The sequence below is a fragment of the Battus philenor genome, unplaced genomic scaffold (genome assembly GCF_028537555.1).
Source record: "Battus philenor isolate CCGP_79_NKW_IND1 unplaced genomic scaffold, ilBatPhil1.0.hap1 SCAF_18, whole genome shotgun sequence".
Taxonomy (NCBI): Eukaryota; Metazoa; Arthropoda; class Insecta; order Lepidoptera; family Papilionidae; genus Battus; species Battus philenor.
Window position 1 is genome coordinate 12,166,039 of NW_027181680.1, and position 121,896 is coordinate 12,287,934.

Consider the following 121,896-nt stretch of genomic DNA (forward strand, 5'->3'; position numbering starts at 1 on the left):
GGCCTTTCACAAACATGGCTACGATGATCGAATTTGCGCTGCTCACATCCAGAGACTTCTTTAAATGATTCCAAGATATAAAAGTAGTCATATTAAACAACCCACTAGTGTTTGTACTGCATCAAGATCTGAAAGGCGGAAACTGGCGTAAAAATCAGGGAGGAGTCAATAGCCTCCCTGATAAGCGAAAAAGACACCAAACAGTCATTCATCACCCTCTGCAGAAAAATCGTTAAAAATGCTATAGAAAGAAATAAAACGTAAATGTTGCAAATAAATAGATAATGAAGACAAAATAAGAGCAAAATAATATACAGTACTGTGATATAAAATAATTATAGAATTTAAGTAATAAAAATGTGATCTAAAATAACAATGTAATTATGAAAATGTAAAAAGAAAAGAGGAATGAATTAAAGGTGATACAGAGCAAAAGGAAAAGACAGCAGAATTGTGGCATGAAAGAATAGACCGAAAGACAATGTGAAGTATGAAAGAAGAGAAAGTAAATAATAAAAAATTATGCGAGTAATTCAATTTGCCCGTAAAGTCCCTGTCCCACAAAAGATAGGGGGTACGAGAGGCCCCCAATAGCGGGGGCCATAAAAAAAAAGATCTGAAAGAAGATAGATACGCAGAACAGCGATGTCAAACAAATGTCCATGTCAATTTGACCTTTAATTCAGCTGTGATTCAATCTTTGTGCTCCCGCACTGCACTTGATATTTCCTATACGCTACGCAATCAACGCAAATATCTATATCTAAACATAAAATACAGTTCACGCAATCTAAACGCCACATTGAAACAGCGGTCAACATACGCACCACCTCACAGTACATGCACTGTCCGCCCTATCATGGTTACGATCCTCTGTACACCATAAAGTGGGGAAAGATGCCTTTCGCTTTATCCTCCTATTATTATTATTAAATTTAAAAAATAACACATTTTTCTATCTGCCTATATACAATAAATGTAATAATATTAAGAAATATTCTCGTCACGTATTAATTTGTGTCCGCCGTCGGCCCAAACGCAATACTAGCAACACATGTCAACCCTATATCACATTTGTATTAGCATCACAATAACATATTCATATTTCAAAAGATAAGTAATATAGGATCATTTACTAAATAAACTATCGATAATAGTATATCGATTTAATATCGCAAAGGTCAGTTTTAGATGATATTAATTGGATACTAAAACTTTGACACCGGCAAAAAGTTACACTGACCACAGACTAAATATAATTAAATGTCAACGAACATTTGGCGGGAATCGGATGTTTTGTTGTATCCCTATTTTATAATAACTAAATTATGATTTTAATTAATAAACATACTACGAAAACAATCTTTCATATTGTATAAAAAGTTAATAACATTTTTTTTAAATATATGATACATGAATACAATTACATGAGATATATATTTTTTTTAATTTTATTAAAATCTGCTAAATAACTACAGAGGTTGGTTAGTATGTAGGTAGTTCTAAATAAACATTTATTACGAATGACAATTTGGGAACAGTCGTAGAAAATCTATGTCATCCTAAACTCTGATTCAATGATTTGTGGATATATTTCACTTGTTTTTTTCTGTGATTACAGTCATTATTTGTTTTTTCATTGTTTGACAATAAATCATTATATGTTCACAGTGAGATAGTTATAAGGTAACAACTGTAACTAATTTTATATTTCTAAGCTTCTAAGCTTTAACTTTCTTACTGCCTTTTGTTACTGTCTATCTCCAATAAAGTGAATAAATAAATAAATAAATAAATTTGTTGTTTTTCATAAGCAGTGCTTTTAGACTTTAAATGTGAGCAAGAATTTCAACTCTTATATCTTTATGCAGGGCTTTTCTTGTAAGGACACAATGTCCTCAAAGAAAATTTTAAAAGTATATAGATACTCCAAAAAAAACTGAAATAAAAACTCTGTTTCAGTTATCCTAATAAATTTTTGTTTTAACTCGAAAGACTGTTTTTTAATAATAATGTAGATACATTTACTAGAATTTTCCGTCTAGAGGCAGTGGCAAAATTTTTCTATTAAATAACTATAGGCTATAAAATTACAAATAAAGACCTCTATATCTATCTTATTTCGTCCCTTTCAATTTATAGACGCCCATTGCAAGGCACGAATCTCCCCCAAAGATATCAAACGATATACCATAATCACTACTCTTGGTTTGCGATCACAGTTTGATATTATGGTACGCTAAGTACACTGCTACCCATCATCTAATAACTTCTTTGTAAGCAGTGGCAACCCTATATAAATAATGCAAATAGTGTGAATTATATAAGATTGTATCGCGGAATCGAACCGAAATCAAATCGAAATCTATGATCGCAAGTCTCTCTCCTATATCGTTAGGTTATCATCGCGTGCAATAAGAAAAAAATAATATTAAGTCTTTAACATCGAAATATATGCTGAACTGTATACACAGTAAAAAAAATATCACTGCTCATGTGTGGGTAATTTATTGTATACGTGTTTATTATCTATGTAGTTTAGTACCTTTGTACTTAATAGTTCTAGATCCTTAGTTTAGAGCATTGTTGCACAGACTTATTAAGACTAGGGGCCACTCGGGCAAATCATGGACTGATGGCGGGCCGGCCGCCAGAAGTATAAGTAATTATTTTTTTTTTTGGTTTTATTCTGGAATATTTTTCGAATGTACGAGAGTATTATTATTGCTGTCGGTGGGTCACCTGTATTCGACCGGCGGGCCGCGGTCTGTGCATCCATGGCTTAGAGCAGTGATTCCCAAAGTGGTCTATATCGACCCCTAGGGGTCTATGACAACCTGCAAGGGGTCTAAGTCAGCGAAAAAAAATTTGGGGGTCCATGAAATGAAAATTGGGGTCCACAAACTGGACATCATTAGCCGAGGAGATTTAAGATTAACCCTTACAAAATTGACGCCAAATGTTGATAATTTTTTATTAAAGCATCAGGTTCATCCTTCTCACTAAAAATATTGACTTATTTTATTTATAGTTTATTTTATGTTTATTTAATGTTACGTATATTTTACATAACCGATACAAAATTTTATTTTGAGTAATTTTAATTTTAATTCAATTAATAAATGTATAAATTAACACGTGTTTTTACTTTAAGTTTTCAACACTAAACTTCACTACAGTTAGAAATTTACAGGAAATCAATATCAGGTAAGTATGGGGTCTACCCAACACGGAAAAACATGGCAAGGGGTCTACGACACAAAAAAGTTTGGGGAACTCTGGTTTAGAGGTAGTTTCAATAATCAATAATTACTTAAATATATTTCTTTTTTAGTTATACTTTTTGAGCACATTATTTTTAAGTGTTCAATTTTTTTCTTCTCAATATAACAAAACTTTTTTATCATCATCTCACTGGTAAATATAGGTCTAGCCCATTGATTTCCAATAAGATCGGCTGAATGCGACCTGTCTCCAACGTCGACCTTGTATAGACGTTCTTCGCTGTGGTATTTACTCCAGAACTATAGAACCACAGCTGAAATCTGCAGCACGTTTTGTTTCCTCCCCACTATTACTACTTATCCTACCGAAAATGAGCATAAACAATCTTTTACAAAAAAAAGGGTATTGGTAAGTGCAATGTATATAAATAAGAAGACTGGACTAATTAGACTGAGTGTTTTAATACCTTCAGACAATTATTACAGACAAAAAATATCCATTACTTGGACGCCATCTTGGCAGGGTAAATATTGCTGTACTCTAGTCATAACAAAAGGTGAATTTCTTTCCGAATCTGATTATTGAAGGTTGTAGGCATGATAATTTATTATATTATACTTAAGGTATTTTCAAAGAAATTTCAATAAAATTCAAATCGATTTCATAGCATTCGAGCAACGAACGCAACTTCTCATAACTAGCGATGACTGCGCTTTTGCCAAAGTATAAAATTGCAACGTATGTAGCGATATGAGATCTTTATACCTCATTTGGGATTCGGTAAAATGCTGTATGTTAAAGTGAAACATAAATGGGAAAATTATACCTCCTTCTCTCACGTCTTATAATCGCTTTTAACCCTTAGCAGCCTGATTTACGAAAGTGATTTTGATTGATTTTAAATTACTGTGTTTGCTTGAGGGCCTAGATGAAGGGAAAAATAGTTTTTTTTTTTAATTTCGTTGGAAAGAATATTGTACAACAGTAAAATACGTACAGCCAACCTATAAAAAACTAATATTAATGTGAACATTCGGTTTAAAAGATTGGTATCAAAATTGAAACTCTAGGTTATTAAAGGTTAAACTTTTTCTGTATTAGTATATTATCTATATATCTGGAAATTGGTCTCCGCGAAAATTAAAAAGTTAGTTAGAAATGGCCTGTATCATGAATTTACGTAAACTTATAAAGGTACTTAAAAAATTATAAAGGTTTTTTTTTTTAAATGGTCTCTGTTCTTAGGGAACTCTTATTGCTACTGCTCTGTGTGGGGTAGGGGTGTTTTCAGTATGTATATTTTTTATTTTTCTTTATCCATTCGTTCTTCACAATTCCTTTTTTACATTCCTTACTGATTAGGTGATACCGCGGTCACAACGCGCAGAGGACGATCACCTGGGAATTTTAGTATTCACTAAGGAATTCCAAATAACCCTATTCTCCCCTCTAGGGGATATCTTGAACATCCGGAAGATTCCCCCCCAAGGTTTTTTTTAATGGCCCCCGCTATGTCCTCTCGTACCCCTAACTTTTTGGGATCAGGGACTTTATAATATTTTTTTTTCAGTCTCTTCTTTATTTATCACTCTCTTTTACGCGTCACAATATCTTTCGTTTGGCTCTTTCGTACATTGTTTCTTTCTCGCCTTTCTTCCATTATCTTCTTACTCTAAGGTGGCTAGGTACACTTTATTTATTTTATCTTACATTCATTTTATCTTTATTTACACATTTATTTTACTTTCTTAATTATTTATCCCCCCCCCCCCAAAGGTTAAGTTTTAAAGGTTGACAGGACTAGACCGTTTTGCAGAAAGGCAGTCCATCCAAACTGATGTATGTTAAAACCAGATAATATCAAATCGAGCAAGGATTCAAAAGTTACGTAATAATTTTATATTAAATAAGTAAGGTTAAATGAGTTTGATATTTATAATTTTAAGTTTCAAAAGAATTTTCCAGAAAATTTTAATCCTTAAAATATTCTCGACAATTATTTTATTTAAATAAATTTTTGTATTCGTTAGATATGCTCTCCGTATTACATGTATACCTTATTATTTCGGAAGCCAATCTATTCTGAGCGCAATGTACCACACTCGCAAACATCTATCCGAACAATCCAGAAGATGGCTGTGAATTCCAAACTGAGTTAAATGACTGCGGTCGCTTACGAGCACGAATTCGAGGAATAATTCTATTAATGTTCTCAGTTCTCCACACAAATAGACATGTTTATTTTCTTCATCATTCTTCATTCATATTATTCACATATGAAATTTTTTTTATCACTAGTCAACACTATAAAAAAAATTCCAGAAGAACCCAATTTAATAGAAACTAAAATCAGATTGTACTCTCCTCATTACGACAGCCTTTTATTCTTCACATAATCCGTAAACATGGCTCTCTGCCACAAAGGTCATCATTCGCTTCGCTGTACCTCCGTTGCCTAATCGGCTTACAGTTAAAAAGCACACATAGTATATTTTACAAAAACCTAATTCACGCGTATTATGAGTTTTATTATTAACACATTCTACGTAACTTTGTACCAACGATTAAATAAATATTTATTCTTTCGAGTAGACTTTGGTAAGCACTATAAAGTCAACATATATATATATATAAGTGTGTGTGTGTGTGTGTGTTTGCGTGTGTATATATACAGTCAATGGACGCACAGGACATCGCCCAAAGATCGCTACGATGACAGGTCTTGCGCCACCCGCACCTAACGACTTCCCGTGACCATGCCTTCGGTCCACCTTCTAAGCGATTTCTACCTGATCGTGATCGCTACTCGAGAGAATTTCGACCCAAAAGACCGTCGTTGTGCCCAGTGAACTGCCACTTCAGACAAAGCAATTCCTCGAGCTACGTCGTTGACCTTGTTTCTTCTGCAAATCTCTCCGTTTCACATATCGGATCAACTATAAATAATATCTTTATCATTTGAAATTATCATCAAACTAATATTTTTCACAATTACTACACACATCTAATACAAGAGTGTTTCGCAAAATCTTATATTTGATTATTAGCGTAATGATGTCTTCTAGAAGGTTAGTAAAAATTTAAGATATGTCTTTTAACGATGTTATTTTAACTAAGATGTTTAAGGTTTAAGTAACTCTTTCATCGACAATTTTACAGTACATTTTTTAAATTTTTGTTTGTCTCACAAATACACAGACACAAACACGTATATATATATATATATATATATATATATATATATATATATATATATATATATAATGGCGTGACCATGTAGTAAAATTTGTTTTCAAGTGTGGTATAAATTTTGTTAAATCGGTTAGCAAAATGTTCTCTTTGAAATACATTTTGTTCATTAATTTTTCTATTGGACAACGGTATGACCGTATGCAGTCTGTCAACACAGCATTCTATAAATAAATACAAAATATATATCCATATACAAAAATAAATTGATTAATATATCGACCCTATGTATCTGCAAACAGAAAACCACCAACATTTTTTAATCAATGATTAAAAAAAATTCTAACTCTGCCTTTAATCGTATATAACACCTGACGTTTAAGTTCGTGTGCCATTGAGTAAAATATACACCGCATCTCTTGCCTATAGAAATACGAATGTTTTACTAACATCCCTCGCTCATGCCGCGAGCTCGCTTCATGTACATTGTTTAAAACCGATATCAACGGTTTTTTCAAAAACATAAAAACTTTTTTTTTTAAAAGTAACTTTCATGCGCATGTCAAATGACCTTTGTTATTTATGAAAAAAAAATAGTGTCAGTAGTGTTTTTGAAAAGCTTAATGTCAGCGACTGTTATTATTATTGTCAGCCGATAGACGCCCATAGATCACCACCATCACCCTCAAAGATCACTATGATGACTGATAACGTGAAAGAAGAAACCTATTCATTCTTGTTCCGAAGACTCTTTAGTGATAATTGTCTGGAAACAATGACCCTGGTAGATTGACTCCTTAGTTGTTCGATCTATTAATGTATTAGCAAAACGCTTAGTGCGGGTGGAAGAAATTTCAACCGTGTACGGATGTCGTCAATCCGTGCGTCTTGATAGATGGAAGAAATGAGATGGGGGTATTATTTGGTGCAATTCCAATACACACTCTGATGCTTCAAACTATTAAGCTTAGCGTTATCAAATGTTGGAGCACCAGCGAAAAGTTGCCAGTTGTTATCAATCAGACTCTTGGCAACAATGACGATATCGACGCTCCATATAGGAAGGGTCTGTGGGATTCTTCCTGAGCCCGGAAGGTCTTGATGTAGTAAACATGAAGTCCGAAGTAGAAATGTGTATATTGAAGATGTAAATAAACAATTATATTTCTGTGGTTACCCTTATCGATGCGCCTCTGATGATGACGTAATATTGCCTCTACAGGCCTAACTAGGATAGAGAGAATCTTTCCTCGCTAATACCACTTTATACGAGCAATTCTTCGATCTACATCAGAGATCTACGCACATACGTGTTATATATTTGTAAAGGTTAGTTTGTGTGCGTCCACAGCTGGACATAGGCCTCCACCATAGAGTAATATGACCGATTGGAAATAATCCACATCTAGGGTCATCCGACGACCTTAATAATGTCATGTGTCCACCATGCGGATACCACTCCGAAAACTTAAATCCCCAACGACGTTTTATAAATATTTATTAATATCAAAGTATCGATTTTAAAATGTTTTCAGTGATACATTTACCCAGTTTAATCTTAAACTTTTTTTCAAAAGGAAGTTAACCTTAATGCATAGATAAACAAAGATGACTCGATGTAAGTTTGTTCGCGAACAGTACGAAGTTAACAGGGATCAAAGACTTGTTGAGTTTTTACTTTAACTTTATTTTTTGCCGAAACGAAATTGTATCGACGACTTCAGTTTCAAGCTCTAAGAAAATTCGTCAAATACCTCCACCGGTTTCTTTGAATATTAACTAACACTGATATATGGAAATGCTGCAACGACATCTGGACAGACGAGCAGATAAAATGCTGGAAATAAAGCTGGATAAGCTACACGCTCCTAATAGACCTCCACCACATACCGAAGCAAGCCCTAGACTGGAATATGAAAAAAAAGAAAGAAAGAATCATAGTTTTTAGAGACTGGACTTTCACTGGCATGGGCTGAAAGAGAAGAACCCCAAATTAGTACATTGCTATTGTTTAGCTAATAACACTACTACCACTGGCCACTTTGTCTAATGACGAAGGTATTTGCCGTTGTCCGCTCCGACTAGACCTCCACCACATACCGAGGCAAGCCCTAGATTGGAATATCTAAGTAAGAATCATAGTTTTTAGAGACTGAACTTTCACTGGCATGGGCTGAAAGAGCAGAACCCCATTTTGTACATTGCTATTGTTTAGCTAATAACACTACTACCACTGACCATTATGTCTGAAGACGAAGGTCTTTGACCTTTGACCAATTACGACGGACTTTTAAATAAGGATCATGGTCATTGAGAGAGCAGTGGAAAGGGCTATGCTTCGAATTTCAGTGCTAGATCGAATCTGAAATGAGAAGATGATCAGAAGAACCTAAGTCACCCACGTGAATCGAAGAAATGCTTATTTGAAGTGACAGTGGACGGGTAACATCGCTACTAACACTGCTAAGTAAGAAAAGGTCCAATATTTTGCCACAATTTTTTTTTCAGCGAGCTGGCGGGCGGTACATTTCATTGCACGACTACCACTGCATGTGCGGAAGTGGCTAAATATTGGTCCTTTTCTTACTTAGGATGGACTTCCGCAAGGTAACGCCTGATTACATTAAATATTTAACACTGCTAACCCCAAATAGGTAGACCGGCGACATATTAAAGGTCGGGGGAAGTTGCTGGATGCGGACAGCACAGGACCAGTCATCGTGGCTATCTTTGGGGGAGGCCTTGGCTTTTGGGATCTATGCCTTGCAGTGGACTTCCATCGGCTGAAAAGAAGTAGACCCAGCTGCGGGGATATAAAGGATTCTGATACCCGTGAACCGTCTACCCACAAAGTTAACAGATGACCTTGAACGTTAAACCTTAGTATAAATTTACGGATTATATATTACTAGCTGATCCCGCAAACGTTGTTTCGCCATATATGTTATTAACAAATAAATAATAAGGGTTGATCGTAAAGGGGTAAAAATTAGGGTTGTATGTATTTTTGTATGTTGTATCATAAAAAAATAAAACGAAAACTTTTGTCTTTAAAAAAAATTTGGGGTGGACCACTCTTAACATTTAAGGAGATGAAACATAGATGTTGTTCGATTGTTCACCATGGCCGATATACACGCTAAGATTCACGAAAATCGGAGGAATTCAATCACGCACACACCGTGACACGAGAATTTTATATATTAGATATTTCAATCTATAGTACGGACCTAAGATACGCAAATACAAAGTCATTAACCACTAACCTAACATAACTCGTAATCGTAGGCAGGTTACTTTGTAATATCAAGCCGGTGACAGCCCTGAACAAATCCAATATACCCACAATAGCTCACCGCAAACGGTCATCGTTTAAACCCGTGCTGAATTAATAAAGGCATCTGTTAGGGTTGCAACTCGTGAGCTCGGCGCGCATTAGCTCAGGCTCCGAGCCGTGACGACTTTAATCAGACGGTTGACAGGTGTGGCGGGAATAAGGAATTCCTTTTATTGCGGTGTTATTTGCGTATTCATTCGGGCGTGCAACTCTCGAGGGTATGATATGAACGACAATTCATATCAGGCGAGGTCTTCTCGAGTTTAAGACATTTACATGTGTTCTCTTTGATTCTTAGTGTATAATGAACTAAAGTCAGAGGTTATGTGCCAGCGGGCAAGATTAACTTAACAATAAATTTTTATTAGTTTGTAGTCTGTTTCATATAAGGGAGTCTACAGACCAGAAAGCACAGTGTAGAATGTCAATCGACTTGGTGGACAGACCTTTTGAGGGTCGACGGAAGACGCGGAATGCAGGCCACTTTCAAACAGTCCTGTTGGAAAATATCTGGGGTCCTATTTCAAAAACTACAAATATTACGACTGAAATCATCCACATTTTGTTAATTTTCACTCTAAGGAAGCCCTAAGCAGGCAAGATTATTTTAAACAGTACGAAGTCTATCTAGATATTAAATGAAATATTTGTCGACATGAATATATGACATATATATAGTTTATTCCGTCGTGACGTCACAGCAGCACACTCGCGGCAAAAAGCAAAATGAAACGAACGCCATTCAAATTCGCAACTAGACGACTCGCATGTTCAGCCCACCGCTGTACAACTTGTACCATTGTTCTCGAACTTTCCAACGCGTCGTGATACACGATTATTGCGTTTAAACTACATTTCGCTTGTATATATCTTCGTATTTACTTCGTTGTCAATTTAAAATTACATATATATGATGTGCACCTTTATATTAAGAATCTGTAGTTTCAACAAGATGGCGGCAAATGTCACTCAGCCATTAAAATTATTATTTAATTGATAATTAATGTTCCACAAATCAAATTTCACGATACCATCATCATTTTAAATGTGTTTATTTTAATAATATTCAAAATACAATTATTTTTTCAATAAATTTAATTTCTATGTACTTTATAATATAACCTTACTTTTATATAATACTTATTTTAAAAAATGGCACGGACTATCAACAGTCTTCTGTGATGGCAAATTTAAACACAAAATTCTTGACATGATTAACGAAATATACGTGACATTTTGCTAAAATTTGATTTAAGATTTCGTATTGAAAATCCGACTTATTTTATCATTGTTACTAACAAAACTTTACTCCGTCCAAAGTTGCATGATTTACAAATAAATTGTTTGTTTATTTATATGTGCATAACACAGTACTTTCTGAAAGAGCTCTTAAAATTGACGAGTCGATTAGCGTTAATTGGATATAGGTGTGTACCCATAACAATCCAGTGTTATCAAACTTTTCTATGATGCAAACGTGTCATAGAAAAGTTTAGATATGTTAGTTTACATCTACAAAGTAAATGTTCTTATAAAATTCTCTGTCATTCAAATTCTTTATTCAATATATGATAAATTATACCTATTATTTATATCGTGATAAGTAAAACACCTGTTTGGATGATAAATAGTTTATAATGTGCAATATTTAAAAAAAATGTGAATTAAAAAATTAAAAAAAATGCCTCTAAACTGAATAATAAAATTAGCTACTCGTAATAAGGCAGCCGTCTACCCTTATGAAATAAACTCCCTTATAATGGCCGGTAATTATTATGCAATGAATTTAAAAAGTATAGAAGAAAGTACAAAAATCGTACTAGTGTGTACATTTTTGAATTGATTGTATTACTTGCGATTGAATTGCTCTTTATGCTGTATTAAGAACGTTTATGAACGTTAATATATTTATATATAAATTTCTAAATAGATATTTTGGACTGGTTTGTGTATAAATCCAGAAAAAAAAACTTTCGGAGAAAATCAAAATAAATAATTCGCGATTTTGTCAATACAGTATTTGATTTATATAACAATCTTTATTGTACATGCGAGAAAATATATACGTAGTTGCATAATAGTAAAGAAAAACATCAATGAGCGGTTTTATCACATGAGGCAATTTCTTCCAGACAACCATAGTATGGAAACAGTAGAGATAAGTTTCGGGTAGTTAACGTGTATATATAGAAAGAATATGTTTACAGAAATACATACGTTTCCAGATGTAGCGTTCACGCTCCGTATTGCGGGCCTCAATAGTTTTATGATAAATCATTTTTGCGCGTTCTAATTCAAAATTCAAACGTCTATTTAAATACGGACGCTGCCAGTAATGCTGCTGTCGTTTTAACATTCGAATTAATTTGTGGTGGCCAACACTATCACTTAACACTCATTTCATCACTCGTTTAATATTAATAGTCCGGAAGTAAAAATATACGTTGTGTGTAAAACGTCATATTAATGGCGCCATTTTTCAGTCATTTGTCACATATCTTATTCGAGTGGCGCCATCTTGTGTTGAGCGCTTGACACAGCCCGCTTGGCGTACGTGACAGACTGACAATAATAATTGACAGTCGTCATATTTTATCATATTATAAAAGTATTGTGCCTGTAGTGGCCAGTAATACAGAGCATAAACGCTACATATACATATATAAAATAAATTTATTTATTTTTAATTATACTAAATACAATTTAATATATAAAAATAAATTAAAACATGAAACTAATGGATCGCCCTTATCTATGAAAGAATAAAAAAATAATTAAAGGAAAAATAATCAATGACATAATAAATATTTTTTAAAAATAAGTGTCATATACGTGACATAATACTTCTTATATTTAGCAGTAACGCATTCCACAATAGAACAGCTTGTGTGGTAGAAGATTTTGCCAAGAAGGAAGAAGAATGCACAGGGATCTTAGATTCTCATGTGAATCGCGAAGAAATTGAAATCTTGAGGTAAGAGAGAGTGAGAGGATTGAAAAGGATATTACAGAGAAGATAAAGGTGTGTGTTACCAATTGAGCTTACAGTAAAAAAAAATTTAAAAAATAACTATAAAATCATAAATTTGAAATAAATAAAGTTCGAAGTGGTTTTTAAAATGGCGTTCATAGCATCAGAGGCGCCATCTTTAAAATGGTAATAGACTTTTAATACCGAACCCCAATATTGTGTAAATTAGCTTATTTGTTATGTTTAACAAATGATCGATGGTTATCATAACCAAAACAAGTAACCTATGTTATTTTAGGATGTCTTGAAGCACGCTTTGTTAGTATTGTTTATGATCTTCAATTATCTTCATGGCTTAATTAAGAATTTCTATATATATATGACTTGTAGAGAGCATATGTCCAGGTGTGGACGTTTTATTACTGAAATGATAATAATGCTAATATACTGCCTTTCGTATAGAATCGTATAATATTGACATTTTACATACGAACACGCTAGATGGACCAGTTTCAATTGCAGCAAGGGGTCGAAGAAACATCGCATCACTTATAGACAACGAGAGTCGCGGGACCTTTCTAGAGTACTGCGGAAGGGTCGGGAAAGCCGATTAAAAGGAACAAGTAACAAGACTATTGTATATATATACTAATTAAATATGTGATAAATGAAGTGTGAAAATAGAAAAGTAAAAATTTAATTAAAAACGAATGTAAATGTAAGAAATAAAAATAAAGCAAAACAGCACAAAATGTAGACCTGTATATATGTAGACCTGCTTGCGAGAAGAGAGTTAGGAGATGAATGAAAGGAGTAGGAAAAAATTATGAAAATGAATGAATAATAGAGTCCCTTTGTATCTAAAAAAATAAAAGTACGAGCAGCTTCCAAAAACGGGGGCCAAAAAAGTAAAAAAAGGCCAAATTGATGGGTCATAGCCATGTAATCTTATTTTAAATATAATAAAAAGTTTAAAAATATGTGAACCAAAACTTCGAGCATTAAACATTGCTATTCCTGCTATCGTTAGAATCTTCCCGAAAGTTCGGGAACGCCGCGATATTCTTTTGTCCTCCCGCTATTTACCGTTATCGGCGATTTCGCTCTTAGCGCCCGCGGCTGGGACGCAAACTTTGCAAACCGTAACTAGTTGGGAGGCTATTAATTTTTACCTACAATAGGCTTTAAGTATTCAAGTTCGTAAGTTCTCCACGCGATAGTTCCTAACGACCCAGTTGGTAATGATACGTATCGTTACATAATTTCGCATAATCGTTATAATTAACAGCGCTATACGTTACTTGCTATATTAGTTTTAGTTAGATACAGAGTATAAATAGGTTTAAAAGCTTTAAAAGTGTCCACTCCAGCCATGAAGTGAAACACAGAGTGCATGAAGCTATGCACTCTGTGTTTGGTACTAATCGGTGTAACATAACTCCTGAAGATGCCCTATGAAGGGGTTAAACACGTGTTGAGTGATTTAACGGTGTAGTTGTGTGATTCGCATTGTTTGCCGCACGCGCATTTATCAGCGGGTTGGCGGGCGGCGCACTTTGTTGCACGACTACCACTGCATGTGCGGAAGTGGCTAAATATTGGTCCTTTTCTTACTTACAATATAAATAATATTTAATGTTAACCTAAACTGTAATATATCTATTAGCGTTAAATAAGTTTAATCATTACTTAAAACTATTGTGTAATCGTAATATGAAGTTACATGTCCGTGAAAATGTCAATTTTAGTTTTGAAACGCGTTTTAAAAAAGCAGGACATAGTTCTGCGAATATTCTAGAAGTTACGTCTTGCGCTGCCTGCATCCAGAGACTTCCCGTGATTAACTAATGCTAGTTCTTGTAGTAGAGGTCCTATCCAAGCTGTTTGTACCGGCTCATGGTCGCTATTCGGAAAAGTTTTGGACCCTATAACCATCGGTAAAGCACGGCTAACAATGCCTCACTTTGCGTCGTGGTTACGTTCCAAAAAAACACGACGTAAATTGAAACGCCACAAAGTGAATTAAGATTTTCTACAGCAAACCATGTAAAGATAAAAAATTGGTTCCAGGATCACGAAAATACTACTTTTTAAAAAGAAAATTTAACAAAATAAATATTTAAAAAACAAAAATGATATTACTCTGCCAATAAATAAATTACAGACCAGAAACAACTCGTAAAAATTTATATAAATTTATTATTCTCTTTTGAAGAAAGCACAACACACTACGTAATACTCTACTCTTAAAATTAGCAAAACAAAGTGAAAATAAAACTGTATTTAATTGCGTTGATTTTTAATTAGAAAGGGAATAGCGCAATTAGAAACAAAAGTGTTGCCATCTTTTATAAAAAAAAAGAAAACTTTCCAAAAAAAATTAAAGACTCGAACCCAAAACAATGCAACCTCGAGAATCTAACGACGCACAGTGAAAATTAGTACTGACGCAATTTCGAAAAGAACGCGAAACGAAATATCGCAAAGCGAGATATTGGTGTACTTATGTTTATTATATTGTACAGTTTTTACTTGATAGCAGTCTTGTCTTGTACAGAGTTCTAGAAGAGCCAAACTAATTTACAGATTAATGATACTTTGTACAAATAATTTCCATAATAAATGTTTACAATACTTTTGCTATACCCAAAGTAATTTTATTTGATATAATAGTTTGTAATCATGAAACAGTTTAAAGTGAACCCTTTTTATTTTTATTAAGTGTAAGGATCTCTGGCGAGGAATACACGACACGATGACTAAGTAACATTTTTTCGATTCGATCGATCGACTGCAATGAGTTGTTTAAATATAGGTGAACATGCAAATCCAAATACATCATCATAATTTCCAGATGATGCCCACTACTAGATATTATTGTCCTTCATAGATTTCCTTTAGCACCAGTTATCTCTTTTAGTTCCGAAAAAGATGTACCTATGCGAAAATAAGTGGCCGAACTTCAGTTTTACCAGGATCTGGAAAATGCGCATAAAAACCTAACGAGAAACAATATTTACATGATTCAAAAGGCAGTGTGTTTTGAATGAAGTAGAGAATAAAACATTGACTATTTTTTATCTACTTATTAAAATATATATAAATAAGAAAGGTGTATATTTTCATAAAAATATCCAATAGTCATCTGTTCATCAGATAGTCATCTTCAAATAGTCATCTATTCATCATAATTTTATATGGACTAATTATTATGAAGTATATCTCGAAAAGGTTCGATAAAAGCCTGAAGCCTTAGCAAATGACGCCGCAACTTAGATGTCGGTAGAGCGGCCACCATTGGTGTTTATGTTAGATTTCAGTATCTCCACACTCTGTTGTCTCCCACAGAGTAAAAATGAAAAACTATATTTTTAAAGTCTCTCAAAATGAAATCAGATCATTTATAACGCATTACGAATTTATTTTGAAATGAAGTTCTTCCGCAATTCGAATAGTAAAGTACTACGACGCGATATATCGCCTCTGGCATTAAAAGGGTTAAAACCGCCCAGCATTATTCCGGCGGCTTTAACTAGCTCATCTGTCCACTTTATAGTGGACCTCCTACGCTGGGCTTGCAGGACTGTGGTCTCCACTCCAGAACTTCAAGACCCCAGTGACCTGCCTACTGCTAATTCGATAGGCTATGTCGATTTATTTCGTTTATCTGTAAATCTCCTCGTTCCTAATTCGAACTCCTATAAAATCCAAAGCATATTCCTCTCCATTAAGTAAATATGGTTTCTAGATATATTTACAACAAATTAGGGATATATATTGTTTAATTAATTTACTCTACCAGGTTAGTTTAAATTAGGAATTATTTGGAATGTTTTGATGTTTTTATTTACATAGATTTTTTAATACGTTGACGACAAAACAAAATATTTAATGGAATCAGGCGTTACCTCGCGGAAGTCCATCCTAAGTAAGAAAAGGACCAATATTTAGCCACTTCCGCACATGCAGTGGTAGTCGTGCAATAAAGTGCACCGCCCGCCAGCCCGCTGATAAATGCGCACGCGGCAAACAAAGCAAATCACACAATTGCCACCGCCAAATTACTCAACACATGTTTCACCCCTCCACGGGGCATCTTCAGGAGTTATGTTACACCTATTAGTGCCAAACACAGAGTCAATAAAAGACGCCGACCCAGATAATAGAAGTTGCTGGAACTTGTTTCGTCGCTTCTTCTACCAGCGCTAACGCAGAAAATAGCAACCGACCAAGCAGTGGTTAGTAGAAGAGAGTTAGCTCGTGGGGGCGCTTGACCCTGATCACTCCATGAAGCGTTCACCAAAGCGATCTACTAGCTCGACGGCCTTTTAAAGCTAGACGCACTCTATGTCCTGCCACCTCAAACCCGCCGAATCCGCAAATGCCATTTGTACAGCAGTGACAGTCCGGTCCAAAAAAAAAACACGACGACAATAGACAATTATTGCGCAATGCGAATGTAACTAGACCTTTAAAATTCAAAATTTCTTGTCAATTTTGAGAAAAAAAATATTTAACCTCGGTTTTTAAAATTACTGAATAGATTAGACGTTGCTGGTTGTCAAAGTAAATATCGATGTAACTATTAAAATTACTACGGTGTTTCAGTAACCCAGTTTTATATATATTAGTTTGAGAAATAACCACTAAAGCAGACTATGACCCTAGATCCGACCGGTTTATTTCAGATAAACAGAATAAAATAATAGGTGGCTTGAAAAACTGACCAAAAATGTTTTCACTAGCAACACCGTTTTAATGATAAATTATTCGATATTGCCTTCGTTATTCTTATTACAAATACCCGGCGATAAATATTGCACATCGTCCTTTTGAAAGAGTCAATCGGCTAATTTCGGCTTCGTATAGCATTATCTCTGTCCTACACTACCTATGTGACGTTTTATTAGACCTGCGATAGAGATAACGCTCTACAAAACCAAAATTAACCGATTGTCTCTTTCCACAAGTCGATGTGCAATATTTATCGCCGGGTATTGTACATTATTTTTACATGTGTTTTTTTATTATTTCTTTCACAATTCAAAATATACACCAATCTAAGTAAATGACTTAATAAGGTTAGAAAAAAAACTTGTTTATTTCCTGTAATATAGTGAAGAAAGTGTTAATTTTATATAAAATATGAGTTTAAATCAATTACAAATAAATTAAGTAGATACAGATAAGAAAATATGTAATTTATTAGACTAATAGATGGAATCGCATACGTAATAATGACATTAAAATTAAGATTCACAATAAAATAATCATAAGAGCTGGATTTAAATCATTTAATATAGCAAGTAGGAAATAATGAAAGAAAAAAAAAGAAAATGAGGAGGTACAAAGTCTCTCCCGTTTTAGGAGAGAGGATGGCGACTTATTGGTCGTTTAATAAAATTGAAAAATAAATAAAATGAACTGCGAATCATATTCATTCTGTGTTAAATATATATAGACAAGAAAACCTTCATTATCTGTGATATATAATCATACGTCCGTAAAAGCAATTATTTTTTTTATAAACTGCAATAAAAAATACTTTTTTAATTTTCTTTTTTTTTAAATCGCTTTATATCTCGTATATTGGCCAGCACGTAACTGTACTAAGTAATAAAATAATAATAATTATTTTATTTAATACATATCCTCATATAACCGTCGAATACTTTTATATACAATTACTTTTATATACAATTGTAACGTTGCATTTAATGAATAACTAGCTTTACCCGCAACATCATCTGCGTGGAATTTAACAAAAATTGTTTAGTAAGCATTTTTCTAAAATAAAAATAGCCTGAGTTACTGCTTATTACATCAGCTATATATCGGTATAAGTCTCGTCAAAATCGGTACAGACATTTCAGAGATTAGCCGCAACAAACAGACAGAGACACAAAAAATATAACTTTAGTATTCTTTCAGTTTTATTTTTTTATATATAGATATATACGTACATAAAAACTATTATTTTTTTAAATAAATTTAAATCAATAATAGAATTTTGTCGGCCAGATTTTTTGCCAATAAGTTGTACTTGATTAGTACTGTTCTTTTAATTATTTTTAAATTTAGAATATAGTCACTAATGTCGCCGCATTTTAGCGTTTAAGAATACACACGTCCGTAAAAACTTTTCTTTTTAAATTTTGTTATTAATATTTTAATTAAACAACAGCTTTTTATTTCAAATTTTGGCCAGTACGTAGTTCCACTTTTAAGTACTAATCTTCTATTAATTATTTTTAAATTTAGATTATAACTTTAATATTGTCTTAGTAATTTTTTGTTTTAAAATTTTATTAAATTGTTTATAAAAATCTTTACGAAAATATTATAGACAATTGCAACGTCGAAGTATTTTAGTGTAATTTTAAATCATATAATTAATATTTGAAATAAACAAGCCCAACACTTTTTCAATTTAAAATATTGAAAAATACGTAATTGTACTTGTGTTATTTAATTTAAAACATAGACGTGATATGGTGTACAAAACGTTTTTACGTTTTATTTTAAGCCTATATAATCTATAAAAAAATATGTAAACTTGATATACACAATTACAACGTCGTGGCATTAGATGATATTTCTGGTGCCTTTTTTAAAAAATATCTATTTTTTTATTAAGTAAATTATTATATAAAAATATGAGACAGTATTTCTTTATCTGTGATAATGACGTAAATTAAATTTTTAAATAATGTTTTTTTTTTTAATTTAGATTGGAATTTCGACGAAACTATAAATCTTTTTACTAAAATATGTCATAATTAAAATTAAATTTCAATGTAAAATTAAAAATAATGTGCACTGACCTTGTCAGCGATGCGTAAAATATTATTCAAACAATCTTCATAACTTCGTTCGCAACTTTAGAGATAGTGAAACTGTACGCGTGTTGTCGCGGCGCGGGAAAGCTGCTGTCAACTGCTGCAAAGCGCGGGAAAGCGCGCTTACTTACGTCATCGGCCGACCAATGGGAGCCGCTCGCCACCTCCGCGATCTTACATCCACCAATCACGTTAAAGGCGAAACATTAACAGTTTAAAGGTTTTTCATGTCGGTATTGTTGAACCTCTTTCATTATCATACGCTTGCACGCCTTGCCTTGCGCGGTTTTGCCTGCGCCTTTTTTTTACAAAAAGAACGCTACGATTTTTAAAAAAAAATTAATCATAACAGATCAACTATTGACTGGTATTTTCTATCTTAAGTCAGCTTTTTATAGTAACACGTATACAGAATAATTGTTTATAGATGTAAAGCCTTACTTCTAATAAAAACAATGAATATTCATCACCCTGAAACTATAGAAATGCGACAAGCCGATAACTTCTAACAGTACAAAGTATGCAGTGACAGATAGTAAATAATATATAATTTTAATATATAGTAATATATGCTTATGTATGTTTATTTAAGTTTGTTTGTAAATATTTATGCCTTGTACACATCAACTACCCATTATTAGTACTTCTATGGTTGCCTGTAAGAAATTGGCTTGCGATAAAACCCTCCCTTGTACTTTTTTATTCATTATTACTAAACTATTTAAATGTATCCTAGCGTGTACAATAAAGAATATTAAATAATATAAAATAAATAAATAATTCGAATTTTAAAAATGTTTTTTTTTTACTATAATATTAATATATCATTTATTATTTCTGATACATATAACCAATCTTTCTGTATAATGTAAAAATGATTAGAATTAACAGACCGGTGTGAGCAATTGATTCCATTAAACGATGTATCTATGATATCACACGAAACGCACACTGCATTTATCCTAGATTCTTTATCGCTCCAAACTCTTTCACTAATCCATTAAACACAACCTATTCTAAATAAGAATCAGGTATCTTTTATTCACGTCGTTCAATTTCCAGACGCGATATCATCAGCATAATTTCAGCCGAAGAGTGTACTGCTGGAAAATGGGCCTGTACCACAGGTCCCAGGGTCCTCTGACGATTTAAGAACTTGCTATGACAACATTCACAGAAGCTACCAGCGACCTTTCGCTTCGTGAACTCTGTTCCGATGAAGCTGCAAAAGCCCCGAATGCTAACAAAACTTCATCAAAGACAATAGATAGCTATCTGCGCGTTAAATATAATGATGATTAAAAATTCCTCAAGTTTAATTTAAGTACAATTGCTAATAACTACATAATAGTGACACATACAGTAGTAATCGTGCACTTTGTTGCACGACAACCACTGCATGTGCGGAAATGGCTAAATATTGGTCCTTTTCTCACTTAGTTTTTGATCACAAAGTAAATCATAATGCCCAAAACTCGATAATAATAACACATATACAAAAAACTTTACTGTTGGTGAGCGTTTGAACTGTATATACGGATTAAATAAATTCAAATTATGGTTGTAATTTAAATATAATATCACAAAACCAGGTAAGAGTACATTGGTGTAGGACGCTTAGCGGCACAAGCTGTCAAATATAAAAAATATAAAAAAAAAAACATAAAAATTTAAAAAGGTTTTAAGCGATCCAGTCAGTCGGTAACATTTACAATATATCATAAAACTAATGTATACATTAATAACAGATGTGCACAACATTTTTATTTCAATCAGATATAACACACAGCTTCGGCTAGCTCCTACTAAATTACAAGTCTTTAATTACGATTCCAAAGATATCGTGATTAGTCAATATTGTCTATTGTCTCATGTGAAGTTTTTGCTGTTAGCCTTGCAGCTTTTGCAGCTTCATCGGAAACGAGTTCACGGAACGAAGGGGTCCGTGAACTATATAAAATTAAGAAAAGGACCAATATTTAGCCACCTCCGCACATGCAGTGGTAGTCGTGCAACAAAGTGCACCGCCCGCCAGCCCGCTGATAAATGCGTATGCGGCAAACCATGCGAATTACACAACCACCACCGCCAAACCACTCAACACGTGTTTCACCCCTCCACGGGGCATCTTCAGGAGTTATGTTACACCGATTAGTGCCAAACACAGAGTGAAAAAGTGGCACTTTGTTGCACGAAGACCACTGCATGTGCGGAAGTGGCTAAATATTGGCCCTTTTCTTACTTAGGATGGACTTCCCCAAGGTATCGCCTGATTCAATTAAACTATATAAAATTAAAGATTCGAGTTTCCGAACCCGCATCAGTACTCGGGTGCTTCGGAAGAACGAGGAAGTCACACAGGTAGTGGTCGCGAGATAGTAGCAGCGGGCCCAGAGCCAGCCCTCAAGGACACAAACCCAGCGTGACTCAGTCGGCAGAACTCGCGGCTAGCGCGCCTAAGTAAGTACGTCTGTCTAGTCAGTGTTACTGATAGTGTACTGAATGAGGAATTAAGTGTGGAGGGCAGCGTGGACCACTCGGCAATCTAAGGAAGGATACTGATCCTACTTCGGATCGCCCGCGCTATTCGCGGCGGCGACGTCGGGAGGCCGATTCCGTTTACGTAACAGACGGTAGGAAGTGTGGTGAATGATTTTTGAGCATCGCAAGCGTTTTTTCGTGCGGAGAGCAATCGCCGGTGGAGTGGTTGATGTGCAGTACACGTTCTTCGGCTGAAATTATGCTCATGATATCGCGTCTGGAAATTGAACGACGTGAATAAAAGAGACCTGAAACTTATTTACAATAGTTTGTGTTTACTGTATCAGTGAAAGAGTTTGGAGTGATAAGGAATCTAGGATAAATGCAGTGTGCGTTTCATGTGATACCATAGATACATCCTTTAATGGAATCAATTGATTTGAGTACACGTTAGGATACATTTAAATAGTTTAATAATAATAAATAAAAGGTACAATGGACGGTCTTATCGCAAGTGAGTGTAGTGTAGTTGGTAAGTTATCGCTTGCAGTGTGGTGAGTGTCTAAAGCATGCAGTGTGTGGTGAGTGGATTGTGGGAACCCTCCGATAGGATCTGTAAGGACGTCTTTAGGACGCCTTACGAGGTTTCTGAAGGAGTTGCCGGGGGTGTAGCGAGAGGAGTTCGCTATGAGGGGGTTGGGGTGGGAAGAGGCCTTCGCGAAGTATGCCTTCGAGCATGCCTGGAAGAACTCTTGGATGGTTTCAAGTTGGAGGTCACTGTGGAGGTCGATGTTACGTTGGAGCCACCTGGCGCCGGTTGAGAGCCGGGTGAAGCGGTTCTCTAACATCTGTAAGGGTGATTAGTCAATAAATCATAGAATGTATTAGGTGGACCAGAAAGTAATGTCTCTTTCTCAAGTTAAATTCACACGGCTAGATTTTTGACAATTTTTTATCTCTAATCAACCTTTTGCCATCTAGTATACAAATTTTCAATACCGGAGCGGTAAATATCAATCGGTTTTTCTGTAAAATATATCGACACAAACGACATTACTTTCCAGTCCCTCTAATAAATACAGGTCGAATAGTTATAGGCGTCAGAGTATGATAAACCATATTCAAAAATTAATAGTTTATTCGTATTTACATACGAGTAATAAGTAACTAAATATGGGTCGAAAAGCGTTTTCGAAATTCAAATCACTTTAATTTTTTTTTAAATTTGTCCCACAGATTTTATACTGACAGAAATTATTCGCCTGTGAATTTCCAATAGAAAAAAAATTTTATGTACCATATTTAATAATGACCACTTTATACAGGTTGATCCGAAATAATTATAAAAGTTTTAAATCTTTTTAATGACCAATGCGTGATGTTCCATATAGAGCCAGATTTTTATAGTAACATAAACACAGGATGATCAGATATATGTTTGTTAACAAGAAGCTTCAAAGCTTTTACACCTCTAACCTACACCCTGTATATAGATATGTTGTTACTATATAGCAATTGTATATATTTTTGTACAGGGTTATTAAAAAAGAATTTTATTTACCAATAAACAACTTAGTAATATTAGTGACTCTGTGTTTGGCACTAATCGGTGTAACATAGCTCCTAAAGATGCCCCTTGGAGGGGTGTAACACGTGTTGGCATTGTTTGCCGCATACGCATTTATCGGCGGGCTGGCGGACGGTACACTTTGTTGCACGACTACCACTGCATGTGCGGAAGTGGCTAAATATTGGTTCTTTTCTTACTTAGGATGGACTTCCGCGAGGTAACGCCTGATTCCATTAAATAATAAACAACATTATAGCAACCGATCTAGAAAACTGGTAGTGGTGGATCGACTTCATAATCTTATATTTAAAAATACAAGTACATAGTGTGTACACGTATTAGTATCGATGTCTTTTAAATTAAATAGGAATATGTCCTATCTGATGTCACTGTAATATCCTCAAGGATTCTCTCATAAGCGTCCATCATAAACAAGGGCGGCTTGACCTATAGTACAGGGTGTGCAATGCACTCGGGCGCCGCCGTCTCAGGGAGCGCTGCGGCGCCAGAAGAAAGGCCGTAACTAATACCATACTGTAAGTTTTACCTACTTATAAAATGGCAAGGGGTATGAAAAAAAACTTTCATGTTTCTACGGCTAATTTAATTGTTATAGCCGAAAGGGAGGGGAGAGGGGGTTAAGCCTAGAGGGCGCCAGGGTTTCATTGTACACGGCAGCTATACGAGCTAGAGCCACCCCTGATCATAATGTCATACAGGATAAGACAAGGCTTGTTGTATTTTTAAACGGTTTTATTTAGTTCGACCCGTACGGAATTTGTTTATTTGGGTCAAAATTAGAAATTGATATTTAAGCACCTTCCCATTGTCAGATTGATCTGAAATTTGGTACACACATTTAATTTAAATGACAATACAATATAATAAAATTAATAACATAATAAATCTAAGATGGCCGCCGATACAAAATGGCGTATTACATATTTTTCCTTAACCCCCTCAATATGGGTATCAAATGAAAGGACTACATTAGTAAAACACGATGATTATGTAAAAATTTAATATTCAAGATGGACGCCGTTCCAACATGGCGGACTAGGTACATATTTTTCCACAACCGCCACAGTATTTATTACAAGTCGAATTGTAACTTTATTTCAGGAGAATATATATATATATATTGGCAGATAATCGTGAGTATAGCTTTCAACCACCTCTGTGTGCATAGTCAGGGTCAGGGCCTTCTCCAATTGTTGTCATGATTGTCTGTCCCCCGCTGTTTTTATCCAGGTCCTTGCCAACTTCTTTAAATCGTCAACCCAACGCTTGAACGCTTTCTCGTTATAAACGTACTTAAAAATAATTCACGTCTTTCATTGGAGTTTACAAAACCCTTTTAAATTACATTCGAACTCCGAGCCACACTAATTGTATATAGGCCCTTGGATAACTTTTTTACGTTTTAGGGGCTTTCTATTCCTAACAATAGACACAGCCAAAACTTCTAACAACTTCTACGTGTGTATACAGAGGGAGAGAAAAAAAAACAGACAAAAATATAATTCAAAAATGGAACTCTTTTGTTGTCAAACGCTATTAAATAAAAAAAAATAATGACAGAAGTTTATATTTTGGCGGCAATAAAAATGTTCCTTTTTTAAAATTCGCATTGTACTTTAACTATAGAGGTTTTAATACGCTTTTTTATTAGTCAAATTAAAACCCAAATCGAAAATTCGAAAGGCTATTTCTTAACAAACTGTCAAAAACATCACATACATTATTATAGGGCAGTGCAGCCAATATTAATTCTATATTTGCTTTAAAGAAAAGAGGTGTATAGGCTATCTGTGACTTAAATACTAAAAACTGCCTAAGAGATATTTATAAACAAATTTACATTCTGTTGCTTCGCAATACATCTTCAATAACATTAATATGTTTATGCGCCATAATTTCAAATCTTATATGAATATTAGGGACAGGCGCCGTATACAACATACAAGTTTATTTTTTTTTACTTGTACATACAACATGTACAAGTAAAAAAAACTCATAACACCTTAATATTGTCTCAAAAAGTTAACAAATCCTTCATGATATATGTACATATATATAATAAAGCTCCACGTGATATGTTAGACATTCCATTTTTAATGTTAAATCTAAAATTAAAGGTATATTATTAAATAAATCTTATTATAGCATTCATGAGTATTTAGTTAATAGAAATGTCTGGAACTTGATTTGTTGACTCATTCACGTGATTAATATTATAATGTACACATGAAAAATAGTTAAATTTCATTTAAAAGACCAACTGTTGAATTTCCAGTTGGCTGTTCTCAACAGATCTGCGTTTTTGCTAGTGGTTGCTTACTTCTTATAATGTTAAAATAATCGATTTTAAAGCGCAAGTACGCATTTACTTGAATAAAGATATTTTAAATTTTTTGACTTTTAATTCAACTATGAAATACGCTTTTATTTATTTAATGGAATCAGGCGTTACCTCGCGGAAGTCCATCCTAAGTAAGAAAAGGACCAATATTTAGCCACCAGAGTGATCTGTGTTTGGCACTAATCGGTGTAACACAACTCCTGAAGATGCCCCGTGGAGGGGTAAAACACGTGTTGAGTAATTTGGCGGTGGTGGTTGTGTGATTAGCATTGTTTGCCGCGTGCGCATTTATCAGCGGGCTGGCGGGCGGTGTACTTTATTGCACGACTACCACTGCATGTGCGGAAGTGGCTAAATATTGGTCCTTTTCTTACCCTTGCTTTTGTCTATTTTATAAAATAAAGTGTTGAATAATTTATGATTAAATATTCTCGAGTGGTGACCACGAATCGGTAGACGCGGTCTACCTACGCCCCCACGCTTGGTTAACTAACGAAATAGTCAAGGTAGTCACGGGAGGTTTTGGGGGGAAGCCTGTGCCTTACAGCGGTCCTCTATCAGATGATATGATTATTCTCTGATAAAAAGTTTCATCACGACTAATTGTACAAATATGTTCGAAATATATTGTATATAATATCAAACACACAAACCTACAAACCTTCATTATTTTCGCATCCCAATATTTATATTTCTGACTAATTGACAGTGTAGGAAGTAATTGTCGCTATCGGCAATTCATTCACAGATAAAAAAATCGACCGCCTTTCGCGACACCACAGATAACGTAAGCGATAATTGCGTGGATTTATTCACTGAATCTGTATGACCAAACACAATTATCGTATAACTTTCAAAGGCTTTACAGTTTCGCCGAAATGTCAAGTGTCGGTATGGTGATACGTGAATTATAATCTTTATTCAAGGCCTCGAAAGATTCTCGAGTGGTGACCAACTCGTAGATAAACGTAGATAGGTTTCCCCTTAGCTGGTTGTACGATGTACACAAGCTCGCTGGATGCCGGCAGTGCAAGACAGGTCATCATGGAACTCTGGAGGACCTTGCAGTGGGCATCTATCAGCTGACGGTGATGAAGATTCAAGCCTTACGAAAAAATATTTAAATTTTTTTTTATTGAAATTTATTCTACGAGAGACATCTGATATTAACTTCAAAAGTCGAAGGTGGCCCGCGGATCGTTATGCCGAAAAGCTGTCCTGACAGATGATTGATTTCTTTTTATACAGGCGATTGCTTATTATGCTTTATTTATTTATGCCATGAATATAGTTACAAAGAAAAACAACATTTGTTATTGTAACATTTATTACTACTACAGTGTTTTAGTTTAATACATAAATATAAAACCATTAAAATACATTGTTACAAAGCACGAGTTACAGAACCCTCTAAACCAGTGATTCCCAAAGTGGTCTATATCGACCCCTAAGGATCTATGACAACCTGCAAGGGGTCTACGTCAGCGAAAAAAAAATTGGGGGTCCATGAAATGAAAATGGGGGTCCAAGATAGTGGATTCCAACACATACACTGATAGTACCTATTTACTTACATCATACTATCTTAAAATATCAAAACATTTATATTATTTATAAAAGTACCTATGAAGTAAAAAAAATGTTTATTTAATGTTACGTATATTTTACACAACAGATACAAAATTTTATTTTGAGTAGTTTTAATTTAAATTCAATTAATAAATGTATAAATTAACATGTTTTTTTACTTTAAGTTTTTAACACTAAACTTCACTACAGTTAGAAATTTACAGGAAATCAATATCAGGTAAGTAGGGGGTCTACCCAACTCGGAAAAACGTGGCAAGGGGTCTACGACACAAAAAAGTATGGCAAACTCTGCTCTAAACAATAAAAACGGAACCCCATGATCAAGAAGAGCCGTGAACACGCGTGACCTTGAAGTTATTTATAGATTTTTGGGTACAGTTCTCGGAAATTCTGAGTACGAGTATTATCCCGAACTTACTAGAACTTTCTCCGTAGTATAAATAGGTGTACTCCCCATGTCGATAGTTCAGTTTTGTTTTTCGAGTTATAAGATTAAGATCTACGATCAGTGATATTAAAGTGACTATTATTAGTTATTTGGACAGTGATTCCTTAAGCGATTTGGAAGCGTAGTTTGAACTAAGCAAAAGTATACTTACTGTTAAAGTGACCATCAGATTGGTGAATAAAGGACTCCTTGTGACCCAGTGGTGTTTCATTTCGAGTCAGAACCCATAGTAGGTAACAATATAAAGCTTATTCGAAGTGGTCTTCAGTGGCTGCAATACAGTCGTTTAAAGGATGAGGCCAGTTATTAATAGCAGCACGCGCTCTATGAGAAAATTGTTTACCGCTAATCGTATGGATTGTTTTAAGAACTGACCATAAATCATAATCCTGTGGATTAAGACCAAGACTAGGTGTCGGTGAACTTCAGCTTTGATGAAGTTCGGAACGTTCATTTCTAACCAAGGTTCAGTGACAAGCTTTATGACCCGGTGCCGCTTTGCTGAAAGGACAATGCTTGTTATTGATCATGGTGTTTTCAATGGACTTAACTACTCAAGAATGGTATCTTGATACACTTGTGGTGACGTTTTGATATCTTTTTCATAAAAAATATGTCTCAGTCTTACCTTTATAGCTAACACCTAACCAAACCACTGCTTAGGTAGGATAATTCCAACGTTGTACTCAATGGGAATCTTTTTTAATAAAAAAAGTTCTCATCTGGAAACTATATTTTATAGTATTGTTACAAAACAAGATTTACAGAACCCTCTAAACAATGAAAACGGAACCTAAGTAAACGCCAAACTCACAAAAGTACCGTAAACACGCTTGACCTTGAACTTATTTATAGATTTTTGTGTACGGTTCTCTGAAATTCTAACCGAGTACTATCTCGAACTTACTAGAACCTTCTCCGTAGTACAAATAGGTGTACTCCCGATGTCGATAGTTCAGTTTTATTTTTCAAGTTATAAGATTAAGATTTACGATCAGTGCTACAAATTAATTATTTGGTAAGTTATTGGGACAGTGATATCTTAAGCGATTTGGAAGCGTAGTTTGGACTAAGCGAAAGTATACTTAGTGTTAAAGTAGAGTGACATTCAGATTGGTGAATAAAGGACTCCTTGTGAACCAGTGGTGTTTCATTCCGAGTCAGAACCCACAGTACGTAACAACTTTCAAACATAGTACTGCAATTGATATGTTAAATAATTACTAAAATTAATAATACAGGATTACCATTATAATACATAATAATATTTAGTTCATCCGTACATTTACAGTGAGCGACATTGTTTCACGTATAAACCGTAGCCTTAACATTTGCATAACAAACGACAGACAAAACTTTAAGTCAACGTTGTACAGTTAACGACTTTTGTTGAATCCTTCGATCCAAGCAAGTTATAGAACCAAAATACCGCTTGGCTTTTGTGCTTGGTCCAAACGGAGTTACTTCATTTATATATTAAACGTAAATCGAGTGTATCTGCGAGTCAAAGTGGTAGTTGGCAGCCCACATAAGGCAGTGCTACAGGACTTCATCCTTAGAGGAAATAGTTTAAAATACATTAAATACACGTATTATACTTTTAACTCAAAAATTGGGCTCTGATTTTTATTTAAGCATGGAACTATTTAGTGTTACCATACGTATTACATGTATTTTGATTATAAAACCAGAATACCGCTGGGCTTTTGAGATAGTCAAGCTGGAGTTATTAAATATCTAATAGATTCAGGCGTTACTTTGCGGAAGTCCATCTTAACTAAGAAAGGGACTAATATATACCTACTTCCGCTGTGCAGCAGTAGTCGTGCAATGAAGTGCACCGTCCGCCAGCACGCTGATATAGACATGTTCGTTTCTTGTGCATTTTTTATTGAAACAATCATCACAAAACTTACAAACCCCGCCGAGTTTGTTGTTAGTTCCTCTCAATAGATGGCGCTGTATGAACTTATGTTAACTTAATTTTTAAGCTTACGATCATAGATGATTGTGTACTCAATTAGAGGGCAGATGTGTGTTACAGTCAGGGGCGGCTGGGGGTGCCGCGGCGTTTCCTGAGACAGCTAAGAGCATGGTCTTGGAATTCGTTTAGTTACGCATCAGAGATGTGCTACAGGCATAAAAACAATGAGTGTTATTGCCGTCATAAGAAGAAAGGCCCTAACTAATAACATACTGTAAGCTATACCTACTTATAAAATAGCTTGTTGGAATATGAAAAAGACTTTCTTGTTACAACGGCAAAGTTAATAGTTATAGCCGCGGGGGAAGCGGGTCAGGCCTAGGGGGCGGCAGGGTTTCATCGCACACGGGCGCTACACGAGCTAGAGCCGCCCCTGATTATAGTCCGAACACGTTGGTGAGGATGATGATAGCCAAGAGTGATGAAGGTGTATTCACATATGTACAGAATATTTACAATTTACACGACCCTAACGAAACAGAAGCTACCATATCACTGAAATGTTTAAATCTTTTAACCAATCTAACATATAAAATTCTCGTGCCACGGTGTTCGAACTTGAACTCCTCCGAAACGGCTTGACCGATTTTTACCAAATTTTACATGCGTATTCAGTATGTCTGAGAATCGGCTACTATCTATTTTCCATACCCCTAAGTGATAAGGGTGGTCCACCCCTAAATTTTATTTTTAATTTTTTAGACATTTTTTTTGGTTTTTATTTTATTATGATACAGCATACAAAAATACGTACAAACCTAAATTTTCACCCCTCTACGATCAACCCTTATCTTACATTTGTTAATTAAAAACTATAATTTTTTTTGCAAAACAACGTTTGCGGGATCAGCTAGTATAATATATATATATAATTGCTGATAGTAAAATGTATTTCGCAATGTGATAGCCGATCCAACATAAATACTACTTGAAAAGAAGCCATATCGAGTATAATTTCGTAATCGTCTTGCAAGACATTAATCGTTGTACTAATAAAACTTTATTAACTCATTGCAAAATATAAATCTTAAAGTTTAAGATTAATTAAATGTGAAGGCGGGGGATTGACGAAAGGTTGTTTTTCAGGTCGGTTGCCTGTGTGCGTACACGATACGGCTATGTAGTTGTAAATGATTAACGAATAAGAATCAATCTACTTTAACCTCAAAGTTTATTCGTCAAAAATAACTTTATTTTTTTATCGTATTGCACGTAGTTTGAAGCTAGACAAATGTCATGAGAAAATTTCAACTTAATAAGTTACTTTATTTAACAAATTCAAACACTCTTTATACATTTTATGTATAACAGCTAACTTAACCGTTAACCGTTAGGCAGTTCAGAGAGAAATTAAGGAAGGTAGATGAAACAAGTTAATTTCATAAAAGACAAAAAATTAAATTTAAATTGTGAGGAAAAATAATCACAAAAACACCTTACTTAAATATGCTAATGTCTACTTAATATATATATATATATATATATATATATATATATATATATATATATATATATATATATATATATATATATATATATATATACTGTTTATAAATATAATAAATAATAAAATCCCTACAGCTTTCGATCCTTGGCTTTAACGCAACGATTCCTGATCATCCTGATATCGGGAGGGAGCGCGTTCCAGAGAAGAATAGATTGTATTGCGAAGAAGTGAGTAAAGTCGGTACTATAGGGAAGACATCTAAGTAGACGATTGCTTGCAGAACGAAGTATTTTTTGAATGTACGGGCTACGCACTGGCTACGAAATTTAAAAAGAAATGTATCACTAAAAACTATAATATTTTATGACTGCTTACTAGAGGTGACAGTTTTAAATCAGTTCTTTATAGTAAAATGAGATGGAATTTCAGAGAGCTTTACTATGAAAAAGATTTTTTGGTAACAAAGTTCTATTGTGACTTTATTGCCGGCTATCAGCCTATACACGCTCACTGCAAGTCAGACTTCCCAAAAGTAATTGTTAATTTTTGAACATAAAAGAATTAAAGAGTTCTATTTTCGAATTTTGTGTCGTTATTTTAAAATAAGCCAGTTCTAAAGCTGTCACAAACTCGTTTCTAAATTTAAATATTGAAATTAACTTTATTCGTATAACAAAAAAGAAAAATTTCACGTGACATCTTTATAAATAGAATTTAAGATGGCTGCCGTTTAGTTTTTTTTTTTAGGAAATCGAATATTTTAATATAAATAAAGAGAAAGACGATTTATTACCAAAAATCTTCAAATATATTATATGCCGGCGATGTCTTTTAGAGCAACTCTAGATGAATTTTTAAAAACATCGTAACATGTGATACTTATACAACTGAACATAAACAACCAAGCCAACAAAATAATTAGAAATAAATTCGTAACGTGAATTTGTATACGGTGGAGCTAGAAGTGAAGGGTTTAAAAGCGAAATCTCTATAATATAAGAATTTAACACTGTCAAGTGTAAACATTAGATCATTTCTGGAGCGAGTTTCCAAAGCAGCATTGATTTTTTTATACAGTTTTAATGGAATAGGCGTTTAGTTCGACTTTTGGGTATGCCAACAACGTATGGATGAAACTTTTGCCTGCGCCTAGTAGTCCGATAAAGGAATGGAGATGGCTCATTCGAAAAAAGCCTTCACTCTCCAAAGTGTATCCTATAAAAAACCGACGACGATGCTCAAGGGTGTAGTCTGCTATTTGAGAGCTTTTCGTTGTTAATTAACCTACGGGCTCTTCGGTCAACTGAGTCTAAAGCTTCCAGATGATATTTGACTGCACCATTGGTTGAAACATTTTTGATTAAATTATATAAGTAGAAGAGTATGGTCGGTGGGGATGGAAGCCAAATCCAAAACCTTCTACGTATATCATCTGCCCCGTTTCACCTGTCCTGGCAACCGCTCAGTGAATAAAATCTGATAAATAACCAGTTACATTCATCCACTGCTAGATATAGTGTTTTTCTAAAGCATTTAACACTACACTACCTTCTACTCTCCTCGTCTAGTCACTTCCGATGTTCCGAGGTAGTTCATTCACCTGAAAATTACCTTCACCTTAGCAACTACATTAAATATCAATAGATATAAATCAGGAATGCTTGTAAGTCACCAAACCTAAAACAGAAATTGCAATAGTTAAGGTATGAGAAGAAGAAAGAATGGTATCAAATAAAAGAGAAGCGGGATATAAAAGGAAATGATAGAAGAATTGTAGAAAGAAAGAAAGTAAAGGTATGAAAGATCATAGGAGGAACGATAGAAGAGCGCAAAAATAAAATTATCACATGAAAAATTAGTTAAATAAAAACAAAGTCACTGTCCGTAGGGGTATGAGAGGTTCAAATGGTGGGGGCCATAGGAAAAGTCACCGAGCCACCCTTGTTTTTTGCTTATAAATGAGTTATGTATTTAATCTCTTATAACTTTTACAACTAAAACTAATCATCCTATAAACTATTGATTTATTTAACAAATTTACAAACTCTAAAGGTAGACTTAATGCCTTTAGATATTCTCTACCAGTCAAAGTGAATTATTACAATTATTAAAAACATCAACAATAATTTCCGATGACACTGATGCATAGAAATTTGACAAGTTTGTAAGAGTGCAATTAAGAAAAAAGTTCTTCATTTTTTGAAAAGAAAAAAAAAATGTTAATACCTTAACACTAAAATGAAAATCCTTGATAAGAAAAATAAAAGAATGTTTATTAATTGATTGTCCTTTGTGGGCGCCAATTTGGGACCGCACGTGTTTGCTTATACAAAGGACGTAAACTGAATTATTTGTTTACGTGCAGAGACTCCGTATCATCAACGAAGTGAACAAAATAAATGTTCCGAAGGCTTAGTGGAGATTGAGCCGTATACAGTTTGCACATATTGCACACATATAAAGAAATCATTGAATGCGGGCAGGTAAGAGAGGTTATATCTAATAGAATCAGGCGTTACCTCGCGGAAATCCATCCTAATTAAAAAAGGGACAAATATAAAGCTACTTCCGCTATGCAGCAGTAGTCGTGCAATAAAGTGCACTGCCCGCCAGCCCGCTGATATATGCGCGAGCGGTAAACAATGCAGATCATTGCCAAACACCGAGCATATAAAATGGCAGAACGGTGGCGGACGGAACTCATTCGGTGTCTCCTGAGGATGCCCCGTGGAAGGTAGTACCAATTAAGTACAAGTGTAGAGTAAATTAACGTTGGTAGTTGTGTTTCGCATTATTTACCGCACGCGCATTTTTTGCAACAAAAGAAAAAAGTGCACCGCCCGCAAGCCCGCTGATAAATGCGTACGGTAAACAATGCGAAACACAACTACCACCGTTAATCTACTCTACACGTGTTTCACCCCTCCACGGGGCATCGCCAGAAATTGTTGGACTGACGATGTTAGACGGCGCATTTATCAACGGGCTGGCGGGCGGTGCAATTCATTGCATGACTACTGTTGCACAGCGGAAGTAGCTATAAATAAGTTCCTTTCTTAGTTAAGAGAGGTTATGTTTGAGATCTTTGCTGTCCCTCTTCGTTGCCCGTTGAGCGACAGGCCAGCCCAGTTAGATCACGTTTCAATGCCGTAAGTTATCACTGTTAACATCTTTATTTATCATCATCGCCCACTCAGACGCCCACTGCAAGGCTCATGCCTCTTCGAAGGATATTCCATAATGGCTATGCTTGGAATGTGGATAGGCGATCACAATTTGGTATTATAGTACGCAAAAGATGCTACTCCGCATCCTCTGAAAACTTTTTTGTAAACATTGGTAATCCTGTATAATTAATGCAATAGTGTGAATTATACAAGATTGTATCCCAGAAATCGAGCCCACAACTTACTATCGCCACTATTCAAATTAAAATAAAGTAATTAATAATAAATAGATCTCAAACATTAATAACGTAAAGTGATAATAGTTGTGAGAAATAAAATTACGTGGATTATCATTAATAATAATGTAAATTCTTTATTTAAATTCACACTTGTACTATCGGTAGAAGCATAAACAGTTCAATTAATAATAAAACTATAGACTGCTAACTTTTAAACTGTCAGTAGAGAAAAAAAACAACGCATAGTTTGATATAAAAACCTTTTTGCTATGCCTTTCAGTTTATAAATTATTCAAGACTTCAATAAATTCTATTCCAGGCTCCCATTGATGTGATAGCACAGATAATATTTATTCATAAAAAATATATTGATTGTTAGTATATTAAGTAAAGCTTTATCTATAAAAAGTAATATTTTATATTAAAAAAACGTATATGACAAATATTTCAAATATAGATATGCAACATTGAATTTATTCCAATGCTAAATATATATTTACAAATATCGAATTGAATCAAATCAAAAGGTTGAGAGAATATTTTTGAAAAAGGAATACAGCCGATCGATGTAAACGTCAACGGGTTCAGGTGCGGATCAGGAAACTGAATAGTGAGATATAAATATTAAATCACATTTCGAGCGAGAACTGATACTTCCAAAAGGTAGATTCTAAAACGAAGGATTGTATAAAATAAACTACACTGTTTACCGGTACAACAGTGTTGTATTTGCTTTAGTTGAAACAAGTTCTTAGTTAACCGTTTCCTTACCAGCGCCGGATTTAGCCGGCATCCATCTTCTAATGTGGGCTTATGTGTAGATCCCTGTTTTAAGATTTATCACAGTCAAATAAATAAATAAGAACTATCCTAATTTCCATTTTTAATTAATATACCAAAAAAACCTTTAAATATGTAACACAAATCAGAAAATTCGAACATCAGCTCTTCGCAGCGCACATGCCCGGTTCAGTAGCCTCACTTCGGCGGAACGGACTGCGGTAATGAAAGGTTTAAAATGCGTATTAATCATCATATTAGCTTATAAAGTCAGAGATTACAGCGGAACGCCAATAATAGCAAGTCGAGCGAACTATACGCATAACGCTTGCTTCAAAATCCATCGCAACAAGGCAGCCGTTCGCGCGCTTTTTTCTACAGACGCTGTATTATTGACATTGATATGACAGATAATAAATCGTCGCAATCGATATGTCACATTTTGACAGTTGTGACACGATATTAAAAATTCGAATGCACATTTATACATGATGAATAGTTGCATAGGTGTATAAGATTCAAGGGGGGTGAATGTATAGCTCCTTTATTATAACCATCATGTCACCCTCAAACATTGCCACGCTGTCAGCATCTAGCGACTTACCGCAGCTTTTACTGTATTGTCGATCTACCTTGTGGAGTACAAACGCCACGCCACGTCTACTGATTAAGGTCGCCACTTGAGAACCTTACGGCCCAAACGGTCATTAGTTGTGCGAACGATATACTTTGCCCACCGCCACTTAAGACAAGCAATTCTTTTAGCTACGTCAGTGATCTTTTTCCGCGAATTTTTTCTTTTCCGAGTTGTTCCGAGCATCAAGAATGATGCTCTCTACTGCATCATTGCTCTGTTTTATTTTCCTCAGTATGAATAATTTCTTTACAAAAGGTCTCTAATAAAATAAGTATGAACTAATGGTCAATATCAAATGTCGGTTTAAATTAATTCTTACTGGACGAAACGCGTTTTTCCAAAGTGAGTCTGTTATAAATGTTTCATACCAAATCATAGTTTATAGGAACATTTATGGGCTGTATATGTAAAAAAAAGTTGACAAAAATGTATCACTGCAAAAAATGGCCACCATTGTGATTAAAAATCCCACCATTGTTTGACCTTCAAAATCACGTATATTTTTAAAAGCAAACATTTTTGATTTTTAGTCTGTTCAATTATTTTATTTTTTGATAATTAATGCTTTTATAGTATCGAATTATCATTATTTTTACTGAGCAAATTAATAAAACTATACTTAGTTTTCTGTACGCAATTAGTTTCTCTATGGCTAGTATTCAATGAAATATTTCAATAGTAAATTTTAGTTTTAACAAAGACATTTAGTATAAATTGTTTCTAACTAGAAAACGCGTTCTAACGAAATATTTGTTTTAAATGTGATATATTAAATATAATAAAACCCAAACGTACTCTAACGTCGTAATTTAATGGACATATTGCTTAACATGTTTAGCGTCAGCAATTAGAAAATTCGCGATACTGGCACCGAAGGATTAGAAGGCATCGGACTATCCCATATATCTTTGACAGACGAAATTCGCACTATAATAACTTAAACCTTTTATAAGATATGCAATTTTCATAAACAACACTCATTCCATCTACATATATTTTTTAAAACAGGTGTATTGAAATTGTAGAATAGAATTAAAAAGTTTGCAAAACACAATTTCGAAATAGTGCCCTGACATAAACACTAGATGGCGATGACAAAATAGTATGGATTGTGGTTTGGTTTTCATTAAATAAATATACTAGCAGGGGAGAAAAGTTATTTAAATTATTGTTATTAAATTAACAAATTTCATTATAGAGTAAACCATATAGTGTACCATATTTGTATGTATAAATAAGAAATAATTAAAATTATTGTTATTATTTAATTATTAAAATAATCAAACTAAAACAAAATTAAAAATTAAAATTCTCAGGTCAATCAACAGGATATTTTATTATTTATTCATATGCAAGCATCTTCTTTTTAGAATCACCTATAATTATATTATTTCTGTTAATTTTTGTTTCTCTTTTAAACATAAATGCTTCAATTTTTACTTAGAATATGAATATTAAGGTATATAATACTTATATTATTCATGACACTTCAAATTGTTTTCATTGAGTTTTATTAGATTAGCTATAAAGCTTCTAAATTTTTGTTTCTGTGATTTGACAAGACACCGATTTAAATGTCATCATAGTTGTTTAATAAACCCAAACCAGTTGTTTTTAAATTGAGTTTTTTTCTCAAATAAAGTACACATTTGTGTTAATTATTCTTTATAAACAAGATTCGTTAATTTCTAAGCAGTCACACCGCAAGGTAAGCTAAATTTTAGTTTACAATATTGTAGTATAACATCTAGGTTATGTTGGTTAATATTCGTACTTTCTGCTGTAATGAATTAATAAATGATGAAAAACATTTTTAAAATAATATGTGGTGAGCAAAGACCAAAATAACAATATATATTTTTGTTAAACCGTATTTTTAAGGTTTTTGTTTGGTACCGTAATTTACCCCATACGGAGTTTTTTTTTTGGAATATGTCGGTTAGTTGGATTTATTTTTATGGAAAATATGTCGTTAATTGTCGTGTTTAATCTATATATTATGAAAAGTCGTGAAATATACTTCAAACGAAAATTCCAGAATGTCGAATCAAGACGACGCGCCTTTACCCGAGGGTTGGGAGATGCGTACCAGCCGGTCGACTGGTATGACATACTTTCTCAACATTTACACGAAAAAATCTCAATGGGAAAGGCCGGAAGCGCCTGCAGATCCAGTCGAAGTAAGGTGCAGCCATATTTTGGTTAAACATGCCAAAAGCCGGCGGCCATTGTCTTGGCGGGAAGAAACGATCACGAGAACAAAAGAAGAAGCTTTGGATTTAATAAAGAGCTATCGAAAGCAGATTATAGCAAATGATACTACATTTTTGGATGTTGCAAATAAATATTCTGATTGCTCATCAGCAAAACGTGGAGGGGATCTTGGGATGTTTGGACGCGGCCAAATGCAGCAACCTTTCGAAGAAGAAGCATTTAAACTTAAGATTGGCCAGCTAAGTAAACCAATTGAGACAGATTCTGGTTATCATATAATATTAAGGACCATGTAAAGAATCAAATTCTTATAAGGGATTGTTTCTATTCTATCTGTAATATCTCTGCAATACATTTGAGATGTTATCTTGGATGATATTTTTTGAAGCATAGATTCCCAATCTTTAGTGAACTTCTGCCCCTTTACAAAACAAAAACATCTGATGCCCTCTTTTACAAAATTTTTAACTATAAAATGCTACATTATTATTCATTAAATATCATTAATTACAAATTACCTTCTTCTTTCTCTTGCATTCTTGGTAGTTCAAAAAATTAGGAAAGTTCTAATGAAATCTCAATAAGAAATATAAATATCTTTGAGATGGTTGAGTTAATTTTAATAATAATATATAATATGTATAAATATTTTATGTTGAAAACTGCACATGAAAATGTAACAGTAATTTATAATATAACTCAATTTTACATTCAATGCTATGACATTTTCTTAAAAATAGTTAATAGCTCGAAGAATTGCTCATTTAAAGTGGCAGTTGGTGAGGTTCATTGCTCACTAGTACCCCCTACACATTGTCACAATCTTCGAGAGAGGCTTTTGCCTGCCCATGTTTGTCAGCTGTCATGATGATGAGCAGACATAATATTACAATGTCCTCTCATCTGAAACACTGCAGTTTCTGTTAAGGGCCAGTACCACTATACTTGGGAATCTATGATCTGGTGTAGAGTCCCTTTGACTTCAAATTGATCATAAATAAATGACTGTTAAATTATACTTAATACAAAATAAGCTGATTTATATACATAGTAAGTTATATTTCAGAATTTTTTAATTTAGGATTCTCAAAATGGTCACTATTGAGCTTCTTTACTTAGATGGTTGATAAGGTCTACCATTCATCCCCTTCTTGTGTTGTCTCTGGGGCTGGTTTTCCAACCAAAATTTTTAGGCTTTAGTTTAGCAAACCTTATTTGAGAAATAGCAACAGAACCTTGATATTCACTCACACAGGCCATGCAAGATGCTACCACTGTACTGTGAAGTAGAATGTGAGCAGCAGTCTCTTCTTTCAGGCAAGCCCTGAACAGAGGATTATCCATAATGCCTAAACAGATATTTATAAGAAGTCCATAACCAGCTAGACCTCTGCCTCCAGACAAAGAATTTGACTCTTATTAATTAATATAAGTTCACAATATACTATAAAAGTTGTCTTACATATGTACCAACTTGTTAAAAGAATTATTAATTTTTTGGTATGAATTATTACTGTTGCATTTAAAAGTCAATAATTGAAGTTTTAGCAAAATTGATTAGTCCTTGGTGGAAAAAATTTAGGGAAAGAATTTTCAAGGTAACTTCGCTAATACATGTTTTAAATGATTTTAAAAATTATAGTTAATAATATTAGATGTGGAGTAGCTGAAACAAATAGGGTACAATGGGAATTGTTTAAATTTCTACTTTAAAAATTTATATGCTATGGAATAATTATTGTGTCAAATCTAATGTGGCCTGACATTTTATTGACGACATTTAGGCGACATTTAATAAATAATGATTTATGTTTAATTATTAAAGTAAAAGTAAGAGTAACATCATAAATGTTTATGTTAATAAGGCTATTTCAGTGGACATATATGACATCTGTGTACCAAATGCCCTTCAATATTATGTCCTGACACTTCTGTCATATACTTTTGATGTGAAATACTTCCTGTTATAATAAAACTTTTATTTCATTTATTAGGGGAACGCAAAAGTAATTTTGTTTCCATCAACATAGTTTACAGAAAAAATGATTGATATTTACCGCTCCGGCATTTATTTTGTATACTAATGGCACAAGGTTGTTGATTAAAAATAAAAACTTGTTGAAAATGTAGTCGTGTGAATTTAACTTAAGAAAGTGACATTACTTTCCGGTCCTCCTAATACATCTACAGCTAAGATTAAAACAACTTCATTGAATAAATTTTAAATGTTCTAGTTGAATTTAAGATATTAAACTTTAATAAAGATTTTCAAATGGATAACATAGTTTTATTTTAAAATAAAAATTACCCTCTATTATTATGTCCTTATTTACTAATTCTAAACAAATATTTTTTTCAAATAATTATACTACATTGAAATATCTCTTGTTTCTATTTCCATTGTTTCTGGTCACCTGCTACCCTGAGCCACAAGGGGTCTAGCATTATTCTAAATCCATCCCTCCAGCTTCTTGCTTTTCAAAATCAAAATATTCATTATTCAAACAGGCTGTTACAAGCACTTTTGAATTTCCAATCAACGTAAAATGTCGGCACCAGCTTGGAAGGCAGAGAAGCTTAAGAGTTGTCCTTTACAAATATAGTTTTATAAAGAGTGCGCAACAATAATTAGCTTCCTGAGTGAGCATCGACAACATTTAATTCCACATATTAACATCAGTATAGTATTCTTGTAAAGAATAATATACTTTTTTCAATATTTTTTTTAAAACTTGGTTTTAAATCTTTCCAGTGGCAGATCTGTTATTGATTGTGGAATGGTAATGCAACATATGTATACCTTGGGCCATACAAATTTATTTTATTTATTAACATTTTTGTATTCCAGAGACAATAAATAGAGGGAAAAAACAATTCATATAGTACAAGATTTATTTAATTTTTGAAAATATAAACTAGGGGCATACAGTTTATTTTTATTCTATGTGTTAACATTATTTTTAAAATAATTTTGGATGTGTTTGTTAACAAAATTTTTACTATAGTTATCAACTTCCATGTCTTTCCCTAGGGTTTCAGACAGTCACCCTTTTGCTTTGTTTTTCATCTTTGGATAGCATATGCCATTACTTGTTCATCTCCATTTTTGTTCATTTATTTGTGTCAGGATGTCAATATTTTTTTTTCCATATGTGTTCCTTTTTCTTTCCATACCTCTCTGACATCTTGCCAGATACTCTCTATGTTCTGTCAGAGTCCAGGTTTTATAGCCATATAGGATGTAAGGTTGGATAGAAAACAATAGTATTTTTTAATTTTGATGCCTAGTTCTTTGCTTCTGATTATTTCCTTTGCTGCTAAATATTCTTAATTTTAAAATAATACTTACGTGGGAAAGGATTCTTTACATTTTTCTTCATAATTTTTATTCATCTCATCTTTTTGATACTGCATTAGTTCTATAAACGTCTTAAATTATTTTCAAAGCTTGTGTTGCATTCGTCCTTTTTTTGAATGCAAATTTAATAATGTATTATTTTTTTTATTAGATTTACACATTTTGACAGATTTAAAAATAAAAAAATTTTGAAACATAATTTTACGGGTTTTTTTTAATGTCATTGAAACCGGCCATATACAAAAAGTATGACTAAAGAGATTTTGTTACAAAGTTATAAATTTACAAATAGACTTTCTCCAACCAAATATTCATGATAAATACTATACTTATTATATAATTACCAATAAATACATACTTAAAGATGATGATATAATATAGTATATGTATATTGGTATGAAAGTAGTGGTGGCCCTGCAGTAAAGAACTGAGACTTGCGATTGTATGTCGCGGGTTCAATTTCCGGGATACAATTCAAACTTGTGCATTAATAGTATAGGATTTCCTCAGTTCAAAAACAAGGTAACCAAAATATGAGCAGCAGCGTCCTCTGTATACCATATACATATACATACTCTGTATAATACCACACTTCGATCGCCAACCCGCCTGCCAAGCGTGGTGATTATGGTCTATCACCTCATAGATATCTTCGATGGAAGCCTTATACCTTGCAATGGGTTGAAACGATGAGTAACTAAAAATATTTACACGAATACCTCGCTTTGCGTCGTTTCGTTTTGCGTTTTTTTCGAAGTTGATTCGCTGCTTAATTAGTACTAATTTTCACTGTGCGCCGTTAGTTGTTTTGGGTTCGAGTCGTTTATTTTTTTTTTCTAAAAGATGGAAACACTTGTTTCTAATCGCGCCATACGATCAAAACTCGAGGATTCCCTTTCTAACTAAAAACAACGCAATTTGAATACAGTTTTATTTTCACTTTGTTTTGCTAATTTTAGAGTTCAGTTTCAATTACGTAGTGCGTTGTAATGTAGCGTATTATGCTCTTTTTTAAAGAGAATTATAAATTTATATAAATTTTTACGTGTAATTTCTGATTACAAAAAAGGTAAATATTTTTCCGATTCATATACTTACATATATTGGCAGAGTTATATTATTTTTGTTTTTTAAATGTTTACTTTGTTCAATTTTCTTTTTAAAAAGTAGTATTTTCGTAACCCTGGAATCTATCTTCGATCTTTACATGGTTTGCTATAGTAAATCTTAATTCATTTTGCGGCGTTTTTATTTGGATCGTATTTTTTGGAACGTAACCACGACGCAAAGTGAGGTATTGGTGTATATATGTAACACGAGGCTCCTAATTTATTATATAATATATAATAAATATTATGTAATTGTAGATTTGAAGCTTCTTTTAGAGTCCCACGTCACAATTGTAGATAGCAACTATTTCTGTAGCCTCGAGTTGTATCAAATATGAGAGTCATTGAATACCCAACGCGAAAAAACTTAAACGTATCGTTAGTATTGTCAAAATTTAACAATTTAAATATAATGAAGGACCGGAAAGTAATGTTACAAAACACGAGCTACAGAACCCTCTAAACAATAAACACGGAACCCTAGGATCAAGAAGTGCCATAAACACACGTGACCTTAGACTTAATTATAAATTTTTGTGTACGGCTCTCGGAAATAATAACCGACTACTATCGCGAACTTACTAGAACCTTCTTCGTTCAGTGTTGTTTTTTGAGTTAAAATATTAAGATCTACGATCAATGATACATAGTGTACTATTTGGTGATGTAGTTTGGACAAAGCGGTTGTGTGATTCGCATTGTTTGCCGCATACGAATTTATCAGCGGGCTGGCGGGCGGTGCACTTTGTTGCACGACTACCACTGCATGTGCGGAAGTGGCTAACTGTTGGTTCTTTTCTTACAGTGTAGAGTGATTTGCTTCATTTCCTAAAGATTATAAACTGAGTCTCTTGAAGGTGAAAGTGAACAGGTACTCGAGTCTGCATGCTTCAACTTCGATCATATCCTCTCTTTCTACCAAGCGAATTGAAAAAACGGACAAAAAAGCGTTAAAAAAAATATTATTACATATACTACGATTTATAAATAAAACAATTCTTTACGCAATGACATTTATTTGTTAATCTCTGCTCGCCACATATTTTAAAACATCAACATTATTTTTTAATACTACATGAAGTTATTAAAAGGCCGATTTATTTCTTTTTTTTTAATTTTATTTATGACGTCTGTATGTCCACCATGAAGCCAGCCACTTCGCAGCGGACATGAGTATTTAGTTATCATATAAATTTAATATGGCACCTATTTGTAATGGCCTAAATATTCAAAGCTAGTCTCGGCTACCTTCATTGCAAGCTGTGTTTCGTTTTAGTCAATCGTTTTAGACATTATTAAATTTGTTGTGGATTTGTTATTAGATGAGTTTGTTCGGGGTTATTCCTTATGACTAGAATAGCGTCCAGTGTTGATTCCTTTACGTCCTGAGGAGCTGGTGTCCAGATCGGTCCGATGATCGGTGGTGATCGCTTACCGCCCCATGCACTGAACTTAACCTTTCTCTTACCGTCTGTTTTTAAAGCCACGTCTGTATATGTGTGCCCATGTTTAAAGCCACGCGGAATGCTTTCGATAAAACTTCTGTAAGGAAGAGCTTCTCTAAGCGCATGTTCATCAACTTTAGTAGTAACTGCTAATATCTTAATCGGATGTCTCTTGTCAACTGAAGGTATGAACTGCAAGCCTCTCAAATCCAACCTATTGTTGTTCGGCGAATAATTAGTCACTAATCGAGTGAATTCAGGTACTGAAGTGGAGAAAATAATTTTCGATCCTTTGGCTCCGGTTCTGTAGACTATTTGACCGCTCCGTTTTCCACCCCATGGACTGAAACGGACCCGTTTCGGCATGCTCGGCTCTCGGATGTGAGCGGCACGTTTCCAAGTCCACATGTGCTCAATGTTTGGACTATCGCGCTTTCCTCCCCACGGACTGAAATTCTTCTTCTCTATTTCATTATCTAAATTGAAACCTTTTGCGTTGTCTTCTATATTTGAAATATTTGATATAATAAAACCATTGTCATCTCTATCTTCATCAGTGGCGTAAGCTGTTTTGTCCAGATCAGAGAGGCTTTCTTGCCAGTGTGCCTCCTTAGATTTATCGGCTTCAATCGTCCGCCGGTTTCTTTTTAAGTCGACCATTTCGTTTTCCTCGTTATGATAAAATTGACTTTGGACATCGGGTATGTCGTTGGCGTATTCGTTGTCACTTCGCGATGGGTTGAAATAGCTATACGGAAGGGGTTGATAGTTTATTCCGAAGTCGTGGCTCTCTGGTACTTCGACTGTGCCGTCGGTTTTTATGTATTGCAGGCTGGCACCGCTCAGCCATGAGCATGTGATGAATATCCAGTAGTAAGTCATTGTTCTGTAACAAAATATAAATGTTAATACTTCAATCATCACCACGTTTTGAGATGTAATTGTTTTTTTATGGACAAAAATTAATAATAGTAATAATTAGTAAATTAATGTAGGTAAGCCGCTGCATGACGGATGATCATGACGATATTTGTGGGAGACTTAACAATAGGAGTATATCGTTTGATATGATGATGATGAATGATGATGTGTCACCAATTATCGCTGTCATCCGATAACAAAACGAACCTTGGACTACACAATGATTGTGAATATACTACAATACAAATAATTAAAAAATATTAGGGTGACCGGAAAGTAAAGTCGTTTCTGTCGATATATTTTTCAGAAAAACCGATCAATTTTCAACGAACCGGCATTGATATGTATACTATATATCAATGCCGGATCGTTGATCGTTGATGTATAGATGGCAAAAGGTTGTTGATAACGAAGTTGAATATATTGTTGATTAGAAATAAAAACTTGTTAAAAATGTAGTCGTGTGAATTTAACTTAAGAAAGCGACATTACTTGATACTTGATTAACAAGGAGGATCAGGTAGTAAAGAATTATTACAAAGTGTTTAAATATTTAATGGAATCAGGCGTTATTTTGCGAAAGTCCATCCTAAGCAAGAAAAGGACCAATATATAGCCACTTTCGCACATATTGTTTATTGCACGACTACGACTGCATGAGCGGAAGTGGCTATATGTTGGTCCTTTTCTTATAGAGTGTTTAGATAAGAAAACGTTTCTTAAAAATTTGTAGAAAAAAAAACATTTTTTATATGATCCAAAAGTTTGTAGCTTATACTTTTTTTTCAAGTTCTGCCTGTGCCTCCTGGACCTGGTCTCCTGTTAGAGGTCAACTCTCTTAGTAAGGCCGCCTTTTGCAACTCTACATGTATGTTTAAGCTTTATTTATGATATTTATTTTCCTACATATCCTTTAATATGTATTTAATAATTACAACGGTTTAATCACAGTCTTAAAAACGGTTAAATATAAACAGAGTAAACCAGAAGAAGCAATGCCGACCCTTACGTTGTTATCACTGATCATATATTTCATCATCATCATCGACGTCCACAAGGACTTTCCGAGTCCTTGACCACGTTGGACCATCCAGTGGAGAAATACGCAGAGTCAACCAGCTCGTGGTCAATTAGGAATCCCGTGGAGGGGTGAAACACTTGTTGAGTGATTTGGTAGTGGCGGTTGTGTGATTCGCATTGTTTGCCGCATACGCATTTTCACTTCACTTCATTGCACGACTACCACTGCATGTGCGGAAGTGGCTAAATATTGGTCCTTTTCTTACTTAGGATGGACTTCCGCGAGGTAACGCCTGATTCCATTAAATAATTAGGAATCCTTCTAGTATATACTCTGACAACAGAATAGCGCGGGACTTTTTTTATTTACATATTATATTTCATCGTCTACCCACATCTACTTTATAAGTTTTAATTCAATAACTTGATATTTTCAAGTTTGAATCATTCTTGATAACTTTGAACACGAACCGTACGTTATCCAAAAACATCATGAAACTCTTAAAGATAACATGAGAATTTGTTTTTCATTCAGTTTGTACGTATTACAGTTATCTTAACAAACGCTTGTTTGTTTTAAATCTCAGAAAATTTCTTACATAAATATCACATGTTACTTATTCGTGTAACTTGATAGAACTTTTTGAAGTTTACGTAATATATGTAACTAGTCAAGCTGACAAAATGTTATGCAATCATCATTATTAAGTCAGATGTAAGACGTTCACCGCTGGACATATGTCCAACAGATTTTCAATAGAAACGTTTGTGAAGTGACTTTCGTCGATGTTAAACGTTATGTAAAATTGTGATCAGGGAATGTAGAAAGGCAAAAAGTCGATGTATGGAACATTTGCAAATAAAAGATAGGAAATGTGAAGAACAAAAGGAAGACATAAACGATATTTTGAAGGAAGGAAACAGAAACATTTAAAACTAATTTACCCGAATATAACGTGCCACAAACAAGGCACTAGGAACACAAAAAATATACAAGGTCTTTTCTACCCTGTAATGTCCTAAACTATGTTAGCTGGTCTATGGTATAAAACAAGTACCCTGTAAATCGGGGGATAGGTGTATCTTCCATTCTTTATTCAAATTCTCTTTTCGTCACGTTATATTTCTCTACTGTGAAATGTAAAGTGATAAGATTATAATTTCGCTTACGTGTTACGCATGCATATTGCGTCAGTCATGTTTTTAATTTTTTTAATAACATTTTTCAATAAACCCTCCTTTGAAGAGAGTAGTTAAACTTGAATCAACTGAGAATTTTGGTAAAACGCTTTTTCACAGACCGGAACGCGAGGATTACTGTTCAACATTTTGTTATAATTTCAGCTAACTTGTAGTTATTTTGCATATATAAGGTTGTCAAATATCTCCCTTCCGCCTTTTTGTCTTTTGAATTTCGCGGCTATATACAAAGCGCTACAGAGCTCGTATCTGGCAATACTATACATAATTTAAAAGGTCTTGACATAACCTACAAAACGACGCTATGCATGATTAGTTTGGATATTGCGTTCAACAGTTATAGACGTGTAAACATGGAGTTCACTAACGCCGAAATTCGCGCTATTTTAAAGTTTTCCTTCGTTAAAGGCAAATCCGCTAGAGAAACGTTATGCAATGGTTTACTATATAGATAGTTTACTGAAAACGTGTTCCAAAATTAGATGCATTTAAAGTGAATTGAATTAATATTTTCATTGAAAACGCCGTGCCCACGTCGGAACAACGCGTATGAAGTTCCGTCTGCAAGTACGCTTGTAACAGTTCGTATGCTGACCTTTATTACCTATGCACGAGAGTTGAACTTACACCGTGTTGATTTAACAGTCGAACAATATTCTGCGACTTAGATCAAAACAATGTTAATATTAGTACGAATAATATGATTTTAGAAAATACGCCAGAATGCGTTTATGTTAACCTGCATTGTTTGATTAAGATTCAGTTACACACTTTTGATTAGAGCAGTGATTCCTAAAGTGGTCTATATCGACCCCTAGGGGTCTATGACAACCTGCAAGGTGTCTACGTCAGCGAAAAAAAATTGAATTCCATGAAATGAAAATGGGGGTCCAAGATGGTAGATCTCAACACATACACTGATAGTACCTATTTACCCCCCCCCCCCCCGGTGTTCGCCCTCTGCGCTATACGGGGGACCGCGGTACCTCCCGATTAGGGATTGCCACGCGGTCTTCCCTCGCGCCGTGCTATTTTTATTGACAGCCCGTCCCGGGGTATGCGTGTACACGCTACCCCCGAAACCCTCGTGGTTCGACCTATTTTGACGCTGCGCTTGCTGGTCTGTGGTCTCCGCACCAGATAATGCTTAGCGTGTATTTAATAATTAAAGAGCTTAGAAGAGTACATAGGTCATAATCACCAATGACTTTTATGACTTTTCGGTAGAAATATGAGATGTATACACCTTACAAAGTTATTTTTAGCCTGAATGATTAAAATTTTTTTAATTTGAATCATACCAATGCCAAAGCTTGCCCGAATTTGCCGACATGCAACTCTCTTTACTGATATTTACCACCGGAGGATCAGGTTACACGGATGGCCAAGCTCTCTGATAGTGCCAGTCATTTTTTTAAATTTAAAATTTTTTGCGAGTCCCAATTGGATACGCATTTTAAACACGCAAAAGAATGTGCATTTTTTTTAAAAAAATCAATTTTATTGAAATAATTCAAACAAAAGTACTAAATATGTGTATTTTTTTTTTTTTTATTAATTCTAATTTGTATCGCTGGTGTTTTTTTTTTTTTTTACAGTATTTATCTTTCGCTTTAACTAAACGCAGACAGTTGGGAGAGGGTTGCCGCTATTTGATACGGATCTTTCTTCTCCCAGCTGCGAGGCACGACAGCGTTTTATATTATTATTACAATTTTTTTTTTTTTTACACAATTTTCACTTACGGGTAAATACAGCTAAAATTTATACATATTAACAATACAATTTGGAATACACAATTATATATTAGTTGCTACATTATTTTATTTAAGTCGCTGCCCAAGCGCTACAGACCGTTAAATGCCTTGAGATTTAGGACAATGTGCCGGGCCAACTCATCAAAAGATTCTGCTGTAGATTTTTTCTTGAGAAGGTCCGGTAAGCTGAACGGAGATATATTAAGGTTTTCAAATATGTGTATTGAAGTTAGATATGATGGAACACGTAAGCACTCCTAATAATACTTAAGACGCCGGTTAGTTATTTATGGTCAATGTTTGCATTTCTCTAATTTTATAGTGAAATAATAATAATTATTATTCACACCAGTAATTTGTTTCGATTTCCCAGGAGCTGACATGGTTTATATAAATTTAAATATTGAAATAATTCGACAAACAATCGGATACAACAACTACTACACGCCAAACACCGAGTCCCTCAGGAGTAATGTTACACACACCCAACTTACCAAACTCGGTGTTTAGCATTGATCGGTGTAACATCACTACTGAGGATGCCCCGTGGAGAGGTAAAACATGTGTTGAATGATTTAACGGTGGTAGTTGTGTAATTCGCATTGTTTGCCGCACGCGCATTTATCAGCGGGCTAGCGGGCGGTGCATTTTATTGCACGACTACTGCTACATAGCGGAAGTAGCTATATATTAGTTCTTTTCTTATGATGAAAGTATATAAGAGCGTGCGTCTTTCTTCTTGGTACAATAAGGGTTTCATTTAATATATCTGTAGACCAACTAATGCGTTTCTTTTCGGACCCTTATCTCAATTCAAAATTAGTCGTTCTTTTAGACCATGGATGCACAGACCGCGGACCGCCGGACGAATACTGGTGGCCCGCCGACAGCAAAAAAAATACTCTCGTTCGAAAAATATTGAATTCAAATTATTATCAATTCTTTATTGTCTTTAATTACCTATACTTCTGGCGGCCGGCCCGCCATCAGTTCATGATTTGCCCGAGTGGCCTTAATAAGTCTGTAAAACCATATTTTAGAATCTAATACCAATGATCTATTTTGTAAGAACAAAATGTTTTACCGCGAGACTCTTGTCTGGGTATACTTTGGAGAAAAACATCATCCTACTCTTCCGGGGATGTAGTTAAATAGAATATCCTCAACCGTGCCAGTCTCATGCCTGGATGACATCAGGGAGATGATCAGATAAGATTCTCGGATGGCGTTCTAGTAACTCGACACCTTCATCGCTATTTAAAATATGAAGTTACAGGAGCTAGGAGATAATTGGCTTTAAAGTCTAAATGTGCAGAACGCGGGAACACACCACAATAATTTCTAAAGACAACCTTCCAAATGGAGGAGGAATTTGGCGAACTTCTGCAATTTAGTTTACGACCCAAGGACGAGAAATGATTAAGGGATATATAACATCCTCGTTTATAAAACGTCCAGTGTTGGATGAAAACCTCCCTTATAAATTGCCAATAGGATGTGAAGGAAGTGACTGGCATCCTGTCTTCCAAAGACCTGTTAGTTAAGTCCAAAGCTAAACTAATCTGATTAGGAAAGTCTGGCTTGTTATGTTCGTTTGTCCAACTTGTGAGCTAGCTGATCCGTGGTCCTCACTCCAGAACCTCAAGGTTCCAGTGGCGATTTATTATGCCAACTATGACCTATCTACTATCAGTTCAACTTGCTTGGCTTTTGTTAGTCTACTAGTTATTCTCATACCTGCTTTGGTCTTTTAGTATATACTATAGATACGCTTTGTGTAAATTTTAACATCTTAACTACACACGACAAAATGTCATGTTATCAATTATCCGCTATATGTAATCTTTACTAAGTTTGTTTGCATGGTAAACGACGTTTCCTATCTTCAATGCTAGAAGTTTCACTATAGGGAAATTTTACAGGTTGCCGTTTTACAAGGCAGTTTCATAAGTCGATGTTTGCCTTTGACTGTCTTTCTGCAGCGGGTGAAAGAGAATCTCTAGTACACTCTCTCTGCCGTTATGTCATGGTTATTTCGTTAACTAGGCTGTAATTATCGTCATCACCATTATCATCTCAGCCATAGTTCACAACTGGACAAGGTAAGGAGCGGCATTTCCACCATACGGACTGACTTCCTTCGCTGCGCTTACAGGTCTTCAGAACTTCGACATTGCTAGCGCACAAATAGATAAATACATTCAGGTAAACAATACGACATATCTTGTTAAAAAAAATCCGCGACATATGTAAGTTACAAAGACCTGTATCTTCGCTGTTAAAAGTTTCACGTCAGTAGAAAATTTAGGCTAGTAAATCAATGTAATTAGGAATTAAAATTCCAGAAATGATTTTCGATCTTGACTGTACTAAATCCTTCAGCAGATATTATATATCTCGTTCCTACCGTCTTCGTTATTTCTAGGAGAATAATATAGTTATCGAAAGAAGTCATGTGTTAAATAAGTTAGACTGAATCAGACTTAAACTTAAGCACAAGTAACATCGGAACAAAAAGACTGAGACACGATAGTGTCATTTCGAACAAACACTACAACCTTACCAAGGTTGTTTGTTCACCATGTCTTTAATGATCTAAGAAGAGAAAGAGACCTGTAAGCACAGTGTAGGATGCTAGATGTAGACCGCTTTCAAAAGGTCCTATTGAAAACCAAGTGGAAGGCTTATGTCTAGCAGTGGAGGTTCTAGTGCTGAAATACTTAGATGAAGGTGAGAATGGAATTATTCTTTCATAAAGGCAATGATGTTTCATAAAAGATTATAAATCCATTATCTATATTTATATACGCATAATTGTGATTATGAACAAGTGAAATTAAATATTATTTTTTATTTATTTATTAACACTTTTTACGGTATACGCAAGACTTAATTCTGAAGGCTTTCTTGTACTTTTCTTGTTTTTTCTTGTGCTATTTTGTACTAGTTTAAATCAATAAGAGAAATGAAATTAATTACAAATTTTGTAAAGGGTAATGAGACATTGTTAACGTCATTGGAATACTCTAGATGCAGAACACTTCTATTTGCTCCTATTGGAAACCTAGGAGGATTTTGTCCGGCACTAGCAGTCATCTTTAAAGTAACTTCACCTGATATTAAGTGATCCAATATAACAACTGCATGTCTTTACATAAACGTGTCTTTCACAATTCAATTTATACAATTGAAATATAAACTCACCTGAAATTATTACAGCATAACCAACGGAACACCGCACTTGTAAACTATAACAGGTGTCTATTGCCCTTGTCTATGGGCAGGTGTTGTCTATGGTAACGAGCGAACCCGACGGCGGACGCTAGTGTTGTGATTGGAAGCAAGCTCGCCCGCTCTTATATACCGAGAATCTTTGCAGAGGCGAGTTAGTAGCGTCAGCAGAGAAAGTTTTCTTTTTTTATAATTTGAATATAATTTTTACATGCAATACATTAGCTAATTAAATAATTTAACTTAAATTAAAGTACATAAAAACTACATTAATAATAAATACACAATATAAAAAAGTTGAATTAAAATAAACATTCAAAAATGGAATACTGATGTATGTGGGCGAGTGTATGTACGTATGATTTTGTGTCTATGTGTGCCATGGGGGATATAATCGCTTGGCAGGCGGGTTGGCGATCGCAGTGTAATATTATTACGCAGAAGACGCTGCCACACATCCTCTGAAAATTATATTCTTAAATAAATATCATTATAGCATTCAACAGTTTTTAGTTTATCGAAATGTATGGAACTCAGTTGATTCATTTGCAATTGATATTACGTGTACATCTAACATTCTTAAATTTCATCAATTTAAAAAGTGCAACTTTTGAGTTTGTGGTCGGATCCTCTCAACAGCGGTAGGTTACTACTGATAATGTTAAAATAATTAACGATTCAAAAGTACATGTACATGCCTTCTTGAATGAAGATATTTTGAATTTGAATGTATTTTAAACTTGAAGGTGAACGGCAATGCATGCCTAGGATTACTCCCTAAATTTGCTACGCGGGTCGTCAGCCCCGATCATTGCAATCGGCACCTCTCACAACGCGATGGACCCGGCATTCGAATGCTAATATACGTCTCTTTATATTTCCAATTTTTACATTACTTTAAAGCATCTACGGTATCGTTAAGAACAGAGTACGTGTCATAGTTATTCCGAAGTACCTTCAAATTTGTTAGTTATTATTTTTTTGTTTGAACTATGTTAAATTAGTTCCTTGGTGCAGTTTTTTGGTTCCCAAATTCAACATCAGCAATCGGATGGACACACTGCAAGACATAGGTCTTTCTAGATTTACAGTAAGATCGGTAGGAAGCGGCCTGCATCTAGCATCTTCTGACTTTAAAAAGGCTGTCCTTGTAGGTAAACGTTCTACACTGCGCTTACTGGTTCGTATTCTCTACCTTAAAAACTCTATGGTTATCCGTTTGGCTCGCTCTGTGGCCTGCCCAGTGCCAATTCATTGTACCAATCCGCTGGGCTTTACTCGCCTTTTACGGATATTTTAGAGAAAACCCGAGCATAGGTTTCTCCGTGGTCTGTAAAGCGACTGTGAACCTGCGAATGAGGCCCATAAATTCCCAATTTTGGCGTAAATAAATTAAACTGCATTTAATCTATTTAAAATAAGCTTTACACGAGTAATATTTGCCTAAATCTACAAAGTTATTTCAAACGTTGACATGAAGTGTGTGTGTAAAAATATTTCGCAGGATTAAACTGTTTTGCGAACGTTACACAGTGTTGCCAACTGTTGAATTGCAATGAAGCATTTTCACCGCATCATAGTAGACCGCTACCGACACCATGGTATATATTTATCAGTTTGCGTCGCTAAAATTGTTTGCAACGATCGTGTCCATGCCTTCGGCGACGTCCATTTTCTCCTATAAACACCTTTTTACTGGTGCCTCGTTATGGGCAAGCGTAGCGGAGTTTCTTGAGTTGGAAAGGTTAATAGATACGAATATTTCGATTTTTCTCAAATTCCATCTCTCGAACGTGTACATCTCTAGTAAGATATAATTGGGGCATTTTTGTATTTATGTAAATCTTACGGTTGATTTTAAAAAACGCATCATAAATATTTTATTGGTCATCACAATTCTTTCTTCACCATCACCCATAAATATCGTCACGATACCCGGCCTTACACTGCCTGCACATAGTGGCAGCCGCGACCATGCCTATGTTTTCAATACTCCGCATCTACCGGTTTATTGTTGCCACTTGAGAACCTTTTGGCCGCAACGAACGATTCGCCCCGCCTACTGCTACTTCAGACAAACAATTCAGCGACCTACGTCGGTGACCTTGATTCTTTGTATCTCCTCACTCTTCCTATTTACTCTATATTAGGGGTTCCTCGACATTTAAAATTTTTCGCAAGCCGGAATTACGTATTTGATAGGTATGCAAAATAGTTTGACGGTTTAGACCAGTGATTCCCAAAGTGGTCTAGATCGACCCCTAGGGGAATATGACAAACTGTAAGGGGTCTACGTCAGCGAAAAAAAATTTGGGGGTCCATGAAATGAAAATGGGGGTCCACGATAGTGGAATAACACAAACACTGATAGTACCTATTTACTTACATCATACTATCTTATAATATCAAAACATTTACATTATTTATAAAAGTACCTATGAATTAAAAAAATATTAATATGTTACGTATATTTTACAAAATTTTATTTCGAGTAGTTTTAATTTAAATTCAATTAATAAATGTATAAATTAACATGTGTTTTTACTTTAAGTTTTTAACACTAAACTTCACTACAGTTAGAAGTTTATAGGAAATCAATATCAGGTAAGTAGAGGGTCTACCCAACACGGAAAAACATGGCAAGGGATCGATCTACGACACAAAAAAGTTTGGGGAACTCTGGTTTAGACCATAAACGCGCACTGCAAGACATAGGCCCTATCTCAAAGATATCTATAGGAAATATACCATAATCACCACGTTTGACAGGCGGGTTGACAATCGCAGGTTGGTATTATGGTACGCAGAGGACGCTGCTGCAACTCTATTAATATTCTATTTTTAAAAAGGTATAAAAAAAAGAAAAGTAAAAAATATGAGACATTAAAAATTAAACACATTGATTTTACTTCTCTGGAAAATTCTGAAATATGTGGTGTATAGTCGACGATACCACAGTGATTCTTTCAGACGTTGATTAGTTAATACTGATCGGTGCTCGTATTTCAGGATAATATCTTTTTTTAAATACAACACTAATGAAAAGGGAACGCGGATACATTTATATAGAGCCACAATAAATCCTTCTTAATGTAACTGGCGAACAGGCTGGCAATGTAATACGCAAGTACAGGTACTATCTGTCTTGTTTCATTATTATATTTTATTATAACTCTATCCAGACTTCCGGTCGGAAGTTAATTAACTTCAGTCGGTTCGGAAGTACAGGCAGGTTAGCTGCAGCGTGAGTGGTAGGTGCTGGTCATTGATGTCAGATTCATTATTGGTATCTGGTTACCTCCAGACGTCGGAGATGTTCGTTTGCCTGACATGATCTGTGAGTGGACGTTCAGCGTCATACGGAATAGCGTTTAGGCTGGATCCTGTGAAGGAAATTTAAAAGTGAATGTGCCTAACAATTCCGGTACCATATCCGGAATTATCCGGATCTTTATTAGTGGGAGCCAACTTATCTGATGTCCCGAGTGATGATTGAATCGTTAGTACGTTAGTACAACTTTATCACCAGCTTGGAGAGTCATGTAGTTTGTTCACGGGATCCTCACCTTAAAGAGTACTGCTATCTGAGACGGTGAAGGCAAGATCTTCCGTAAATAGGTCTCTGCCCTCGGGCGGGTGTCCTGTCCTCGTTAGAGACAGTATAATATACAAATGGAGAAATAGGTAAAGAAAGGGTCCTGACAGAAGTAAATAACGTGAATAATTTAATTTGTAATCTATAAATACTATCCGACACAATTGTTAATGACAATATAAATTTAAAGTTCGTGAAATAACAAACGCGCGAAGTTCAGTGCGAACTGTCACTTTAACAAAGATTCATTGTTCGATATTTTTTTTAAATTTTTTAAAGTTTATTTTCATTTGTTTTTATAAGAACCATCTACGATGAATTAGATATGTCAAAGATGAATGAAATAGATAAGCCGTTATATTTAATGGAATCAGGCGTTACCTCGCGGAAGTCCATCCTAAGTAAGAGAAGGACCAATATTTAGCCACTTCCGCACATGCATTGGTAGTCGTGCAACAAAGTGCACCGCCCGCCAGCCCGCTGATAAATGCGTATGCGGGTACACGGATGCGGATTAGTGCCACTCTGTGTTTCCAGAATAATCCAGATATAATACAGGTCATAATGGGTCAAGGTAAAACACAAAAATAATTATATAGTTAATTGGTAGCGTATTGGACCTAAGTAAGAAAAGAATCAGTGTAGTGGACTCTGTGTTTGGCAGTCATCGGTGTAACATAACTCCTGAAGATGCCCCGTGGAGGCGTGAAACACGTGTTAAGTAATTTGGTGGTGGCGGTTGTGTGATTCGCATTGTTTGCCGCATACGCATTTATCAGCGGGCTGGCGGGCGGTGCACTTTGTTGTACGATTACCGCTGCATGTAAGGAAGTGGCTAAATATTGGTCCTTTTCTTACTTAGATAAGCCGTTGTTCAAGAGAAACCGGCTTGTGGTGGCCACTAGACAATCTTTCGGCACCAATAGCCATCGGTTGCCCGAGCGATGTGCCCCATCTACTGCCACTTCACATGAGCGATTCAATCGCGCAAACAAACTTTAAGCATTGCCCTTTCCATTGATCTCTATATGATCTTGAGTTTTATTACGAGGCCGTCGTAAGTGATCACTTCTCGGATCCGAATGTCATCACCGGCAACACACATTGGACAAGGACCTTGGTCTTTGAAAAAATTTAAAAACTGGAAATCGAAGTCTGTATTTATATACGTAAAGATTAAATAAGTACGAATACAAAATCTGAAATGTAAATATTAGACTTATTTGTTTACAATTTTCTTTCATTAAAACAAAGTCCTTATGTCAAACAGTAGTAAAAGCTGGTGGTTATTTTTACTAAATGAAAGTCCATAAAGTATTAGATATTTTAAACTGTATACTACTATACTGTTATACCAGGAACCTGGTTGGAAATGACCTTCATCCAGCTACTTCCGACAGCAATAACAAGGCCATCTTGTGTAAAATCTACCACCCCAGGACCGATAAAGGAAATTCAGCAAGCGTGAGCTTGGGCAGTTCAGCGAACTTATATATATATATATACACACACATATTTCAAATATATAGTAACACGGTATTGTGTCATTTAACTATTACATGTATATATGTACATCGATGTTCATCATCGATCGAACATACATCGATATTCATACATACATATATATATATATATATATATATATATGTGTGTGTGTGTGTGTATGAATATCGATGTCAATTTTAAACTAATGTAAAATATTTCATCTATAGTGCAGAAAATGGAACTCTCCAAGGTGATTGCAAAGGAATTTTCTAAAAAAACTAGTAAATCGTTCAGTACGCCGTAATGGATAGACAATTTTAACTAGATACAATGTATCCGATAGCATAGGAGTCATTACCAGTTCTTACATTAACTGGGCGATCAGTTTTAGTGTTAATATCTAGCACAGAGTTCCCCAAACTTTTTTGTGTCGTAGACCCCTTGCCATGTTTTTTCCGTGTTGGGTAGACCCCCTATTTACCTGATATTGATTTCCTTTAAATTTCTAACTGTCATGATTGGCCTAATTTATCTATCTTTGCTAACTACGAGTACAAAACTAAAATTTACTGTACCTTTTATAAATAATGTAAATGTTTTGATATTATAAGATAGTATGATGTAAGTAAATAGGTACTATCAGTGTATGTGTTGAGATCCACTATCGTGGACCCCCATTTTCATTTCATGGACCCTCATTTTTTTTCGCTGACGTAGACCCCTTGCAGGTTGTCATAGACGCCTAGGGGTCGATATAGACCACTTTGGGAATCACTGATCTAGCAGATAAATCACGCTTTCTGTGAGTTTTTTATTAATACCTACCGTCCTTCTTACTTACTTCTCTCCTTTAACAACCCCTACTCTTAGAGAAGAGTTAGGGTTGTTAGAGTAAGGGGTAGGTAGAGTACCTATGTACTCTTCTAATTATTCCTAGTTTTCTCTAACTTTACCTACCTTTTTAACAACTAGTATAAGTATCCCCATTCATCTCTAACTACCTATACTTTTGGTTGCTCTACTCTTCTATAACTTCCTGTGCTTCTTTTAATACCTCTATTATTCTTTAACTAACCTTACTTTTTATAATTCCTGCCAATTCAGTCTTTTATAGAATCATGTTTTAATTTTGCAGCTAAAGGAGATGACAAAGATATTGCCCCTCAGCCTCACAGGAATTCTAAAAACTTTATTGATTCCGAAACGACATTGCATCGAACAATGACAAGTTTAATTTCGTTTTGTAAAACAAAAGCCGTATTTGTCAACTCGGAGCGCTCACCGCGTGCCCACTGGGCATGATTGTGTGTTGTGTGAATATTCTTGGACGTTTTACACTGACTCGTGCCCTCGCGCTTTGTTTTTCAACATTGTCTCGCGTTGTAATAACCGATGGATTAATGTATCTATAAAATTATTTCTAACCGCCATACTTCGACAAGGAAAATGTTTTAGCATCTTCGTTGTGACGTCATCGTATTATTTGAACAAAATTTTAAACTTTTGAATTTAGAATGACAGCTATGAAACAGCAAAAAGTTTGAATGTCAATTCTTTTAATAAATAAAATAAAATACCGTGTACACTTTGGTAATTGTTTAAATATGTTTATTTATAATTCATTGTACTACAAAATGTTATAAAAAATCAAAAAGGAAATGTAACAAAATAACACAGATAATAACTAAAAGAAATTTATACATAATGTGGTCTTATCGCTCGAGGCGATCTCTACTAAAAAACCTTTAGATGGAGATGAGAGACCTGAAGGAACTGCCCTCCAGTTTAGGGAGTATGTTATATAAAAAAAACATTTAAATGTACACATTTCAGAGTATATATACTTGATTATATATATTTTTAATTATAATATAACTGGCACATTTATGATAGGTATGCAGAACTTTATTTTGCAATATCATTGATTTAAAAGTATTTTCCCGGTTATTTACTTTTAAAGATATAAGACGTAAGAGAGAAATTTATTCCCAAACTCTCGCAATATCACATAAAACATCTTTCATACTATATTATTCATATTTTATATATTATGTTTTTAATTATTATTGTATTTATAAAATGTATTATACTCTATTTATTATAAGTATGCTATATACATACATATGTTATTTATAGTTCTACTGTTTCCATACTATAGTTGTTTGGATGAAATTGCCTCGGGTGATAAGACCGCCTATTGTACATTTTTCTTTACTATTATGAATCTATGTATATATTTTCTAGCGTGTACAATAAAGAATATAAAATTAAATTAAATACAATGTTTAATAAATATTCTTATATATCTGCATATTGTACTAATTTCGTTCTTATTAAATTATATATGTATAATTTAAAATTTCTTTATAGATAAAAAAACCTACTACCCGGCGATAAATATTGCACATCGACTTTTGGAAAGAGACAATCGGCTAATTTCGGCTTCGTAGAGCGTTATCTCTGTCGCACACTACCTATGTGATGTTTTGTCAGGCCTGCGATTGTCTCTTTCGAAAAGTCGATGTGCAATATTTATCGCCGGGTACTGTATTTGTAGATAACGCGTTATATGGGGTCATGTGGCCGCGTTGTAAAAGATTATATACGCATTTATCTATTATTCTTTAATCTGTCGTGTTATAAGGGGGTATACATATGTGAAGGTACATTTTTGGTACATAATTGCGTCCTCTGTGGTACAGCACTTGAGTTAAAATTAAATATACGTCAAATAGGCTAAGACGTGAGGAGTAAGATTATGTTATAGAGATCAACCACCTGACACTAGTTGATTGAATGAAAACATGAAACCGAAGTTCGGTCACACCTGGCCACGACATAGAGTAATCAACAAACAGACGTATTATTAAAATTGATTAAATAATTATATCTTGTTTAAAAAATTTTCACTCACTAAGGTTTACATAGTAAAACTTTATTTACAAACATATATAAATATCATTTATGTGTTGTTTCAAATCGACGGTGTCTTATTTGACTTAAAGAAATGAGTTAGTTAAATATTTTTTTATTTACTTTATTGGAGATAAACAGTACCGAGGTTTTTTTAGTAGCCGCCGCTATCGGGAACCTCTTGTTCCACCCTTATTTATGTGGGAAAAGTTTTTAATTTCCTTATCAATTTTTTTTATTTTCATTCTACTCTTCCGTGCTTCACAATGTCTTTTTCTCCTTTCTTTCATTCTAAAATTCTATTTGTCTTTCTCAACTATTCTGCTATGTAAGTTGTATGTCGAATTCTGAAGGATGCGAAGCTAGAATTCGTCTAACTGAATCGGCTTGTAAATGGTGACATATACGGATATCAGGTTAGAATATATGATGGAATAACACTTTTACCACATGTAATTTTGTTATGAATACAGATTCCTATGAGCTGAGCAATTGTTATTTAATAATATTATTCTTTTATTCTTTGACGGCAAAGGATGTGTTGCATGTGATGTTTTATTTGCGAATTTCCAGTTTAATCGGTGAATTGGATTAGCAATCTCTAACTTCAGGCCTCTTTGAAAAATTGGCCTCGCAGTCTCTTAACGGAGTATTGAGAAAGATATGCTCAAGATTTTTCTAGGAGATCTAATCAGGAATGAGAGCTGTTATCAAAAGAAAGAGACCGCTGTGACGTTATGTTTATGGAGACCTTGGACAACACTTGGACGCCCAGGCAGGACTTTGGCGTCCATTCACAAGTATCACAATCCAATAAAAATCAAAATTCTTTATTCGAATAGATTGTTACAAGCAATTTAGAATCGTCAATCAACATAAAATGACAGCATTTTTGTCCCTACAGGAAGCTACCACCGGCTCGGAAGGCAGTACTGCTAAGAGCCAGCGAGAAACTCAACAGTTGCTCTTTACAAATATTGTTTTATAAAGAGTGCGCGACAATAATTAGCTTCCTGTACATCAACGTCTAATTCCACGCATTAACACCAGTATAACATTCATGGATAGAATGATATACCTTATTCAATAATAGGTTTTTAAATCACTCCTGTGACAGACCTGAAATTGTTCGTGGAATTTTATTTTACATACATTTTTATTAGTCTTACAGTGTCTATAATATACAAGTTATTTTTTGTATGTAATGATTGATCCAATTCGTTTCCGGGGTCAGCCTTCAACCCTCGCGACCATGAACAGCGACGGGGATCAAGGTAGGGTTCTACTTTAGAGTGCCGAGTGGTACTAGCTGCCAAGCTTTTCTTACATACATAACACTACACACTTTCTCGTGTAGAGCTTTTCCATTCGTTCGAACATCATCATACAATTGAAATACCTCTGTCCAGGTGTAATTTTATGTTGACAAGTTCACGAATCCTTCCATTCCGTGAACTTAGTACCGATGAAGCTAAAAAGCTTTCCAGGCTTAAAGCGAAAATATCAACAGAATAGTAGTAATTATTGTTTATTACAAAGGAATTAAATCAGGCAGTCTATGTGTGATGTAAGGAAGACTATATTTTTTTCTTCAAGGCGAAGGCTTTCTCCAAAGATCGATTATCGTGGTCTTGCGCACACGCATATTAGCGACATAACTATGTCGGCAGTTCACCTAGTGACGTATTCATGCCACGCCTACCAACTTATGGTCGACCCAGCGGCCATCGGTTTTACGAACGATATGCCCCGCCCAATGCCAATTTAGATGAGCAATTCTTGGATTTCAGTCGTTGACCTTGGTTCTTTTTCATCTCGCAGTGCAACTCCGAGCACAGCTCTCTATGTGATCTTGATCCTTCTTATATGAACCTCCGTATGTCATCACTGGCAACACATATTGGTCAAAGACCTTGTCTTCAGGTATTTCGGTATTTTGGACGAGAAGATTTGGAATATGTCTTAATTTTACTAGTTACAAAATTATATAAATTAAGTAAAGTATATTAGTCGATAAAAATGGTCGAAGAAAGAGATACAGAAGACACTTGTCTCTGTGATTTCATTACTCTATGCCGCTTTTTGAACTTTTAGGTTATATATCGAATAATTTAATCGCGAGCTTACATGTGTAAGGAGAGCGTTTAGTTTAGGACAATGTAGAATGTAGAAGCGAATTATTATAAAAAAAAAACTGTCAAATCACACCATTCGAATGTCAAATTTTTAAAAATTTGAAATTCGAACAGAAACGAATCAAAGGATGTATAATCATTGGTCTAGTACAGAGTTCCCCAAACTTTTTTGTGTCCTAGACCCCTTGCCATGTTTTTCCGTGGTAGGTGGGTAGACCCCCCACTTACCTGATATAGATTTCCTGTAAATTTCTAACTGTAGTGAAGTTTAGTGTATGTTCAAAATGTATTGCGACAACAAAGCGATATCCAACATCCTACAACTTACACAATTTCATAAATATATATAATAATTTTTTTATTTCATAGGTACTTTTATAAATAATGTAAATGTTTTGATATTATAAGATAGTATGATGTAAGTAAATAGGTACTATTAATGTATGTGTTGAGATCCACTATCGTGGACCCCCATTTTCATTTCATGGACCCCCAATTTTTTTTCGCTGACGTAGACCCGTTGCAGGTTGTCATAGACCCCTAGGGGTTGATATAGACCACTTTGGGAATCACTGGTCTAGTAAATACTTCTTTAATCATTTTCTTAAAAATAATTTGCACAATAAAGAGTTAAATATATTTATATAATTATTCATTGTACAAAATTTTTTTCGTCGTAAATTTTGAATGTTTTGCGTTTATATTTAAACAATACTATGACCACTTTCAGTTTCTATTCATTGATAACAATATTTTATAGAAATGTATACGATAACAATGAATAGAACTTGCAGTAATGTACCCTCAACAGTTACTTGTGAAGCACTTACCTCGCAATTCAGTACTAACGGATCAAAGAATCAATCTTTAATATCGGAGCTTGATACTTGCGCAACCAATGTCGCTTACGTATTACTAACGTTATTATTTTCAAATCTTACTCTCTTCACTCTTATTGTTATTAGAGATGTGAAAAAGTAATTATTTCAACCTATTGCTATAACCAGACGTTTCACGCTTTGTGAATTTAATTAACCTTATTCGACCCCCACTTGCGGGTGGTATTTCGTAAAATCATTTCTTAGTTGATATTTACTATATAAAAAGAATATTTCTACCAAATTTCATGATTCTAAGCCTCATGATTCCAGAGATACTTTGATGAGTAAGTAGTACATTTGAAATCTCATGTACATATGTCGGCGCGTTTGTGCGCGTGTGTTTTTATACATATATATGTGTGTATATATATACATATTAATACGTATACTACATGTATACACTAGCTGTATCTACTTCTCGTAGCTGGCACTGTAATAATAGAGATGTAATAATAGAGAATATAATTTTATAAAATCTATTAAAATAATAATTTTTGTTCGTAGCGTAACCTATATATGTATAATTTAACACTCGCTCAACCTCCTTGATGAATGGAATATCGTAAAATTTGTTCTTAGCTGATCTTCACTCGGCTAAATGAATATTTTTACCCAAATTTTAAAACTCAAAGTTTTATGGTTCCGATAATATCGTGATGAGTCAGTACAAGGGATAATAGGGTAAATATATGTAAAGATTTACACTCCCAATGATGGTAGAATACTAAGTTGAGCGGATTGTAAAAAACATTATAGAAAATAATGTATAAAGTATTAGATATACAAGAATTTAAATATTTAAAAAACAAATCATGAGGTATACGCCATCTAAACGTACACGCTCCGCGAGGGTCAGTGACCATATGTTCGCAAATTTTGTAGCAGTACAGTCATCGTCGGTTTATTGGCGGAAAACTCAGATTTTGAAGTACCCCCAGAAAAAATTTCAGTGACTTTACATCCGAGCTCCGAGAAGGCCACGGAATGCTCATATATCTCTCCAATACGATATAAATTTTCCACTAAACATTTCCTTTACGATTGCTAGGAACCAGGTCCAGCTATTGTAGGCTTCAAAATTATTTTTATAGTACCACTCCTTTGGTTAGACGAAAAATGTGGTTTATTAAAAATTGTCATAACTTAGTGCTCTAAAGGAAGAAATCAGTCGTTTCTACAATTTCTTTTCAACACTGCAAACATTGTTTTTCATCAAGATTTTATTTTTGTGTATAACTAAAATATATATTTATCTATAATAATTCTTAATTTTAGACATTTCATAGTTATTATAATGACTGTATTTACTTCACAATATATCATATGACGATATTGTTGCATATCTGTATCATATATAGGATAAATAAAAAAATATGTATGTGTGCTTTAAAAGGGTTAATATGTGGCTAATTTTATTTTAACCAATATATTGTACAGTTATAAAAAAATTGTTTCAGAAATAATAAATAAAAAATGATTTTACAAATTTTTAATCTATTCACTATTATCTTTATTGTCTGTGAAATCACTTTCATTGTCAATTCGAAATTTCGCGCGTAATTTTGACGTATGAAGATACATGGCGCGTAAATTTAATCTGTGCTCTATGTATGAAAATGATGCATGTGAATATTTATATGTTAATTTTATAACATGAAATATACAATTGTTTCAGACTATCGTGTTATCGTCCGTTGCTTTGCAGATATGGTAAGTCATTTGCATAATCATAATGTATTCTTAAAATCAACGGAATGTATATATTAGGCTGTCAAGCAGCCTGTGTTGCCACTACTGTGACAGATTGAGCACAAATCACAGTACTTTTATTTAATATCTAGAAAAAAAATTGTACAATGGATTTATTACATAAATATATGTACATGCGTGTATGTATGTTGAGATTTTTATTTATTTATATATTTATATAGTAGCCATGATAAAATATAGATATAGAAGCTTTGAATATATATCTCATTATTCACAAACATTTAAAGTTTTTACACCTATTATCAATCACTTGTATAACATTATCACTCTGAAATATGTTATATTAGTTTATTTTTCTAAACGGTTTTATTTAGTTCGACCCGTACGGAATTTATTTGGGTCAAAATTGGAAATTGAAATTTAAACACCTTTCCGTTGTCAGATTGATCTAAGTTTGGTACACACATTTAATTTAGATGACAATACAATATAATAAAATCAACAACATTATAAATCTAAGATGGCCGCCGATACAAAATGGCGGATTACATATTTTTCCTTACCCCCCTCAATAGGGGTATCAAATAAAAGGGCTACACTAGTAAAACACAATGATTATGTCAAAATTTAAAATTCAAGACGGACGCCATTCCAATATGGCGGACTAGGTACATATTTTTCCACAAACACCACAATAAGGGGATCAAAAAACCGTTTTACTTAAAAGTTTTTTAAATGTATTTATATAATGCTACGGGTCAAAATCATCTGGCAGTACAAAATCAGCAGGGACAGATATAAACAACATTTTTTAAGTTTTATTAATTTATAATTTTCAAGACGTCATATGGGTATATTGTGTACCATATTGAAAGCGAATTTATTACACATTTAATCCTTTAATCACATATATAACAGATCAATTGTATAATAAGTTCTATTATCAAACGCAAATAATAACAACAATTACAATTTCAATTAGAATAACAACAATAATTAAAAATAACGTCAAATTAAGAATGCTAAAGACTAAATAAATCGAATAACAGCTTTAAATAAAATCATAATTAATGTCGATTCGTCAACGTCGTAAACGCCTACTGCAATATAACATATTATAATTCATAATTTATACACCAATACCTCACTTTGCGTCGTGGTTACGTTCCAAAAAAACACGACGCAAATTGAAACGCCGCAAAGTGAATTAAGATTTTCTATAGCAAGCCATGTAAAAATCGAAGATAGGTTCCAGGGTCACGAAAATACTACTTTTTAAAAAGAAAAGTGAACAAAGTAAACATTTGAACAACAAAAATAATATAACTCTGCCAATAAATTGGAATAATATTTACCTTTTTTGTAACCAGAAACAGCACGTATAAATTTATATAATTTTATTATTCTCTTTTTAAAAAAGCACAACACACTACGTAATTGAAACTAAACTCTTAGAATTAACAAAACAAAGTGAAAATAAAACTGTATTCAAATTGCGTTGATTTTTAATTAGACAGGGAATCACTAAGTTTTGATGGCATGGCGCAATTAGAACAAGTGTTGCCATCTTTTAGAAAAAAAAAGAAATTTTTAAAAAAAAAAATTAAAGACTGGAACCCAAAACAACGAAAGCTCGAAAATCTAACGGCGCACATTGAAAATTAGTACTAATTAAGTAGCGACGCAACTTCGAATAAAACGCAAAACGAAACGACGCAAAGCGAGGTATTGGTGTACATTAATCACATAGAATTGCCACTGATCACAAAAGAAGTTTCTAGAGGATGTGCAGAAGTGTACTCTGCCTATGACCACACTGCGATCATCAATCCGCCTGCCCAGCGAGGCCTTTATGGTGTTTTACCCCATAGATATTTTTTGGGGAGGCCTATACCTGGGCATCTATGGGCTATAAGTAAGGCTGTGAGTAGATCTAAACGTACACATTCCTCGAATGTAGAATTTCTTAGTAAATGGTATTTTTGAGCAAAAATCCTGTGGCGTGAGATCTAGACTCCAGGGAAGCCACGGAATATCCTTGTAGGGATCAGTTTCCTTCTAAATATTTTGCTTGCAACTGCTATGATCATTGAATATGTAAGATATTATACCATCTTGTTGACACCAAGTAGCACTGTTGTAAGCTACAGAAATATATTGTTGTTGAAAAAAATTTTTGATGTGATTGTTGTTATGCTGCTAGCTGATTTTTGTGCAGCTTCATCGAAATTTAGCTCACTGAAATAGCGGTTCGTGAACTGAAGTGGAAAGAAATAGTTATATTAAATGAAAAGTCACTTTCCTTTTTGGACTACTCTGTATTTTTCATTAAGACAATTTAAAAATTTTAAAGCATTTTTTTATTTAAGAAATTCAAGTTCTGCTCCGATGGAGACTGTCCGTTGTGGGTGCTGGCAGGTTTGCACGCCACCAACAGTCTTCCAGCGCAACTCTTCAGGACTCTTCTGCACCATGTGGTGGAGGAACAACCCGTAAGTAAATTCTTGTTAAGATATTACATTTAAATTGGACTTTCACTTAGATAATAACTAAAAAAAATTGATAGAGGTATAAAATGCGGTCTTATCGTTCGACGCGATCTACCAGACAACCTTTGGATGGTGAGGAGAGACATGAAATAAAGGGCAGTTTAAGATGTACATTACAAATACGTACATTAATATACAAAAATACTTATATATACACATATACATATCTATCTATATATTTACGTGGAAAAGGTTTTGTTATTTGTTATTACAAAAGAGACTTGTCCAGAAAGAACAGGTCTAGGCCCTGCTACTATTGCTACCATACATTAATTATTATCAAGAAATATGTTTTACATTTACCCGTTTAAATCTTTACATCTGTAACAAATCTATCAGTAAATGGTACATTATTATTTCTTTGACGGTACGATACGAAATATTGAATATGCTACATAATTTGCAAGGTACGAATCGTCTGCAAAGAAATTGTTGAAAATTTATACCTGTTTTACAATAAACGCTGCTGAATAAAACATTACCATGTACGTAGTCAACTTACAAATTGAATTTGATAGCTGTCTTCGTAAACGCAATTATATTTTGCGATACAATTCACATAAATATTATTTAAATCCTTTTGTCTATTGGAATACTATTGTACAGTCGATGAATATTTATAATTTAAATTTTATTCGAGTAATCTGTCAAAAATTGTAATTAAAAATGGCGGGAGAATAGACATATAGAGACAGATTACAAAATTAAAAATATAATCATGTAGACATTTATGTGCGCTTGGAATCGTCGATTATTTTAACATTATAAGTAGTAAGCTACCACCAGTTCGGAACACTGATCTGTTGAGAAGAGCCGGCTAGAAATTAAATAGTAGCCCTTTTTGATACTAAAAATATAACATTAACCATGTAAATGGGTTAAAAACCCAAGCTTCACACGTTTTGATCAACTAAAAAAACTTCAATGCAATAATAAGATTCATTTTAGATTTACAACTAAGAGAACAAAAGTGTAATTAGACCCGTGAAGTCGAAAATTACACCTCGCAATTTTATTTTTATTTCTTGTATTTCACGTGTCTGTCTCTATTTTTATAAAAAATTTAAAATTTTGACTTATAAACATTATATTATTAATTGTGTATCGAGAATATAGTACAGACTTTTTAAACCGCTATTATACTATAGACATCAGAGTTGTTTCGATTAAATGGATTTTGTCAAACACAATTTAAAAATCAATAACAAAATAACCTCAAACTACATCAGATTATTTATCTGTTATGTCAAAATGTAAAACAAAAATATACGCCATTTTTACTCTGTGACAGAAAAAAACAATGTGACATCACAACAAATCATGTTTAGGCGGCAAATAGCATTTGGTCACCCACTCCGAAAATACTACTCCGAACCTTTAACATGATAATGTAATACAGACGCACAAGAAAACCTCTGTTTGTTGTCATTAGCGCGGGAACCTGTGACATTTTGAAAACATTATCTGTGTTTTTAGTTGAGCATCAAACAAAATAAATATTTGAGTTCTATAATCTAAAAAAAAATAATGTCTTATGCTTATCTCCTTCTTAACTGACGAAATGATATAATTACAATAAATATGTTTGTTTTGAACATTTCTCACTTATGACTGAAGATATTTGCTTCGTTTTCCCTAATGCGTCAAGAAGACAATATTAGGCTAAGATACTATAACCTTAGAAAATTAATAGAATTTTACTTTTAAAAAGTATACCGGAAGTGTCATTTTTTTTCTATTCAAAATGGCTGCTTTGTTGTTATGAGTACGCAGTACAAATTATTACAATATTTTCTGTCACTGACAGTCAAGAATTATCAATTAAAATCTTTTTTTTTCTATTCCAGGACGACGGTATAATGGAAATTTTGAAAGATACTAACTTGTGTAAGTAACATTGGTAAGACATAAATAGATTATTTAAATTTACATAAACATCCATTCAATGATATGAAAAGAAAATTATACATTTTAAATTAAGAAATATATCGATATTTAGCAAAGTCAATATACAGGTTGTTTGATTATAGGTATATAAGCTTTAAATGGTTAAATTTGCTCATTTGGCAGAAAAAGATTTAAACTTTTACACCTATTTTCAATCATCTTGTGTAAAATGTTCAATCTGAAATATGAGGCATTAATATGTTTTCTATTGAACTGTGGCAGGCCAACAACTTCTGACAATGCAAATACCCCATTATAATTACGATATTTATAGTTTCTAGAATCATTATTTTTTGCAATGGGTTTAGCATACATTAATGGACTGCAAATGAGCTATTGGACTAAAAGGTTCTCTAGTTGTGACCACGATACTGATAAATCTTTTATAACTTATCACCATGTATAAATGTGTATTCGAATTTATGATCTCTAATCATAATTGTCAAAATGTGACATTTTGACTAAGACAATATTGTGGACGCATGGCCTCTTTGGTTTTTTGACATGACGTTTGTCAAGTCAGTTGGTTTTACTTGTCAAAAGCAAACTTATGTTTAATAATAATTAGTGTTTTTCTAAAAATGTAAAAATAGATTACTAATATCTGAAATTTAATTAGTAATCTACAATATGTTATCTGTCATAAAAATGTCAACAATATTATAATCGATACAGCGTCTCGTGAAGAAAGCGCGCGAGCGGCTGCCGTGTTGCGATGGATTTTAAAGCAAGCGCAGCGCTGCGCGTGTAGCGGCGTACAGCTTGCGCGTGACTTGCTACTGCTCGGCGTTCCGCGCGCACACGCTGCAGCTCTCGCTGAAGCCGCTGAATCATCACGTGACGCGTACACTGAAAATGCGCGGGAAAACGGATTTATGGGTGCGTTACATGCCATGTTTTTACATATTTTATTTATTTATTTATTTAATATTCTTTATTGTACACGATAAGATACATAATATACAGATACAATAATATACATAAAAGTACAATGGGCGGTCTTATCGCACAAGGCAATCTCTTACAGACAACCATAGTAAGGAAAAGATTATTATAATTATGAATGATGAAAGATTATTATGATTATTTATAATTTCAGCCGTAGGATATAATATGTAAGATATGATATGTGATGTGTATATAACATGTAATATGTAAATTAAAATAACAAAATGTTCCAAAGAAGTTATAATTTATAAGCTTGTTTCCCGAGAATTATAATCTAGATCTCTTCAGGGTCAGAGTGAATAGTACCTACTCAGTCTACGTGCAGCATCTTCGACCATACCGTCGCTTACCATCAGGCGAGTTGGGGGTCAAACATATATATATATATATATATATATATATATATATATATGTTTGTGTGTGTTTTCACTACTGGACATGGACATGACCTTAACAAAGTCATCTGTCCATCTTGTGGGTGGACATACTACACTGTGCTTGCTCTTCCCACTCCTGAATCCGAAGCCCCCAGCAGCCAGCTATTCTGCGGACTACATGGCTTGCACACTGCCACTTCCAATTCAATCCGCTGAGCGACGTCGATTATTTTCGACGGACAGCAAATCTTAAATCTCAATAGATTTCGTAAATAAAACCCGAGCACAGCCCTCTCCAAGGCCAGTTGTGCGATTGGTTGCCTACCAATGATGACCAGAGTGAGAGATCACGTTTCATCACCGTAAGTCATCACACCATCACTAGTAACGAATGTTGGTCGAAGACTTTCGTCTTGCGCCAGACTAGCTAAGTCCAACGTCAATAAAGATGTGTATTGTCAAATCGAACTCGTCTAAGCAATGATTGAAAAGGTATAAAAAACCTCCCTCCCCCCCCTCCTCCTCCCAATTAGGTAAAATAGTAGTATGTAGCGTCCCCAGCCGAGTCTCCCCAGGAACCCTTGAGCTCTTGCTTGTGAACTCAGCGCTCTGCTCCCTCGCACCAACGGAATCTGCAAATGCTATTTGGGCAGCAATGCAAGCATATAAGCAGTGCAGATAAAAAAAATCGAAGTCTAATTTGTAATAAAGTATTTCATAGTTTGACCTTTTACGATTTACTTTATGTTTCAGTGAACAAATTAACAGATATAACCGTGACTCCTGGACCTGAAGGTACGGTTGATGCTATGAAACTGACCCTGCATTACGACGAGGCGTTCACAGGAGAACGGAAGGTCGTTGAATTGTTGATCGACAAGTCACTGTTGAAGACTCTAGGAGAACAGCTGAAGATTGCAAAGTCTAAAATGGAGGAGCTGGATTTTGAGGAAAAGTAAAGATAACTAACTTAGTTTTATATTGTACTAGCTGATCCCGCAAACGTTGTTTTGCAAAAAAATTAAAATTAAAGTTTTTAATTAACAAATGTAAGATAAGGGTTGATCGTAGAGGGGTGAAAATTTAGGTTTGTATGTATTTTTGTATACTGTATCATAATAAAATAAAAACCAAAAAAATTGTCTAAAAAATTAAAAATAAAATGTAGGGGTGGACCACCCTTATCACTTAGGGGTATGGAAAATAGATAGTAGCCGATTCTCAGACATACTAAATTTTCAAGTAAAATTGGGTAAAAATCGGTCAAGCCGTTTCGGAGGAGTTCAAGTTCGAACACCATGACACGAGAATTTTATATATTAGATTAACCACGAGTCTTTGTACTGAAAAAATTCTTTGAACTGTCACAGTCAAATAGAAAAAATGAAACGTATTTAAAAGTGATTATATTAAGGGAGAAAAAACGACAAAAATTATGTTGAAATATAATGTGTTTTTTTTTTTCATTTTAATGGTAACAAAAAATATCTGAACCTTTCATTATGTTTCTGATATGTATAACACCTCTTACACTTTCTATTGATACTCAACTGCTAGAAAGTGCTTTAATTTAGTCTGTGACTTCGGTAAACAAATTATTACTTTCCTTGTAATGTACATTTTTTCTCTCCAAAAGAATAAGTCTCAAGCTCTTTCCTTGTAATAAAGACTAAATAACATATTTCAAAAAAAAGAAACATTCCAATTTTGAATTGTATAGCTTTGACATTTTTGTAGTAAAAATTAAAATAGCTGTAATTTTTTTTATCTTATAAGGCCATTATTAAAAATAAAACATTTCGTAATTTAATTATTTGCAGTTTTATTTATTTTTTGTTGGACTGTTTATTTGAGCAATTCTTTCGAATTTCGAAGTCTATGTTAGTACTTATAGGAAATATGTAGTTTTTAATTTCCGCTTTGAATTATTCAACGCGGTCACTTATATATCTCATGAGAAAAATGACAGTAGAGTCTAATTAAAAAAAAAACTCGTATAAAATTCAGATCAAAGTAAAACTAAAAGTGTTCCAAACACAGTTTTCATCAAGAGTCTACAACTCAAATGGGAGTTTGTTTATGTCGATTTAATAATAAAGACCAAATGACATAATCTGTACGTAGTTTTGAGCAGTACTTTTTCATTCTTTGGTATAAATAGCCTCTTTTTGCAGCTTGCTTACTTGCTTATTTTTGGACTGTTATTAACATAGTTCAGGAAACATACATACATTACATATAACTTTTACCTGTCACATTTCCATGACCTTGAAATGCATTATGTTTAATATTTCAAATAATAAATCTTCTCGTGTATAAACTTATGTAGCATATTTCTTAAATTTTATTAAACGGATTTTTTCCTATGATTTGGTTAAAGTTATCATTGGTATCTCATAAGTTAGAATTAGTACACAGTTTTTACTGATAAACCTTCAAGAAATCTAATTTTTTTAAAGTATAAATAACAAAGATATTCTGGCAGTTTATATTTTTTGTCTGTTTCTAATTTTATCAACATGTTCAAAATATTAGGTTTATTTTGCTAAAAAGTTAATTAAAGATTGATTTTTGAGTAAAAAAATGTTTGTTATTTTAACTATATTTCCTGAACTATAATTTCAATCGAATATACAACTCAAATTTCCTGTTTTTTTTTTCGAAAACTAAAATATTAAAAAAGACGAAATAACTACATTTAAGAAGTGCACATAGAGTATTTTGTCTATGTGTAGTATAGTTATTATCTATGACAACATTGTCTACCCGTCTATAAAGGACAGAGTTAAACTACATAAATTTAATTAGTTTATATATCAAATAAAATTTAATTTCAAAATATTTTTGTGCGTAGTTATTATAATTATTTACGTAAATAATAAGCTAAAGTAATGAGAATAGTGAAAAAATAATAAAAGTCGTTATAATAAACATTTGTCTTCTTAATGATCATTAAATTACTTAAACGGTTGGTTAAAATATTAATTCTACCTTTATAAGAAAATAATTGACTTTTTATACGACGCTAACATGTTTTCTTGTGAATGTGTTTAATGTTAATATCTTATTTCAGACAAAATGCATATGCTATGTACAATATGCAGCGATTTGATGGGCCAAACGGATAGTATATACGTGATAAAATGTGGCCATATCTTCCATCACAATTGTTTAGCTCAATGGATTGCAAGGTATATAGAATTAATTATTTACCTGGATGGTATCATACTAACGTTCTTTCTCTTGATTAATGTTACTCAAATGGAGACTATCTCTTTACTGAACAATATTTAATTTATACTTATACTAGCTGATCCCACAAACATTGTTATGCCATGTATGTTATTAACAAATAAAAAATAATGGTTGACCGTAGAGGGGTGAAATTTTTGGGATGTATGTATTTGTTTATGCTGTATCATAAAAAAAACACCCAAAAATTTTCTCTGAAAAATAAAAATAAATTTGGATTCTCTTAGATTCTTTAGAATAGATTCTCCACCCTGGCCAATATGCACACTAAGATTCACGAAAATCGGTCGAGCAATTTCCGAGGAGTTCAATCACACACACAGTGACACAAGAATTCTATATTTTAGATTTTATTATCTATTAATTCATTAAGTCTCTAAGGTTGTTGGATAGTTTGGTCCTTAATTTCAGGTGTAGAATGTCCACTGCCTGAAATAGGCTTCCACTATAGGTTTCTAATTGAGATAGCAGCAATTCCATTGATTTCATTTAATAAAAATTATTGATACACTCACTCACTTTTCTGCACTAGTGATTACTTTTCATTGTCTGGGTAAGACTGCTCTTAGTGATAGAACTGCCTATTGTTACATTAGCAATATACAGAATGATTGGTTAAAGGTAAAAAAACCTTTAAACTGTTGAATGTATAGTTTATTTGCAGTCAATTAATATAAGAAACTTTTTTTAGAATTCAGATTACCACATATAATTATTTATTATTGTTTACTACATGACGGGACATTGGGGCAATCTTTGGGAAAGGCCTATGCCTTACCTTAGTATCCTTACCTATAAGGCATATATTAAGGCATATATCAAATGTTACAAAGAAGAATATACATGCATGCACATTTTGAGTATGTAATTAGAAGGATGTGTAAAAGCATTTAAGTACTAAGTTTACTTCTTAACTACTTAAGTGGTTAAAGAAACAACTCTTACCTATCAATGTATTGTGTCTAAATTTAACATACTAAACTTCCATAAAGCTGTATATAATACAAAAAAATTTATAAAGGAAAGTAATACAGTTTTTGCTATAATTTAATTTTTATTTCAGATCAAAGACATGTCCGCAATGCCGAAAAAAAGTTACAGAAAGTTGTATGTTTCGTATGTACCCAACAATATCCAATGACACAGGTGACGATGCCACCACCCTGCAATCTAGACTTGATGATGCACTGCTGCAGTTGCGCCAGTTAAAAGCGGAGTGCAAAGAGAAGGAGACTCAGCATGAAGCAATGGAAATAGCGTTAAGAAAGAATGAGTAAGATCATTCGATTACTACAATAAAAGCTCTTCATTTGCAGGGTATACATTCTTTAAATATACCATTAATATAGAAACCGTGAATATGGAATGGTAATTTATATTGGATTATAAGGAATACCTTACTAGGTGACAAAATAAAAAAAATTAAAGTATTTGAACATTTTGATTAAAAATCTTAAGTGTTAAACAATGGTTTTGAAGAATTTTGTAATTTTCTCTTGCTTGGCAATTTTTAAAAGCTCCTTCAAATCAGACTGATACACAGCAGTTGCTTTAGCAATTTGGCTCTTAAAAATAATACTTAGTTCTACAGATAGAGCAAAATACATAAAGATGTTGCAGAGCTCACTTGCAATTCTTAAACCTTCACTAAGATTTGTCAAATTAAATGTCATGTTTCTAGTGCTCATTGAAGCCTCTCCTTCAATTTCACATAATTTTTCTTATTAGTCCATTCGACAGCATTTACAAAGGATATAAGGTTGTATACCTATTGGAATCTGCAAATACAGGAATTGGGTCATAGCCCTTTAATCTGCAAAAAGTTTTTACTGAGCTAAATTTGATTTTATGAATGTTATTATTAAGAGCCTACTGTCTAAACAAGGTTAGGTTACTGCCTCTTAGTTGGTGCTATAGCTTATTGTAGTGAAGGTATAGAGTATGACCAACCTAAATGTTTCAACTGAAGAAATCAATTTGTTTTATGAAGACTAGATTACAATGTCTGTTGTATGCCAAGGGTAGCTCTCTGGATCATATCTGTAAGAAATTTCCTTCTATGATTTTCCGGTGCAAAATATAGTATCATCTGCAGCAGCTCTGAAGGACAATAGAGATCAGAATTGCCTTCCTGATGATCCGGGAGATGGTGATAGCCATCATATATTGCTACAAAACAGTTATAAGTAATACAATAAAAAGAAATAAAATATGATAGCGTAAAAATTGTGGTGAATAATGATAGGTGAAGCTTTGTAATTAAAAGTTTTGAAGTCTGGTAACAAAATTGAGAATATACTGACAAAGTTTTAAAGTTTGTGGACCCTTCCGTTCGGTGAACTCAGGTGTAATAGTCCTCCAGTTATTAGCATCAAGAGACTGAGAAAAAGTAACAAATAGTTATAAAAAACCGAAAATTAGAAAAATTAGGAATATTTTCACTATGATAGCTGGGTATTATAATATATGAGTAGAATATATATATATGTATATAAAATATTTCTGTTACTTCTAAAGAACCAATTTTTTGAAAAGATTTGCATATTGTATTTATGTAGTAAAAATTATATGAATCAAGTTAGTGATTTTTTGGCTAACTTGCACGCATGCATGTGTGCATGCGGACAGTGATGACCTATAATCGTGTCAATCAATCTTTGAGGGAGGCCTATGCCTTGCTATGGATGTATATATATTGACACGAAGAATTTATAAAACTTGGCAATTAATTTTATAGTTTGCATAAAACTCTGTTTCAAGGCTGTCTGCAAGGCTTTCAGCGTTGATTATAACAGAAAGAAGAATGTAATTAAATTTAAGCGTTGTTATTTTTCCAGAATTTTCCTTGTTGCATGTGAGAAAAAGTTGAGGGTTCGTGAATCAGAATCAGCAGCGTTGAAGGATCAGCTTGAATATGTTAAAGTAGAAAATAAAGAAATACATATATTAAAAGAGGAGAATGGGAATCTTAAGAAGAATATAGAGACTTTGAATGGGTATGTAAATATTTTGATTTTTTCTATTTTTATTTCCTAGTTTTTACACATACCTTCTAGACATCTTTCTACAGAGTCAATAACACGCGGCCTTTTAAACATGTATATGTGGACTGCAAAGCATTGATAAACTCTTATTAATTTTATTGATTTTCACCCATCAATATATTGTTATAAAATTAATTATAATAAAATGGTACTACATAATAAAAGAAAACAATTTTTATGAGAAGTACAACTATAGTTGTTACTATTAAAAAAAATTGTCAGCTAAATTTTTAGCCCAAGTTTTTTGAGTACAAAAAAATTTCAGCTTTTGTCGAGAAATACATAGAAAATGTAATTATCTCTGTTCGGAAGTGCGTATGTTCAAAAAAATATTGAAAACAATTTCTAAACTATGAAATTTATTAAAAAAAAATAATCAACCATCAAAACTATGAGTATTAATTATATAGGATTGCCACTGCCCACTAACAAGTTTTCAGAGGATGGGTAGCAGCATCCTTTGCATACCATACCACAGTGATCACTAACTGGCCTGCAAAGTGAGGCGATTATGGTATATCACCCCATCACACCACACAACGACATCAACTTTAGTTATAATTCTATAGAATTACTATTTCAGACTCCAAAAAGTATTAAACGCAACTAGTGATGAAGTTGAGGTGATGCTACAAGGATATTCTGATATAAGAACAATTGCAACATTTGCGACAGCATTGAAGAGGTAAATAAATTACTTATAATATATAGCCTTTACATAAACCTTATTTCTCTTAAGTTGATATATAATTGTGCATGTTTTGTATATTGACATTGTAACACAGGGTATTGTTTTGTGTAAACGCTTAAACAAATGATATTCCAAGTTTTGACAGATGACTAGCATATATATGTTAAAGACAGTCTTATTAACCGAGGTAGGAAAGTATTTCTGCCTTCCTAATGCCTGGGAGTTTAGAAGTTTTAAAATACAATTTCATATTACTTTTTGATTGGAGAATATATGAGTATTATAATGAAAAAAAAATGTTATAGATAGAGATGAAATAATAAAAATTAACTTAAAATAACATAATAATAATAAACATGATTAACAATTACATTCATTTTACGATATATGATGTAAGTCTTTAATTAGATTTTTATTACCAGAGCGTTGTGCGAGTCGGAAATGAAGAAAAATGAAACCAGAGACAACCTTCAGACAGTCAAGCGAAAGCTCACTGAGGAGAGGGCGCTGGTGAACGTTTTGCGTTCAAAATTGAGGTGAGCTCTTACATCACTTCTATCCTAATTTTTTTATCTTACAGAATGATAAAGCGATCTCAAAGATATAAAAATAGGTTTTATATCAATAAATCGTCCTGTATATAAAAATACATGACACATTCAAAAACTGTTTATATAATAATCATTAATTACAACCATATTTATAAATATATTTATGTATTAATATGTTACACTTTTGGCGGTTGGTACATAGACAATAATTTATAATCTAGATAAAGTAAGAAAAGGACCAATATTGAGCCAGTTCCACACATTCTGTGGTAGTCGTGCAACAAAGTGCACCGCCCGCCACCCCGCTGATAAATGCGCATGCAATGCGAATTACACAACTACCACCGTTAAATCACTCAACACGTGTTTCACCCCTCCACGGGGCATCTTCAGGAGTTATGTTACACCGATTAGTGCCAAACACAGAGTGAGCTCAGTCTGTCACCGCTTTCTTATTATGTATGGTGCATTTGATTCAAAATATCAATGTTTGGGAAGTCACTCCCCGATCCTTGGATCACATCGGTTGGCATTGCCTGTCTAATATCTCTACTACCAGTTCAGAAAGCGGTTAGTGCTGAGAGAAGTGGAAGAAGAACCTCCAGCAATGCTTGTGTTGTGATATTTGATCTGATATACACGGTGATGAAATGTGATGAATGATTGAAAGTTTGTGTAGGTTTAACAGCGTTTTGCTGACAAATGACCTATAATTTTCCCTTCATAGCATAATAAATGACATGTTAAATGAGTGGTTACAGAAGGTATATATATTTCATTTACTTGGAGATAATTGTGTAAATGGAGGTCGGGTAAGTAACCAAATAAACAAGAGGTAGAGAAAGAAAAACTAGAATTAAAAGAACTAGGAAGATATAATAAAAACCCAAAACAATGTTAGGTGTATAAAGTTAAGACTGGAAACTGATATATTGTGGTAATTTCTGATAAATCATTATTATTAAAAAGATATCATAACATAAAAATAAATTAAGGTAAAAAAAGGTCATGTAACCCGGATCTGTGGTATTCGAGGAATGAGGCGAAGGAAGTGAGATGAATGAACGGTAATAAGTATGAAAAAAGAATGATAGAAAATTGTATAATGAAAGAAGAAGAAAGATAGATCATACGAAGAATGATAGAAGAGTACAGAAATAAAGGGAAAAGGAAGTGGAAAGGTCATTGAAGAATATCAAAACCTGTTCTACAACAGCTGGGGCCATCAAAAAATTGTCCAGAAGGATTCTGTGGTCTGTCACCTGTTTTTATTAATTGTTTGATAATTTAATTGAATATCTTTCTTATCAGATATAGTTTCTAGGTCAGCAGAGATGAGATGCACAGAGTTGAATATAGAAAAAAATAGGGAGAACAAAAGAGATGCGGTGGAGGCGTTTGGTGGAACTGCTTGCGAAGAGGTGCCAAAAGTGCAGAAAGTGGAAGTGCCTGCAACCAATAATAGTTTTGTAGGTTTTTGATTTATTATTAACTCTTATTGGATGCCTCGTTTCGTATGCTTAACCCTTAATAGCCTAGAGTTTCAATTTTGGTACCAATCTTTTAAATCGAATGTTCACATTACTATTAGTTTTTTTATAGGTTGGCTGTACGTATTTTACTGTTTTATAATATTCTTTCCAACGAAATTAAAAAAATCTATTTTTCCCTTCATCTAGACCCTCAAGCAAACACAGTAATATTAAAAAAATTCACTTTCGTAAATCAGGCTATTAAGGGTTAATTCTCACCAGGTTGTAGTGATTTCTAATAAATATGAAAAGAATATGTTATTTTATGATTAATTTCAATTTAACAATTTTCTTTTAAAAAAATATCTATTTTATGAAAAAGTAATACATTTATTTATATGTATTTAATGTGTAGTATTTTTTAAACAATTTCCAACATGAATGGTTTTCTTTTTTACATTTCACAATAGTATAGTGTTGTTTTCCTTCCTCCAGGCTATTTACGATTAGAACATACTAATTAGTCGTTATGTTTTCCTGTATGTTGCAACATATGCAGTTTCCCATCCAATCTCTACTCATTATCTGATGTTGAAGATACTATTAAAATCTATTTTTCATAAAAAATTCAAACAAAAAATTTAACTGCATAAGGTAAATGCTCGGTTGGTGATGATAAACTGAAAAGACAGTCGTATACGCATTCAATAGGCAGCAAGTTTCATCATGATCCAACTTGTCACCTCACACATGCCATACAACCGCTGTAGAAAACTACAGATGTCACGACAGAGGTGAATTGCGCCAGATAAGGATTAATCCATGTCATATATGTCCACTGCAAGGTGCAGGGCTCCCTCAAATATCTCTATGATGATGTTCTGTTCGCTTCCAGTTACATTGACCTTGACTATGTCTTTGTTCCATCTTGTTATGGGCTGGTTATGGACCCATCTTTACATCTGTCTTAGTCTTTAGAAACCATTACAATTCACTGTATCCATAACAGATTTTTAAATTTAGTATTTTTTAGGACACACCCATGTGACAATGCACTGGATGGAACATTTTCAAATTAAAAGCTGTATTGGTGTCTAAAGTCGTAAACCAGATGTTTTCTCCTACGTGCAATCACTTCTCTTAAAATAATTTTGATTTGCTGTGGTCTGATCTTTCTACAATGTTGTATGAAGTAATTTTTAAATCTGACAACATTATAAAAGAACACTTAACAGAATTATTACTTATCTGGCAACTTTATTTTAACTTTTTACTTATCTGTACTGCTGGTGTACTTAAATAGATAAATAAATATAGGAAAGAATTGTACACGGTTAAATATTAATATATTTTATTTTAATCTTCTCGATTTATTTAGTGAAATATAGGTATTTGAGTAAAAGTTTTCAGTTTTTCAGTTTTGTCGAATGTATAAGAAATACTATTCAATATTGCTTGTCGATTGTTGCTAACCGCTTTGGTTCTTGATTCTCTTCTGGCATGTTTCTACGCTTCTTTATTCTTTGTTTCTCTTGCTAACTTTGGCTTCTATGTTTTGCCGCTTTCTATATCTATATATAGCTATATATATCTATACATTTTGCGTAGTACAACTCGTGGGTGAGTGAACCCGTATAGGTCTGCGCGTGGTAGGTATTGTGCGAGCGAGACAGCACTATTCATTGGGCAATCCCCATAAAAAATTGACAATTTTTTAACTGAACAATTGTCTAAAATGTAGCAATTAATTATACAATTGATTTAATTGCAACCTTAGTTACTATCTTCGAATGCAATAAACCTTTCTTTGGTTATTTTAAATATATGGCTTATATAGTAAAGTTCCACAAGGTATCTTAGACCTTTGCTTTCTTAGTTTGAAATCTAAAATTAAAAGTATATCATTAAGTACATCTTATTGTATCATTTAATAGTTACTAGTTGATTGAAATGTGTGGGTCTTGGACTGTTACCTCATTTACATGATTAATATCGTAATATACATATGAAAAATAGTTAAATTTGATTTTAAAGAGCAACTGTTGAGTTTCTGACCAGGTCTTCAGATCAGCATTCCGAGCCTGTGGTACTTGTTATAATGTTACAATAATCGACGATACAAAAATGCTTGTATATTATTTAATACTTGTTATTTTACATTTCAGACCAGCTTAGTCAATTCGATAGAGAATTCTGACTCGCCATATTTAAAACTGAAACAGAGCAATCTGGCTCTCACGGCTTTGCAACAAAGGCATCCGGCTAATGTACCAGATAGAGGATTAAAGGTATTTAAAAACCCACATCTTCATTTCAGCTGCAGAAAGTCCACTGATGGACGTAGGTAGCTATAGGTTTCCGATAGAACCGATTACAAGTGACATGCAACCAGCGTCTTCTGAAGACTTTAAGAAGATCCTCTGTCCACCTTGTGAGTGGACATCCTGTGAAGTCCTGGCTGCAATATTCTGTATGCAATGTGACTAATCCATTACCACTGCAACTTGCTATTTCAGTTGTTTATATTCACCTACAGATGTCCTCATTCCATGTGTATTCTGCACTACATGCCCACAACCCATATATTAAAATGATATATCTATAATAGTGTTGCTGTATTAAAATTTATAAGTGATGTAATGTTGCCACAGTAAAAATTGGATGAATGTTATAAATTATTTTCAACATATTTTTTTAAGAGAATGTAGGCAACACATTCTGTCAAAAATACGTAATGAAAAAGATTTATTGCATACATCATCATCTCATAAAGGATTTGAATATGAATGAAACTTTAGCATCTGTATTTTTTTCAGCCATCGGAATTTGGAATTCTTAATGCGGCTAAGAGTGCTTCGTATAATTCAAAAGGCGCTTTCAATCCACAGAAGAAAAAATCTGAAGCGTTCAGTAGTCAAAACAACAGCATTTTTCATAAAAAGGAACCGACAAAGGTTGACCTGGACATTTTCGACAAGGAATCGGAACTTGATGTGTCGTATGACGGTTTGGGAGGACACTCGAAGCCATATGTGTTTCCAACGCCAAATTCAAGACCAGCGCCAAAAAGTCTAATACCAAAGTTGTCAGCTAAACATAAGTTGAAGAGGCCAAACACTGCAGGCAGTCAGGATATCAGCAAAATGTTGAAAATGACACGAGATATTGACTGACAGGTCGAAAAAAATCAAAGAAAGTTCTTAAATCAAAATTTACGACCCACCTATGATCCTTTGTAATAACATATGTAATATGATTGCAAACATGCTCAGTTACAAATGTTATCCTCTATTTAAATTGTAAGAACTGTGTGAAATTAATAAAAATAATTGTGAATAGTGGAAATATATCATTTAAAACTTTAATTTGTGCAACCTTTAGGCATTTAAATACATCTATCTCTTAACACATCTCGCGCGACTAAACTCGTTTCGCTCGGATTTGACACCTTAAGCGGGAAGCGACTAAAGTCGTTTTTCGCGTATGTTATTGATGAGTTTTTGTGGTGGTTTTAAAATGAGATCAAATAGACATCAATGTAAAGATACAAAAGGGGCTTTGCAAGAATAAATACCTATGAATTCGTTTGGCTGACGTGATTACATACGCTGAACATTTTGAGAAGCAGGTTTCCAAATGCATTCAGAAAAATGTTGGATAGTTTTGTGTGGAGAGAGACTATATTGACTTTTTGCTTCATATGAGATTGGGTGATCCTTTCGTTTCCAAAAAATAAAGGAAAAATGCATTGAACGATATCATACTTTGAAAAATTTTACAAAAATTTTGATTTTCTTTTTTTTTAATTTCTGAAGTTTTTATGTTTTATTTAAGAGAATGAAGAAATTGTTTTTAACACTACTTCTAATGTTATTTTATGCTGAAGGAATTTTTCGTCCGATCTGCAAAAAATCGCCCGCTACACGGTAAGACTGGCGGCAAAGTGCCCGCGCAAGATGTGTCAATATCTACATGTTACCCAAAAAAGTAACCTAAGTATATCTTACTAACAACCTCACGTTATATCAGTAACAATCACACTCAATCGCCAATTTATCATGATTAAAGATAGGCTCAATGACATTCAAGATACGATTATAAATTTTGTATTTATATGATATATTTTTAACACAAGTAGAAAGTGTGTTAATAAAAATATCGATTTTAGCTAGAAGCTACATTAATGTACAGTTTTAATAAATGAGTTTATTTTAAATTTATCGCATTTGATAGTAGTTTAAAGTATGCGTTCGTTCGTTTTAACTTTTTTTTGTTTTCACCAAAAGTCTAAAATATATTAATTTTGAAATTACTAATGCGTTTTATCGGAACATATATGCTAATTATTATTACTTTGCAATAGATTATTGCTCTATTAACACCTGTTCCTACTTGTCAATGTCAGCTTGACAGATGAGATAGTCTCTTTAACGCTGATGATTATTTTTAAAATCTTTCATATCTATTAATAAACAACTAAAGATTTTAATACAGCATCGAAACGATTTAGTGGAGGCGCTTAAAGGTGCCGTGTTTATATCAAAGTAACGTATTGCGCATAAAAAATGTTGTATTTATCAAGAAATGTGTACGCGCGGTTTTGTGCGGCTTGTTTTTGTGTTCGTCCGCTAATATTAAGTTAAATGTTAAAAAGAGAGTAAAAGACACTGCAATTTTATTCATAGATCGTGAACTTTTCATTGCGGGAGAGCTATGAATAGTATCCGATGTGATATTGATAACAATAATCTTTATTTTCTTTTCTGATTAGAGGGTAGAGACGTGTTAATTCTATGTGGAAGAAGTGTGTTTATGTTGTGTTTAGTGCAATTCTGGTTATTTATCGCAGTTTATAAGTGAAGTAGATGTGCAAATAGTCAAAATGCCTGGAAAAATTAAAGTGAAAGTTGTCGCTGGTCGTAATTTGCCGGTTATGGACCGGGCAAGCGACACCACAGACGCCTTCGTGGAGATCAAGTTTGGAGGTGTTACCCACAAGACTGATGTATGTCGAAAGTCATTGAACCCTCAATGGAATAGTACAGAGTGGTATAGATTTGAGGTGTGTATTATATCAAAAATATTATCATTTTTAATAATTTGCAACTAAATTAGGCTCATAAAAGTATAGCCTTATTAAAGACCATATAATTAGTATAATATTACTTAAATGAGAAATAATATATTTAGAGGGTAGACCTTTTCCCATAATTGGTAGTCAGTTGGTTTTGTTTGTGGTTTTAATTTTTATGGGAATTTATCTCAGTAACAGAAAGAAGGGTTTTTAAAAATTAGAATATAAATATTTTTTGGTACAAATTTTTATGGTAAATTCAATATTTTCATAAACTACATCTAAATCATGTAAGTGTGGTTTGATAAAAATATTGAAAATTATTTATATTGTAAATTATATTGCTGGTTATAAACTTTATTCAGAGTATTTGAAACAATATCTAACTTAAAATTTGATAATTTTTTTACAACTTCTGATACAGTGCTTATGTGCTAATTATTCATAATGGCACCAAATAAGATAGGACACCTGTAGGGACAATGTGCTTGCCACAGGCTTTTTCAATGTTTATTAAATATATAGTTTTATGTTATTATAAAAAATATGTAGTCCAGTTTCTTTTGCCTATTTTTCTCACTTCTGTAGCATCTTCCCAACATGAGGAAGACTCAATTCGAAGTCAATAAGTGATGACCATTGTTGAACAGTTTTATTTTAATTTTGTATCTAACAGTCTAAGCCAGTGTTTCCCAACCTTTATCATGCCATGTTTAAAATTCTTGTCCTTCTAGGTAACATATATGTCAAACTCATGTCAAGTGAATTTTCAGATTGCCCCCCCTTAACAATTGAATTTCCATGTGGGGGGAAGACCTATGCTGTAAACCACTGGTCCATGCCATCCTAAGCCAAGGTTATTTCCTCTCGGTGGCCCTTGAGTTTGGTCCCCATAATGTCAAAACTTAAAAGATTGTCTTTGTGGGCAGGTTTTTGCAACCGAATGGCACTATGCTATGACATTTTAGGTCTTTATCAACAAGACATCGACAAGACTTAGGTATTTCTAATCTCTTAAAATAAATATTGTAATAGATCAAGCCTAGATACTCTAGCGAGACATTGAGCTTGGTTGCTGTGAAAATTTCTTGGTTAAGTAACTCCATTACTACGCAACATAAAACCTGGTAAAGCCATAGCTAAAGAATCAATCAGTATTAGTTACTAAATAAAATAAATAATCTTAATATATTTGCATGTACACTTGATACTAATACCTTTACCAGTGTGCATGCAATTTTGTCTGCATGCAAAAAAATCATTCATTTACTTTTATTTTAGTTTAAGTTTTTTTTTATAAAATTAAAATACCCTAAATTACTCCTTATTAAATCAGATACCTGACAGTATAAATCCCGTTAAAATTGGTTGAGCCATTTCAGATATTGGCTGGAATATATGGGCAGACAGACAAGAATTAAAAAAGAAATTGGTTTGGTATATGTATCTTCTTATTTATTTACCGTACATATTTATTGGTTATTTTAATATTTCAAACAGGCACCCTAATGTTATTAAATTGTATAGTTTACAAAAAAAAACAAAATGACTATTCAACTTTATGAAGTAAATATGTTAACTCACAACTACTATATAGGGGTTTTTGTATTACAGTCATTGTGAAGTCAATATTTGTGATGAGGTACTTCAGAGGGTTTTGATGCTTGGAGTGTAAGTTAGGAGGTTGGCTTGAGTCACACTATAAATAATAAGCGTTCTGAACTTAGGATCCATGTGAGGGATGAACTATAGCTTGAATGATTGTTCTTATAAATATTATTCAATGTTCAAGACCTGCCGTAAATAGGTTTTCCTCTAGGCGGGTGTATTGTTCCCATCGGTATCGCGCACGAAATACAACTGACAAAATGTAACATAGGTAGTGTGGGACAGAGTTAGATATTTAATGGAATCTAAAAATGCCCCGTGGAGTGGTGAAACACGTGTTGAGTAATTTGGCGGTGGCGGTTGTGTGATTCGCATTGTTTGCCGCATACGCATTTATCAGCGGGCTGGCGGGCGGTACATTTCATTGCACGACTACCACTGCATGTGCGGAAGTGGCTAAATATTGGTCTTTTTCTTACTTAGGACAGAGTTAGTGCTCTACGAAGCCGAAATTATCCGATTATCTCTTTCCAAAAGCCGATGTGCAATATTTATCGCCGGCTACTGTATGTGACAGTAGTTTTTTTTTTGCGTAAAAGTCAGGGTAATGCGCCATTTATAGGTTAGAAATAAATTATAAATGACAGATATAATGTCTAATATTTTCAAGGACACGTTTTTTGTAGTTCGTAATAATATTGCGTTGGCGACGCATTATGATGTTATTTTCGTGCTCGTCGACTAGACGTCTGTCGGACGCTTGTTTATTTATGAGAAAAGCAAAAAAGTAGCAATATATTTTATAATGAACTCTCGTGGTATGGACGTTTAAAATTATTATTATCTATATTTTGTGTTATCGTCGCAGTAAAACTGTTTGGGTGTATTTAATCATACGCAAGTTATGAAATATTTTTATATAGAGTGATTTGTATGTAGGGACTGAAAAAAGGCAATGATATTTCAAACATACAGCCACTGCCTGGCTGGATAGATATCACACAGCTGTTTTCTTCAGCTGATGATCGCTGACAAGGTGTAGGACTATAAACTATGTCATCGGTCTACCTAGTGAGGAGGTCTACCTACGCAGAGTCTACCGGCTCGTGGTCGCCATTCGAGAACCTTTCGCCCCCAACCGCCATCGGTTACACCAGCTATGTACCTCACCCATTGCCACTTCAGACTAACAATGACGAAGCTACGCCGGAGGCCTTGGTCCCTCTGATCTCCTCATTTTTGATTCGATCTCGCAGCGAAACTCCGAGCATAGCCCTCTCCATTGCTCTCCGAGTCACCTTGATCCTTCTTATAAGGGCTTCCGTATGTCATCGCTGGCAACACACATTAGATGTCTTAGTATATTATTAACACATTTCATACCATGTGGGATGTATACGACCCCCGTTGTACTTTCCGTTCAGACCTTTTTCGGTTCTCATTGAAAAACATAGTATTCTTAAACAAATGAATTATAGGGTCGAATATAGATAACTTCATTTCACATAAGCGCATATGTAATGAATATTAAAGTTTATCTCTTTTTACCTTTAATTATAGATTTGTATTGTTGATAAAGTTTAAAGCATACATCTTAAACGAGTTTTTTTTTTAATTTTTAAAGTGTGGTTCGTATACGCTCCACGCGGCCTAAATGGAAAATTTTCAAAAATTTCCGTGGCACGGAAAGCGGTAATGAATATATCTCATTATAGCATTTAAGTGTTTTTAATTGATCGAAATGTGTGAAACTGGGTTTGTTGAGTCATTTACATGATTGATATTATAATGTACACGTGAAAAATTATTAAATTTCATTTAAAAAGAGCAACCGCTAGTTTCTGGGAGGCTCTTTTCAGATCAGCGTTCCAGGCCAGTGGTAACTTATTGCTTACAATGTTAAAATAATCGACGATTCGAAAGCGAATGTAAATGCCTACTTGAATAAGTTATTTTGAATTGTTTTGATCTCGAGCAACGGCTGAAGTGGAACACCACGAAAACTTATTGGTTTCGCGATAGTAGAAATTTACAAAATATTAATCCAAATAGCCATGTAACTTTGACAAATATAAGCACTGCCTTAATGACATTCCGTTATAGGTCTACACCAAAGAATTCCAAACAGTTTGGAGGTCCACATCCAGGGTCTAATAAATCTGTCAACCTCCGCTTGTGTATCCGTTGTTTTCACAGTCATCTGTTCACACTATGACGTCGTTCATCAGACGCTAGACCAGAGATTCCCAAAGTGGTCTATATCGACCCCTAAGGGTCTATGACAACCTGCAAGGGGTCTACGTCAGCGAAAAAAAATTTGAATTTATGATAGTACCTATTTTTTTACATCATACTATCTTATAATATCAAAACATTTACATTATCTATAAAAGTACCTATGAAGTATATATTTTATGTTATTTTATTTATAGTTTATTTTATGTTTATTTAATGTTACGTATATTTTACATAACACATACAAAATTTCATTTTGAGTAGTTTTAATTTAAATGCAATTAATAAATGTAACTTTTCGTTTTTAACACTAAACTTCACTACAGTTAGAAATTTACAGGAAATCAATATCAGGTAAGTAGGGAGTCTACCCAACACGGAAAAACATGGCAAGGGGTCTACGACAAAAAAAGTTTGGGAAACTCTGCGCTAGACGGTCGTTGCAAGACATAGGCCTCTCTAAAAGATGGCCATAATGATCAGTCTTGCGTTGCCGGCATCCAGCGACATCTAACGACATCCAGCGACATCTAGCGGCATCTAGCGACATCTAACGACATCTAGCGGCATCTAGCGACATTCAGCGAAATCCAGTGTACTATGTCGTTGGTCACCCAGTAGACCACCCATGCCGCGTCTACCAGCGACGACGACATTCTTGTATCTATGTCGGTTAAAGTTTTCGTTTTCTTGTGGTATCTTTTCTCCTGCTTCTTATACAAAGGGTCACATAAATAGGGGTAACAAGGATTTGTAATTACTGCTTTTTTGAAAGTGCATACCGTTTCAGGTGGACGAATCGGAGCTTCAAGACGAACCGCTGCAGCTGAGATTGATGGACCACGACACGTACTCCGCGAACGACGCCATCGGGAAGGTCGTCATTAGCCTCGCGCCTCTGCTTGCGAGGGAAGCCACCAATGCGAAAGGAACCGGAGCTCCTCCTGGAGGTATCACAGAAGTTTTGCTTTTGTTGCCTTTAGTCGAGCAGTAGGTCACCGGTTAGATTACATAGTTCGTGCTTTAATTAGTGTCACTGCTCACAAGCAATATTTTCTAGAAGATGAGTAGCAGCGTCCTTTGTGTACTATAATACCACACTGCGATCGTCAACCTGCATGCCAAGCATGGCGATTATGCTATATCGCTCATATTCGGGGGAGGGCTATGCCTTGTAGTGGGTGTCTAAGAGCTGAAATGACGAACCTATACAGGGTGATTGGTTATATATATAATAGTTTTAAAGATAGCGAATGTATTAATTATTACACATGACCACGTACAACTGCACTGCCTGTACACCAATAACTCGCTTTGCGTCGTTTCGTTTTGCGTTTTGAAGTTGCGTCGCTGCTTGATTAGTACTAATTTTCACTGTTCGTCGTTGAGATTTTCGAGGTTACGTTGTTTTGCGTTCGAGTCTTTAATTTGAAAAAATAATTCTAAAATATGGCAACACTTTCGTTTCTAATTGCGCCATGCCATCAAAACTCGGGGATTCCCTTTGTGACTAAAAATCAACGCAATTTTAATACAGATTTATTTTCACTTTGTTTTGCTAATTTTGGAGTTCAGTTTCAATTACATAATGTGTTGTGCTTTTTTAAAAGGGAATAATAAATTTATATAAATTTTAACGTGTTGTTTCTGGTTACAAAAAAGGTAAATATTATTCGAATTTATTTATTGGCAGAGTTATATTATTTTTGTTTTTTAAATGTTTACTTCGGTCACTTTTCTTTTTAAAAAATAGTATTTTCGTGACCCTGGAACCTATCTTCGATCTTTACATGGTTTGCTATAGAAAATCTTAATTTGCTTTGCGGCGTTTCAATTTGCGTCGTGTTTTTTTGGAACGTAACCACGACGCAAAGTGAGGTATTGGTGTAGTCATTGGAAATAGATGTGAAAGCTTTGAAGGTTTTTATCGACAAATGAGTTATACATAGACCCCTACAAGTTTTTGCAATTATAACCAATCACCTTGTATAAGACTTCGATTGATGTTGATGTTGTTAGATTTTGCAGTTTTTTTTTGCTGTTACAGGATCGTCAGTCAAAAGAGAAGGTAATCAAAATTTTTAAGAATGATTACAAGAACTCATCCAGGAATAAAGAAGTGAAGGTATGTGTTACAGGCGCGGTGATGTCCGGCTGGATACCGGTGTTCGACACCATGCACGGCATCAGGGGCGAGCTGAACGTGATCGTGAAGGTGGAGCTCTTCTCTGACTTCAACAAGTACAAGACCTCCAGTTGTGGTGTTCAGTTCTTTCACTGTGAGTTTAAATTCCATCAATTTTCGCCCTTAACTACGAACCTAGGTCTTCGAGCTACGTCGATGTGGTTCTTCTTTGGATCTCCTTATTTCTGATTTGAAGTACACAAGTGTACCAAAGTCAAATTGTACAAAGTTGCCCACACAATATAGTAATTTTATGAAGCCTGGAGAAAGGTGGAAAAACCTTTAATTTTAGATATTGCAATAGGCTAGGTACATCACTCTTGCTTACGGCGTCTGTTGAAGTCGAAAGCTTCTCGAAAGGCGCTCACGTGTCGGTAGTTGTGGCGTGGGCAGACCTCCTACTAAGTGGACGAAGTGGTGGGAAATCGCTGGATGGGGGCAGTGTAAGACCAGTCATTTGGGGGAGGCGCATGCCTTCCAGTGGGGATCTATCAGCTGATATGACAGTTGGATTTTAAGTTCCCCCTCTAGTAGGCAAAGATTATTATTGGAAAGGTAGTGGATTCAGAACTTAGTGGGACAGGTAGCGTTTATAAAATACAAATATTCATGAAAATATTTTATTTTTATACACGTTTCCAAGAGTCATTTTTTTATTAAAATGGCATAATATTTAATGGAATCAGGCGTTATTTTGCGAAAGTCCATCTTAAGTAAGAAAGGACCAATATTTAGCCACTTCCGCACATGCACCAGTCGTGCAACAAAGTGTACCGCCCGCCAGCCAGCTGATCAATGCGCATGCGGCAAACAATGCGAATTACACAACTACCACCGTTAAATCAATACATGTTTCACCCCTCCACGGGGCATCTTCAGGAGTTATGTTACACCGACACCAAACACAGAGTGAGCTCAGTCCGTCACCGCTTTGTTATTTATACGTATAGTGATAGGCAAAGTTAGGCAGGCCTCATAACGCTGGTGATGATGAAGTAAACATTAAAGATAATTCTTCTTCATTCAGCTGATGGACGCCCACTGCAAGGTATACCCCTCCCGAACGTTCGCCACGATGACCTCTTCGCTACCAGCATTCAGTGACTTCCGGGTACCTAAACTATGTGGTCGGTCTAAGATGATTTATGACAGAGTTCCCCAAACTTTTTTGTGTCGTAGACCCCTTGCCATGTTTTACCGTGTTGGGTAGACCCCCTACTTACCTGATATTGATTTCCCTTAAATTTCTAACTATAGTGAAGTTTAGTGTTAAAAACTTAAAGTAAAAATAAGTGTTAATTTATACTTTTAATTGAATTTAAATTAAAATTACTCAAAATAAAATTTTGTATCTGTTATGTAAAATATATAAGATAGTATGATGTAAGTAAATAGGTACTATCAGTGTACGTGTTGAGATCCACTATCGTGGACCCTCATTTTCATTTCATGGACCCCTAAATTTTTTGACTGACGTAGACCCCTTGCACGTTGTCATAGACCTCTAGGGGTCGATATAGACCACTTTGGGAATCACTGATTTATGTAAAAAATATATATCTTTAATCAAAGTAACTTTCTTTGTATTTGATGCTTTGTAAAATTAAAGTTTGAAAGGTTTTCGAGTGGCGACCACCTACCTGATGGACCGACGGCATAGTCAGTGTGCAACACTGGTCATCATAGCGATTTTTAATGGAATCAGGCGTTACCTTGCGGAAGTCCATCCTAAGCAAGAAAGGACGAATATTTAGCCACTTCCGCACAGGAGTCTTCAGGAGTTATGTTACACCGATTAGTCTAATCTTGAATAAGACGAATCCTGAAGATGCCCCGTGGAGGGGTGAAACACGTGTTGAGTAGTTTGGCGGTGGCGGTTGTGTGATTTGCATTGTTTGCCGCATACGCATTTATCAGCGGGCTGGCGGGCGGTGCACTTTGTTGCACGACTCCCACTGCATGTGCGGAAGTGGCTAAATATTGGTCCTTTTCTTGATCATAGCGATTTTCAGGGAAGACCTACGCCTTACAGTGGGCATCTATGACCTAACATGATGATGGAAATATAAATGAAATACATGTAGTTAAATATGTACTTTAGGTCCAATGATCCCCCCTGGGTATCGCGCGACAGCTATCCATGGGTTCGTTGAGGAGCTGATAGTGAACGACGACCCGGAGTACCAGTGGATCGATAAGATACGGACACCGAGGGCCTCGAACGAGGCACGACAGGTCGCTTTCATCAAACTTAGTAATCAGGTGAGAATATAAAAATATACACCCTGTTTATATACAAGCTAGACGACGTCTGGGTTTTTATCTGTTAAACAATTGTCTTCATAACATAGTGGCATTTTAAATTCGGAGTATTTTTTTTTCATTTTGCATTTTAGAGAGAGTGCAGTGGAATTGCACCAAATAATTTACCTATCTTCTTTCTTCCAACAAGACATAAGGATTCACGACATCCATACACGGTTGGAATTCCTTCCATGCGCACTAAGCGTTTTGCTAATACTTTTGTAGTGCAAATAGCCAAGGAGTTGAAAAACCTACCGCCGTCATTAATCATATATATATTGTTAAAATGACCACAAAAAGACTTCTGAGTTTATTGTAGGCTCTTATGATATCAGGGCGGGTATGAAACTCTCTTAAGTTGAAAAGATCCCTTATAAGCGAGTTCAATCTGATTCTAGTTTCCACAAAATCACTCTCTTCTGGTCTAATACTATGAATAAATGCATTTCAGGTGCAGAGGCTGGTGGGACTGAAGGCTGCAGAGCTTGGGGCCAATGCCGTGGTGGGATACCAGCAAGACTTCGACCTGGAAGGCGAAGCTGGTGTCGTAGCCAGGGCCATTGGTATGATTCGTTTATTATTCTACATACGTTAAGAAAAACAGATGTTTCATTACAGTATTTAATATATGTAAAAAAGATATTGACAAATATAAATTATAAGATGTCACAAAAAAAGTGAATGCTTAAATTTTGGAACAAAATTGAAATATGTTAAAATACATATACAGTATATTTATATATTATGCCATAATTTGAATAGTATAGCTCACTGGTTACTCAATATATATGTGGTGTCGTTGTTAAGTCTTCTATGTTAATGTCGATTCTACCGCGCGGTGCCCTTTTTATACGTTTATCTGTGAAACTACTAGCGCCATTTGTTGACGCTGGTCGAAACTACAGAGTTCCAACAAATATATATAAAAGTTTTAAAAGTGTAAATATAGATCATTTGTCAGCAAAAAGCTTTGAAGCTTTTACACCAATTTTTTTAATCACCTGTATAAAGTGATCAAGTTGAAATATGTTATATTAATTATTTTTTTCTATTAAAATCCGACAAGTCTGTATAGCTTAAGTCAATACATAGTCTACAGGTACAGATAGTAAACATTAATGGATAATAATATATGTAAATCCGAATTTTGAAAACACTTTTTATTACTATGTTATCATTATTCTATGTAATATTTCAGAAACCATTTATTTTCGGTCAATGTGTGAATCATATAATAATTGACAGCAAAAGAACCATTCAAACATTTCAAGCAGGAGTGAGCAACCTTTTTGATTAACGGGCAAAATTTAGATTTAATTTTTTTTCGGCGGGCCGCACATAAATTATCACATTAATAATTTATAAAACTTTATTAATAATAATGATTACAATTAAAGGCGTTAAAAAGTAGATACTTTCACGTACAAATATCTATTAAAAATGTAATTTTTTTAGGAAAAACCTGAAAAGGAAATTAATTGAAATATGTGATTTGATTTTTGGCACCGTTTTCCTGATACAAGCTGATTAATGTAAGTCGGAATTTATGGGGAGGAGGCCAGTAAGCCCACCATTTAAAGTAACTACAAAACCACTTCGAATCGTATTACCTGCCCCTCATGCAGTAGGAAGACTACTGGGTCCCTTAGTATTCTAGTTCAAACAACCTTACCCTTAGTTCCAGCTGAAACCAACTGAAGCCGAGTGTCTTCCCAACCGGTATACTTTCCGGGGTTAGCTGATTTAATATATATGCATTATTACAGGCACAGCTGTCAGCATAACTCCATTACCAACGCCTAGTCAACCCATCAACATACCACCATGTTCCCAACAGTGAGTACTTGACTTATAATTTTTTATATATTTAATATTATTTCAAAGTTAATATATATAATTTTATAAATTTTGCTATAAATAATAAATAATTTATTCAAGTAAATTATTAAATAAAGCCTCAATATTATGAGATATTGAATAGTCGGATGCGGATTTGCATAAAGTTATAACAGCTAAGTAATTATGGAGACAGCTTCAATGATTAATACATTATTTACTTGTCACTGGAATAAATAAGTATAGAGGTAGATACTCTAATATATGTTCAGTAGAAAAATGCTTTCAATCCTTTAGTGTCATTAGGAAGTCTACTTACATAGGTTTTCATATAGGTTTCATTCATATATTTCAAATAGCATTGAAGTAGCTTGTTCATATACGGCTAACTTTGAGGCCCCAGAAGTTACTTGTACTTGTCTATATTATACTCTGGACAATTTTGGCTCTCATAGAAAATCAAGGAAAGTCTGGTCTGGTCTAGTTGAACAACTGTAAGCGTGCTAATAAATCAATAGTAAGATACCATGTTTAAAAGCCATAAGTAACCGCAGGTTCAAAAAATACTCTGTTATATATACACTAGCTGATCCCGCAAACGTTGTTTTGCAAAAAAAATTAAAGTTTTTAATTAACAAATGTAAGATAAGGGTTGATCGTAGAGGGGTGAAAATTTAGGTTTGTATGTATTTTTGTATGCTGTATCATAATAAAATAAAAACCAAAAAAATTGTTTAAAAAATTAAAAATAAAATTTAGGGGTGGACCACCCTTATCACTTAGGGGTATGGAAAATAGATAGTAGCCGATTCTCAGACATACTGAATACGCATGTAAAATTTGGTAAAAATCGGTCAAGCCGTTTCGGAGAAGTTCAAGTTCGAACGCCGTGACACGAGAATTTTATATATTAGATTAAATAATAGCGTTTAGCTAAAAGGAATTAACATATGTTTGTCCTGATTAAATTTAGTAAATAAAACACCAGGATTACAAATTTAATAGTTCAGTATTAATGTGGGCCACGAAGGAGGCGGGGTACGGCTAGTTTAAATATACACCAATACCTCGCTTTGCGTCGTTTTTTCGAAGTTGCGTCGCTGCTTAATTAGTACTAATTTTCACTGCGCGTCGTTAGATATTCGAGGTTGCGTTGTTTTGGGTTCGAGTCTTTAATTTTTTTTTTCCAAAAGTTGACAACGTTTCTAATTGCGCCATGCCATCAAAACTCGGGGATTCCCTTTCTGACTAAAAATCAAATCAATTTTAATACAATTTTATTTTCACTTTGTTTTGCTAATCTTGGAGTTCGGTTTCAATTACTTAGTGTGTTGTTCTTTTTTTAAAAGGGAATAATAAATTTATATAAATTTTAACGTGTTGTTTCTGGTAAAAAAAGGTATATATTTTCCAATATATTTATTGGCAGAGTTATATTATTTTTATTTTTTAAATGTTTACTTTGTTCAATTATCTTTTTAAAAAGTAGTGTTTTCGTAACCCTGGAACCTATCTTCGATCTTTACATGGTTTTCTATAGAAAATCTTAATTCACTTTGCGGCGGTTCAATTTGCGTCGTGTTTTTTTGAAACGTAACCACGACGCAAAGTGAGGTATTGGTGTATAGTTAGAATTTTATATAGATCAATCCTGAAATCCCTGGACAGTTTCGATATAAAGGTGCATTCCATACTAAGTCAACCGTTCAACTTTAGGTAAATATGCATCTGAATATTCAATGTCTGCTGATAATCGATGTTGTAACGTGGTTTTAAGTAACATATCTATATACTAAGCGATTTATTAAAAAGTTACTCATGTATATCTGTTTGCATGGTTTGTTGTGTGTTTCACGTTGGCTAAAACTAGACAGCTAAAGAAATATTTGGATATTTTGGCAACAGACGATGAGAGCGTTTCGGATCTGGCTGAGTATTACAAAAACCACCAAGAGGAACTGTTAAAGCTACTCAGCATTCTTAACCCAAAAGCTCCTTATTTACTAGACGAACCTGACACTTTAGACGAAGACGATAAAAGCGTAGAATTGACTAAAGAATCTAACTCTAAAAACTACATAGGCGATCGTTCTTTTTATCAAGAAGATTATGTTTCACGTCAAAGCTTGAGACATCTGTCAGAAGATCAGATAGATTTGAATAGGCTGTTGAATAGGTCAAGCGATTACGACTCTGATAGTTCAGGACCGTTGCAGAAGATGAAAAAGATAAAGAGTAATTTTTTTTCGAAAAAGTTCTCATCTCAACGATCCCGGAAACCTGAAAAACAAGACGATCAAGTATCTTTAAAGTCCAATTCCTCTGATAATTCACGTATTTCAATCAGTGATATAAAGAATGAATTTAAAAAGCTTAAACGTCTGAAGAAACCTAAGATTCGGAAAGTAGTCAATAAAGAAGACGAGGGTATAGGCATGGCGTCTATATTAGCAAGATCGGTCATCCACGCACATACTAGCTTGGCATGTATTGCAGAGTCGCAAGATTCAGAACATTCGCCAGCTTCAACTATGAGACGGACAAGCGAGTCTGAACCTACTTTAACTGTCTCAGAAGATGAGAAAGCTAAGGTTGATTTTGACGACACTTCGAATGAAAATAATAAGGTTATACCAGAAATACTATGTTCATCGTTAAATAACATCAAAAGCAAAGAAGATGAAGGTGGTGAGACTAGACAGAGAAAGATATCAGAATCATGCCCAACAACACCGATGGTAGAAAGAAGCGCCAATTTATTAAAATTACCAGGTGAAGGTGATCTTTATGGTTCCGTATCATCAGCATTATCTATCGTTAGTTCTGAATATACAACATCTGAAGAAGACGATGAAAGCTTCGAATTAAAAACGAATATCGATAAAACAATAGAAACAACAAGCTCTGTGGTGAAATCAGTTTTAAGTCACGACCCTGATCCAGAATTTATAGCTCAGATGGAGAGGAAACTTTCTTCACTTAAAATAAAACCTACTGAGAAAGAAAACCCTAGTTCTACAAATAAAAACATCGCTGAAGCAACTATAGAGTCTCACGAAATTCCAGAGAATCATAAACATAGCGAAACAAATAATACAAAAGATAATAAAGAGATAACTATGACTGAAGTAAACAAGGAAACGCTTCCAATCCGTTTTAACGCAGTTATCAAAACGGATAAAGATAAGTGCGTAGTTCCACAATCTAGTACCTCTATAAAAATATCCAAAGCACACATGAAAGCTTCTAAAAGTATTAGTGCACCATCATCCCCTGTAGATAAAAAAAGCTTCGTATACCGTTCATCCAAGCGAATAAAGCGTCAACTATCCAAGATTACGAAAAGCAATATGATCAAAAGCTTGTCTCATTATACTTTAAGACCAAAGAAAAAACACGATGATCCAAAATATGCTATGAGTCAACCCGGTTCCTCTTCCGATGTTACATCGAAAGCTCCCAGCGATACGGTGTTAGGTGCTCCTTTTCTGTCTTACAATGACTTGTTGAGCTTAGATAAGGGAGGCTTCGAAGCTAATATCAGGCTTCATAAAAGTGATGAAACTGGTATTGCAAAAGTCTCAATGTATATAGGATCTGAACCAGTCTCGCGTACTTCTTTCAGTGGTCCATCAGGATTTCATAGTAAAAGTCATAGTTTTCGCGAACAGCGATCAATTAAAAAAGAAAGATCTGTTCTTAAACCGGCTGGTTTAGTTCACACTGCAATGGAGACTATTTTGATTGATAGAGTCCAGTCTTTGATGATACCGACTTCCCCTGATCCGATCAAAAGCAACGATAAAAAATTCTTTGATAGTGTAAATGAAAAATTAGAAAAGGTGGAGGTGTCTAGAAATAACGAAGTAGATGATAAACCTAGAATAATTGGAATGAAAGAGAAAACTGATTGTATTTCTAAAGAAAAGAAAAAGCTAGTGAGACAAGACAGTATTGATTCGACTGCCGAGACGAACGAGTCACCCAAAATATCCAAAGATTTAGACCCTAACCACATCATTCCATGCAAGTTAACAAACGCACCGGTGTTACAACACTTTCATCCAATACTCAGCGGCGCTCATTTAGAAACCATACCATCCCTGCCAGAGAGCAGCTTGGATCGCACTGAGAGTCTAGACGTAGACGGCGTAGACAAATGTGAGGACACTAACAGCGCTAGCGTGTGTGGTGACTTGCATGCAGTGTGCCGTTTTGACAGGAGCGAGCGGGATAGGGAAGCAGGGAAGGATAAGGGATCTCCGAGGCACGCCCGACACGAGTCCTACGGTGGGAGGGAGCCGACAGCTGGCACCACTCCCGCGCAGAACGCGTCATTGAACTCCTCGTCCATACCTGTGGGGATACATCGAAGGTCCTCGGACTCAGACCTTAGCATCACACCCAAAGGTCAGTAAAACCTTCTCCATCAGCTAAGTTATGTATATCATTTTTTTATCTATAACAAGGCTTAGGTATCTTCATCTGACACTTTACATAAACATACAGGTTTTTTTTTATATCATCAAGACTCTACGTAACATCTTCTCCTTTACTAGTTCCTTGAGACCAAAGTCTAAAACGTGTGTGTGTTACCAATGATGACCTATTGTACAGGAACATGGGTTTTTCTTTTACCTTCATTGGCAAGCCCACGTGGGATTGTCAGGTTGAAGTTGCAGTGGGCAGACAGCGTATAGAACTAATGAGCCTTAAACCTGAACTTAGAGCTTTATGTTCTGGAAAACGGCAAGCATCGTTTAAGATATCTACCATGATGGAAAATTGACTTCGTTAGGGCGACAGAAGACGCTGGATGTATGCCGCTTCCAACCTGTCCTGTTGGAAATTTTCCAAGGAAATCTATGCCAGGACATGGACGTCCACCTGATGATGATATGATCGAAAATGTGTACTTGCATATCTTAGACAATCAATATGATTATTTGAGAGTTACGAATTTGAATTTTACAAAAAAGTGTTTTGGCTGTTTGATATTTTTATATACAATTCATAATAACCCAAACTTGTGGAAGTTTATTTATAATACATTTTTATTATACAGGGGGATCCTTAAACGCGTCATTGGGTAATGCAGGTGGCGGAGCTATCTTAAGACCGTCAATGAACAGCAACAACCTGGAAATGCTGGAGTATCCGTTCCTGACCATGACTGAATACCCTCCCGGTTTTATTGTGCATATTGGTAATATATTTATTAAAATTAGTTTAATTTTGCCTATTCAGATAGTGCTATCAATAGACCTAGAATTAAACCCATGGATTTCTCTACGAGAGTGATTAAAGAATAAGGTTCTTTGACGAATGAAAATGACCGGCAAAGCTCAGCGCAGAACTGTTGGCCGCTGAAGCCTTAAGGTTTATAAGTGACCATCCTCGAGATCAATAGGCGTCGGAAGACGTTGGATACCTATGTCCAGTAGTGAATATTCTGATGATGAAGAACTTCGTTACCCGTATTGTTTATAAGGATGTTTTGTGTACGCAATATATATTATGTGTGTATATATTTATATATATATATATATATTTATATACATATATATATATATATATATTTGTATATATATATATATATATATAATAATAAAATACATAATTAGCAAATACGACTCGAATTCAAAGCTGTTTGCAGCGGTAGTCCAGCAGTAAGAACTGAGAAATGCAGGTAGCGGGTTCGATTTGCCGGATTCAGTGTTATATTATTCACACTTTGTGGATTATTTATATAGGATTACCACTGCTCATAGAAGAGTTTCCAGAAGATGGGAAATAGCGTTTTCTGCGTACCATTGTCTACCAAGTATGATGTTTATGGTATATCCCCCCATAGATATCTTTGGGGGAGGCCTATGCCCTGTAATGGGGCATCTATGGGCTTAAAGGACAATAACAGAAAATTCGTATGGATACTAAATATTTTTTTTACTTCTTAATTATTATTTTAGTCCTAATAATTATACTGAATTAGAAAAAAAATTAAGGTCGATTTGCTCACGTGAAAGCCTTAGGTGATGTTCCTTAAAAACAGTGTATATCTGTGACTTGAAAAAATAAAATCAATTATTGTTCACTATCTATTTTTTACATTTGTACTGCTAGAAGTTATTGACCTGAAGTATTCTAGAAAAATATTTTAATGTGACATATTTCAAAGTGATTGCTTTATAGAGTGATTTGAAATCACTTTATACAGTAATACCCCGCTTTACGCGAGGGATACGTTCCAAAAAAAATCGCGTTAACTGAAATTCGCGTATAACGAGGTTTATGATTAAACATAGTAAAAAATTTTTACAAAAAAATACAAATCATTTTAATCAATCACTTTAATTCTAGGAACACTTTATGCAATACATACTCTTATTTTTTACGGAAAAATACATCTATTGTCTTTTGGGTAACGTTTTGTTTACGTTCTTGTAAAATACGTTCATAACACCCAACACTGTTTTTAATTGTTTGACAGATGGTCAAGACACCATAGAGAAGTTGATGACTACATTATATTTATATGCACTCTTTCGCGTAATTCGAGGCATTTGAGCGCGAAATTTGCAATTCGCGTTATAGTGAAACCGCGTATAACGGGGTCGCGTAAAGCGGGGTTTTACTGTATTTTATTTCTTTAGGTGGAACAGTATGCGCTCGTTCTGTGAAACTGGTGGACGGAGGGGGGGAAAGTGCGTCTCGAGCCGCGTGGTGGGCGGAGCTTCGTACAGAGTTACGTGCGCATGCGCGTGCCTTACGATGCACGGCTGTGCTTGCCTATTGCGAAAAGGCGGCTGTCAGGTAATTTTTTTTACTGGCAACACTACACAACTAATATTAAGGTTATAAAATTTTACTAATACTGTAAATAATTTTTTTAAACATTTGTAAATAAATAGCCTATTAAAAGAAAGTAAAACTATGACAATTTCGAATTGCGATCTAGCTAATAAAAAGTCTGTTTTTTTTGTCTGAATTTTGTCTATTTTTCCTGCAAGCATCAATATTATTACAACTTATCTTAAACCACGAAACACACCAGTATAACTTAATTTCAGGAAACTGTTTATTTTTTATACCATCTGTTTATTTGTGAACATACATTATTCGTAATATATACAGGTGATCAATGTAAATAATCTAAAATGAATAATAATAAGAAGTTCTTAATTAAATATACAGGATGATTGGTTATAGGAGTAAATGATTTAAAGTGGTGAATATGTAGCAATGGCACACCATATCTAAAAATCAACGATAAGAAAAATTGTTTTTAAAGTACGGGTGACTGTTTATTGAAACTAATAATTGTTTATTATCTATCCCTAAGCAGTAATAGCTAGCAGAATTCAATCTTATATAATTCACACTTTGTGCATTAATTATATAAAATTACCACTGCTCACAAATAAGTTTCCAGAGGAATGACAGCAGCGTCCTCTGCGTACCATAATACTTTTGAAACATGTGTAGAAATAAAAGTACAAATGCTATTTTGTTTATGATTTATTTACCGTAATTATCATTTATTAAAATTTATTTTTTAAAAATTACATCGTCGAGATGTGCTCCGTCTCGCCGTTGGTACTCCTGTAATCGACTACGTAAACTTTGGAGAAATCAAGTGTTGCTATTTGCAAAAATTTTTGGCCCACCCTATACCACACTGTGATCGCCAAACCGCCTGTCAAGAGTGGCGATTATGGTAAATCCATCCATAAATATATTTAGGGGAGACCTTTGTCCTTCAGTGGGTGACTATCCCCCAAAAAATAATCTGTGTAATAAATTAATCAGATAGAATTCTTTATATAGGATGATTGAAAATAGGTGTCAAAGTAACAAATGAGCTATAAATTCATTAATTTAAAGTTTACATAATTAATCACCCTGTATGTTATTTTAATCGCAGGGAGGATGTGTGTGTGCTGTCCGCTTCGGGAACAGCTGCAGTGATCAATCTTGACTGCGATTTCGTGAACGACGATACACCGGTTACTGGTGAGGATATAATATAATATAAATATATAAAGAAACATAATATAAATATATAAACCATAGTCTTTGATCCCTGTTTAGTAATGTTTTTATTCTTATTTGTTTTTCATTGTGTGACTACAAATCATTATATGTTCTCAGTGAGATAGTTATAAGGTAACAACTGTAACTAATTTTATATTTCTAAGCTTCTAATTTTGTACTTTCTTACTGCCTTTTATACTGTCTATAACATTTGCCAAGCGTCTGTGTATCAAAATTTAAAATATCATTTGGAACAACCTAAATCATTTTGAAGGATGTTTTGTGTCTGAAACGCGTCAAGTCTCGATTGGTCGATGTCATACTGCATTGGTTCTTCCCGACTTTTTTTTGATTGGTCTCCGTGTGACTTCTATCTATTCAGCAAATTTAAAAGACCGATGTGGGTATGCCGTTTTGATACGATTAAGGAGATATAAACCTAATCGAAGATCTTGAAGGCTGTACCGGAAAGAGACTAGAAAAGCTTTAGCAAAAGTGCGTTTTATTGGACTAAGATTACTTTGAAAGTTATGAAATTGATTTTAAGGATTAAATAAATAATTTACATTTTATAAAAAAAATCAGTTTACTTTTTGATGACAGTGTTTTATAAGGTCAGAGAAAAAGTTTCTTCTTTTTTATGAAATTTTTTGGATTTTTTCAGATAGGTTACTGTTTTTTAGTAAATTTTAAATTCAGCTTCGTATTAACTTGTCAATCGTTTTTTTTAGTAAATTGGTGACCATACCATGGTGATATTTGATATAGAAATTCCTGGATTGCAAAATGCTCAATAAATGTTAATTTTTTTTTCTTATCGTTTTGTTTTACATTGTTTTCCTATTTTAAACTAACATTTTACTGTGTATCTAATTTATTAAATTGACTCATACTGACACAAAAAATAAATTAAAAAAATAAAATCGTAATAAAATTTTACAAAATCGTTCTTTTCTTAAATGTAACCTCATGTTGTCAACCAGTCAGATACAAATAGTACATCTAAAGAGAGTTTATTAAGTTTGTATATACTAAAATATATGGCAAAAATAAACTGCTTGACCTATTTGAGAGAGTTAGATCGAGAATCAAATAGCCTATGACAATATTGTTACGTACTGGGGGTACTGACTTGAAATGAAACACCACTGGTTCACAAGGAGTCCTCTATTCACAAATCAGATGGTCACCCTACTTTAACACAAAGTATACTTTCGCTTAGTCGAAATTACGCTTCCAAATCGCTTAAGGAATCACTGTCCAATTAACTTGCCAAATAGTCACTTTTATATCACTGATCGTAGATCTTCTAGAACACGAAAAACAACACAGAACTGTCGACATGGGGAGTACACCTATTTATACTACGGATAATGTTCTAGTTAGTTCGAGATAGTACTCGGTTAGAATTTTCGAGAACCGTATACAAAAAATTATAAATAACTTCAAATTCACGCGTGTTCTTGATTCTAGGGTTCAGTGTTTATTGTTTAGAGGGTTCTGTAACTCTTGCTTTGTAATACTATCATCTAATGTTACCCAAACCAGCCATATAGAAACGGCACAAATAATTTTTATGATCTTGTCAGAAAAGTGGAGGTCGATTTAAGAAAGAATATGATTTTTATAATTTTATCACGTTGAATACGATTCTTTTTAACATGACTCTTTTATAACAGAAATTAAATTATAAAAAAACGATTTATTTGTATATGCTATGCTATGTTATAGCTTTTAGCAGTAACATATATGAGATAACTGAGAAATAAGAATTATTCTTTACTTTTGGTGAAGTCGTATTCTTGATTCTAGGGATCCGTGTTTATTGTTTAGAGGGTTCTGTAACTCGTGATTTGTAACAATATGTTGGTATCTCTTTTTACAATTTTGTAGTTGGTGGCGGGAGCAGAGTGATAGAAGAGGTAGAAGTGGAGAGCTGCAGTGCAGCTCATGTGCCGTACTCTCCGGGTGCTGGACCATATCGTGCTGAGCTGGCCGCCTGTGGAGGATGCAGGTCAGTCGCCTAACCATCCAGATCTTTCCAGGACATCTTATTATCAAGAGGCTTCACAAGAATCGACATGAATAAAATTTTATTTTCATGCTTGATGATATAAAATCGTCGTGCCACTCACATATATTCGCTACCTGAGGTATACGTAAGGTGAGATTAGTGAAGCGATTTACATAACGCACACTAGGTGTTTGAGAACAGACAACTTGACGTTTGTCTAAACCTCGTTCCGTCTCTTACACATCTCATAAAGTGACTAGAATCTGCGTGCATTGTTTGGTCATCACCTGAGATATGTGACAAATGAGGCGGAAGAGGTTTATTGACAAGACGCACATGAGGTATTTAAGAACAGATGTCTTGACGTTTGTTTAACTTTCGTATTGCCATTCACAAGCATTCGCTACCTGAGCTATTTGAAAAGTGAGATACGAGAAGGAATGATTAACAAAACGCACACGACGTATTGAAAAACAGACGATTTTGTCTTTCTTCAAAATTCAGTAGCAAGAAAATGACTGTAATATTAATGATTTAATTTTTATGTATGAATACACTTTTATATTGCAGTTGCATTGATGTGTCGCGATTTCCTCAAATTATATTTAGTCTATATGCCCTTGATGATTTACTATTAAGTCCATCTATAATAGTTTAGTGTAGACCAATGTTTCCCAACGTCGGGCCCACTCCTCAGAGGTGAGCACTTTAGTATATACACCTATCCCCCGATTTACACGGTACTTGTTTTACACGTTTTCGCTTTTACACGGTTTTCCAAACAAGTTTTGTTTTAATAATCGATTTTATTACCATCTCTTACAATGTAAATATTTCTGCTTCAAACATCGAATCGGCACAAATAACTTCGAGTGATGAAAGTGAATTCGAACCTTCGATTCCGAAAAAAAGAATGAGAGTAATTTCTGACACTGATAAAGGATAATAAAACATCTTTGGCTTTATTTTTTGTTCTTCTGTTTAATGTATTGTAAATAAATTAAAAAACAGTGTTAAACCGTAATAATAGTTTGTCAAATATCTCCCTTCCGCCTTTTTGTCTTTTGAATTTCGCGGCTATGTACAAAGCGCTACAGAGCTCGTATCTGGCAATACTATACATAATTTGAAACGTCTTGACATAACCTACAAAATGACGCTATGCATGATTAGTTTGGATATTGCGTTCAACAGTTATAGACGTGTAAACATGGAGTTCACTAACGCCGAAATTCGCGCTATTTTATTAAATTATTAAAGTTTTCCTTCGTTAAAGGCAAATCCGCTAGAGAAACGTTCCGTGAGATTAATGGTTTTTTGGGGGATGGTACTCTATCACTTCGAGCCGCGGAGGAATGGTTTCGACGATTCAGAGCCGGCGAAAACGACACCATGGATAAGCCAGCCGGCGGAAGACCTGTGACGACAAATACCGATCAAATCATGGACTACATCGAGTTAGACCGGCATGTGGCATCTCGTGACATCGCCCAGGAGATAGGAGTTAGTCACCAAACCATTTTAAACCATCTGCAGAAGGCTGGATACAAAAAAAAGCTTGATGTTTGGGTGCCGCATGATTTGACGCAAAAAAACCTTCTGGACCGAACCAACGCCTGCGATATGCTGCTGAAACGGAACGAACTCGACCCATTCTTGAAGCGGATGTTGACTGGCGACGATAAATGGATCACATACGATAATATCAAGCGAAAACGGTCGTGGTCGAAGGCCGGTGAATCGTCCCAAACAGTGGCCAAGCCGGGATTGACGGCCAGGAAGGTTTTGCTGTGTGTTTGGTGGGATTGGAAGGGAATCATCCACTATGAGCTGCTTCCATATGGCCAGACGCTTAATTTTACCATCTACTGCGAACAACTGGACCGCTTGAAGCAGGCGATCGACCAGAAGTCGTCCAGAATTGGCCAACAGGAAGGGTGTAGTGTTCCACCAGGACAACGCCAGACCACACACTTCGTTGATGACTCGTCAGAAGCTACGGGAGCTCGGATGGGAGGTTTTATCACATCCACCATATAGCCCGGTCATAGCGCCAAGTGATTACCACCTGTTCCTGTCCATGGCGAACGCCCTTGGTGGTGTAAAGTTGAACTCAAAAGAGGTTTGTGAAAAGTGGCTGTCCGAGTTCTTCGCAAATAAGGAGGAGGGCTTCTACGAGGGAGGTATTATGAAGTTGCCGTCTAGATGGAAACAGATTATCGAACAAAACGGCGCATATTTGAACTAAATCCGATCACTGTAACACTTTTTATAAAGCATTGAATAAAGAGCAAAAAAGCGGAAGAGAGATATTTGACAACCTGTTATATTAAATATTTTAACTTGTCAATGCATTTTATTTTTATTTCTGTGTACACCTAAAAATATTGAAAAAAATCGCAACTGTTAAATAGTAAAATTATGTATTTTCTGCAAGCTTTTCGATTTACACGGTTTTGACTTAAAAATTTTTAATTTTCGATTTACACGTTTTTCTCAGGAACGTATCTACCGTGTAAATCAGGGGATAGGTGTATATGTATTTGGGCATAAGCATATTTGGGCATATTTGGGCATATTTTTAATACATGTGTAGACCAAAGAGATTAAGATTTAAACATTTTTTCCAGACGTGCAAGAGTTCCTACGGTGTTGCTAGCTACATGTGCCAAACCTAACCGATTAGTTGCTTATCCGAAAGCGGTAACACTAACTGCAGTGGGTAAGTGTAAACTAAACTTAACTAAAACAGTTAAAAATTTTTATGGTATATGTTATATATATATGGTGTATATTTATAGTGTACTAACTGTGCCTGTGACTTCGTCCACATGAAATTAAAAAAAAAATAACATAAAAGTATATATATTCCGACCTATCAATGTTTCGACACTTATCAAAACTAAAAAAAAACATTTTCAGTATAATAAATGTCGTTTATATACTCATTACAATGATAATATGAAAACATTATTACTATCACGCCGTGTAGAAAAGAGGAAACTTTTTTAATAAGTGATCCTTGTTTAATTTTATTAAAAAAAAACTAGCTGTCCTCCCCTCGCTTTGCGTGGCTAACACTGATTTTGGGGGTATCATTATATTACAATATTATAAGAATTTTTCGAAAATATATTAACCTTAGTTACTTCTTATTATATCAGCTACCTACCAGTATGAGTTCCTTTAAAATCGGCCCAGAGATATCAGAGATTATCCGGAACAAACAGGCAGACAAACACAAAAATCTAATAAAATGTTATTTTAGTATGTATACCGTATATATCATACGCGTGTGGTACAAATGCCTATTTTGTATTACAAACAGACATGTCGATATTTTTTTTATTTACAATTATTTTAATTATGGTATTGTAAGCTTTAAACTAGTAAATGTATTAACAGATTTGCAGTCTATTTATGTATATATAATTTAATATTCATGTCTATTTATATCTAATATATAAAAATCTCGTGTCACGGTGTTCGAACTTGAACTCCTCTGAAACGGCTTGACTGATTTTTACCAAATTTAATATGCGTATTCAGTAGGTCTGAGAATCGGCTACTATCTATTTTCTATACCCCTAAGTGATAAAGGTTGTTCACACTTAAAAATTTTTTTTTATTTTTTTAACGAAATTTTTTGTTTTTATTTTTTTATGATACAGCATACAAGAATACATACAACCATAAATTTTCACTCCTCTACGATCAACCCTTATTTTTTATTTGTAAATTAAAATATCAATTTTTTTTGCAAAACAACGTTTGCGGGATCAGCTAGTTTTTATATAATTGAATTGAAATTACTTGGTGTAATTAGCATACAATGACAAAAACAACGTGTACAATAGATTTAAATTCCACGTTTCAATAGGTTTAAAAAATTTATGCTTCTATATTTATATATCTATAGTTCATTCTAGACAAGTTTTTAACGTCGTAGATCCCGACGTCGTATAAAATCAGGTGAGATAGACATCAGATGCTTTGTCTATGGTCGATAAAAAAAATTATCTGATCACGATGATATATTTGTTGTTGTCTTGCTCTCCTCTTTTATCTTCCTCACTCTTATTGTAGCTGCGCGTGTGAGACGCGCGCCACCCGCCTCGGAGCCCGGAGCAAGAGATATCTCCGACCAGCTTCCTTTCCTTGAGTACGAACTACACAAGCTACTTCTAGCGAAGTTGAGGATGCAAGTAAGACTATTTACAACGTATTTTTACTTAAGAACTATAAAAAATATATTTATTCTTTAGAATAAACTTTGTTAAGCAACTTCAAAGGGTAAAGATATGTGTTTATATTAGAGGGACTGGAAAGAAATGTAATTCTTAAGTTAAATTCACACGACTACAAGTTACAAGTTTTAAATTCTAATCAACAATATTTACCTTCGTTATCGACAATCTTTTGTCATCTAGTATACAAATTTTCAATTCCGGAGCGGTAAAAATCAATCGGGTTTTCCTGTTAAATATGTCCATAGAAACGACATTACTTTCTGGTACCCATAATACATAGTACCACGGTTAGGAATGTTTATTCTGTATGATTCTTCATAGAGACGGTATGTGTTGAAGGTAATAACAAAATGAAATCCGAAGTAGAAGTGTGTATATTCATCAAGCTTAGCCCATATTTATACCAATTTAAAACTATAAAAACAATGTTCGACCAAAAAAAATCGTCAACCAATCACAAGTAGAGAAGCATTGTAAAGCGCCCTCTTTCGGCCGATGTACATAAAGAAATTTATTTCTGTGGAATTCCCCTTTTTCCAGATATCGATTTTAGGTCGATAAATATCGATAAATAATTTTTGAATTTAAATGAACGCACATCGTTAGGTTTCTGTTATAATTAATAAGTGATTGTATTTATTTTGTTCGTAGGGAGCGAATGCTATTTTCTCCCTACAGACACAGATAGCAATCGGCGAGCGGTGTGTTATGGCGCTTGCCAGCGGTACTGCCGTGCGTTTGGCAGCACTGCCGCCGCCAACGCCACCTACAATCAAGGTATGTCACTAACTTTAACCTAACCCACGTTCCAAGCAAGCCCAGCTTTAGGTTGGTCAGGAATTAGATCCACCAAAACAGGTGGCCGATAGAGCCTTAAGGTTCTGGAGTGGAAACCATAGACTGGCAATTGGCCAAGACGTCCCCCTACATGGCTGAAGTAGGTTGCTTCCAACCAGTCCTATTGGAAATGTATGAAGGTCTTTCTCCAGCATTGGAACGTCCTGATGATATACATACATACAAATATTATTACGATAATATCTTTCCTGGTCGTTATTTTCTCATAAAAAGGTGATTATCTTACAGTTATCCCTAGCCGTGTAAGAAATGTCCTAGAAAGTAAATAAATAAACTCATTTCAGGCTTCAGAGAGTGACAAGAACGCGTTGGAGATCCAGAGGGCGCTGTGGGACACTTTCCAGGCGAACCGAGCGGCGAACGGATTCGACGTGGGTGAGATGGTCTTGATCCAAAATATACAGCTGTTAGGGATTTTTCCCACTTTTGAGGAATTCAGTATCTGAATCCGGAAGGGGTCTTGGTGACTCCTAGAGTTTCATTCCGAGTGTCGATTCCGTGGACCTCTAGGGATATTGTTGTGTATGGGTATTGAACGCTCCGCACTTAGCGTTTGCTTGGTAGAGCTTCTGCTATACTTATCAAGGCTATTATAATATATAATATAAAAACTATTCAGCCATTGGATGTCTTTTGCCTCTTTATTTCTTTCTTTCTCCTTGTCTCCTTCCTCTCTTCCATGCTACCTTCCTTGTTTCCTTCCTTGCTTCTTACCTCGCTTCCATTCTTATTTCCTACCTTTCTTTCTTTCTTCTTGCCTTCCTTGTTTTCTTTCTTGCTCCCTACCTCTCTCTTCTTCTTCCCTTGCTCTCTTCCTCGTTTCCTTCCTTACGTGCTTCATTCCTTGCTTCATATCTTGATTCCTTCCTTGTACAAACCAAAAACCAAACGTAGTTTCATAATGTGCGTAGCGTGTAGATTCTTGACACCAACGAGGCATAATTTTATTACGTATTCTGTGACGTCATCTATTAGCCCGCGTCGGAACCTACTGATTATCTCTGTACTATACTGAGATGATTAGTAGAGAATGCCTATAGAGAATTAAGTCCGTCGTTGCATAAAGTGCGTAAATAAATAAGTATCACAAAACAACTTGATAAATTGATTTTCATAATTTTAAAAAAATGTGCATGTACATATAATACCCGGCGATAAATATTGCAAATCATCGCAACACTGACAAAACGTCACATGGGTAGTGTGCGACAGAGATGACGCTCTATGAAGCCGAAATAAGCCGATTGTCTCTTTCCAAAGTTCGATGTGCAATATATCGCCGGGTACTGTATATCTGCTTTTGGATTATTAACTAGTGACCACTGCAAATGTTTTTCACTAGATAAACTATATAAATTAAATAATAAATTAATAATTAAGAGTTGTAAGTAAATTGATCATATCAGGAGCAAAGGTTAGTTCTATCAGTTTGATTATACTCTTTAAACGAAAATTTTAAAAAACTTTGCATCAACAACTCGTTTCCATCACCAGGTCCACCGGAGCAGGGCTGCAACGGAGCGGTGGCGGAGTCCGAGGAGCCTCCTGTTTTAGAGTTGAGCGCCGATAAAGACGCCTGCGTCCTGGAACTGGATGAAGCTGAAGATGTTAGTGGCTATTAGTAATTTACAATTTATTAGGCACTAGTTTAAAGGCATGGTGACGTATATAAGAAGGTTTTAAATAATGAAAAAATTAATGAAGAAAATAATAAAAAGGTAATAGAGTAAAAATCAAAAATATAAAATTGCGGAGTTTGGCGAAGGATAGAAGATGAAGTATGTGTTGTCACGTGAAATAAGTCGCAGGCGTGAAAGATAATGTGAGGAACATAAGTAGAAAAAACAGAAAGAAATTGAGAAGAAAGGAAAAAAGAGAACGTCAATAAATAATAAAATAAAAATTATTTACAGTAAGCATGCAAGCGAGCTCGGAACGGGGGCCTTGAAAAACTAGCCAAAAGACATGGTGAAAATGATCATGACATATCGTTATAAATGTATAATATATATTTTATGTGTGTATGTATATGCGCAAATGTGCGTGCGTGTGTGTGTATGTGCGCATGCGCTCGCACGTTTGTGTAAATTACAAGACATATGTACTGTTTCACTTGCAGGTCGAGACAGCAAAATCGCTGGCAATCAGGCACAGTGGTATGCAGGTGTACACGCCCAATTTACGTGTAGCGTGGGGGGCGCCCCCTCATGCCTTCATGCAGGTCAGTACTTCCATCAGATCATAGGTTATATACACACTCAGATATATACTATTTTATAATAATAAGTATATAATTGTTAAAATATACATTAACCCAAAATATCGCAATGTCTGAAGACGAAGGTTTTCCATCGATGTGTGTTGACAGTGGTAAGATATGGCTTCGATACGTGCTCGTTTACTATGTACCTCATGATAAGGCTCAAGGTCACCCAGAGCGTAATAGAGAGAGGAATCAGAAAGGAGATTATCGTAGAAGAACCAACTCACCGTACTGCACATGTAATTTGAAGAATTTCACGTTTGAAATAGCAGTAGGCTGGTATCTAGTAGTGGAGTCTATCTGCCTGGTTCTGCCGTCCACATACCTTAGGAGCATACTATGGTCATCCCTTGAGGTATTTCAGCATACTGAAAAGGCCCCGATTGACAAAACGCACACGAGATATTTGAAAACAGATTGACCTTTGTCTACGTCCCACTTTCTGCAGCTCACATATCACAGGTGGTAAGCAGTACTTGTGTGCACGCTATAGTCACCGCTTGAGGTATTTCAGCATTGGTACTAAAAAGGTCGCGATTGACAAAACGCACACGAGATATTTGAAAACAGATTGACCTTTGTCTACGTCTCACTTTCTGCAGCTCACATATCACAGGTGGTGTGCAGTACTTGTGTGCACATTATAGTCACCGCTTGAGATATTTCAGCATTGATACTGGAAAGGCCCCGATTGACAAAACGCACACGAGATATTTGAGAACAGACGCATGGCTTTTGTCTGATTCGACCACTCACTACAGTGTACAACTAAAGCTGTACACTATAGTCGTCGCAGGAAATATATACGAGGCATTTGTTCTGCCAGGCACATTTTCAAAACGCACACACATTATATGAGTACATTTCCTATGCATTTTCTGTAGCTATCAAATAGTGCAACAAGAAGTGATTAGATATATAATTTGTTCAGAAGTTTTATAATTCATATTCGTAAGTAATAATGTAAATATTTAATGGAATCGGGCGTTACCTCGCGGAAGTCCATCCTAAGTAAGAAAAGGACCAATATTTAGCCACTTCCGCACGTGCAGTGGTAGTCGTGTAACAAAGTGCACCGCCCGCCAGCCCGCTGATAAATGCGTATGCGGCAAACAATGCGAATCATACAACCGCCACCGCCAAATTACTCAACACGTGTTTCATCCCTCCACGGGGCATCTTCAGGAGTTATGTTACACCGATTAGTGCCAAACACAGAGTGAGTGTAATAATGTCACATAAAGTATTTTTTTGTTCACGAGCAGGTGTGGCGGACTCGACTTGGTGCAACTAGTGGAGGGGAGCGTCTGGCGGCACGTGCCTTGTCCGGTGCCGCGTATAAACTTAGGCGACTTCAGCCTGCAGCGCTGGTAGCTCCCACCTTCCACCTGGATCTACCCGAAGTCAGTAGCCAATATTATATCTACTCTCTGTTTTTATATATCACAAATGTTGATATATCTATCTTATTTCTAGTATGGTTAGTCAATTATGTGATATCTCGGTTATAGTAAAGGCCCCCTCCAACTGCTTTCCCTTTTCCCTTTTTTATATTTCATGACCCCGATGTAAGCAGGGACATTATTTACAGTAAAATTTTTCACAAGTTCTTTTGATATTTCCACGCTCCACTTTTATCATTCTTAAGATCTTCCATTCATTCTTCTATTGTCCTTCTCATTCTCTTCCATTCCTTTCCATATACTGTTACCTATCATACATTTTCTCTCTTTTTTTGCCTTCCCTCCAGAAAACTGTAACAATTTTAAATTTTTATTTTTGATGTTTATTTTACAATTTGTATATTTATTTAAGTCATATTTTGTATCCATACTTTTTTTCACAGTTTGTTCGAAATGTTTATCTCTCCTCTAATAACTTTTAGGTTTAGGTTTATTCCTTTTTCATTACTGTTCCGATTATCCAACTATAGTACTCCAAAAAGATCTGGTGTTCTCCCTCTTGGCTAACTAGCGAGGCGATGTTACTTTCCTATATCCTTTTCTGTATCCTGAATCGACAAGGCGTTTGTTCCGCGTAAAATAGGAAACAGCTAGTTACCATGTGTCCCATGATCTGGTCCACCCCGGGTCACACCCTGTGCCCAGTGGACATCTGGACCAGAACCGTGTCCAGCTCGACCTCCTTATCCTTTTTTATGGACCCCGTTATTGGCGACATCTCGTACTTCCCTACCTGTTTATCGGACAGGGCATTAACATTTTTTTAATAATTCTTTTCTCATACTTTCTCATTTCTTTACTCTTCTTTTATTTGTCACACGATCTAAGTTTACTCTTCTGTCATTCTATAATTCTCTATCATTCCTCTACATACTAATTTCCTTTCATGCATCGCCTATCTTCCTTCACCTCGTTCCTCAAATGTATATAAGTATGTATGTATATATAAGTCATATTTTCAATTTATTTGCATTAATTCTGTTTTACTTATTTCTCGCTATTTTGTTTGGCATATTTTATTTAAAAAAATCATTAAGCCTTAGCTTGTCCTATGTCATCAGACCTTGGTTTATTTGGCCTTCTAAGTAAACATTTTGCTGAGCTTTTTCAACTGTGGGCTGAAAACATTTCTTTACTTAAATATCTTCAATTACATGATCGAGCAGTTAAGCAGGTTGGATTGCTAATCCAAAATCCTCTGGTGTGTACTCAGGTCTTCAATTGTGACCAAGAATATTTCACCTAAAGAAGGTCTTTGTGACCTAATTTCATGAGTGCTGACTTATAAAGGATATTAATATGGCGCCGTTCATAGAATACGTCAGCTGAAATTACTCTTTTATGAACTCCATCTCTCTTTGTCACACCATTGTCTACTTTCCTCCTCCTACCTCCCCTAAAAAATATTACGTCACAAAATCTAGAACTTCTCCTCCTTCCCGTCTCCCTGGAAAAAATGGATACACGTTCAATTTTTTTTTTATTTTTAACTATCAAAGCGTTCCTTAAATATTCTGAGGTATATACAATCAGCATTAAGTGATGGAAGTGTCTAGACGTTTTCGCTTGGCTTGGCAGGGTTTTCTTACCGCGTCCACTTAGTGACAGTGTCTGCCTATTAGTGACCGTGGTTTTTCATTCACAGATGATCACTGCAAGTGATCTAAAATTTAAAATATGATTATCATCATCACTTTTGCCATGGCTAGACATGACTGCTCCATAGAATTCCAATAGGAATCCAGCTTCACTGACAAACTCTTGATCGTCTGTCCACCATCTGGGTAAACACTATTTGCTGCGCTTACCTAATGCTGTTCTTTGGTCTCCACTCCAGAATCTTAAGGCCCTAATGGCTTCCATCACATCCCCTGCTAATCTATAAGCCTTATTATAAGCAAAGTCTAGTAATATCAAATCTACTCATCCCTCAGGATGAAATACAACTAGTTGTATCTGGTACCGCTATACCACTGGTGGGCGCTGGGAGATCGGAAACGCACAACGGCATGAACGGTGCCACGCCGTCATCACAAGCCGATGACGACATCTTCGCACTGGATGAAGAGCAGCTGGTCAAAGCTGCACCTGAACTCAATGAAGACAAGCTCAACACTGGACAGGTTACTGATATTGTTACAGTTAGTTAAAACTTTTTTTCAATGAACTGCCACTCCGCATGTTCGAAGTGGCAGGAAGCAAGAGAGCATCATCATTTCAGCCAAAGGAAGTCCAGTATTGGACATAGTGCTGCCCTATAGATATCCTACTTGCTTCCTTGTTCACCAACGACCTAACTACTACATATAAGTGCTTTTCTGCCAATTGGCGCTTATTTTATGTTATGTATTTATTATGTGTGTGTATGTTTGCGTGTATTGACATATGTGTGTGTGTGCGCAGGCGCCGTCTCGCGTGCCTCTGACCACGCTGGGCACCGTGGGCGCGGGGCCTGGTTCACGCGCGCGTCGTGTGTGCGCGCTTCGGCTCCTGTTCGTACGTGAGACCACGTGCGTTCGCGAGCTTGGAGGTCTAAGCGGGTTCCTGCACACATTCACATGCGAGGTGACCATATCTAATTAACTATATTTTTATCATTATTATTCTCTTTTTAAGTGACCTAGGAATGTTAAGGAGGAGAGGAAGGTTCCCTTAGTGTGAGGGGGAGGGGAGTTTAATAGAGTCACTAAGAAATGTTAGAGACAATACTTAACAAGCTGAAGCACAAAAATTAAAACGCTTGGATGATATGTAGACACAGTTTATTTTAAAAGTCATCCAACTACAACTTCAGATACTCCGACGCGGTAATCAAATATTAGTAATGCGAATGAAATCATTTTTACATAAAACTCTCACCACACAGATGAACGTATTAAAAATTGATACAAAATTGATATAAGATGGTCATTCCTTATTTCAATCACAGTTCTAAAGATTTAAAATAAATTCACAAAGAACAACACATACAGTACCCATGTGATAAAAATGTAAACGAAAAGAAATTAAGATAAAATGTAACATGTAATGAGGGAGGAATGAAAGGTCACAGAGTAAAAGGGAAAGACAGCAGAAATGTGGCATGAAAGAATGGATTGAAAGAATATGTGAAGAACGAAAGGAGAGAATGGAGATAAATTGAAAAAAAAAAAAAAATAAATTGCTCGTAAAGTCCCTGTCCCACCAAAGATAGGGGTACGAGAGGCCCCCAATAGCGGGGGCCATAAAAAAAAAATATTGCACATCGACTTTTGGTAAGAGACAATCGGCTTCAAATGAATCAAATAATATTTGTTTTAACAGCTCTTAATAGATACCAGACTGTTTGTATATCCTGCGACAGAGATAACGCTCTACGAAGCCGAAATTAGCCGATTGTCTCTTTCCAAAGGGCGATGTGCAATATTTATTGCCCGGTACTGCAATTCTAATTTTGACGCATTTACATTCAATATGTTATTTATTATTTTTGAAACCATTGATTTTTGGATAATGTACCATATTGTACAAGCTAAGATACATTTAAATAGTTTCATAATAATAAATAATAAAGTACAATGGACGGCCTTATTACACGAAGCAATCTCTTACAGACAACCATAGTATGGAAAAGGTAGAAGTTTAAATAATCGGAAGGTAACTTGTACAAAACATACATATATACTTATAATATATAAGATATAACACATATTATAAATATAATACAATAATAAATAAAAACATAAAACTGATTTAGATCGCACTTGACAATAATATAGAAACAAACAAAGAAAAAGAAATGAATTAACGGTTAAATAATCATAGGTCTAGTAAATAGTTCTTAACCATTAATTGTAAATTTAAATCTTTTATACATATAACAAATCATTCTGTATATAAGATGTTATATGTTGATGACATGATGTTACGAATCAAACAACGATATTTATATTTTTAGGTGCTCGCTATAGTTCGGGCGTATACCGCGGCGCTTGGAGGCAATGCTCTCACGTCCTTCTATATAACACAGCTGATGCTCCAAGACAACGCGCATAAAAATCAGGTGAGTCCTTTTACTTGGTAATTATTCCAGGAACAGGAACTTCTAATTGACTTTGTCCTGTCATAGGTCTATTTAATCAATTTTAAATCTACTTAGAAATATTTTGGCCGGGTATGTTTGTGTATATATATATATATATATGCATTTTTCTAATGAATGCCCTGCAACTCTCTTTGTTGGTGGAATTTTGTAAAATGCGTCATTAGCTGAAGTGTACTCGGCGAAAGGAATATTCATAGCAAATTTCAAATATCTATTGCTTATGGTTCCAGAGATATCGTGATGAGGAAATAAAAAGTCGCCTTGATATTCAAATATCAACCTTATGCCTTGTCAATAAGAACAAGGTTTACTAATAAATTTATCGTTAAATAATTGCAAAGTCATCTTTATTGCGTAAGATTTGAAACGTCTTTCGTTTATTATAATAAATGTTAATATGATAATATGCTTTATGGCCTTGTGATAAGGTCCACGATACGTGGTGTAGTGTTATGTTAAATTTAACTGGAATGTTCCTAAGCGACTGTTTAGGTTACTAAGATGGAATCAGTCCGAAGGAGTAGGGATGAGGAAATGGTCGCTCGAAACGTAATTTTTAAAACTGGACTTTGTTAGATCTTCATAAGGATAGATTAAGTTACTTACTTTTTTACTTAAACACTGTAATATGCTAAAAACGTGAGCAATAAAAATTCGGAGATAATAGATGTGAATATAAAACAAAGGCGCGGACGCTAATCTCTGTCGAAAATTGATTCTAATAATAAAAAATGTGTCAATGTTGATTCATATTAGATAATTATTTTCGACACAACTGTACATTGTCCCTATATACCAGATGAAAAACTATAGCGCGATACAATCTACGACTAGCGCCATCTATCGACGCCGTCTGAAATAGAAACGTTTCAACATGTACTAAAATATTTGTAGTTTTAAATATTTTATGCATTTCGATAACAATTGTAGAAATGAAGAAAGCTTTAGAAATCATTATTAATGCCTTTTATTTTGCTTTTGCAGTCACGTGTTTGTGCCTATGAAAAAAAAATGTTTTGCACCACTGCTTTGTGTAATGCTCAAATTTCATTTCAGGGTCAATGTCTTCTTTCCGTCGGCGGTGATGTCGTCCATGTCACATATTAGTAACAATAAAATAGACTCTTATAATTTTATGGCTAATTTATAGGTTATTAGACAATGGCGCGTCAACATTTTGTGTTTAATTACGAATTTATTATTCGATTGGATGTTTAATAATGTGATTTGTGTGTATTTTGTTGCCAGTGTTCAAATCTTAATGGCATTAGTTAAAAAAAATATCCGAAGTGTACACTTGGTGACCATTTTAAAAGTGCATTATAATATACAGGTGTATCCTACCGTTGAAATAAATATTTTCGCTTTACCAATGACAACTTCCCCTTCTCTTCTTTAAATCAGAATTGAGTGACAATTTAAACAAATGTCTCCAGAAGACCTTGCTTGTCACATCATGGTATGTCAAACCAAGCGACCTGGTGAAATATCCAAGCAGTTCACCAGGAACATGATGTGAAGTTTAGACTACCCTCATAGTGAATGATTATAGGTGTAAAAGTTTAGTTAGGCAGAAAAAGGTTTTTTAAAGCCTTTACAAGTATTATATAGGTTACATTAATTTATGTTTCTATATTAGTATGACAAACCAATGACTTCCAGGAGTGATCTGTAGTAATTCGAATTTAAAAAACGTTATTATATTATCATTACCTCATTTATTATTTCTGAAAACATTGATTTTTGTATGGGATGTATTACGATACTATAGTAGTATATTAAGATATAGCAAATGAGCTATACAATTACCCATTTAGAGCTTCTACATCTATAATCACCCTGTATATTATGTATTCCATAATAAATATGTCAATGTTACTATGAAAGCTGTGGAGGGAGTGGATCATAAATTCAAAGATACGTAGAAAAACTGAGGTCAATGACGTAGTTTGAATAATTGCATGTGCGATGCCAGTGGGCGGGGCATATCGGTTGTTCAATCGACAGCTGAAATGTCTTCGAATGGTGAACACGAGGTGATAGACGCGACGTGGACAGGCCCCCCCACCACAAGGTGGACTGTAGTGAAGGTCGAAGAAATACCAGTCATAGTGATGATCTTTGGTGTAGGCTTTTGCTGTGAAAAAGGCTTATATCAAATGAAAAGAAGTAGAAATAAATTTTAATTACTATTTCTACCAATAGATGGCGGTGTTCAACTTGCATATATAGGTAGAGATAGTGACAAGAAGAAATATAAGTATACAAATGTACTTGCAACACTTATCACTCAGTAACTGCCATGACTGTTCTTTGCTAAAGTCATACAATATTTGTATGAAAGAAATACATGCTTGCAATTAGACGGCTCTGTTGTGTGTTATTTTTTGTGTATTTCATTCGATTAATTTTCATACTGGTTGATTAAGAAAAAACAGACAAAATAGCTTGTCGACTTGCCAATACAACGTATGAAATCATTGTAAATAACTTCAACTGTCAATTTAAACATGAAATGTATGATATATATATTTATAATGAAATTATTTACCTAAGAATAAAATCATGACACGTTCTACATAAGGTTTAGAGTTAAGTTAAAAAAAGAATTAAAGTTACATTTTCATATCAGACTTTGCAAATGTCAATGTATATTCATCACTGTGTTCAGATTGTCTTGTTAATATTTACTTAATAATATCGTCATAGTCCAGTGTTGCTCAACCTTTTTTTGTACCATGACCCAATTTAAATCTCATGCGTATGTAATATACATTTTTTTTTATTAAAGCATATTGGTTAAACTCCTGTCGAGTCCATTTTCTAATTGCCCCACTAAACAAAGTGCCCAGCTGTAGGGCGTGGACCATATGTCGAGAAACACTGGACTTACTAGTAACAATAAGACAATTCGAATGTATATTTACGTAAAGTTTAAGTGTCGGTTTGTTATATACGTGCTAATGTGATCATGATACGATATGAAGCCGAAATAGGCCGATTGTCTCTTTCCTAAGGTCGATGTGCAATACTTCACGCCGGTTACAGTACAATGTTCCGTTGGTAAATTTGAATGTGTCAAAACTATAAATTACCTTTTCAGTTATTATTAATTTAATGTTAGTTTTAAATATGTTGCTTTTGAACAACAAAATGCTAATATATTTCATTTCTGTTAAAACATAAAATATCGAGTAATAACACGTCTCATAAAAAAATACTTACAAAAAAGCGACTGCATATATTTATTTAAAAAATAAATTTCTTCCCCAGTTTAAAAAAAAAATTAAAAATAAAGGGATTTAAAAAGCCTTCAAAATGACTTGACCAAAGAATAACTTTAAGTAAATATGCATTCGAATATTAAAACTTATTATAATATAATAATAATAAGTACTTTCAGATGGAGAAATTGAAAAAAAAAGTTTTTTTTCTCTGCTTTTCTAAATAACTGGATATACTGTATATTTATGTTGTTAATAACTTTTTCTTATCATTACAACCTTTTTACTATTAAGAATGTAGCTATCAAGCAAGTGCTAGTCATTTGAGGAACATACCAAGACGAAAGAAGAAAAACGTCAAACCATCTGTTCTTAAGCATCTCGTGTGCGTTC

The 121,896-nt window shown here is 34.5% G+C and overlaps 4 protein-coding genes across 7 annotated transcripts; 3 read left to right on the forward strand and 1 right to left on the reverse strand.

Moving 5' to 3' along the window:
- Positions 1–37,835: 37,835 nt before the first annotated feature.
- On the forward strand, positions 37,836–72,666 carry LOC137920163 (putative peptidyl-prolyl cis-trans isomerase dodo). 2 transcript variants are annotated; one of them, XM_068763414.1, is made up of 6 exons: positions 37,836–37,974; positions 65,206–65,240; positions 67,610–67,732; positions 69,637–69,676; positions 70,412–70,615; positions 71,815–72,666. In XM_068763414.1, exons 2-6 carry the CDS (start codon positions 65,238–65,240, stop codon positions 72,018–72,020), a joined length of 576 nt encoding a protein of 191 aa, XP_068619515.1. In that variant the 5' UTR covers positions 37,836–37,974; positions 65,206–65,237; the 3' UTR covers positions 72,021–72,666. The 2 variants fall into 2 exon arrangements, with proteins under 2 accessions (XP_068619515.1, XP_068619516.1); XM_068763415.1 differs by lacking the exons at positions 65,206–65,240; positions 67,610–67,732; positions 69,637–69,676; positions 70,412–70,615; positions 71,815–72,666 and adding an exon at positions 38,305–40,719.
- LOC137920366 (uncharacterized) lies at positions 44,046–52,583 on the reverse strand. Its single transcript, XM_068763673.1, has 2 exons — positions 52,495–52,583; positions 44,046–45,278 (listed from the first exon to the last, which is right to left on the reverse strand). Exon 2 carries the CDS (start codon positions 45,272–45,274, stop codon positions 44,243–44,245), a length of 1,032 nt encoding a protein of 343 aa, XP_068619774.1. The 5' UTR covers positions 45,275–45,278; positions 52,495–52,583; the 3' UTR covers positions 44,046–44,242.
- Positions 72,667–73,844: 1,178 nt separating the features above from the next.
- On the forward strand, positions 73,845–83,400 carry LOC137920245 (E3 ubiquitin-protein ligase TRAIP-like). The gene is made up of 9 exons (XM_068763524.1): positions 73,845–74,029; positions 74,135–74,252; positions 75,377–75,586; positions 77,151–77,309; positions 77,941–78,042; positions 78,471–78,584; positions 79,924–80,068; positions 82,237–82,359; positions 82,888–83,400. Exons 2-9 carry the CDS (start codon positions 74,140–74,142, stop codon positions 83,242–83,244), a joined length of 1,323 nt encoding a protein of 440 aa, XP_068619625.1. The 5' UTR covers positions 73,845–74,029; positions 74,135–74,139; the 3' UTR covers positions 83,245–83,400.
- A 1,098-nt stretch (positions 83,401–84,498) lies between these two features.
- On the forward strand, positions 84,499–119,668 carry LOC137920159 (C2 domain-containing protein 5). Of its 3 annotated transcripts, XM_068763407.1 has the most exons (23): positions 84,601–84,615; positions 84,843–85,133; positions 89,779–89,938; positions 91,127–91,267; positions 93,275–93,435; positions 93,929–94,040; positions 95,244–95,313; positions 97,184–99,723; positions 100,379–100,519; positions 101,967–102,126; positions 103,238–103,326; positions 105,241–105,361; positions 107,992–108,083; positions 109,448–109,566; positions 110,263–110,388; positions 110,754–110,844; positions 111,964–112,076; positions 112,589–112,690; positions 113,998–114,135; positions 116,130–116,318; positions 116,599–116,760; positions 118,133–118,237; positions 119,336–119,668. In XM_068763407.1, the coding sequence occupies exons 2-23, from the start codon at positions 84,954–84,956 to the stop codon at positions 119,384–119,386; spliced, it is 5,163 nt and encodes a 1,720-aa protein (XP_068619508.1). In that variant the 5' UTR covers positions 84,601–84,615; positions 84,843–84,953; the 3' UTR covers positions 119,387–119,668. The 3 variants fall into 3 exon arrangements, with proteins under 3 accessions (XP_068619507.1, XP_068619509.1, XP_068619508.1); XM_068763406.1 differs by having other exon boundaries at positions 84,499–85,133; XM_068763408.1 differs by having other exon boundaries at positions 84,499–85,133; positions 99,536–99,723.
- The last annotated feature ends 2,228 nt before the right edge of the window (positions 119,669–121,896 follow it).

Bases quoted from the DNA above. Each gene is read 5' to 3' on its own strand.
- LOC137920366 (XM_068763673.1), bottom strand. From the start codon at position 45,274: ATGACTTACTACTGGATATTCATCACATGCTCATGGCTGAGCGGTGCC.
- LOC137920163 (XM_068763414.1), top strand. The intron at 67,733-69,636 runs GTAAGTAAATTC...TTTCTATTCCAG, and splicing joins ATGTGGTGGAGGAACAACCC to GACGACGGTATAATGGAAAT. The intron at 70,616-71,814 runs GTGCGTTACATG...TTTATGTTTCAG, and splicing joins GCGGGAAAACGGATTTATGG to TGAACAAATTAACAGATATA.
- LOC137920245 (XM_068763524.1), top strand. From the start codon at position 74,140: ATGCATATGCTATGTACAATATGCAGCGATTTGATGGGCCAAACGGAT. The intron at 75,587-77,150 runs GTAAGATCATTC...TTATTTTTCCAG, and splicing joins ATAGCGTTAAGAAAGAATGA to AATTTTCCTTGTTGCATGTG. The intron at 80,069-82,236 runs GTAGGTTTTTGA...TTTACATTTCAG, and splicing joins CTGCAACCAATAATAGTTTT to ACCAGCTTAGTCAATTCGAT.
- LOC137920159 (XM_068763406.1), top strand. From the start codon at position 84,954: ATGCCTGGAAAAATTAAAGTGAAAGTTGTCGCTGGTCGTAATTTGCCG. The intron at 94,041-95,243 runs GTATGATTCGTT...GCATTATTACAG, and splicing joins TGTCGTAGCCAGGGCCATTG to GCACAGCTGTCAGCATAACT. The intron at 103,327-105,240 runs GTGAGGATATAA...ACAATTTTGTAG, and splicing joins CGACGATACACCGGTTACTG to TTGGTGGCGGGAGCAGAGTG.